This window comes from Paramormyrops kingsleyae, chromosome 15 (genome assembly GCF_048594095.1).
Source record: "Paramormyrops kingsleyae isolate MSU_618 chromosome 15, PKINGS_0.4, whole genome shotgun sequence".
NCBI classification, from domain to species: domain Eukaryota; kingdom Metazoa; phylum Chordata; class Actinopteri; order Osteoglossiformes; family Mormyridae; genus Paramormyrops; species Paramormyrops kingsleyae.
This window is the reverse complement of record NC_132811.1, coordinates 26,710,330-26,854,508: the sequence shown is the minus strand read 5'-3', so window position 1 is coordinate 26,854,508 and position 144,179 is coordinate 26,710,330. Positions and strand designations below refer to the sequence as shown.

The following is a 144,179-nucleotide window of genomic DNA, read 5'->3' as shown; positions in this document are numbered from 1 at the left end:
AGAACGAGGGATGATAGACGAGTACGGGTGAAGATGATGGACTTGGGGTGTTGGGTGATGAGGCCTAAGGTTGAATACCGAGTCTTGTTGCTGTGGTATGAACGCTGGCCGAGTGGGAGAACTTTGACTGAAATGCATTGAAGTCAATGGGAGAGAACGAGGGATGAAAGACGAGTGCGGGTCAAGATGGTGGACTTGTGGTGTTGGGTGATGAGGCCTAAGGTTGAATACCGAGTCTTGTTGCTTTGGTATGAACGCTGGCCGAGTGGGAAATCTTTGACTGAAATGCATTGAAGTCAATGGGCCATTCACTGCCATGAAAAAAGACGATCCTTACTACTATTCACATGGTTAGTTAGGTATAGGCTAATGCTAGGTAAAAGTTAGCATTCAATGCATTCCTATGGGATTTTTAGTGTGTTTTAACGTGAATAACGTCACCATGGTAACATATTCTGCGCAGAAAAGTAATAGCACACCTCAAACACCTCAAACAAATCACGGAAGAATAATAATAATAAAGTTTTTTTTTCGACTTTGAGAGGCAATTGCACGCAATCCGTAAGGAGTACAGAGAAAAATGATATGTCAATCCGTCCATCTAAGCAAGCCCTATGATTTGGTATGAAAGTGAGCTCCGTGCCTTTCACGGGCTCAGCGCAAATTGGGAAAATGTAGTTTACTAGGTGAAGAGTAATATGGGCCTTTCATTACATGAATAGGCACATAATAAAAAGAACATAAGAAATTTACAAACAATAATAACAATAATAATAATAGGCATTATTATTACTATTATTATGGTAATTATTATTATTATTATTATATTGGATATACTGGACCAGCCGTGTAAATAATGTAAATATCTGTGTCTAATTAGCATTTTGTGTGTTGCATTGTGTTGTATCACATGGTGGCCCTCAAAGCCTACACCATGAGAAAATCCCATCAAACAAGGGACATCCTCAGGGCAATAGCTGAATTCCCCATAAACATATTTTTATAATGTTTGCAATCAGATCTTTACAGGACATTATTAACCCAGCAGGTCCCATTTAAGTACTGACAAACGGTTTCAAGGATGTTCACAGGGCATTTGGCAATGTCATGATATAGTCCCTCATATAAGTTTTTTTATGTTGTTTAGAAAATATTAGAGATTCTCCGGATTTGGTCCCACATGTGACATAAATACCACTAAATACCAGAGAACTCTGGATGCTTTCATTATTTTATTATATTTGTATTTATTATATTGATAAATTTTATTTCAAGGTTCAAGGTTACTTTATTGTCATCAGCAGCTTCATACCTATACAAAGAGAGATGAAACAATATCTTCATGGCCCTGGTGTAATATATAGTATTTGTATATTTAGAGGTAGTATTTGTATGACACAGTCCAGATATTAGTGTGCGTTCAGAGTTCTGATGGCTTGTGGTATGAAGCTGTTACACAGCCTGGTAAAGGCAGAGCTTTGATACCATTTTCCGGATGGTAAGAGAGAAAAGAGTCCGTGTAGCAGGTGGGAAAGGTCCATTACCATGTTTTTGTCTCTGTTGTAGCAGCGGGTCTGGAAAATGTCTTTTAGGGGGGGTAGGGGCACACCGATGATCTTCTCAGCTGCTCTCACTATCTGCTGAAGCGCGTTACAGTCTGAGACATTAGAGTTCCCGAGCTTGATGGGCCGAATGGCCTCCTCTCGTTTGTAAATTTCTTATGTTCTTGTAAATTTCTTATGATGCAGCTACAGAGCACACCTTCGATGGTGCTGGTGTAGAATGTGGTGAGAATCAGTCGGGGGAGGCTCGATTTCTTCAGCCTCTGCAAGAAGTGCAGATGCTATCGAGCCCTCTTGGCTATGGAGGTGGAGTTGAGGGACCAGAAGAGATAATCGGTAATGTGAACACCCTGGAACTTGGTGTTCTTCACCCTCTCAACAACAGCGCCGTCGATGGTGAGAGGTGGGTGAGCAGTGCTAGATCTTCTGAAATCGATGATAATTTCTTTGGTTTTGTCTACATTTAGAGAGAGGTTGTTGCTCTTACACCACTGAGCTACTCTCACCACCTCCTCTGTGTTTGCAGAAATGTTATTGTTCTTGATGAGGCCCACCACAGTCATGTCATCTGCAAACTTGATGATCTGGGGCCTGATGTATAACGACGTGCATAGAATTCAAACTAAAACATGGCGTACGGACAAAACTAGGAATGTGCGTAAGCAAGAAAAAATCCAGATGCATAAAATTGTGCATAAGCACAGATCTATGTACATTCCCTTTATAAATCCCAATGAGCGTGAAATTTTACGTACGTGAACGAGCCCAAAGCCACCCCCCAGTGGCTATATTTGCATATGTAAATCTGTATAAATACCAGCTTTGTTCTATGTTTTTCTTAAACAACAATGGATAAACCACGTGGGAAAAAGAAGTATTTCAGCAAGTGCGAAGTGGAGGTCATGTTAACAGAAATCGAGAAAAGAAAAGTGATATTATTTGGTGGTTTAAGTAGTGGCATCAGCAATAAACGAAAGTTGACGGAGTGGCACAGCGTGGACGCTGGCTGCACACATTCCTGCACACATTCCTGTGCCTCAGAAACCATCCATGGCCATCCGGCCGTGTGCTGACTGAAGCTGTGTTGCAGTCACAAAAAGAAATCGTGAATGCTGTAAGATATTGACAATGAATTAGAACATCTAAATGATATGCTGTGTGATACTGAAGTTGTAACGCTGTTCCATTTGGCGGAAAATTTGGTGGCTCAGGGTCAGGTTCATCTTGCCTAAGCTCTTCAGATACTGGCAAGCCATGATTTTGTGCCAGATTATGCAACAAGCTACATGCGTGTACAATGCGACACACTTTTTGCGGACTGTATGTATAGCAGCACCTCACCGGTCCAGGCAGCGCCAACAGCCTTAAAGCTGCCCTACAGTGCGCTTCACCACCGCCCGAGCCCAAGAATGGGGGGCAGCATTATAACGCCACTCCTCTACATTCTGTGGGTTTTCGAGCGGCGTGAGAAGCCACGATTATAGTGGGTACCCACTGTCCCCTAAGGAGTTGTCAAATGGTTAAATCAAACAAAGCTTACAGTATTGGGCCAAATTATAAAATGGGAAGAATCTTCTTACCGAGCAGCCAGCCATCATGTACCACCCCATTTTCAAGTTTGTTTCCAACACTACTGTTTCTGAGAATTAACTAATAAACTAATAAAACTAATGTTTTATGTTAAATGTGGGGGGATCCAAACAAATAATTATGAAATGTGAGGGGGACGCATTAATGAGACGCATGTTCGAATCGCACATAATTTGTACATTAATAGAGTGAAAGTGCTTTCTATTTAAATAAGCATAACCAAATTCGTTCTCTGAAGGTATATAACAATGTGCGTGCAGTTGATGGCTCCGATTACATTGGGAAAACCGGACATCGCTGCAAATTGCGGTTTAATGTTTGCCTGTTCAACCACAGTGTAAGGAAATTTTATATATCTGGGTGACAGGCGGATTATGCCGTCCCATACAGCTGGCATGGCATGACTCAGTGTTGACTGAGAAATATCCGATCGGTCCGCAAGTTCTCGCTGAAAAGCACCTGTGGCTAAGAACCCGTGAGTGGACAGAACTTGTAAAGGAACAGGTATAGCGCAATTCCTCATCGTCTGCCTTTGTAATGCTGGCCCCAGTTCAGCACACAGCTCCAAAAGGATTGCTCTTGGAAATCTGAATCGATTTAGAAGCCAGTCATCATTATGGGCCAAGAAATCACTATGATCCCTGAATACACGCTCTCTTCTAATTCTTCCATAAGCTATGTCTTCTAATAACTCAAGAGCTGCCATGCTAGTTGTGATAGTTCGGTCATTTTCTGCACAGTATTATCATTACAAATTGATTAAAAATCAGGTGCCATACATTTTTAAACAACATACAATTAATGTCGGTGTATTGGATAAAGTCAGCATCATTATAGTGAGTTTAAAAAGGGAAACCACAGTAGCAATGATTTGCACCTGGATGCCGTCCGTTTACAAAACCGAGCAGAAACGTGTGTACGCCATGTCTGAATGTGCGTAGCGGTACGCCAAGTTTCGTTTTTATACATCTCGACGTGAGCGTGGAAACGGACGTACGCAACATTTTCGTGCGTACGCACCGTTTATACATGAGGCCCCTGGTTTGGGCTGATCTCTGCTGTGCAATCGTGGATCAGGAGTGTGAAGAGCAGTAGACTGAGAACACAGTCCTGTGGCGCACCTGTGCTCAGGGTGATGGTGTTGGAGGTGCCGATTCTGTCAGTCAGGAAATCTAGTATCCAGTTCACCAGGGGGGTGTTGAGGCCCAGCCCGCTCAATTTGAGAGACAGTCTCTGAAGGATGATGGTGTTAAAAGTCAATGAACAGCATCCTTACGTGAGAATCTCTCTTTTCCAGATGCGTTAACGACAGGTGAAGCGCAGTGGATATTGCATTATCAGTTGACTGATTTGGGTGGTAGGCAAACTGGAGGGTGTCTGGACCAGCAGCTTTCCGTGGGTTCACTCTGCATAGAATGTGTTTCCCTGCGGCTGTGGTCAGGCAGAATACTTGCTCATCAGGGAGAGGAGCAGATTTCCTTATGGGTTAGCAGTTTAGTGCATCACAACGTGCGTAGAAGGTGTTCAGGGTGTCTGGGAGGGTAGCATCGCTGTCACAGGGGGAAGGAGATGGTTTATAGTCTGTAATAGCTTGTATGCCCTTCCACATACTATGAGTGTCAATGGTGTTTTGAAAATGACTTTGGATATTTTGGGCATATGCAAACTTGGCTTTTTAAATTGCTTTGGACAGACTGGCTCGTGTGGTTCTGAGAGTATACTTGTCACTGGATCTGAATGCAGCATCACGGGCTTTCAGCATCCTCCGGACCTCTGTAGTCATCCAGGGTTTCTGATTTGCTCTTGTGATGACCCTCTTGGAGACAGTTACATCCTCAGTGCATTTCCTAATGTAACCAGTCACAGCTGTGGTGTATTCCTCCACATCAATATGGTCTTTGTAAGTAGCAGCCTCTCTGAACACAGACCAGTCTGTGCATTCGAAGCAGTCTTGAAGGGCTTATACGGCTCCCTCGGGCCACACTGTGATCTCTCTCTGGACCGATGGAGAGCATTTCAGCAGGGAACTATAGGCTGGGATCAACTTTACTGAGATGTGGTCGGAGTTGCCAAAGTATGAGCAGGGCTAGGCTCAGTAAGCATCATTAATGGTGGCGTAAACATAGTCTAAACAGTTTTCGCCCTGAGTTGCAAAGTTCATGTGCTGGTCAAATCTGGGCAGTACTGTTTTGAGGTTTGCCTGGTTGAAGTTGCTAGCGATATATAAAAACCCCGTCCGGGTGGGCGGTTTGCAGGTTGTTTACAGCATCGTACATCGTGCATTAATGCTGGGTGTCCAAAAGACACCAAACAGGATAACAGAGCTAAATTCATGTGGCAAATAAAAAGGATGACATTTCACCGCTGTAAACTCCACCGAAGCTGAACAGTGACCATAAAGTACTGTAGCGTTTGTACACCACTCATTGTTTACATAGATGCAGACTCCACCGCCTTGTTTTTCACCGCACATCATGTTGTCTTGGTCCATGCAGAACAAAAAGCGGCCGGCAAGCTGCACCACTGAGTCGGGAATTCCATCATGCAGCTATGTTTCCATGAAAATTAATGCACAACAGTCTTTCACATCCTTCCTTGTAGTGTGACAGTTTTTGGGTGAACTACACCTGCGACTGTACACTGCTCTGAGGCTCTGCAGCCCCATCCGTGTAGCAAGCTGATGTCCTGTAGGGTCTCCATGACCATTGCGTCCAGCGATGTTTTCTCCGGATTACAGTAATATATGAGGGTTTCCTGGTCATACACGCACAGGTGCGTGTTACCGGAGCACTTACACAATGAAACATCAGTAGGACGCCAACAATAACATGAAACATTTAGCACCGAATTCAGGTCACATGGAGAGGTTGCCGCGCATACGTCTGCTCACGCCGCCATCTTGATATGTTATATGATATTTGGCCTTAATACATTTTGGAAAATGAAATTGCGGATTGTGAGTTAGTCAGTGTAACCCTCAGAACAGATTCTCCCACCGCTCCAGAGCTCATTACAATGGTGCCCGAATAGGGACTGGGATGGACTTGGACTTCAAGAACAATTCGGCACGGTTGTCGATGACCTTTTCCTCAGCATTTCTCTTCTTCTGCAGCAAGTGTGAGACCTTATTTTTTCTTTTCTGTGAATAAACATACCCAATGATTATGAAACATCACTACCAGTCACTGTGTTGTTACAAGCTCGGCCATGTGCTTGATTTGACTCATCGCCATTCTGCTACCTCATGATGCATGCATGTGGTCGCACCATTATTACGTGGACCAGTTGAACTTTCCATCCATATTGTTCGACCTTGGGTAAGAACTGTTAGCGTGAGGGAGTTCTGTGAACTGCTGTTGCACAGGAAAAATGACAGAGAACACATGGGGTGCTACTTAATGGACTCTAAAATGGACAGTGAAGGCATGTGTGTGCATATATCTGGTAAATCTCATAACCTCTGGTATGCATTAGGACTATTTTGCTTACACTGGGTGGAGGAAAAAAGTTTACTAGTACTAGAGTGGACTTGTAGAAGGGACTGTAATATAATATGTGTCATAAGAAATGTTTTCTCAATATCATTGTACTTCTGGGTTTATATTAAGTGTAAAAGATTCTTCCCAGTAGGTTATTTTCTCTACTAATGGGGGTAGGGGTTTAGATGTGTGTAATGATGTGTGTAATGAATAGCTACACTATATGCACTTTTTATTTCTTCTCTTTTTTTGTTTCTTTCTCTCTTTCTCCTACCTGTCCTACCTCCCATATTTGACTCTAAATTTACATATATTGCTGTGCCTTGGGTACCTGTTTGTGTGTATTCCCACTAGGTTAGCCATGGAAAACCTGACTTTCTCCTGTGTGGACATGGTGACTCCCCCCAAGACGGGTGCAGGAAAGCATGACTTGACTGGATGAACCGGAAACAAGACTGAAAGTATTTCAACATGAAGTGACAGTATTGAGTAGTTTTCTAAATGATTCTCTTAGCTTACAAACTAAATTCCACACTAAAGTCACAGTTTGGTTCCAGACTCACCTCAGGATCTTCCACGCCAGACCCAGTTCGGACCTTAGACTCAGCACACAATTCAAATGAGGTATGTAGGGTCCTTTCAAAGTTAATCTATGGTCCTTCTCTCACTCCTACCTGAGGAGTGGATTGACTCGGTGGCTGTATACAAGGATGTGTTATTGGTGTTGGATGCACGTAACAAGGCATGGTTCTCGGTCATGTCACCTAGCTCGCATTCATGGGAACATTTTAAGGAGCTATTTAGAGTAACATTCTCGCCAGCTAATAATCAGAAGTTAATTCTGAGGGGTAGAGTACAACTCACGGGCGAATTGCTTCCTATGTTCGTGGCCTGGATGGTGTGGGAATTCAGAAAGCAATGTTCGGCACCTCATGAAACAGAAGATATTGAATTCATTAGGAGGCACGCCTATGAAACATATAGGCTGGCACTATATGGTGCCTTGGTGTCTTGCATTTTTGACTTACTCCTTTGGGCGCATGAGCTCTATGTTTCACTGGGTCCCACCAAGCCTGATAGGCCGCAGAACAGAAACCAGGGCGGGTTAGGCAGCTCCATTCATTGTTTTGGCTGGTCATTTCCAGGGGTAATGAAACAAACATGCCCTCACTGTAATTCTGCACCAAACTAGCCTGGTGCGAAGATTTCACCTCCTGATAGCTCTGTTGTATCTAATGTGCATGTATCACGCCACACTCACTCGAGTTCCGGTGGCAACCAAGAGGTCCCAGTTGTAAAAGTCTCATAAATACATGGCTTTGTTGTTCCTTGTGTCCCTTGGATGCTGGGGGGGCTCTGGTGGGTGTGGGTGCCGGTGGCTCCGTGGGGCTGGGGGCCTGCGGTTCCTGGGCTGGGGTTGTGGGTCGCCCCTGGGTTGGCGGGGTGGGGGGGGCTGGGGGCGTCTACCCGGTGGGCGCGGGGGGGGCCTGGCGGCCCGGGCGGGGGGCACTGGTCCTGGCCGGGTGGCTAGGGAGTCGTGGGTGCGGGGTGGGGCTCGGGGCTCCGGGGGGCCCGCTGGTAGGGTGGGGGCCTCGTCCATGCCGGGGGGGGCGGTCTCCCCCTGGGCGCCCCTTCCCATGTGGGACTGACTAGGGTATCGCTCTGGGAGCCTCTGGGAGTACCGGGGCAGGGTGCAGAGGGTACAGGTCCCAGGTCAGTCTGTCTGGTGAGTGTAAGTGTTTGTGTGAGAGGCTCGTCAGCGAGGCCTTCGCAGGTGAGGCTCCAGATACCCCCCTCGGGTTGGGGCGGGGGTGCTGCGGTGGGGGGGGTAGCGCCCCCGTGGGCGTTGGCGCCGCGCATCCGGGCGCGTCGTGCTGGATGCCCGCTGCCCTGTTGCATTACCACCTATTCCCCCACAACCCCCTACAGCCCACACCCACTAACACCACACTCCATATAGGTACTGGGGGGTGATCAGCTAGTCACCCCCCATCTCTTTTAATTCCACTTTAGACACCACACCCACAACACCACACTGCATCAAACAGAGGGAAGGGGGGGGGGGTGACTAGCCACTCACCCCCCTCTGTATTATTTTAATTGCACTTTAGACATACATTCATGTCACACCATTCTTTCACATAGGGCATTGGAGGGTGGGGTGTGCGGGTGGTCCGGGCTCCGGGCTCTGTCCGTGCCTGCGTGGCCGGCCCCCGGGGGGGACCGGCGCGCTGCCGCCTGTGGCCGTGGGGTTCCCGGCTCGTGCTCGCCGGTGGGGGGCGCCCGGTGCCTCCCCCCCTGCCTTCCTTGGGTGGGCGCCCAGCCATCCAGTGGCGGGGGGCCCGGGTACCTGGTCGCTGTGGGGCGGCTGGGTCCATGACCCGTCGGGGCTCTCCCGGCCGTCTGGGGGCCCCGGGGCGGTGTTGTTGTGGCCTCGCTCACTCACTGGGAATCATTCCATGTTAACCTGCACACTCATACATACACTCACAACACACAAACATACACACATACACATATGCGTACACACACACATACACGTATGCGTACACACACACACGTACATATGCACACGCACACACATACACACACTTTCATATCAACACACATACACTTAGAATGAACACACACATAGACATGCACGCACACACACACACACACACACAAGAGAGCCTAGGGCTCTCTTCCCCTACTTTATCCCTCTTTCTCCTTGTCTGGGTGTGTGTGTGTGTGTGTGAGAGTATGTGTGAAAGTTGGTGTGTGGCTTCAACTCCCTCCTCTCAGATGCAGATACGGGTACGACGATATTTAGACAGTGTTCCTGGTGGTCTGCTTATGCATATATATTTATTTTCTTTCGTTGGTATTAACGTATTTAATTCCAGAAGCAGATACTGGCACAAGCATATTCCCATGTCATAATGGTACCACTGGTTTCTTTGTGTGTATACTGTTTGTGTGTGTCCCGGGATCTTATCTTTCAGATACAGCAGCTGGTGTGATCATACGGTGTAAAGCAGCAAGATGCAGAAGCTGTCCTTTTATTACTCTTTCCTTTTTGTTCTACTGTTTGTTATGTATTATTTCTCTTTCCCTGTCTCTCTCTCTCTCTTTTTTTATTATGTATTTATTTATTTTTCTACTTCCTCTGTCTCTCACCCCTTTCTCTCCTTTCTCACTTTCTCTCTCTATCTCTTTCCCACTAACCCCCCCTGTCAGCTCCGGCTTTGTGGCGCAATGACATAAAAATGATTAATAAAGAGTATACCTCAAGTAACAAGAGGAACTTAAATCCGAAGCTCCACTTGGCAAAATAAAAGTGTTGGCACAATAAGGCACCCAGACTAACATCCTGCTTGCTAAACTGCCGGACACAACAAGGGGGGGAAAAAAAAAAATAAATAAATAAAAAATACACCTGCACAACTCACGGCAATGGTTAATGCAGTATCGGTTTCCTAAATTTTGGATAACTGCTTAACAGCTTCATGGAACGTCCCTCTGTAAACTGCGGCCATGGGTGACTCCACCGTTGATGCTGACGAATTCTGGTCCATGATCCTCACAGGGTGTTCTTCTGATTTTTTTCTGGTTCAGGGGCCAATCTTTTTACTATCGGTTTGTGGTCATTCCTGTTCTGATGTTCCCTGTTATCTTTAGCGTGGATTTCATGATCTCTCAGTATTCACATTCTGTCTCGTTCTGTCACGTTTAGTGAAGGGGTGAACCTGTTTTAGAGGAAGAAGCCTCCGACATTGGCGTAGATGATCTTCAGGATGCTGAAACTTTGAACGCTCCCATTATGGGCTTCCTGTCATCCTCATCTCCAGCGCCAGGGTGTAGTGTAATAACGATGAAGTTGTAGAGACCGGATAGGCAAGAAGGGAGGTGGTGTTGCAGTATACGTAAAAGAAAACTTGCAGGCAAGGGAACTCACTGATAAAAATAAAAATTCAGAAGCTGTATGGATAAAACTTGATGCTAAAGATTCAAATGGCCTAATTGTCTGGGTTTGTTATAGAGCACCTAATGTAGCTGTAGAGGAAAGCAGAATGTTATATGACGATATCAGGATTATGAGTAATAAAAATGATGTGGTGGTTATGGGTGATTTTAATTTACCTGGGATACAGTGGGACACAGTCTCTGGCTCTTCTGTAAATGAACTTGAGATGGTGGAATTAGTACAGGATTTTTTTTTTTACTCAGTTTGTTAATACTCCTACCAGGGGAGAAGCCCTTCTTGATCTTGTTTTCTCTAATAACCAGGATAGGATTGGAAAATTAGAGGTTTTAGACCCATTGTACAGTAGTGATCATAACATGCTTAAATTCGAGGTTAATTTTAGTGTCCAAAGAGCAAAGTCGAAATTAAAAGTATACAATGTTAGGAAGGCTAACTTTAATGGTATGAGACGGAAATTAGAAACTGTAAACTGGACAGAGTTAAATAGCAAAACAGTTGAAGAGGCATGGGAATTTTTCAAAAGCACATTGTTGCAAGTGCTGTTTCCAGCAAAACTAAATCTATGAAACAACAACCAAGGTGGTTTACTAAGGAAATTAAGAATAAAACTTGATTGGAAAATAACTAATGATTTCAAAATTAAGCAGGAGTATCTAAGTCTACAGGCAGAGTTAAAAAATAACATTAGGCTATCCAAGAGGGATGTAGAAAGAAAAATTGCATTGGAGGCTAAGGATGACAGTAAAGGTTTCTTCCAATATTTTAACTCCAAGAGAGCTCTAAAAGCTGAAATCACTAATTTGCAGGATAGTAAGGGCCTTATAATTGATAACGAAATTGATATGGTAAATGAGTTTAATGATTATTTTTCAAGGGTGTTCACAGTAGAGAACACAAGTAACTTACCACCAATTAATACGAATACAGCATCGTCTTTGACCAATATATGTATAACTGAGGTTGATGAGATACTAAGCCTAGCTAAACTCAAAATAAATAAATCGCAGGGCCCTGATGGCATCTTACCTATAGTCTTAAAAGAGATGAGGGATATTATTAGCCAACCTTTAACTTTAATATTCCAGAAATCGTTATCTGCGGGTGTGGTACTATCAGATTGGAAGCATGCTAATATAACACCCATATTCAAAAAAGGGGATAGAAGTAATCCAGCAAACTATAGGCCAATCAGTTTAACTAGCATTACTGGAAAAATAATGGAAGCTATAATTCAAGTGAAAATGGTAGATTACCTAGATGCAAATAACATTATAAAGGATAGCCAACATGGATTTAGGAGAGGTAGATCCTGCTTAACGAATCTACTTGAGTTCTTTGAGGAAGCTACAAGTGAAATTGATCACAAAAAGGCCTATGATGTGATTTACTTAGAGTTCCAGAAGGCCTTTGATGTTGTCCCCCACAAATGGCTCTTGCTAAAGCTTAAAGCTGCAGGGATTTTAGGAACTGTGGCAGCTTGGATCGAAAACTGGCTAACTGACAGGAAGCAGCGAGTAGTTATTAGAGGCACAATGTCACAGTGGGCCTCCGTTCATAGTGGGGTACTGCAGGGTTCAATTTTAGGACCACTATTGTTCCTAATTTACATTAATGATATTGACACAAATACATACAGTCAACTGGTTAAATTTGCAGACGACACCAAGGTGGGCGGTGTAGCAGATACTGATCTAGCAGCAAAGAGGCTTCAACGGGATCTGGATTTAATTAGCGAATGGGCTGATACTTGGCAGATTAAATTTAACACAGTTAAATGTAAGGTAATCCATGCAGGGAGCAGAAATATAAAGTACAGATATTTTATGGGTTCCACTGAAATAAAGGTAGCTGATTATGAGAAAGATCTCGGTATGTATGTTGATGCTTCCATGTCCCACTCTCGCCAGTGTGGGGAAGCAATAAAAAAGGCGAACAGAATGTTGGGTTATATCTCTAGGTGTGTGGAGTTTAAGACAAGGGAGGTGATGTTACACATATAATTCCTTGGTAAGACCCCACCTAGAATACTGTGTGCAGATTTGGTCACCATACCTCAAGAAGGACATTGCTGCCTTAGAAAAGGTGCAACGAAGAGCTACGAGAATGATTCCTGGTCTTAGAGGAATGTCTTATGAGGAGAGGTTAGCAGAACTGAATCTCTTTAGCCTTGAGCAAAGGAGACAAAGGGGGGATATGATTCAGGTCTATAAGATTCTAACGGGTCTGGATGCTGTTCAGCCAAATGACTATTTCAATATTAGTCTAAATACTAGAACTCGTAGCCATAAGTGGAAATTAGCGGGAGAACATTTTAAAACAAATTTGAGGAAGCACTTTACACAGCGTGTAGTTAGAGTATGGAATAGTCTTCCTGCTAGTGTAGCGGAAGCTGAAACCATGGGTTCCTTTAAATCAGAGCTAGATAAGATTTTAACAACTCTGAGCTATTAGTTAAGTTCTCCCCAAACGAGCTTGATGGGCCGAATGGCCTCCTCTCATTTGTAAATTTATTATGTTCTTATGTTCTTAAGTAACAGGTTTGCTTAGGGAGTTTGCTGACCTGATCTTGGGCCAGTTTGGGCACATTGACTTGATGGAACATGTCATTGAGACAACCTCTGAGAAACCTATTTCCTCTTCCTCTGTACCTCACTTTGCAGGTAAAATGTGCGATCATTGAAGAACAGATTCTGAAGATGGTCCATAATAAAGTAATTGAACTATGTCCTAGCCCCTGGGCTTCCCCCATTGTTATCGTACAAAAACCGCACAGTGAGCCTTGCTTCCGTGTACTTTACCAGAAGCTGAATAACGTTACTGTGAAGAACTCATTCCCACTTCTAAGAATCAACGAGATGCCATATTTCCTTGCATGTGGCAGATTCATTTCCACCTTACACCTGTCCAGAGGCTATTTACAGATAGTGGCCCCTGACTCTCTCCCCCATACACTCTACATTGCAGTCTGTTACAGTTTAGGGCTCTCCTTTTCAGTTTCTGTAACGCTCCTGCCACGTTTCTATAGCTGATGCAGGCGATATTAGTGTATAAATTCTGCAAGGTCTACTTGGATGACATTGCAGTGGTGTCACTCTCCCGGGAGGAACATCTTAAGATTTGAGAACTTTATTTAACCGTTTACACGATGCAGGGCTGCAGTTAAAGTATGAGTTTCTAAGGGATGAGTTACTCTTCCTGGGCTACAATGTCTCTTGGAACTGGCTCAGCCCAAACCCGGAAAAAGTAAAGGAATTCCTCACAGAGTTCCAATACTAGTGTTCCCTGATTTCACAAAACTATTCCTTCTTCACACTGATGAATGTAATATTAGCCTGGGGGTGGCCTGAAGACAGGGAGGGTCAGGTGTGTTGCTAGCTGTACAGTACTCAAAGGGGAGCAGAAATATTCCATAGTGCTTGTCTATCGTTTGAGCAGTAGAATATTTCCGGCGCTACATAGAGGGGTCGCTCGTTACAATCTTCCCCGACCACAGCAGTCCGCAGTAGTTGATGTCCCAGCCCAATCCAACAGGTCAGTTAGCGAGGTGGTGTTTGTGGCTACAGGAGTTTGATTTCAGGATTGTGTATAAACCCAGGGGAGCAAACAAATTTCCAGATGAACTGTCACGTAATCCTCTACCTGATGTAGAATACACTGACCTCTTGCCTGAGCATTGCCTCTGGAGTGCTTTGAACCTAAGATCCTAACCACAGATCTTGCTAAAAGACTGAGAACAGCTCAGGACCCTCCAAGCTGAAGACCCTGTCATAAAGGGCATTTTACGTTGCCCTGGATAGTACAGCGAATTAGAGACTGAGAACAAAATTCTGTGTTCAAGATGGGCTTTTGTACTATTGCAACACTAGGTGTCCAGACCCACTTCCCCTGTCCAGTTGCTTTTGCTTATACATTCCCACCAAACTTCACTCCACACTGCTGTCATATTTCCAAAAGAAGCAGTATGACAGGCGTTACTTTAGTGTGAGCACATTACTTTCCGGGTTCATGACCTTGTGATGGTGCGAAATCATCAAAGCTCAGATGGTATGCTTGGATTCGTGGCCAAACTTACACCAGTTTTTAAGGGCCCCTTCAGGGTTTCGTAGAAATTTTGAGATGTAAATTGCCAGCTTACCTCATTACAGGGTGGTAGGGATATCAGGGTGTTTCTTGTGGTTAACATGCACCCATTCTATACTGTATATGGGACTATGACATCTCAAAAAGCAGTGCAAATTCACTATTGCAGGACGCACCTTCTCCAGAGGCTCCAACCCCATTTTGGGGAAGGACCCAGAGCTCACTGGTTGGGCCTCATTGCCATTTGGGGAGGACATAGCCACCGCCATTGACTTGACTGACAAATCAGTGTACACTAGGGTTTTGGATGGTGACTTTATCCCTGAGATGGCGCCGGTGAGGATGGCTGCCATCGCTCAGTGTCCTCCTCAACTTTGCGTTTGTGTTTACCATGTAATTTTTTAGTTTCTTTGCAACCTGCAATGCTCTCATCTCCTATGAAAGACAAACTCTCCTGGACATTCGACAAAACTCGCAATCCCGACCTTCACAGACCGACTTTTTTGCACTTACCTTGGCTACCTGGGCAGGTAAAATACCAGAGAAAAAGGGGGAAAAGAGCCGGGACCTTGGTCAGACTGAGGAACAGACAACACCGCACCTCGCTTCCCAGCATTCTTCTAGCGAACGTCCAGTCTTTGGAAAATAAGCTGGATGAACTAAGGGCCAGGATAAATTTTCACAGGGACACATAGAACTGCAACATCTTTGTTTTCACAGAGACATGGCTGGACCCGTCCGTCCCTGACTCGGCCATTGTCCCTGAGGAATTCTCCATTCACCGCCGGGATAGAACAACAGACTCGAGAAAATGCAGCGGAGGTGGTGTGTGTGTAATGACCAACAAACAGTGGTGTATTGATGTACAGACAGTTTCGTCGGGGTGCTCTCCTGATCTTAAACATCTTATGATCAGAAGCAGACCTTTTTATCTGCCCAGTGAGTTTACATTCCCCCCCACACCGACACCACATGGGCACTGGATGAACTGTTTGATGCTATTGACCGGCAGGAAACGTTACACCTGGAGGCTGCTTTTATCATGGCTGGCGATTTTAATAAAGCCTACATGAAGAAATTTCTGCCGGAGTTTCACCAGCATATAAACTTTAAAACACGCGGTGAGAACATCTTGGACCATGTTTACACTCCGTACGCACAGGCCTACAAAGCCCACCCCCTGACCGGCCTTTGGCAAATTAGATCACTCCTCGGTCCTGCTGCTGCCAGCCTACAGGCAGAAGCTGAAACACGAGCAGCCTATGACGCGTTCGGTTCAGCACTGGAACAACCAATCAGGCAGCGCCCTGCATCACTGCTTCAGCATCCAGGACTGGGAAGTGTTCCGGACTGCTGCTGACAACAACATCAACTGCGCTGAGTACGTAACGGACTTTATTCACAAATGCATCAATGACATCATACCACAGGTTAATGTACGGACTTACCCCAACCAGAAGCTGTGGGTTAACGGAGAGGTTTGCACAGCGCTCAGAGCATGGACTGCAGCCTTTACCCCTCTGGAGTCGGCAATCCCGCCAGCGGGATATGACAGAAATTTTGCCAAACCATTTAAATAACCGTTTTTGTCATATAAACACTTTAAAAACACCCTCAGAAACCTTGGACGGTCTACTTTTCAAATATATATATAGGTAGAAACTAAATATATTTTTACAGCTTCGTGATATGAATAGAAATAACAAGAGTGACTGACTTAAGCGTCTGCGTCTCAAAGCAGCTCTGATCACCCATCCACTTGCAAATCATGCTATTCGCATGATAATAACACGATAATCCGACAGTTAGTATTGGGTAAAGAAATATGTGAATACGCCCATTGTGATTGAAATAAACAAGACCACATGTCTGGGTAGTGTTTACATTGATCAGCTACAAAATGGCACACGGATACGTCTCTGCCGCTGTCACATCAAGCGCCTCATTTAGTTTAAAAAGATGTTGTTACACTTCGAAGTAAAAGGTTTGAAAACTGTTTGGTTTACCTTCATTGTGGAAACTGGATGGTCCTGCTTGATCTGTTGGTGAAGCCAGGTTGTCACTGTCTCCATGCGCAATGATGCCAGACAAAGCAGTGTCTTCAATAATGCTGGCAACACGCGTGTCAAATGTCATCAGCTCTGTAGATCTGTCCTGTCTGTGTGCCGGGACACGTTTTTTCGTATTCAGTTTGAAATCAAACCATTTAAAATTTTTATTTATTTTTTTTTCTTGGGTGAGGAGCTCCACAGAGCTTTCCCATGGATTCCGATTACGTTGTCCTGAGGTTCATCTCTCGGTCCAAAGACCGACCGCGTCCAGAGTCCTGATGATGGTGCCAGCCAGCAGTTTGGTGATCCTGGATGACCACCTGAAAGTGTTGTAGAAATTTCCAACCAGAGACTTGGTTCGTATATGAAGAGAATATTTTATTTTCTTCTCGGACTTACAAAACTAAAGTAATCCAGCCCTGCATACAAGTTCACCCGACCGTTCGAACATTGCACACACACATCAACAACTGCAGAGGCAGTGAGTACAGATGAACAGTTCCTCAGGGCAGTTAAAGGGCCCTCAGGAGGAGCCGAACCACCGCACAATTCAGAGATACCGTTGTCCAAGACTTCTACAGAAGGAATAATCTATGCACTTGAGCCTGCTTAGACAAAGTAGTATGGGATTTGGGCCTAATGAAAACATGGTGATACTCCCTGTCCCACCAACCAAGGCTGGGGAGAAGAGGGAAAACTAGTCAAAGCAAGGAAGAAGTTAAAATTACGGTCACAGCAGCAAAATCTAGGGAGTATTAAGAAAAAGACACCGCTATGAAAGACACTGCACTTCTGAGCCATGCGTTACAGCAGTGGGACACCACACAGAGCTATTGCAGCCCAGCTGTCTTAATCAACATTCCCCAGCCTTCAGGTTTCCCCCACAGAAGTCCCCCCCCCCCCCCAACAATCTCTGGGTCAACGGTTATTACAGTCAAGTCCTTCAAATTCCTAGGAACAATAATCTCTCAAGAACTTAAATGAGAGAATTACACTGACTACATCATCAAGAAAGCAGGACAGAGAATGTATTTTAACCTTAAACCATGATGGCACCATTCTACACTGCCAACACCATCTTCCATCTTCACATTATCACAGACGATCTGTGGCAGGATTAGACTCCAGAACATAACCAGGTATCCTCACAAGATCATGCCCGTCCATCAGGATCTTCACAGCTCTGGGACAATGAGCAAGCAAGATCACTGCCAACCCATTCCATCCTATCTTCCACATCATTCAGCCTGTCCCTTCAGGATTGAGATTCCAGTTACAAAAACAAGATATTAAGACAGAAAAACTGTTTTTTTTCCAAGTAGGGGCCCTCCAGAACAACTGACACATCTATTAATACAAATACACATAATTACTACTGTTGGTCCAGAACTGCACATTAATGTACACTCACCTAAAGGATTATTAGGAACACCATACTAATACGGTGTTTGACCCCCTTTCGCCTTCAGAACTGCCTTAATTCTACGTGGCATTGATTCAACACGGTGCTGAAAGCATTCTTTAGAAATCTTGGCCCATATTGATAGGATAGCATCTTGCAGTTGATGGAGATTTGTGGGATGCACATCCAGGGCACGAAGCTCCCGTTCCACCACATCCCAAAGATGCTCTATTGGGTTGAGATCTGGTGACTGTGGGGGCCATTTTAGTACAGTGAACTCATTGTCATGTTCAAGAAACCAATTTGAAATGATTCGAGCTTTGTGACATGGTGCATTATCCTGCTGGAAGTAGCCATCAGAGGATGGGTACATGGTAGTCATAAAGGGATGGACATGGTCAGAAACAATGCTCAGTTAGGCCGTGGCATTTAAATGATGCCCAATTGGCACTAAGGGGCCTAAAGTGTGCCAAGAAAACATCCCCCACACCATTACACCACCACCACCAGCCTGCACAGTGGTAACAAGGCATGATGGATCCATGTTCTCATTCTGTTTACGCCAAATTCTGACTCTACCATTTGAATGTCTCAACAGAAATCAAGACTCATCAGACCAGGCAACATTTTTCCAGTCTTCAACTGTCCAATTTTGGTGAGCTTGTGCAAATTGTAGCCTCTTTTTCCTATTTGTAGTGGAGATGAGTGGTACCCGGTGGGGTCTTCTGCTGTTGTAGCCCATCCACCTCAAGGTTGTGCATGTTGTGGCTTCACAAATGCTTTGCTGCATACCTCGGTTGTAACGAGTGGTTATTTCAGTCAAAGTTGCTCTTCTATCAGCTTGAATCAGTCGGCCCATTGTCCTCTGACCTCTAGCATCAACAAGGCATTTTCGCCCATATGACCGCCGCATACTGGATGTTTTTCCCTTTGCACACCATACTTTGTAAACCCTAGAAATGGTTGTGCGTGAAAATCCCAGTAACTGAGCAGATTGTGAAATACTCAGACCGGCCCGTCTGGCACCAACAACCATGCCATGCTCAAAATTGCTTAAATCACCTTTCTTTCCCATTCTGACATTCAGTTTGGAGTTCAGGAGATTGTCTTGACCAGGACCACACCCCTAAATGCATTGAAGCAACTGCCATGTGATTGGTTGATTAGATAATTGCATTAATGAGAAATTGAACAGGTGTTCCTAATAATCCTTTAGGTGAGTGTATACTAGCTTACTATTTCATGTTCTTTATATATTTATGTTTGGAAGAAAACAGATACTGAGGAATGTTCACCAACACAGCCGAAGTGCAGAGACCCTGCTTGATGTAATTCCAGCTCTGTAAGCTAGGTGTATCTGAGCCACAAATTGCTCTCATTAGAGTAGTTCCTGTTTGTTTGCTTTCATTAGAAAAGTTTCTGTTTGCATTTGTACCAGGATTTGCTCAAGATATGATGCTTATTATATATAACCCAATTTGTGCACTTTGAACTTAGATGAAACCCACCTTTTTTCTATTCCTTGTCAGCCTTGAACATAAGATAAGGAGCACCGATTAGTTTCAAAGTTGGTCCCTGGTGTCACAACTCTAGATAGAATGTTTTGCAAAGTTTTACACAATAGCATCACTGAACCATGCAGTATTCCGGCTCCCCCAGAAGGCCCCAAAACTGCCCCAAGTAATCTGTGCCCACTGCCCCAACACCGGCCTATGTGCATGTGCCCTGCCCGAACAATGATAGAACCTGCATGCAATACCAGACCTCCCCAATTCTGTCAGTCCAATATGAAAATAAAATACTCACCTTTTTTTTTTCTTTTTTAAATATTCCCTACTCCACCCCCCCTCTGCAGAGGACTACTTTATTTGTATTTATTTTATTTTTTTATTTACTTCCTCAAAAGAAGGAGAGGGAGGGGGGGTAAACAAAGGAGAAGAAGGGGGAAAGAGAGAGAGGGAGAGAGGAAAAAAAAAAAGGGGGAGAAAAGAAAAAAACTAAACAGATAATCTGCTTCCATGTCTGCTGAAAAGAGAAAGACAACATACAACATCTGTACTAATCACAACGACCATCAAACGTTAAATGTTGTTGAACAGCACACACAACCAGCATTACAACACATGCCCAGAAGCAACAGCCGATCAAGACAGTGTGTGTCTGTGAGCATGTGTCCGTGAGCACCTGTGTGCACACCTGTGTGTGTCAGCGCACTGGTGTTCCTAAGGTTTCTCCATGTAAATGTCTAGTAGTGTGTGTGGGGAGCCACAGCCCCACCCACCCAGGACATGAAGCCGACAAGGAGGAGACCTGGGCCCCAGACATCCAGAGGCCCCCCAGGGCACGGGAACCCCAAGAGGACCACCGCAGAAAAGGGCAGAGGAGCGCTCCAGAGGGCGGCCATCCGGCAGTCACATCGCAGGAGCCCCAGGGGGCCATGGCGGCGAGCACGCAGGCTCCGTTGGCGGCTGGCCACACCAGGGCAAACCGGACCCCGGGCCCAGAGGTCCAAGGGCCCCCCCACCTCCCAATCGGGACCCGACAGAGCCGGAAGGACCAGGCCCCGACAGGCAACCGCCAAGAGTGAGCCAGCACACACCAGAGCATCCAGCCCCGGACATCGAGAACCACCAACGCATCGGCAGCCGGGGGCCTCATCCACCAGCAGGGTGTGTTGCGGGGGGGCAATAGAGCCTGAGATGTTATTTCAGGTGGAGTCTAAGACCCAACCTGACACATGCGTATAGACAAACAGGCGTACACATACACAAGCATACGTTCCCACCCTCATGCACACATAAACAAACATTCACCCATTCGCCCAACATGAAGATGTAACCGGACTGCCTTGCGGCCGGTTATCCACTTTTACTTCTCTGCGTTGTGTAATTGTTTTTATTTTTTACATAAAGAACGAAGACTCGTGCTGCCGGTTCACTGACGGACGTTGTTTATTCTCCTAATCACCAGGGCTTCCCGTCGACTGAATACACAAAGGAAACCAACACAACACAACAGGAACACGATCACACTCCCTCTCTCCACCAAGGCTTCCCGCCGACTGAGATAAGGGCTTACAAACATATACTGACATATCAGATAAAATAAAATATAATTAAACATTCTCTAATTTATCTTATGCACATCTTGACCGTCAGCCATAAATGATAAAACATGAAATGATAAAACAGTACATATACATACATAAAAGAAGAAACTGGTAGTTATAACTAAAGAAATTACACAGTACAATAATCAAACATTCACGTACCTGAATACACAAAGGAAGCCAACACAACACAACAGGAACAAGATCACACTCCCTTAACGGACAAAAACCAGAAAAAAAGAACTATTACAAACCCCATTAATTAGTGTGATACTGTGGTGTGCTGAAAAACCTGTGTATTGTTCTGTACATTAATATGACCATGATAAAATACAACTATTCATACTTATGCTGTAATTTTGTATGACTAACACTGTATTTTAATGGGAGCGCTAGCACTCGCCTACCTCTCTCCACCAAGGCTTCCCGCCGACTGAGGGGAGCGCAAATGCCGCAGGAAGTGACGTCCTTTTTCAAAATAAAAGTCCCCGATGGGTTTACCCAAAACAAAAACATAATAAAAATACACAACAAAAATACATAAACTCCAAATTTTGGGGAAATGAAATACAAATACTGTTTTCTTTTTGTTTACTTCGGCTACATTCACCCCCCATAAATTTCACCAAAATTACAAATGCATTCCCTGGAAAAAAACAGCCACTGAAACAACAAACCGAGCACAATGATCTGGGCAGGATACTTGGAAAGCTTTCTCAGCTTCCCCATCGGCTTGAGAGCCACCTAAGCATAGGTTCAGAGGAAGTGTAAGGATGATCAGGCCTTTACTCTTCCTTGATGAATATGATGCCTTGTACATCATATGATTCCCTACCCTTCCCATTATACTGCTCACGCAATTCATGTAACACCCCCATGAACCACACAATGTTTCAGCTATGTTTAATTTTACTCCCAGAAACCTTACTCCAATTGGCCAATAATCAAAAATACAAATCCTTATCAAAAATAGAAAAATGAACCCCCCCCATAATACTGAATTCCTTCAAAACATATTGAAAAACGACTGAGTCCTCTGAGCAACCCTGTTAGTAAAACCTTGTAGTTTAACAGGTCTCTGCGCCATAGACTCGATTAACCTATTGACCTTCCTGACTACTCTACCCGTTCGAGTTGTCAGACCCGTGACGGGAGCGACTCAAGGTTGAGAGCCAGAACCTAGATCAAAACATGGGGCTGTGTTTGAAATATCTGAGGTCGAGTCACCAACTAACCCAGTCTTATCTAGGCTGTCTGCACTAGAGCCCAACAGACTTAACCCGAGACCTGCCCCATCAGCAGTGGGAGGAACCATCACACCCGAATCCCCCATCAGCATCTCACCGGACTGCTCAACTGAATCTCCCAGCGTAACATTATCGAATGTATCCATTGCTTCCGATTCATCTTCTGAGCTGGAAACCACTGCCTGTTCAGGTATTTCACCACACAATGATTCCACCGGTAAGAAGCTGATGTTAAGAATAAGGTTGCGATGTACCACCCTCTGGTTTCCTTTTCCATTAACTCATAGATATGATTCCGTGGATTCCTATTTCTGATAGTGTAAACTGTGGAATCCCACCTATCAGCCAATTTTTTCTTTCCCCTTTCACCTTTATTCGCGATGAGTACTCTGTCCCCTATATTCAAATCTACCCCCTTAACTTTCCTGTTATAATGCTCCGCCTGTTTGTCCTGCTCCTTAGCGCTATGCTTCTGTGCAATACTCATGGCTTCTCTAAGGTGGGAGATCAATGTTTTTGCATAACTACCATAATCCACCACTACTGGATCTTGTAGCACCTGCTTAAACATCAGATCGACAGGAAGCCTCGGTATGCGACCAAACATCAGCTGGAATGGCGCGTACCCCGTCGTCTCATGCAGCGTCGCATTATATGCGAAGGTCAGCGCCTGGATCTGTTCTGGCCACTTATGCTTCTCCTGCAGCGGAAGAGCGCGAAGCATACCACCTAAGGTCCGTTTGAACCTTTCGGTTCCTCCATTCCCCATAGGGTGATACGCTGTGGTATGCGATTTGGCGACCCCGGCTAACTTAAGCAACTCTGCCAATAATGCACTCTCAAAATTTGCCCCCTGGTCTGTATGAATTCGTTGTGGGAATCCATACACACAAAAGACATTATCCCAGAGTTTCTTGGCAACCTGCTTCACGGTTTGATTACTGCACGGGAAGGCATGGGCTAACTTAGTAAAATGGTTGGTCATAGCTAGTATGTCTACTGTCCGTTGCTTTCGATCCTCTGCACACCAAAAATCCAAACAAACTAGCTCCATGGGAGCTGATGTTCTGATGCTCTCCAATGGTGCTCTCGCAGATGGCTCAGGTGTCTTAGCCAAAATACACCTCTGGCAATTCTTGACGTACTCCCTAACGTCATGCTCCATGCGAGGCCAGAAAAAACGCTGTCTTGCGAGGTATAAGGTTCTCACATGTAAACCATCCCTCTCACGCATCGTAGGACGCCTCCCCCTATTGACAAATGATATTACTTTGGAGATAGATGAATCAAGCCCTTGGATTTGTTGAAGTTCATCTACCTCCATGATGGGAATATCATCATGACTGGGTGAAGTCAGATTTTGGAAGGACTGAACAGCTTGCAAAACCCTGAGCTCAGCTGTTGTGTCCCAATGTTCGTGTGAGTTCAACTGAGCTCGGACAATCTCGCTCCCACTAGAGGGATTTGCAGGGTCAAATTTAGAAGACTTTTGATGACACTGAACCTTAAGACGGAAAGCATCCTGGATACTTCCTCCACATACCTCTTCAGCTTCTGCAAGCAAACCCCTATACGGTTCAGTAACCAGTCTACTACTGACCGATCCCGCAAACGGATCTCGGCTTAAAGCGTCTGCAATAACATTCTTGCTACCAGGTACTGTATGTGTTTAAGGTCAAACGCATATGGGGCCAATTTAGACACCCATCGCTGTTCCAAGGATATTATCGTCAACGAAAACGAACGAAATAACGAAAACTAGAATTGAAAAAACATTTTCGTTAACTGAAATAAATAAAAACGACAATTAAAAGAAAAAACGATAACTAACTATAACTGTATTGTGCGTTGACAAAACTAACTAAAACATACTGAAATTATAGATGAAATGTCCTTCGTTTTCACCTTCGTCAATTTATTTATAAGTCGATTTATTTCGCTCTAGCAGTTTTACGTGAGCTGGCAGCACCGTACGGCACCTCTCTGTCCGTCACTTCTTGTTTACAGTCGGCTTTTGCTCACCGCGTTACCTGGAAAAATGGCGAAGACAAAAGTTGGGAGACGGCGGCAGAGTCCTATCTGGAATTTCTTTGACTATGACAGCGAGACAGTTAAGAGCAGGTGCATTGTAGAAACAGGTGACAAAATCTGAAAGTCCACTTGAGAAGCTCGCATAAGACGGCTAATCGCGAGTACCTTGACCAAGTAGCCTCTCTGATTAGCTCCCCCGAAAAAGAAGCAACATCCCGGCCAGGTAGCACCAGGAAGGAGGAGACAACCATAATGAACTGCTTTCACCGACGACCAAACAGCTGCTGGTTAGTAAATACGCAGGAACACCACAAGACTTCATTTCCTTTTTGTTTATAATATTGGACGTATGGTTAACATAGAAAAGCAAAGCACATCAGCATCAAGCCCCCGGGGAAGACCCAGGACACGCTGGAGAGACTATATGTCTCGGCTGGGCTGGGAACGCCTCGGGATTTCCCCAGAGGAGCTGGAGGAAGTGGCCGGAGAGAGGGAAGTCTGGGTTTCCATGCTGATACAATCCTGTTGTGCAATGGTTTTTGAGTTTGTTAATGTTTTTCTCAGATTGAGCTCCCTGAGACTCCTGGCTGTCAAGAAATGTGACGTGTGCCTCGTGAATGGGTTTATATTCTTATGTTCATGTGTGTCTTTAGTCTATTGGCTATTTTGATTTGTACCAGGCACGCTACCTGTATCCAACATCAGAAGCAGTATCACACACATTTTGCACATAAGCTGCTTTCTTGTAGTGTTGGTTGTTGTGGATAGTTGGTTGTTCAAAAGTGACTGAATACACTTTTTGAAATGGTTTCCTTTGTTGAGTTTTATTACACAATACTTACTGATCTTTTTGAATCCTGCACCTGACAAATAACCCAAAGTATGAAAAAATGAAAACTAATACTAAAACTAATAAAAACAAAATTAAAACTAACTAAAACTAGCAAACCTGCTCTAAAAACTAATTAAAACTAACTAAATTAGAGGGAAAAAAGGTCAAAACTAAATAAAACTAAACTATAATGAAAAATCCAAAACTATTATAACCTTGTGCTGTTCACAAGCATCCAATTTAGGTTTAGTCATTATGTACGTGAGCGAATTATTATCCGTCCACACTGTAAACGAATGACCCTTCAACCAATGACTGAATTTCTCGCACACACTCCATTTGAGCGCTAAAAATTCAAGCCTGTGTGCGGGGTATCGCTTCTGGGACTTGCTCAACGATTTGCTCGCGAAAGCAATAGGATGAGCCTTCTCCTCACCAGCAGGGACCTGTGACAACACAGCACCAAGACCATCAAGAGAAGCATCAACTGACAAGATAAACGGCCTTGAAAAATCAGGGTGCGCGAGAACCACACAATGTAACAAGCCCTCCTTTAGACTCGAAAAAGCCTTGTCGCAATCCGTTGTCCAATCAGCAGGTTTAAGCTTTCGATAAACTCCCACCCTCGCATCTACCTTAGCCATACCTCTCCTCTTTTGTCCAGCAGTAAGGGCAAAAAGAGGTTTTGCTTTGGCAGAACAGTCAGGAATGAAGTGTTGATAATAAAAAACCATACCGAGGAACGACTTAAGCCTCTTCACAGAAGGTGTGCACTCGTCATCCTCCATCAAGTCTGCTTTGGTCATATTTGCAATTACTTCAGTTTTAGCTGGGTCCACTGAAATACCACTGCCATCTATGATATGACCAAGGAACTTAACTGAAGACCTCATGAAGTAACACTTCTTTGGACTCAGCTTGAGATTATGGAGCCTTAATCGATGAAACATGACCTCCAACCTTCTCAAGGCTTCTTCCTCGCTGGGTGCAAATACCAAGAGATCATCCAAATAGCATAAAAGGCTACTAAAATGTAGATCGCCAAAAATGCTCAACATCATCCGCATGAATGATGCAGGACTATTGCACAACCCCTGTGGCATCCTGTTGTACTCGTGTAGGCCTAAAGGGGTTGTAAAGGCCGTGTATTTTTTGTCTTCTTCAGCCATGGGGATGTTATAGAAACCTGATGTCAGGTCCATGGCACAAAAAACCACATTTCCCCCAAGTGCCGCTAAACAGTCTGCCTGATGTGGTAATGGGTGTGCATCTTTGGTAGTCCTTACGTTCAGCCACCTGAAATCAGTACAAATCCTTTAGCTGCCATCCTTCTTCCAAACTAAAACTAATGAAGAAGCATACTCACTCACTGATTTGCAAATGATTCCCTGCTCTTCCATTTCCAAAAGTACTTGCCGGAGCGTCTGATAATGAGCTGGGGGCACGCGGCGATAAGGAAGCCGGAAGGGTCGCTCATCAGTAAGCCTGATGTGGTGTACAAAACCTTTGGCCTCCCCACAGTCTAGGGCATGCTTGGAAAAGACATCATGATAAGACTCAAGGAGCTGGACTAGTCTTTCCTGCAAGATCGATACAGCAAGACTCAATGTCCAGGTCACCAAGACCAACATTTTGCAACTGTTGTTTGAGGCCTGCTAGACTGATTAGCATGGGCCCTTCCTTAAGGGAGGCTACCTCAACATGAGTCACCCCTTGAAAAAGCTCAAAATCTTCGACTGCTAGACAAGGGGATACGTCTGCCAACTTACAGTTTCTTCTGAGGGTAACAGGTTTCTCAGAAAATTAGTCACTTTCATGGGAACCCAACCATCACCCCACAAAGGTGTGATAAACACGTCCAACCATTATATTACGTGGCAAAGTTCTGGCAGATGTGGGTTCGATGACAACTGTGCTCCCTAATGACATAGGAGCATTACTCGGTAATTTCCCCCAAACTAGGTATTCTCGTTTAGCTAACAAGGTGACTGATTGCTGCAACTTAACAGTCCCTATCCTCCCTGGCAAATCACTACCTCGCCACCTTTGTGCATTTGCTATAAGGTCCAGGAATTGACTGCGCCCATTAGATGACTGCTGATCGCTACTGGACAAAAGCCTCCAGTAGTCGTGACTAAATTTCATCTGGTGTATAAGAAATTTAATCACGTTCGTGCCGATGATTAACTCATCTTTCTGACCAGGTACGACCAGAACTGGCACGATGCAACTCTCCCCATATACCTTCAATTCAACTTCATACATGCACTTTGGTCTAGTATGTTTCCCTCCACATCCAACCAACACTATATCCTCAGTGAGTGGCTTTGGCTCAGGTAACACATCCTCACTTTTCATTTGTAATTCCGCCTCTTCACTGAGTGTGCATGCCATAGACCCCGAATCTCACATTCCCCTCATCTGGAATCTATTATTCACAGAAACTGACGCGTAAAACAAATCATCAAATAACCCGACCCTCTGTACATTCTGTGCAATCACTTTTGTGCCTACTGGTGCTGTCGAACACGCACTCTCATAATATTGTACAGGGTCGTCGGCGTCGAGGGGCTGTTCACTTTTGCTCACGCTACCCCTCCTTGAACGTGAGCGATCTAATTTAAAGGCTGGGACTCACCAATCCGTTTTATCTGAGTGGCTCTACTAATCAACCTATTTGTACAGTTCACCTTAATATGCCCTGGTTGGAAACATGCTAAACACAAGCGCTCCCGTCTGCAGTGAGCAAGGGTTGAATGCTCACTCGACTTACAGACCTTACAATGCCTTGCATGTAACTGAACTGATGGGCACTGTTTGGACGCCATCTGGATGTTCTGGTTGACTGCTAGATCTAGTAAATTCACAAGGGTTTTCATACAATTGTCATTAATTTGAGGGGCGCACGCTATTGCAGCTTCAGGTGAGATAGGTGTTGTCTTACTCAATTCTGGTGCCTGAATATGGGCAGTGGCATGCTTCACTGGACGAAGACCTCTAGCGCTAGCCGACCAACGTTCTTTTAATTCTGACTGATACCTATCAAGATGTTCCTGTATCTCACCTGCAGTCCACTTATCAGGGGCCTTGAACCTGAAAACTGCAGAGAGTGAGGCATCCGGACAATACTTCACAAACATCATAACAACTACCTGGCAGGGATCTTCAATCTGCCGACCCATCCTCCTTAGACTCTCCTGTGCTACGTCAACGGCTTTGTTTAAACGAATCCAATATTCAATAGGATTTTCCCCCGTTATTGGCAGAGTGCTATAAAAGTCAGCTAGAGGCATACATGAGAATTTGATTTCGCTGAAATGCTGCCTCAACACATCAAAAATCCACTTTCGGATTTTCAGCTGGTTTAAGAGCTGGATTACTGCGAAGTGCTATTCTTACTACATCTTTAGCCTTTCCCATCAGCCTTGAGAGAATCTCATGTGCCTGATCAGCCAGAGGAACACACCGCTTTTGTAGGAATGTATCCATCAATGCCTCCCAATCATGTATGGCAAATTTGTCAGAATCCTCTCCGCGGAAAATGGGAGGCTCTTTCACATCGCACTGGAGAACTAGCCTGGTCCCCGACAGATTGGATAGGGGTATACCCATAGCTGACTGACTTGTCTCCTTGGGAGACTGTGGGACACTCAAACCTCCATCCCTACAACACCTAGTGTCGCTTAACCCAGGTGAAATTAATGTCTGCCTAACCTGGTGGACAATTTGCGTTATGAGGCTACGCAATGCTGGGTCATTTGAATCGGATAAGGTTAGATTAGGGTTCAATGGGACTTGCTCCACTACTTGGTCAAGTGCACGGGTAGAAAGGCACTTCACTAGAATACCTGCCCCTCCCCGTCCCTGGAGCAAACATATACTCATTCACCGTGTTACCTTGTTCCCTCCCCTTTTCATATGCCATATTTCCGACTTTACCAAACCTACCCAAAGAACAAAATTGGAAAATACAAATCTTAACAAACGTCTACTAACTAATGATCACACAGAAAAACGTTTCTGCGAAAAATAAAAAAAAAGTTATACAGTGTCCTCTCTTCATATGAACTAGACACTTAGCTGTAACAATTTTGGTGGAGACCGGGAATGCAGCGCAGCAACTGTCGGCGACCAAACTGGCGTTGATCCTCTGTGCGGAGATCCGGGTGAGTCTGATCTGGAGCACAGAATCCGGGTCACGGCACCAATGTAACTGGACTGCCTTGCGGCCGGTTATCCACTTTTACTTCTCTGCGTTGTGTAATTGTTTTTATTTTTTACATAAAGAACGAAGACTCGTGCTGCCGGTTCACTGACGGACGTTGTTTATTCTCCTAATCACCAGGGCTTCCCGCCGACTGAATACACAAAGGAAACCAACACAACACAACAGGATCACGATCACACTCCCTCTCTCCACCAAGGCTTCCCGCCAACTGAGATAAGGGCTTACAAACATATACTGACATATCAGATAAAATAAAATATAATTAAACATTCTCTAATTTATCTTATGCACATCTCGACCGTCAGCCATAAATTATAAAACATGAAATGATAAAACAGTACATATACATACATAAAAGAAGAAACTGGTAGTTATAACTAAAGAAATTACACAGTACAATAATCAAACATTCACGTACCTGAATACACAAAGGAAACCAACACAACACAACAGGAACATGATCACACTCCCTTAACGGACAAAAACCAGAAAAAAAGAACTATTTCAAACCCCATTAATTAGTGTGATACTGTGGTGTGCTGAAAAACCTGTGTATTCTTCTGTACATTAATATGACAGGACTTCATACCTGTTTCCAGAAAAACTAAATCTAGGAAACGACAACCAAGGTGGTTTACTAAGGAAATTAAGAATAAAGTCAGGAGGAAAAGGGCTCTGTTCCATAAATGGAAAATAACTAATGATTTCAAAATTAAGCAGGAGTATCCAAGTCTACAGGCAGAGTTAAAAAATGACATTAGGCTATCCAAGAGGGATGTAGAAAGAAAAATTGCATTGGAGGCTAAGCATACCCAGATAACAAAATTTATTTGGCCCGGATCTGGACCGGATCCATCTTAAGATCTGGACCAGATCCGCACAACGGATCTGGGCCGGTGTCTTTTGGCACAACGGGCCAATATCGTTTCGGATCCGTTTTCATGCTCTGGACCAGTATTGGGCCGGCTCCGATCCGGATGTGTCTTTTATGGGTGGATCCGGGCCATGTTTGGCCCGGTGTCTTTTGGCAAAATGGGCCAATACTGTTTTGGATCCGTTTTCATGATCTGGACCAGCACTGGACCAGCTCTGAACCAGATGTATCTTTTGCAGGGCAAATCTGGTCCATATTTGGGCCAAATGTACACCTTACCTTAATGATCTGGGCCAGCTTCGGAGCAGATGCATTTTTTATGGGGGCGGATCCGCCACATATTTGGGCCAAATGTGCACCTTATCTTGCTTACATTGGCCCAGATTTGTACCAGATCTCACCTAGACCAGCTCATTTTGTAATAATTTCAAGCTATAAAAGGTTAAAAGTACCCGTTTGGTCAAATGTATAAAAGATAACAAGTGGATGAAAAAGTTGTCTTTTTAAACAGTACAAATGCTATATCTAATAATGGTTGTTTAACTCAGTAAATTAGGCTTATTCCAAAGTGTTACTGATAATTTATCTAAAATTCAAAATATTGTACCTTGATAAATAGAATATTTGGAAAAAAAACTCACAAATTCAAGATTTTAGTATATTTATTGTGCATAAATAGAATAGAATATAATATATAACAGAATAACAGGCATGTTAAAAACACTCAAAACAATAACTACATTTCCTGCAAAAATTCAATATTTTAATAAGTGGAACAAAACATTTGCCATAATACCTAAAGTAACAGAAAAGAAAACAGCTTTCAACTCAAACTGATGCCTGGCTCTTTACAACCACAGATCCTGTTGAGACAGAAAATGCAACACTTGATCAGCATATAGTAGCCTACATGATATCCCTTAGCTAATAAGCCCCTTGTTGACATGTCTTGACCGAAGGTTGACAGTGGCCATTTACATTGAGATGGAGTTGTTGATTTGAGAAGACTGTTAAGGAGTAATCCAGGGTTTGTTGGCAAGAAAAAAAACCAACACATCTACGCATCTCACAATGTAATATGCCTTTGTCAACCATCAGGGGTGTAACCAGCATGACATTTGAAGTTATACTGGGGCATTAAACTCTTACCAAAACTCTTAAGTTCATGCCTCTTGTTGACACCTGTCTTTCCCCCGTTCTTTGCGACCTCCTCCTCGATCGCAGGCAAGGTTGAACCAGCGGATGGTGAAGGAATCAATTTCTGTGTCTGTAGCACCTCCAGTTGAATGGTTCTTTCTTACAGCTCCTGTTGAGACAGAAAATACAACACTTAATCAGCATACATGACATTCCTTAGCTAATAAGCCCCTTGTTAACATGTCTTGACCGAAGGTTGACAGTGGCCATTTACAATAAGATGGGGTTGTGTAGATTTGACAATGTCAGGAATAATTCAAGATTTGTTAATTGGCAAGAAAAAGAAAAAAAACCCAAACACTGTACATATCTCAATATAATTGCCCGCTGTCAACCATCAGAGGTTTAACCAGCATCTGAAGTTAAATTAAAAATTTAAACTCTTACCAAACTCTTTGCTAGTGCAGCAAACGAATCATTCATGATGTTATTAGAAATTCATGATGAATTAGAAAATGACTTTCTAATTGCAGTTGTTTACCTAATTTGAAGGAAAATACATGTCCAACCCTATACATTAATACAGATGCCTTTTCTGGTTGTGAATAAAGTTTACCCTATGCTGGGTAAGCTGTTGTGATTGGTTCCTAAGTGATTCAACCACCAAGTGTATATCACAGGTCAAGTGTCCAATTAGTTTTGAGCCCATGTAAGTTGAGAATATTTTTAAATGCGTGAGAAAAGAAAAAATATGTAAAATAGTAATATATTAGCTATAAATACAATAGAGGTAATGGAGAGGGCCTATAAGAAGCTTGTTTTTACAAGAGCCTTGCATGAAAGGTAATCCTTTGTTTATTACACTACACTTACTGATCAACAAACTTCTTGTCACCATATCTTTAAAGCACTTCTTTCTATTAGCTCCCTTCCAATTTATTTGTTTTGCAACTGCATCCGAGAAAATCCTTGACAGTATGTTCCATGTTACTTTTTTTGCATTCTGTCCTCCCACAGCACCTAGAACAGAAATCTGAAAAGACAAAAATATGTATAAATATGAGAGAAAAACAATAAATACAAATTAAAGGTAAGGGTTCCTAAATAAGCACTGAATTATATTATTAAACATTAAACCTATTTATTCATGTTTTGTCAATTTAAATAATTTAAATTTGAGATCCAGGATTCTGTTTCAGATTCGGCCAAATATTGGGCTTTTTTGACGGAGTTCGGGTTCTGCTGAACCTTAGAACATTGAAAGAACCAAACCCTATGCTTACTCTACGCTTGCCATACGCATGTCAGGAACAGCAGGTGATCCGGTTACGAGACTGAGAAGACTAAGTGTAGTCAGACGGATGAATACCCAATCGCAGTTGTACCTAATTGAGCAGCGTGATCTCGCGTTTGCTCTGCGAACAATGCTCACAAAAGAGACAAAACACTACCAGTATGTGTTTTGCGCAGCTGTACATAGTAAAAGAGAAACTAACATTTTGTTTTTCGGCAGAGGAAATGGACCTGCTTGTGCATAATATTAAAAACTCCACATAACTTACCAGAGTGTCGTCCACCCAATCAATTCTCATATTTGCCCATATGTTTTTCTAGCTATAAAAATTTCTTACAAACACCTTTAACTTGGGGTACTTAAATAAATTATATATGTTTTGTGATGTAAAATAAGTTAATAAAAAACATCAGTGCACTTCAAGCATAGCATAATGAGCATCGCGGACCCACATTTTCTAAAACATACCGCTTAAATTTAGTTTAATAATATGCCACTGATTTTTACGTGTTTTTTTTTTGGTCAAAAGCTCAATGTCATTTTGATGCCTTATAACAGCGAAGCCGACAACACTCCAGGCAGAAATGAACGCAAAATCATTTATTTTCAAAACTTTTGCACATGGCGTGAAGAATGCGCTGCTGATCATCACACTCTGGCACAAAAGTGACCAGGTGGAAAATAATCTCGCAAGCTTACAAAAATTATGTTTACTGAATTTACAATGTGGTTGCTGTATTAATGGACTGATGATGGGAGTAGGATTCAGTGTTGCCCAATTTTAAACAGTGGATTTGGGATTTGGCAGAACCCCAAAAATCAGGATTTGGTATATCCATATAAAATATAGATAAAAATGTGCCAAGACTTGATTCTATTTTTTTTAACTGACAATACATACCATGTTTTGTTTGGCATGGGAATTTCTCGAATCTTTCAGCCACTCCTCAAACTCATGAACTTCTGACAAGGTGTCCAATGGGAGGTTGATGCTGTGGGGCATTTCAGCCATAGGTGTTTCGGTTCCTATCCGTGCTGCAAGGTTATTAACGGCAACAGCAAGCTGCATTTGCTGTTCCTTAATGTGTTCCAGTAGAGTAATGATGTGCAGCTGAGCAGCTACAAAAAGAGTTAAAGTATTAAAACTGTTGCAGAAATGTGTTATTCAGTTATAAAAGTGTTTTTTCCATAAAGTACCTATATATCAGGGGTCTCAAACTCCAGTCCTGAGGGGCCGGAGCCCTACACAGTTTTTGGTTCACCCTCATTTAACACACCTGATTCAACTCCTTGTGCTAATTACCACACAGCTCTTGAGCTGAATCATTTGTGGTGGAACAGGGAAAGAACTAAGCTACACAGGGCTCCGGCCCCCCAGGACTGGAGTTTGAGACCCCTGCTATATATGAAAGTATCTAACCACCACATTGTCTTGAATCCACAATGGAGATTGAAATTAGAGAACAATCTATTAATACTTGATTTATTGAGAACTTCAGTGATGAAAGTTAGTTCAATTTATTTGGGTCTGATAGGAAACATTAATTATGGCGTCGAACTGGGGAAAGACTAAACCCAAAGTGTGTAAAGAAGTAAATAAAACAAGTATTTATACATTGGTCTCTAATTTTGATCTACACTGTATACACTGTATAGATAATGTAACGCCACAGACTGTTATCATTGGATGCATTTACCAGAGCAAGGAATGGATCCGGTGCCTGTCTTCCCCAGTCTAAATGTCGGGTTAAAAACCTGGTGGTCACCTGACAGAGAGATTGTATTTCCAGTGCCTTGGAAATAAAAAACCAATAAGAGTATATATTGAAAAAAGGATAAGTAGTACTATGGACTAATGATAATCTTTTTGTGAATTCTGAGTAGGTGAACCTTAGTCACAGATTAAAACATGTGATTGACCAAAATGCTTTACAAAGGGGAAACTAATCATGCAAATGTCTTACAAACTTAGGAAAAACCTTGCTAACATGTACAGTGCTAAAAAATGACTCAAAGAAAATAGACTAACATAACTGTAAAACATGATTTAGTCTGCAAAAACTGAGGTCTTGTCTGGCAACCTTCCCTAGATAGGTGATTACCTAAAAGGCAAAGGATAAACTGTAAGCTTCAGTATTATATGAATACCCTCTGTAGGTTTATAGCTGAACCTCGAGTATGGGAAGCTGTGACAATTCCGACCACCTTACTGCTGGCACCTCAGCACTTAAAGCTGCTATGTGTAGTTTTTGTGGAATGTTTCAGTTTTGAGTTGCCTTGAACGCAGCTTTACAGTCACTCACATTAAATTTAACTAGTGCAGTGCCTGTTAATAAACCGGTTGCCCAATTGCATGTGTTCAGGTAGGTTTTCTTAAATGGCACGATCATTATAGAGTTGGGCCCATGCAACTAGAATACTGAGTTATTGTCCAAGGTGCAGAGACCAAGGCGAAACAGTGAAATGCATAGTTGCAGGTAGCTAAAGCATCAATTAGGTCATTTAAGGCAAGTCAATCATTTGTATTGCCAAAGTAGCATTTCTCCAAACTTGATATCCAATCCAATCCAATCCAGCTTTATTTATAAAGCACTTTAAATAACCTGTACAGGACCAAAGTGCTGTACAGTAACAAATAGATAAAACAAAGAACATAAAAACATAACATAAAAACATAATATATAACTAACTAAAACAATCAAAAATAAAAGCGCAACAACAAACATCTCATTAGGTGTTAAAGGCCAGAGTATAGAGATGGGTTTTCAGAAGTGATTTAAAAACAGACAAAGAAGAGGCTTGTCTGATCTCTAACGGGAGATCATTCCACAGTTTGGGAGCTGCCACAGCAAAAGCACGGTCTCCTGTAAGTTTATGCTTAGTCCTGGGTAAAATGAGGAGCCGCTGATCGGCAGACCGGAGAGAGCGGGTGGGCGTATAAGGTAGTATCAGTTCCGAAAGATAGGATGGGGCAAGGCCATGAAGGGCTTTAAAAGTAAACAAAAGAATTTTAAAATGAATCCTAAAAGAAATGGGCAGCCAGTGGAGTGAAGCTAAAATAGGGGAAATGTGCTCAAACTTCCGAGTGCCAGTTAAAAGACGAGCGGCAGCATTTTGCACCCTCTGGAGGTGAGCAATGGATGAAGCACTGACCCCTAGAACCTAGTGTTATTAATTTAATATTAAGAATAAACAATTTATTCAGAACAAATAGATTTACTAAGACTTACACTGCAAAAATGTTGATAGGCTTGTATAAAAACCTGTAGGGCAAGATACTGGTTTGAAATGTGAAGGACAGTGTGTTCAGGTCAATGTTTAACGCATGGTCCGAATGGATCTCAAGAATGGACCAGATGGGTGCAGGTCATTAAAAATCCTGACCCATAGTAGACAGCTACTCATATCATGCTCGATGTCCAATACGCTCAAACGATGTGTAATGTGACACAGCCTAAACGTCATCAATCAAAATAAAAGGTTGACATAAGATCTGATTGCGAAAATTAGACAAACATACCTGTAGGTCTTGAAGGGGTCTCAAAACCTTTGTTAGTCATGTTAGGTATTGGGGAAGAAACCCATGGAGTAGATGAGAAATCACCATGTCTTTTCTTTCCGCTCCCATTTGGCTCACTGTCAGATTCTGTGTCACCAAACATGTGCCTAAAAAACAAAACGAACCACAGTCAAGCCTAGTTACATATTTTCAGCATGGGTAAAAAGAGCTGGCAGACTCCTTTTCCTTCTTTCATCAATTGTGCTCAACTGACGGAAATACTGCATCTAATGTTGACAAAAAATTTCTGACACTATAAACATTCATTAGTCTAGGAATCCCTGTTTGCTTTGACTTCTGAACTATGGCAGGACTACACTGCAAAACTGCTGTCTAACCTAGTGTTATTAATTTAATATTAAGAATAAACAATTTATTCAGAACAAATAGATTTACTAAGACTTACACTGCAAAAATGTTTTCCAATTATGTTCCAAGACAAAATTTTCTAAATATAAGTATACTTCATAAAACCAGCAAATTTGGCTGCCAGTGTGTTAAGCAAGCATATAATTGTGCTTCTCTTTTGAAATGTTGGATACTTGTCTCATGTCTCTAAATATCAAACCTTTTTTTCACTTTTCTTTTCTTAACAAATTCTTCCTCGTCTGTTTGTAGCTCAGAGGTATTACAGGTCATTGATGCCTTCAGTTTCTCCCTTGCCCTTAGGTATTCACCTACTCAGAATTCACAAAAGATTAACAGATAGTTCACTTCTGCAAACTCACATAAAAGATCAGGTGCAGTGCTCTGCTTCAGCTTCTTGTATAAGTATTATGGACAACAGTACCGCTTAAGCAACATGACTGAAAATCTATGTGCTGTTGTTGCCAACTGTGAAACTGATTAATTTGGTTAGTGCAGAACGCAAGTGGGTTGAATCTCTAAAATGCATCTTTACCAGTTCTTGAGAGGACTCGAACATCATACAGTTTCCAGTCTTCTCCTGGCTCCTCACATGTTTGGACTGCTCTGTTTATGTGCTTATCGCTCTGATAATTGGGCCACTTTGTGACACCATCCTCAAACCAGGACTCAGGTATGATGTTAACAGTCTTGGTCTCAGTGAATTCAACAATTAGAAACATCTGAAAAAGAAAATGTTGCAGTGTCATTCCATGTCATTTCAACAGATACCTCCCATTCGGCCTCCTCAGAATTGCCCGCTTCTCTTGGTCCATTTTACACAAAATGACCCTGCATATTTCACTTCTCAAAATACTTTACAAAACATGTTCATTATGTGAAACACGTCATCTGATGGTCTAGATCAGGGTTATTCAACTCACGGTCCTCGAGGTCCGAGCACTGCTGATTTTCCAGCCTTCCTTTACCTGTCAGTCAGGTGTGAAGCCTCTGACCAATCAGAATCAGTAAGTATTAAACAACTACCTGGGAGAACAGAAAACACGGCCTGGATTTGGAATCGAGGTCCAGAGTTGAAGAACCCTGGTCTAGATCTATGGTCCACATTTTCCTTCTAAACTCATTTAATGTACAATCAAAAATTAATTCTGTTAATACTAGCCCCTTGTCTTTTTCTTTTTCAAATGACTGAAATTGGACATGCACAAGAAAATACAATAATGCAATTCAGTGTCAGTGCTGATTATAATTATTTACCCTCATAAGAAATCTAGTGTTACCTACTTACAACCACAACAGGACTAAAACAAAGTAAAAGCAACAAACACTCCGCAAACAAAGAACACTTATCCTCACACATCCAGGCTTCTAATAGTAAAGCTACTCTTGAATGTAGGACTGCTCCATACCAAGAACTATGCAGTACATGTGTGAAAATGGCACCTACCTTCTACTCTTACATAGCTGTTTACTAGGGGTGGCACGGTTCACAAAACCCACGGTTCGGTTTGTATCACGGTTTTAGGGTCACGGTTTTCGGTTCTGTACGGTTCTTGTTATTTTTTCTTTTAATCTTTAACACTCCAGAAATGTACTTCATCATATGATATATAGCTTAATTATCCACAATGTAGGATACAGTATTAAAAAATTATATCATGTAATCATGCATAAACTGAATTTGACTTGACTTAAAGCACATTATTGAAATTATTAAACATTATTAATCCCAGAACAGTAATAAAATAAAAGTCTTGCCTTAACATAAATGCTAAAAGAATAGATCGCTTTAATCGCTATTACAGTTGGGTATGGGCACGAGGTCTTATTTAGAAAACATACAAAAAGAGACGCATATAATGTTTAATCATTCATTTTGTATTTGTCCGGTCCACGGGGTTAATTTAATTGGGGATCGTTAAAATGATAGATCACCTATCTTGATTAAGCCTGATTCGGTTCGTTATATATATACATGGGCGACATTGGGGGGGGGGGCAAGGGGGGGCATGTGCCCCCCCTATATCCCGATCATGGAATTTTAGAATTCACTGTTAAAATACTGTTTCAGAATATGTATTTTATGTGTTGTAGGTCTCCGTGTTGATAGGGGGCGACACAGCAAATTAAGCAATAGGTTGCGTCTTTATTGTTTAAGTTAGTTTGTTGTTGGTATGAAAATTAGAGAAAACTAGACGATCGATCGGGCAAAATGGCGAGTGCAGAACTTTCACTTTTCAACGCTATGTCAACAGGACAAGCGAGTTTTGATGCACGATTGTCACTGTTCAAAGAGTCAAAGCTAGTCCACAGTCTTGTCAACGTTGGCAATCTCTTTAAGCTCTTCTTAACTGTGCCGATGAACAGCGCATCGTGCGAAAGAAATTTTTCTTGCTTGCGCCGACTGAAAACTTATATGAGAAACACAATGTGCCAGGAAAGACTCTCGGACATTGCAGTACTTAACATTGAACGGACCATTCACGTAGATTTGGATAAGACCGTTAATCGCTTTGATGCCGCGCCTGGTGGACGACGTTTAGCCCTTCACTAAGGTAGGATGTTGTTTTGATGCCTACTCGTTAAAATGTTTTTCTTGCCCCCCCTGACTCAAGAGTCAAATGTCGCCCATGTATATATATATATAACGTAAAAAAAATTGGTATTAATTATATTGAATGTTCTTGAGTAATCGATAAAATCAGTTTCTGTGTATGTACAAGACATCAATCTGTAATAGTGCAAAATATGTCCAGTTGATATGTCTAGTATGATCATCTGGCAATAGCCTGTAGGTTTGTGTGGTCAGACACTGTGCAATAAACAGAATTTTTAGGAACATGGCAAATGTTCACATTGCAGCATGGAAGCAGGCTCACTGTTACAACGCTGACCGGGGAAGCAGAGGCGAGGAGACCTAGGATCGGGGGAATGCGGGGTTTAATGAGCAAAAGGAACACAGACGAGTGGTAAAGCAGAATTACAATATAATGACCGGACTGGAGAAAGAAACGGAAACGCGGACTAAATACAATGGAGTAATGACAAATTTGACAACAATCAGGAACAGCTGGTAAACACGGGGAATCCACACAGGGTTAACGAGGGGGCGTGGCACACGGAAATAGCGGACGATCGAGGCATGACACTCACTGGAGTGCTTTGTCACAGATAACTTAATTTTCTTTAACAAAGTGCCTAACCGCACATTAAATAAAGGCACACAACAGTGTTCAGATGTTGTGCTATTGGTTGGCTGAAATTTAAACGTTTTCTTCAGAGACAGGGTGGTAACGCCGAAAACACGAGCTAAACCAGATGTGTCAAACTCCAGTCCTGGGGGGCCGGAGCCCTGTGTAGCTCAGTTCTTTCCCTGTCCCACCACAAATGATTTAGCACAAGGAGTTGAATCAGGTGTGTTAAATGAGGGTAAACCAAAAACTGTGCAGGGTTCCGGCCCCCCAGGACTGGAGTTTGACACTCCTGAGCTAAACGCAGCAAACGAAAGGCTACCGGAAATTACTTAGCTGGCTGAACTTTTACCGGAACTACGTCACACCGCTCTTTGCATATAGCCTATTCTTTCGCGCGAAAGGGAAACACACTGACGTCACATACGGGGCACGAGGCTACATTGTGCATGTCATGAACCGTCGAACCGTGCGACGCATGCATGCTCCGAACCGAGACAAGCGAACCGAACGGTTCGGTTTTTTTTCATGAACCGTGCCATCCCTACTGTTTACACATATATCTATCTATATTCTTTACTTATGCATGTGGATACTTACATCATCAAAATCCACGTGTCCACATTTGCAGGGTGAAGGTGTCAAGTCAGTTGTCTATGTGTTAGGATAGGTCAATAGTCATCATATATTATTTTCTCTCTCACTACTCTGCTCTTACTTTCCACAATCCATATCCTAAACCTAAAAGGCCTGAGCACCACAACTGTGGCTATGCAATAGGGACACAACAACATACCTATCTTTATAAGGCAGTAGAAGACACTTATGAGCAACCTGTGATGCTTTGGCCACTTTAAATGCCCCTGTAGGCTGAGACACAATAAATACTCCGAGAAAATCAGAGCTCATCGGATAATTGAAGAAAATTTCCTTCTCTGTAAATGCTTTATACACTACATAAATTCCATCCACAGACTGAATGATGTTATGTATGACACAAATGTCTCCAACTATAGCAAAAACATTATCACCTGTGGAAACTTTCATTAGCCACTGTTCAGTCTGCAGTCCCCTGTATTGCGCTTCTACTCGAAGGCCATCAGGAACAGGTCCAACATAATGCTGCGTTCTTAACTCCTTACAGGGTAACTCAACAGTACTGATCTTTTCAACCTCAGATAACCTTCTTATTATTTGTGCCAAGGGAAACTTTGGCTTTCTCACAAACCTCTTCAGTTTACAAAGGTAATTCTCATATGGAAAAGCTGAGATAGAGTCTAAACAACCGTACCGTTGAGCATCTGCCGATAGGTGAACCAAGACGTGCACATTATACACTAAAGCATCTTTGCCATACAGCTCCCCAAGATGACTAACAAATGTTCTGAGCAGCGTGTTTGCATAATTACTATACAAAGAACACAGCTGAGGACTGACAAGGATGCTAATACCTGCAGAAAACAACATGAAGTTATTATATAAATTACTTTCTAAATATGCAACAGAACCAGTATACAACAAAAACTGTCGCAGTTCAGTTGCTTTCCAACGGTCAAGGTCTCTCAGGGACCTTGGCTTCCTCGCAAACTCAATAGGAATATATGTACGCATCTGAATCAAACTTTGAGAGATCCCTTCTACAAGAGTAGAGGACAAGCGAAATTTCAAAGGACCTCTCAGCCAAACATTTAACAATCTTCTTGTGACACCTAAACATGCAACATGCATGTAATCTAAAGGGAATCTAGTAACCATGCCAACATCTAGACCAGAAAATCCATGAGGTCCATCATGATGGTGGTCCTCATCAACTCTGTCTGAAAATGATGAATCAGTCCGCAACACAAAATCAGTTATTGGGTATGTCATTTTGTTGTTGATATAAACACCTGGCTGGCAACACTTATCGCATCCATGATATGCATTGTGAGCCTTTGTGTTCTTTACAAATGCCCTAGCAGGAGTGTCACATACAACAGAATCCAGCTCAATGAAAAGCTTTTTCCCGCTAAAATAAAATCCTTCCTGCAGCTGTTTCAATTCGTGACTAAAGTCTCTCAAAAATTCATCAGAGGTGGTTGGTTTCTTTGGACCACAAAAAAGCCCAATAACAACAGGTTCTTTCATTTGAACACTTACCAAAAGTCCTAAGATGGGCCATAACTGTAAATTTGAACTCTTAAACAAAGGTAAGCCATCAATGTTGATCTGCAATCTAAAACGAAATCCATCAGCAATCTTCCCATTCAACTGGGTTAGTGTATTATGTAGTGCTGTCAGAATGCCTCTATAATGATACAAACCACCACATCTATTTTGAATTTTGTATTCAGTGTTCGTTTTCAGAATGGTTCGAGCATCCTTCGGCAGTTCTGAATGGTACACTCTAAGCAAACTAAGGAGAGCTGTAAAGGCAACTAAAGACACACCGAACCGTACAGCCCAATTGGCCAAGCTTTCAGCAAGGCTTTCTGGTTCATCAACATACTGAAACTCCGATTCAGAGTCAGACTCTGAAATTTGTTGGTTGTTTGGGAGTGTGTCAATAACATCTTTGTGAAGGGCATCAAAATGACATTTGAGCCTTGAGTCACTGCTGCTGTCAGTGTTAGTACTATTGGAGTGTGTGTCAGTTTTGATATTTTGTGTTTGCTCTGATTCTAAGAGATAGTCTTCTGTAATGTCACGCAGTCGTTTTTCTAGAGCAAGGCGAGCCCTCCTCCTTACTCCAGAGCTTGTTAATGGGGGTTCCCTCCTTTTCATCCTCCTGACAAAAAAATGCTACATTCAAAAAAATCTGTGAGCGCAGTGGAAACAGGGAAGAAGTATGTGATGTTTGAGGCAGGATGTTACTATAAACATTTTCATGACAACAGGGGTCTTCGTTAATGAGATACACTGCTTTACACTTAGGGATATTGGGTAGATCTTACACTCAAACTATCCCCAGTACAACCCAATTGCCACTACATTGTTATGTACACTTGTTTATGCAGCAATAATTATGCAAAAATATTGTTTACCATGGCACATACTTCAGCTACATTAAACTGTTTAAATTACGTGTTTTAAAACGCACTTACTACACAACACATTACTTGCAAAAAACATTTTAATGAACATAATTCTTTTAACAGCTAATCGTTATTCATTAACCCCTCGCTAACAAGCTTAAGTTAGCACCTGTCCAAGTTTAACACTAGAATTCCTGGAAAAATGAGGCTCTCCTCACGAGGAGCCCCCCCCCTTACTCCCCACACAAGCTGCCCGCCCCCTCTCCAGCACCATTAACACCTTTTGTTTTGCAAATGAATCTCAGTCACTCAGTGAAAGTCATCCCCCAGCCTGAAGTCACTTCTTCAGCTCAGGTCTGCACTAAAGAGTTTATCTAGCGGTGTGTTGTAAGGAATCGTATCCATGCTTTGATACAGCATAATTTGAAATATAGTGGAACCCCCAAATCTACTAGGGTAACCGTGGTGTCAATTACACAGATATGTGATATAACAAATACATATACTTGATGTATGTTCTTTACACAACTATATGTGTAAATTTATGATCAAATAAATGTTAGGTTTTGCAGACAATCTTATACACGTGCATGCATGTACATTTTTGATATAAACACTTCATATGATACATGGGAAAAAGTTGCATCATTGAGTCATGAGTGCAAGCTGCCAGAAATTTAGACACAGAATGTGTAAATTTCAAGTATCAGATGGTATAAAGATAAAGAGCATATGTGTGTGTATGAAAGAGAGAGAGAGAGTCGGTGTCATTCAAGTGGAAGATACACATTTATTATATAAAATAAGCAGATACACAAAAGGTACAAAACCATTTCGTGTGAACTGTTTCCGTGGAAGGTGCACTGTGGCATTGTTTATTTTATTTTTTTTATAACAAAAGGTTGAACTTTACACATTACATCGTATAACATTTTTGGCACCCCTCAAGTAAACAATATTTTGTTTTTACTGCGTGACACATGTATAATGCATATACCGCGCTAATGTCATGCCAGTGTCCTTTTACCGATATACATAAATCAATTTATCTTTTAGCTCTAACTTTTACAACTGAATAAGGTTACACAGATTGTTGCAGACATCAACTGTATGTATTTCTTATATCAAATATAACCGCTTGAATGTGATACGAAAACATACATACGCGAAAGTCTTCTTTATTTTGCCGTAATATATTTGGACCGCAATCTGCTTCTGAGTAATTAGCCCTTTTGTATGCTCCAAACATGTAACGTGTGAACTTACAGAAATTTACAGTATTTTGTGTGCTCATAACTATGCAATGTTTCACATGTGACGTGTGAACTGTTTCCGTGTGAAGCTCACTGTGGCAGTCTAAACTTCAGCAAGACCCACTAATGTTACGAAAGTAAATTCATTTATTTATAACACGGTTCAACCAAGTTTGGCTTACCTTACTGAAGTTTCACTGTAAAATACACGGATCACCAGCACAACCGCCGTTAACGTTCTGTTGAAATCCTGAGGTAAAACGCGCACCCGTTCCAACGACGCCAGGCCGGATCAGATTTGACTGTGCTTCCCGCCCACTGGTGCCTGATTCCGGGCCAGTGTCTCCATCACAGCAGTAAAACGGAGGTGGAGGTTACGCGGATCTGCCGGATTGAAGGCGGGTCCGTTTCTGAGTCGCCTGCTATCTGGGATAACAGTAAAGGTTTCTTCCAATATTTTAACTCCAAGAGAGCACTAAAAGCTGAAATCACTAATTTGCAGGATAGTAAGGGACTTATAATTGATAATGAAATTTAATGAAAATGAGTTTAATGATTATTTTTCAAGGGTGTTCACAATAGAGAACACAAGTAACTTACCACCAATTAATACGAATACAGCATCGTCTATGACCAATATATGTATAACTGAGGTTGATGTGATACTAAGCCTAGCTAAACTCAAAATAAATAAATCGCAGGGGCCTGATGGCATCTTACCAATAGTCTTAAAAGAGATGAGGGATATTATTAGCCAACCTTTAACTTTAATATTCCAGAAATCGTTATCTGCGGGTGTGGTACCATCAGATTGGAAGCATGCTAATATAACACCCATATTCAAAAAAGGGGATAGAAGTAATCCAGCAAACTATAGGCCAATCAGTTTAACTAGCATTACTGGAAAAATAATGGAAGCTATAATTCAAGTGAAAATGGTAGATTACCTAGATGCAAATAACATCATAAAGGATAGCCAACATGGATTTAGGAGAGGTAGATCCTGCTTAACGAATCTACTTGAGTTCTTTGAGGAAGCTACAAGTGAAATTGATCACAAAAAGGCCTATGATGTGATTTACTTAGATTTCCAGAAGGCCTTTGATGTTGTCCCCCACAAACGGCTCTTGCTATAGCTTAAAGCTGAAGGGATTTTAGGAACTGTGGCAAGTTGGATCAAAAACTGGCTAACTGACAGGAAGCAGCGAGTAGTTATTAGAGGCACAATGTCACAGTGGGCCTCCGTTCATAGTGGGGTACCGCAGGGTTCAATTTTAGGACCTCTATTGTTCCTAATTTACATTAATGATATTGACACAAATACATACAGTAAACTGGTTAAATTTGCAGACGACACCAAGGTGGGCGGGGTAGCAGATACTAATCTAGCAGCAGAGAGGCTTCAACGGGATCTGGATTTAATTAGCGAATGGGCTGATACATGGCAGATGAAATTTAACACAGATAAATGCAAGGTAATCCATGCAGGGAGCAGAAATATAAAGTACAGATATTTTATGGGTTCCACTGAAATAAAGGTAGCTGATTACGAGAAAGATCTCGGTATGTATGTTGATGCTTCCATGTCCCCCTCTCGCCAGTGTGGGGAAGCAATAAAAAAGGTGAACAGAATGTTGGGTTATATCTCTAGATGTGTGGAGTTTAAGTCAAGGGAGGTGATGTTACACTTATATAATTCCTTGGTAAGACCCCACCTAGAATACTGTGTGCAGGTTTGGTCACCATACCTCAAGAAGGACATTGCTGCCTTGGAAAAGGTGCAACGAAGAGCTACGAGAATGATTCCTGGTCTTAGAGGAATGTCTTATGAGGAGAGGTTAGCGGAACTGAATCTGTTTAGCCTTGAGCAAAGGAGACTAAGGGGGGATATGATTCAGGTCTATAAGATTCTAACGGGTCTGGATGCTGTTCAGCCAAATGACTATTTCAATATTAGTCTAAATACTAGAACTCGTGGCCATAAGTGGAAATTAGCGGGAGAACATTTTAAAACAAATTTGAGGAAGCACTTCTTTACACAGCGTGTAGTTAGAGTATGGAATAGTCTTCCTGCTAGTGTAGTGGAAGCTAAAACCCTGGGTTCCTTTAAATCAGAGCTAGATAAGATTTTCACAACTCTGAGCTATTAGTTAAGTTCTCCCCAAACGAGCTTGATGGGCCGAATGGCCTCCTCTCGTTTGTAAATTTCTTATGTTCTTATGACCATGATAAAATACAACTATTCATACTTATGCTGTAATTTTGTATGACTAACACTGTATTTTAATGGGAGCGCTAGCACTCGCCTACCTCTCTCCACCAAGGCTTCCCGCCGACTGAGGGGAGCGCAAATGCTGCAGGAAGTGACGTCCTTTTTCAAAATAAAAGTCCCCGATGGGTTTACCCAAAACAAAAACATAATACACAACAAAAATACATAAACTCCAAATTTTGGGGAAATGAAATACAAATACTGTTTTCTTTTTGTTTACTTCGGCTACAAAGACACACAGAAATTAATGCCGTACACACACTCACACTCCCCATACTGTATATACTCTACACTCCGAGATCCAGGCACCACCACCCCCAGAGGGGCAATCCGCCACCAGATCCCGGAGATGGATCCCTTTTTTCCTCTGGCGTGGGGACAAGAAGACCACCCCGGACCCCATAGCAGGCAAGAAGCCCACCAGCCCAGACCCCGACCGGACGGCCAGCTCTTCTCAGCCCCCGGCTCCAGATGGTGAACAGAGAATGGGGGTGTGAAAAGACCCCATGCTTCCCTCCGCCCGCTCAGATGTGGTGTTGGCGCGTGTTGTTCTAAAGTGCTTTAAAACAGGGGAAGGGCATGGTACTAACCACCCTCTGCCAATCAGCAGCTGGTGTCAGCTCGGCCCCTCCCCAGAACCCTCAGTGTCTATGTACAACTTAAAATTGAGAAGTAGGTACTGGCACCAGAGGTAAGGCTGAATGAACAGACCGCCCTCTGGATGCCATTCCATGTGCCCACCCCCAAGGTCCTACCAGGGCAACCAGACCCCACCACAGAGGGAAAAACTACACCCACCCCACCATTCAGTCAACTCCCAGACTACATAAGACAATAGACACCCAGGTAGGGTCCATTCTCCTACTGTATTGGATTCCCCCCCACCACCGCACAGTGGATACCCCTAAGGCAGGGACCACCTGCAGACAGATGGTAACAACCTCCCCACCAGCTAAAGAGGCCCCCAGTGCCTCCGACATGCCGAAGGTCCCCGCGCCGGGGCCTGGCCCCAGTGCACGCGCCAACCCATACCTTGGCGACACACCCACCAGGACCCAAGCCCCCCCCAGCCCAGCCGGAACCCCAGCCCGGAGGCAGAGCGCCCCCAGAACCCCAAGCCCGCCCCGGACCCACCCAGGAGCAGCACGGCCGCCAGGCCGGCAACCTACGTCCGCCGGCACAGGCTACCCCAGCAGCGCTGCATGCAGCCGCCAGAAAGACGCCACCCAAGAGCCACCAAAGGACATGAGGACAGTCTTCTTACCAATGCATAAAGTGGTGAAAGCCATGTGGGTTGTGTTAATCTCTGTAGTGACACCATCTAGATCGCCCAACAAGTAGACTGAAGGAGAGGCTGGAATGGTACATTTCAGACACTTTGATAAGTCCTCACAAATCCTGCGCCAGAACATCTGAGCAGGTGGACAGAACCAAAGAGCATGGATGTAATTGTCAGGTGTATCCCCTTGACAGTGTGAGCAGTTGTTAGAAGACGTAAAACCCATCCTGAACATCCAATGCCCTGTATAGTATACTCTATGCAGGATTTTGTATTGTATTAATTGTAAACTGGGACTTCTAATCAGTTCAAAAGTTTTTAAACATGTCTTAGACCAGAAATTGTGGTCCCAGCTGATTGATAAATCTGCCTCCCATTTTGCAATAGGAAGGGATATTGATTCATCCATTTTCAAAAGTGTCCTGTATATTTTAGACAGTAATTTGGGGGTTTTGAGATTAAGGAATTCTGCCACACTTGGTGGTATTTGTAATTTGATTTGATTAGACTTGAATTTCCTTTTTACTATAGATTTAACTTGTTGATATTCTAAAAATCTATTCTTGTTAATCCGATATCTTTTAACTAATTAGTCAAAGGGGATTGTCATGATCCACGGGGAAGCAGGCGACAGAAGCCGTGAATATAAACAAAAGGGCTTTATTTCCGGGACGACACACTGCAAGACACGTAACATTACAATGACCGGACTAGGGAAACAAACGGAAACGCAGACTAAATACAATGAACTAATGACAATAATCAGAAACAGCCGTAAAACACTGGGAATCCACATGAGGTTAACGAGAGGGCGTGGCACACGAGAGGAGCGGACGATCGGGGCATGACAGAACCCCCCCCCAAAGACGCGTACACCGGGCGCGCCCCAGGGGAGGCGACAGACGCGACGAGACCGGGGACACGGGACCTGGAGAGACAAAAGCAAAACATCAACGAGGGAATGGGAACTGAACAGACACACAGAACAGACACAAGGGCAAAAGCCAAGACAAAACCTGACACAAAATGGGAAAGGCAGAGAGACACACAAGAAAGGGAGAGACAGAGGGCACAAAGAACGGAGAAACAAAAGGAGTGAACGGGGGAGGAACAGAGGGACGAGGAGCAGACACAGGCGGGACGAAGGGAGGAGGAGCAGACAGGGGAGACCAGACAGGAACGGACGGGGGACAAAAGGGGGCCCGAGGGAGCCCAGGTGGGTGACGGGTGGCGGCCAGAGGAGCCGCAGGCGAGAGGGAGAAGGTAGCAGGAGGGAACCACACAGGGGCCGAGGGAATGGGACGAGGGAGAGACGGAGGGGACACGGAGGGAGTAGGAGGGAACACCAGCGAAGGCAGGCGATGGCGGAGCCGGCGAAGGCACCGTCCGACACCCCGCCAAAGCAGGGGGGCCCAGAGGCAACCGACATGGAGCCGGAGGCGACGCCGAGGACCAGCACCGAGGCACCGGGTGGGACCCGAAGGCGACCGCCGACCCCGAGCCGGAGGCGCAGCAGGCGACCCCGGAGCCCCAGACAAGGCATGCGAGGGCGAGCCAGGGGGCAGGGCGGGTGGGACCCAGCCCCGGCGCAGGTGTCCCCGCCCTTTCCGGGAGACTGAGAGGTGGGGACCCGGCCGGGGTCTGTCACACTGGGGTGACGGTGGAGGAATCACGGGGGAAGTCATGGGGGCAGTCACAGGGGAAGCCAAGGCAATCCCCAAGGGGTCCCACTCAAGCTCCCCCTCTGACTCCACTATGGAGGGATTAGTGCGGGGGAGACGGGAGTCAGGGCCTCAGGCGAGGTAGCCTGTGAGGCCGCGGGCATGGCGGCCTGGACGGGCAGGTCAGAAGAGCCGGGCTGAACGGAGAGCACAGGGGCCTCGGGAACCTCAGAGGGCAGTGGCACAGCAGGGGCCGCGTCCTCCTTTGGAGGGGCCAGCTCCGACCGCAACCGGAGCAGCTCCCTCAAGGTCTCCTCCGCCCTCTCCAGCTGTTGAGGTGGAGCCGCTGGAGAGATGGCGGCGAACTCCCTCCGGAGCCGCTCCAGGAGCGCAACTGCCTCCGGGGAGCCCCTTATGGTGGGTTCACCCACCACCCGCCAGTATAGACCCTGCAGGGTGAAGAACCTCCTAACCATCTCCAGGCTGGGCCGTGGCTCAGGAAGCACGGGGGGCGCTGCAGCCTCAGGAAGCACGGGGGGCGCTGCAGCCTCAGGAAGCACGGGGGGCGCTGCCCACTTCCGCAATCGCGGAACCCGCGGGATAGCGTCCTGAATGGACCTGGCCGGCGCGTCCCGATGAGGGGACAGGCGGCTGGCTCAGGCAGAGAAGCGCGAACACCGCTGGGTCGAGAATCGGGCAAGAATTCTTCCAACGCGCAGCCGGGTAAGCCGTGGAAACAGAGACGGCCCCCAGACAGACCTTCCCATCTGTTTCTTCGTCTCCGTCTTTCTCCGCGCGCTGCAGTGGGCGGCGGTGTTTGGGGCACCTCAGGTAACTCCGAGAGTGGTCCACATGGCAGTCCGCAGGAGAGGGTTACCTTACGCAGGTTCGCTTCCGCCGCCCCGCTTCTCAGCCGCCGCACGTTGTTGCGCACCTCCCTCACAAGGTGCGCGTCTCCGGGCAGGGACATCTCTTCTAAGACATCCCTGCTCCGGCTGGCTATAGCCCGTAGTACGGGATCATCCCGGATTTCGGGCTGATTCAGCCAATATAAAACCTCGTCAGTGAGGTCGAGGTATTCAGCCTCACCGATCTGAGGTGTTTTCTTGCGGAGTCCGGTCATTCTGTCATGATCCACGGGGAAGCAGGCGACAGATGCCGTGAATATAAACAAAAGGGCTTTATTTCCGGGACGACACACTGCAAGACACACGTAACATTACAATGACCGGACTAGCGAAACAAACGGAAACGCGGACTAAATACAATGAACTAATGACAACAATCAGAAACAGCCGTAAAACACTGGGAATCCACATGAGGTTAACGAGGGGGCGTGGCACACGAGAGGAGCGGACGATCGGGGCATGACAGGGATAAAGTCTATTTCTTCGAATATATGTTCCAAGTATTTAATACCTTTACAACTCCAATCCGGGAAATTTATCATATTATTGTTTAGTAGTATGCCAGGGTTGTTCCAGATGGGAGTACGTTTGCATGGGATTAATGAAGACTCAGTCGTTTTTAGAAACTCCCACCATGCTGTCAGAGAAGAGCTGATACTGATGCTTTTGAAGCATTCGTGTCGTTTAATGTTTGAGCTAATGAATGGTAGGTCCGAAATCTCTATGTTATTGCATAGTGCCTGTTCTACGTCTAGCCATGGTTCATCTAAGAGGGTATGTTTTAGCCACCCTGAGATGTTTTGAAGCCTGTTGGCTAAGAAGTATTGGTGAAAGTTAGGCAGATCTAGTCCTCCTTTGTCCTTGGTCCTTTGCAGCGTTTTTAAGCTAATACGCGGTGGTTTATCTTTCCAAAGGTATTTAGAGATGGGTCTTTTTGTCTTGGCCATGATGGTGTGGAACCTTCTGCTTGATTGCAGAAGTTTAAACAGTTCATTACCGGGATGAGACAGGTCTTTAACAATTCTTATAGCTCTGGATCTACATCTCCTTGTGTAAATGTCCTGCAGTGAAGGGGAGAGCTGACCTGCAGAAGCGTTCCGTTGCACGGATTATTCTCTGAAGCACTTTTTGGTCCAAAATGCAGCTGTTGCCATAGCAGGATGAAATGTTCTGTGTGAGGATGCTCTTCACAGCGCCAGAGTAGAAAGTCCTTAGGACAGCAGGGGAGACCTCAAACTTCCTCAGCTGTCTAAGGTGGTACAGACGCTGCTTTGCCTTTTTTGCCTGAATGTGGATGTGTTCACCCCACGTCAGGTCCACAGAGATGTAGATTCCCAGGTACTTGATTTTGTTCATCCAAATCACTGGAGCTCCGTTGATGGTGAAGGGCTTGTAATCACGCTGCTGTCTCCTTCTGAAATCTACCACCAACTCCTTGGTCTTACTGATGTTCAGCTGGAGGCAGTTGTCCTGACACCATAGTACCAGGTTCTCCACTTCATCCATGTAGACCTTCTCGTTGTTGCTAGAGATGAAGCCCAACACCACTGTGTCATCAGCAAACTTTACAATGGAGTTGGAACCATGAGTGGCCACACAGTCTGAAGTGTAGAGGGAGTACAGCAGTGGGGAAAGTACACACCCTTGTAGAGCTCCTGTGTTGGTGATGATGCTGCCTGAGACACATCTGCTCACCCTCACCACTTAAGATCTGCCTGTGACGAAGTCCAACACCCATGCACACAAACGGTTGTTGAGGCCTAGATCCCTCAGCTTTGTGAACAGTCTATGGGGCTCTATTGTGTTGAATGCTGAATTGTAGTCAATGAACAGCAATCTTACATAGTTGCCCTATTTCTTGTCCACGTGACTGAGAGTGGTGTGCAGCATGTGGGAGATGGCATCCTCTGTCGATCTGGCGAACTGGAGCGGGTCTGTGATGGTGGAGATGGAGGAGATGTTGTTCTTGGGCACAGGGACTATGGTAGATCTTTTGAAGCACGTAGAAACCACGGACTTCGCCATGGACTTGTTGAAGATGGAGGTGAACACCTTTGACAGCTGGTCAGCACAGCATCACAGCAGGCACCCCGAGATGCTGTCTGGACCCGCCGCTTTCCTAGTGTTCACCCTCCACAGTGCTGTGCCGATGTCGTGCTCTGCGATGCTGATGACTTCACCGCCGTCGGTCGTCAGGCTGTAGGTAGCGCTAACCACCTGGCTAACCCATACGGGCGTAGAATGCATTCAATTTGTTGGCAAATGCAGAGTTAGCACTGTCCGTCACAATGTTATTGGTCTAATAGTCCGTAACCGTGCATAGTCCATACCACACGTAGCATGTCGCCCTGGTGGAAATGTGACTCCACACGCTCCTGGTACTATCATTTTGCATCTCTCACCGCTCGCCACACGCCATAGGAAGCCGATTTATAGGCGCTGATATCGGCGGTAGAGAGAGCGGCGGTGTAAGCAGCAATCCGTGTATTCATGACGGCGCAGATCGATCTGTCCACCCATAGTTTCTGATTTGGGAACAATTTGATTCTCACCATAGGGACAACTTCATTAGCAAGCATGTTAATGAACTGCTACATCTGCAAACTCATTAATGTCGTCTGCGCAGGCCCGGAACATGTCCCAGGCTATGTCATCGAGCATGTCCTGCAGTGTAGCCTCTGATTGGGCAGACCAGCATTGCACCTCCCTCGTGATTAGAGCTTTGTGACGAAAGCTTTGTTGGTATTCCGGTATGAGGAAAATGGCATTGTGGTCTGATTTCCCAAATCCTGGATGTGAGACAGCTTTGTAGCCCTGCTTGTACGGTGTGTAGCAGTGATATAGAATTTTAACTCCCTTCATCAGGCTGAGATTGGCTTTATTAAAGTCCCCTGCCACAATTAGTGCAGCGTCCGGGTCATTGTTTTGAAATGCACTCAGCACATCATGCAGTTCAGAAAGAGCCAAACCATGTTACGATCCCTCATGTCTCGCTGGAAAGTAACTCTGGCTCTTAGGTCTTCCATTTTGTTCTCCAATGACTGTACATTAGCCAGCAGGATACTTGGCAGTGGGGTGCGATGAGCCTGTTCTCTCAGTCTGTTGCGGATGCCGTCGCGTTTCCCATGGTGTTTCTTTGTTCTTCACCGCAGGCCAGCTTCACGTCCATTGTTGTTTTCTGAGCCACGTCGTATCTCAGACAGCCACAATGGGTCAGGCTTAAAAGTGGTCGAAAGCGAAAACTGATTTCCTATGTCCAGCAGTGTTCTACAATCATAGGCCACTAAAGCCAAAGACTTATGCGTATAACAGAGTACTAAACATACTGTAAATAAGTAGCGAAAAACGTGCACAGTCTGAACGGAGCGGTCAGGCAGGTGTCTGGACGTAGCCACACCATCTTGGATAGTCACTGCGCTCACATCCACTGAGTGGCAAAAAAACTGAGTGGCAATGTTAGTGTTCAGCTTGAATGCCACAAAAACACATCTAAAATGGGAGAGTTGTGTGATTGATTGTACAAATTCCCACACCCACCACACAACAAAACACCTCATGGATGAGAACCTGAGTGCAGTCATGTAGTCAGTGATACCTCAGAATGACACTAGTCTAAACGGATCAGGGTGAGTTTTCTTTTCAGTGGCTGGAGTGCCAATCCTGCCACCAACCCCCAAGTTTTTTCCGTGTAAGTTGGAGGACCTCCATTAGGACTGGATGTAGATTAACATCATACCCAAGATGAAGCAATTGCAGGTTAAGGGCCTTTCTCAAGGGCCCAACAGAGTATAATCATTCAAGGTATTCATGAGATTGGAACCAGCAACTTTCCAGTTGCTGGCACAGATCCCTAGCCTCAGAGCCACCACTCCGTTAATTTACTAAACCATTTATAATTGACAAACAAGTTGTCCTTTTAAAGTGGATTACTTTATTTGATTAAATGCTGCACAATTCAATTCAGTAAATACAGACCAATTGTCAAATATGTGTCTATAGGAAGACAACACGAACTGGTTGAAGCTCCACTAAATATGACTGTCAAAGATTTACAGTCTTTTTTAGTTGTTGAGGATGAGGGTTTCAGAACATTTGTAAATAAACTAGACCCCATTTACATCCTGCCAACCAGGAAAACTCTGAAGACTATGTTGGCCCAGACATGTTCTGAAGAAAATGAGAAGGCTGTGGCAGAGGTACAGAAGGTTCAGTCTGTGTGCTTGACAGCTGATTTGTGGACCTACCTAATTATGGATGCTTACCTTGGAGTGTCTTGCCATTATGCTAGTCCAACAGATCTGGCTTCTGTTCTTCTTGGTGTGACTAAGTTTCCAAGAGCCCACACAGCAGAAAACATCAAGCAAGCTATGGTTGCTCTAATTTCTGACTGGGGGCTAAGTGGGAAAATTTCTTGCCTGGTCACTGATAATTTAGCAATTGCGGTGGCAAGTATTCAGAAGCTGGGGTTAAGCCATCTGCCTTGCTTTGCCCACACACTCAACCTCATAGTGAAAATGTCTCTTGAAGAACAGCCTGCACTGTCAGACATCTGTTTAAAAGGTAGATCAAAAGTTAGTTCAAACGCTAATGAGAGGCTGATGGTAGCACTGGAAAGGATGGGTAAGCAGCCGCTGAAGCTGGTACAAGAGGTAGAAACCAAATGGAACAGTACACATGATATGCTGCAGAGACTATGGCCTTCATGAGCCCGTTGGGGCTTCTTGAGCTAGTCTGACCACTGAGGTCAGGCCATTGTCTTGCTCAGACTTTGATGTCATTAATCAGTGTCTTGAAGTGCTGGCACCATTCAAATGTGCCACCACTGAACTGTCGGAGGAGAAGAGGGTGTCTGCACTAAGATAATTCCCATTACTGGAATGTCACAACACAAAGTGGCAGAGAAGGCGATGTGAACAACACATGCAGCTTCTAAAGCTCTAGCTGCAAGTCTGCAACAATGCCTGGCAAAAAGGTGTAAAGGGGTTGAAAATATTTGGGTACTGGCAGTGCCGACACTACTAGACCCCAGATTTAAGACCCATGGCTTTTCCAATGCAAACAATGTGCAGGAGGCAGAAAAATATTTGACTGGTGAATGTACCTCAATGATCCAACCATCTAGTGAGCCAGTGTCTTTGTCAGCTCAGCCATCTACATCCCAGGCTTCAGTAACTCCATATGAGGACTTGTGGGAGCTTCTGGACAATCAGGTCAGTGGGACACAGAGAATCCATAGTGCCACTGCTGATGCCACAGTGGAGATAAGGAGGTATCTGGCTGATATTCACCCAAAATAGAGGACTTACTGAACTACTGACAAGTATATTCAGCAATATACCCCCACCTCTACACACTGGCGCTTAAATTTCTGAGCATAGCAGTGACCTCTGTGAGTGCATCTTTTCAAAAGCTGGGGATGTCATTTGTCGCGTCCGATGCGTGAGCGAACAAGCAGGAAGCAAGGAAGCAGACGAAGGGAGCTGTGAATACGGGTAAATGGGGTTTCATTTGGACGCACGGATAGCAGCACGGGATGAACGTTAGTGACAGATCTGGGAAACAGAGGTAGATGTGGACTGATATACACTAAACAGGCCAAAACTAACATTAAACAGCTGGGAACAATCAGGGTAGTACACGTGGGTAATGTGGGGGCGTGGCACACACGAGGATCGGACGAGCTGGGCGTGACAGAACCTCCCCCCCAAAGGTTCAGGGGAGGCGATGGACGAGACGAGACCAGGGACATGGGACCTGAAAAACAAGACCAAAAGAGGAACAGGGAACAGAACAGACACACAGAACAGGGACAGGAAGTAAGACAGGGCCTGACATAAAACAGGGAACGCAGACAGGCAGACCAGGAAAGGAGACGCAGAGGACACAAAGAACGGAGGAACAAAAGGACCAGGAGTGAACAGAGGAGACAGAGGGATGAGGAGCAGAAACAGGAGGGACGAAGGAAGGAGGTGGAGCAACAAAGGTGGGAGGACAATGGGGAGCCCGAGGGAGCCACTGCGGGTGACGGACGGCAGCCGGAGGGGCCGCAGGCGACTGGGAGGAGGGAGCAGGAGGGGACCATGAAGGAGGCAAGGAGACAGGTCGAGGGACAAACAGAGGAGTCGAGGAGGGAGTCGGAGGGGGCACCAGGGGAGACGGGGAGGGAGTCAGAGGGGAGCCCGACGCAAGTAAGGAGGAAGGTGGAGCCACGGCAGGCGACGGCGCAGCCACAGCCGGCGAAGGTGCAGCCGACTGACGAGTTGGAGGAGGGGGAGCCACAGGCGACTGACGAGTTGACGTTGGGGAACCTGCAGACGACCAACGAGGCGTCGGAGGCGGGACCGAGGACTGTCGACGAGGCGTCAGAGGGGGACCCGCAAGCGACCGCCGAGCCAGAGCCGAAGGACCCTCAGGCGCCCCCCAACCCCAAGCCAAGGAGAGCGAGGGCGAGTCAGGGGGCAGGGCGGGCGGGATCCGACCCCTGCATCGGTGTCCTCTCCCCTTACGGGACATAATCCACCGCACTGGGGCGGTGGTAAAGGAGCTCTTCCCTTGGGGGGGTCCATCAGGGAAATCCCCGAGGGGTCGCATTCGAGCTCCTCCTCTCCTTCAGTCCAGGAAGGATCGACGGTCAAGCAGTCCAGGACCTCCTCGGGGACAGGAATTGGGATCCTGGGATCAAGTGCAGGAGGGTTTGGAGTAGGGTCTGGGATTGGAATGGGTGGAGCAAGGGCATCGGGTGCGGGCGGAGCCGGGGCAGGAGCCGGAGCAGCTGCAGGCGGAGCCAGAGGCAGGACCTCAGGCGACGCAGCAGAAACCTTGGAGGGCGACGCAGCAGGAACCTCAGAGGGCGGCGACGCAGCAGGAACCTCAGAGGCAGCAGGAGGTAGGGCATTAGCAGGTGCCGCAGACTCAGGGCCAGCAGGGGGCGCCGCAGCAACCGGAGCCTTGCTGGGCGGTGCGGTAGCCGCCAGGACATGCAAATCAGGCTGGACAGGCATATCAGGCAGGACAAGCGGGACAGGCAGGTCAGGCACTGACGGGACAGGAACATCCACTATGGCTGCTAAGGTTGGCGCCGTATGACACGGCGCTGCTCCTTTAAGAAACCTAGTAGTCCGCGGGATAGTGTCCCATACGGACCTGGCCCCCCTGTATGCCAGTCGTGCTACCCGGTAGTGGTAAGCTGCTAAAGGCGGCAGCTCTGTGGCAGCAATGTGGGCTTTTGATACTTGCAGGGGTGTTGCAGCGGTGATATCCTGGGTGATCAGGGGTTCCCCGAGAGAAGCGGGGAAGAGAGAGGTGGATCCCAGGAAGATCTTCTGGCCTTGAGCTGGTCTCCTCTCTTTCCGCTTCTTCTTCTTCTTCCGGGCGGCTTTGGGCGGCAAAGCTAGAAGTGCGTCGGAGCTGGCAGACGTCGTGGCGGCATTTTTCTCGCTGGGCTCGGTAACCAGCCGGATTCGCCTTTCCATTATGCGCTCCGTCAGCCGCCGGAGGCTTTCGTGTACCTTGGGAATGGGGTACGCATTTCCGGGAGGGGGTGCCTCACTCAGGAGGGTCCCGCTCCGGATGGCTAAGCTTAGCGCCACGGGGTCCTCCCGGACCCGGGCTGATTTAGCCAGTACACTACCTCTTGCAGCAGACCGAGATGCTGGTTCTCAGTCTACTGCGGTGTGTCTTCTTGGAGATCTGACATCATTAGTAAAAAAAAAAGGAGCAGGTTAAGCCCCAGTACAGCAGAACAAATCATTTTCTTAAATAAAAATGTGTAGGTCAATTTCTGTGTATTTGTGTTTTTCTATCTGCATATTTTATAGGGTAATCAGTAACACAAACCCATTAAACCTAGATGTTTGCATCTCTTGTTACTGATTTTATATTCTAATTATAGGTCAATGGGCTTGCATTACCAGAAGAACCAAGTCATAATGACCCTCATACATAAAAAGTTATGCATACAAGTATAACTTAAAACAGTTGTGACTGGTGTAGGCTGCTTTGTTTAATAGGGAGCTCATGTACAGTCATTGACAAAAGTCTTGTCACATAAGGACATAGTAACTTAAAAAGGCATATAACTTTATTTCTAATCAATCAATTGCCAAGGACTTTCACATTAATAACTAGGTGCAAAATGAAACAGTCAAAAAGTGTCCTGATGTTCACAGCTTGTTAAAGTCCATAAACACCTGTTTTTGCAAGGACAAAAGTCTTGTCATGTCTTTTAACACTAGAAAGACTGACTGGGTCAATTGACCCAAATCAAACAAAATCACTGCTATTTCTCATTGAAGTTCTTGCTACAAAAATCTGAAAAAAGTTAGCTTCAGTTAGCTTTCGTTTGACAGCTCATGCATATTTTGGCCAAGCATTTGCCGCAAACAGAACGCTTGCACGTGTCACAGGTAGTGACAGTTTTGTTGCGTTTACAAGCGACCGTGACTTGACAGCTGACTCTTCTCTCAAGTTGCCCTGTCGGTGATGGTGTTATGACTATTATGTTATTGTTATTATGACTTGGTTATCTAATTCATTTGCATGACATTACGTCAATTGACCCAGTCAGTCTTTCTAGGTATATACTGCTGTAAAATACTAATTTCACCAGCAACTTCATTTGTATTACCATGTTCTGTTCAAGAATGATAAAAAAATTAAAGTCAGATTTTTTCAGATTTTTGTAGCAAGAACTTCAATGAGAAATAGCAGTGATTTTGTTTGATTTGGGTCAATTGACCCAGTCAGTCTTTCTAGTGTTAATGATTCAACCAATCACAGATTTGAGGTTCACCTGTGACAAATACTGTAATCAACATAATCCCAGGTGTGTATAAAAAGATCCCCAGCAAACCAGACCTTCACTTGAAGTGCAACCTGACTTCTGACAACATGCCAAAGATTCAACCACAGACCAAGTCTGCTGAGGTGTCAGACGTCGTTAATGTATCCAAACATCAAGTGGAGAGGATTAAAAAAAGATATGAAGAAACTGGTGATGTTCATGACAAGCCCAGGTCAGGCAGAGCATGTAAAACAACTCTTCGAGAGGACCATTTGTTGCTTCGAAAGTCCAGGGCCAACCCTTTTTCAACTGAAGCAGAGCTACATCAGAACTGGTCACCAGAAACCGCTATGTCTACAAGAACAGTTTCTCAAATTCTCGTTCTGGATGGCAGTATCAACAGCCTGAAGTATCAAGACATTCTTGCTGCTCATTACATTCCAAACCATAAGAGGGTGCAAATTCTGCAGCAGGATGGCGCTCCTTGTCATACTTCAGCCTCCACATTGCAGTTCCTGAAACTGACGAGGATCAAGGTGCTCCAGGATTGGCCAGCCCAGTCACCAGACATGAACATTATTGAGCATGTCTGGGGTAAGATGAAGGAGGAGGCTTGGAAGACGAAACCAAAGAATCTAGACGAACTCTGGGAGTCCTGCAAGACTGCTTTCTTTGCCATTCCAGATGACTTCATCAACAAGTTATTTCAGTCATTGCCAAGACGTATGGATGCGGTCCTCCAAGCTCATGGAAGTCATACATGTTATTAATTCTTTCTTCCAAGGCACCATGACTTTATGTTCTGATGTTATTGTAGCATGTTTGTGTATTCTATATAAAGTATATGTATAATTTCTATTATATGTATAATTTTTCGTATATGACAAGACTTTTGTCCAGGCAAAAGTTGACCTTTCTGTCCTAATTACATGACAAAACTCAATGAATGATGAAAAACTTTATTTTGGTATAATATGCATAATTTAGATGGCTTTGCCTTTCTTATAAGCCATTTCTGATTCCAACTGATTAAATATAGGTCAAGTTATTATGTGTTGTTCCTACAACTTGGTTAAGTGACAAGACTTTTGTCAGGCACTGTATTACACAGGTCAGTGACACTTTAATTTAGAAAAACAATGGCAGGGGGTGCAGGATTTTTCATTGACCAGTAGATGTTGATGTAGAGTAAGGTGTTAAAAGTTTTGACGTGCCAAACCCATTTAGCTGCAAAAACATCACTATGTGAAAAGTCTCGTTCTGCACATCCTCAGTAGGGATGGGCTGCTCAATACATCGATCATATGTCAAGTTTTCGAACCAATAGTGCTTCGAGGAAGTGATTGGAGCCTCGCATCACATTATCACGTGGTCACTGGGAAAGACACTTCCAAACTTAAAAAAAATGTCATACATCTCTTAAAAATGAGGCAAGCTGGATGGTACAGTTCATTGTAATGGTAATGTGCAACTAGAAATACATATATATTTATTTGTGCATATCATTTTGTTAATAAATTAATATTAGCAATGACACATACTGTGGTTATTTGCAAAATGTTCTTCAGCTTTACAGTGTTTTTATGCTCATGTAAAGAATAAATGTCCAGCATGCACTTCCAGATCTTTTGTTGGTTATTGTTGGCGTTACCGCGATCGAGTTTGAGAGTTCAGCTCAGGATGACGTATTTTATTGTGTGCCTGGTTGCGTATTTAAGCTGTTATGTGCAAAAAGCATGCTCTCTTTTGTGTGATGTGAAGGGAGAAGAATCGTCAACTTGTTTTTATGTTTATGGGAACATGAGGAAGAATACAGTGCAAGTTTTTATTATTTTTTTGTTTTTTTGCTTTGCTATTTTTTCTTTAAATACAATGTATTTTTAAGATATTGGCCTACAGGCAAGTCTTAAGTTTTATTTTGTTGATTAAGGCATATACACTCACCTAAAGGATTATTAGGAACACCTGTTCAATTTCTCATTAATGCAATTATCTAATCAACCAATCACATGGCAGTTGCTTCAATGCATTTAGGGGTGTGGTCCTGGTCAAGACAATCTCCTGAACTCCAAACTGAATATCAGAATGGGAAAGAAAGTCCTGTGGGCGAAAATGCCTTGTTGATGCTAGAGGTCAGAGGAGAATGGGCCGACTGATTCAAGCTGATAGAAGAGCAAATTTGACTGAAATAACCACTTGTTACAACCGAGGTATGCAGCAAAGCTTTTGTGAAGCCACAACACGCACAACCTTGAGGCGGATGGGCTACAACAGCAGAAGACCCCACCAGGTACCACTCATCTCCACTACAAATAGGAAAAAGAGGCTACAATTTGCACGAGCTCACCAAAATTGGACAGTTGAAGACTGGAAAAATGTTGCCTGGTCTGATGAGTCTCGATTTCTGTTGAGACATTCAAATGGTAGAGTCAGAATTTGGCGTAAACAGAATGAGAACATGGATCCATCATGCCTTGTTACCACTGTGCAGGCTGGTGGTGGTGGTGTAATGGTGTGGGGGATGTTTTCTTGGCACACTTTAGGCCCCTTAGTGCCAATTGGGCATTGTTTAAATGCCACGGCCTACCTGAGCATTGTTTCCATGTCCATCCCTTCATGACCACCATGTACCCATCCTCTGATGGCTACTTCCAGCAGGATAATGCACCATGTCACAAAGCTCGAATCATTTCAAATTGGTTTCTTGAACATGACAATGAGTTCACTGTACTACAATGGCCCCCACAGTCACCAGACCTCAACCCAATAGAGCATCTTTGGGATGTGGTGGAACGGGAGCTTCGTGCCCTGGATGTGCATCCCACAAATCTCCATCAACTGCAAGATGCTATCCTATCAATATGGGCCAACATTTCTAAAGAATGCTTTCAGCACCTTGTTGAATCAATGCCACGTAGAATTAAGGCAGTTCTGAAGGCGAAAGGGGGTCAAACACCGTATTAGTATGGTGTTCCTAATAATCCTTTAGGTGAGTGTACACCTCCATATTGTATTTACCATCACCCACCTCTCCCATAATATTGCACTCTCAGCCAGGTCAGAACACCTGTCACCGTGATGCTGCTGCTTTGCCGCACCTGGGCCTGTACCCCCTTACCAACATACAGCCAGGTTTACATTAATATATAATTATTAGTAGAGACCCTAGGCCTTAATTATTGAAAAATGTGACCAATAATTTTTGACGAGTAATTTTATATTGAAATTGATTCCCCTTCTTCAGACATGTTCTCTCATCTCCAGTTCTTCACTGCTGTCAAGGGCCATTTCTCCGCAAGTCTCTTGGAGGTGAGTCATACAGAGTTAAGCCAAAATTATTCCTACCCATATCAAATATTTATTTATAGTGATTTTTTATTTGACTAATAGGTTTCTTCTGGCTATAAATGACACAAGCATGTGACAAAATACAGTAACATATTCTACTAGAATATACATGAAAAGTAACTATTTCTATTTTTAGCTTACATGTTTATGAAAATATAACATCCAAAATTATTCAAACCCATTCTCAGTAATCAATGGCAAAGCACTTACTGTATTTGCCATTACAGCAATCAAGCAGTTCTTATAATTGCTAACAAGCTTTTTGCATGTCTCCACTGGGATTTTTGCCTATTCCTCATTTCCTCATGAAGCTCTCTAAATCTTTGATTTTGGAATGCTTGCTTGCCATTATTGTGTGTTTGGTTCCCGCCAAAGATTCTCAATGGAATTTAGGTCCAGACTCTGACTCCAAAATTATAATATTGTTTCCTGTTAACCATTTCTTGACCACTTTGGCTGTATGTTTCGGATCATTGTTTTTCTGGAGGTTCTAATACTGCCCAAGGCCAAGTTTTTGCTTGATGTTTTCCTCCAAAATCTTAATCTAGTCCCCCTTTCTCATGATGCAATTGACAAGGTTGCCATGGTATTCTTGGGATTGAATGTGTCTCTGTGCATTTGTTTGGAAGATTGCTGATTCAAATCAGCAAACCAGCTAGGTACCACTGAGGTACCCTGAGCAAGATACCGCCCCCCAAGCACTACTCATTGGGCACTGAATACTAGCTGCTCACAGCTATGTCACATATGGGTTAAGTGCAGAGGACACATTTCGCTGTTGAGCACTGTGTACTGTAGTATGTCATTAATCACATTCACTATCTCATAAAACTACAGAATTGTTGACCAAAATCTTTTTCCTTTGTTGGTACCAGAATTACTCAGGTTCATCAGGTGGAGAACCTTGGATTCTTCTTGGCCTTTTGCATTACCATTCCTGCCAGTGCATGGGTAACTTTTGGCTTTGAAAGAAACCTATTTTCAGAGAGTTGAACTCCTTGTACTTTTTCATTATGCTTTGCAATGTGGCCACTGGCCACATTTGGATATAGCTTAATAGCCTTTCCCTGTGCTATGAGAGGACACAATGGGCAACCAGAGGTCCTCACTAAGCTCTTTGGCTATAATTTGCAGCTGACTGGAAAAATGACTAGAAAACTACTGCATCAGCTGTTATCAATTCTCAATTTGTAGTTGATTAGAATGCTCTAGAATAGGATTTAATTTATGATTTGGAATGGTGTAGCAGCTTGTATTTTCTCAAAAATGTGAAACAATTTCGAGGGGTGTGAATGACTTTGGACATGACATTTTTTGTGAAAAAAATTTATAGTTAAAATTTTCATTAACATCTCAATCACAGTATTTTACCAATTTTTGTCACTGCCTTATGTCATTTCCAGCAGGACACAAAGCAAAGAGTAATACAGAAAAGAATCTAGAAAAATTCTTATGCACAATTTATTACTGACCATTACATTGCATTATGAAGGTATTTATAGTGCATTATAGATGAGAGCTTCATGGAGCATTTATAATGCATAATAAACATGGCTATAATGCGTTATGCCTATTATAAATATTTAACGCTGTTTTTATAATACTTCATGAATGCATCATACTGCATTATGAAGGTTTGTATGCATTTATATGACTGCTTTAAGTATTGTATTCCACAAATTACAATACAAAATACAAAAACAAAACAAATACAAAACTAAAACAAATACACAAATCAAAATACAGAAAAAAAAATAAAATAGAAAAATCTCCATACTCCAGTCACTATCCTTACCCAGCATGTATTTCAATCCATCTTTTCAATCCATCTTTTCATATAGTAACAATGAAAACACAATCATTACCTCAGCTTAACTAAAATATTTATAAATCTCACACTAAATTGTGTTTTCTAAATTTTAATCAATTTTCTAAGTTGTTCCAGACATTAACTCCTCTAACCGAAATGTATCTACTTTTTACAACTGTTCTTGTTTTTGATTTAATAAATATAATATTCCCTCCATGATTATACTATGTACATATGTACATACATATGTTATTGACCCAACTGCAATTTGGCAAATGGAGGATTCAGTGTGTCTCGGTATATACTTCAGCTAATAACTCATATTGTTCCTTCCTGAAGTAGAATTTTGGGCTTTGGGCTTAACTATTTTTTATTGCAAATTCAATGTCTCTCACAGTAAATTTTCAAAGTTAAAACAATTTTCGAAAAGTGAAAAATGCCATATTCGACGCCTGTGTTCTGGACGCTCCAGATGAAAAAGTAAAAACAGATGGCAGATGTTTCCTTACAGAGGACACAGCTGTCTGTCACAATCTGTGATAACTGTCCCCCACTCTCCCCACCCACTGTCACCGGAAACAGGGAGTTTGAAGGCAATAAATGAAAATAAAGACTTAAATAGCATTATAAAAAAGTTACAGATAAAGCAATGAATACTGAGTTTCCAATAATAGTGTAACTGGGGGTTATCACAAATGGAGGCCACCTATAAGACAATTGTTTCCTTTGTAAGGAAGAATAAGTGCATGCCTGTTCATATTAATACCCTTGGTTTCGTGGAGATTTTATATGTAATTTGGGAATTTGGAGGCAAAGTCAACACCTTGAAATCTTTTTCATGTTCCTGAAACCATTTCTGAAGAATTTTTGCAGTGTGGCAAGCCACATTATCCTGCTGATAGAGGCTGTTGCCATTGGGGAATAAATGCAGGCAATTTTCTTCCATTGCTCCATGGTCCAGTTCTGATATTCACATGACATGCCCATTGTAGGCACTTTTGGCTGTGGACGGGGATCAGCATGGGCACTCTGGTCTGTGGCTACGCAGCCCCATATACAGCAATCTGTGATGCGTTATGTGTTTGGATACCTTTCTATCATAGCCAGCATTAACATTTTCAGCAATTTGTGCTGTGGTAGCTCTCCTATGGGATCAGACAAGATGGATTAGCCTTCGCTCCCCACGCGTATCAATGAGCCTTGGGCACCATGACCCCATCGTCAGTTCACTGGGTGGCCTTCCTTAGACCACTTTTAGTACTGTAGATACTAACCACTGCATACCAGAAACACCCCACAAGACCTGCTGGTCTGGATATGCTCTGACCCAGTTGTCTAGCATCACAGTTTCACCTTTGTCAAAGTCGCTCATATCCTTACACCTGCCCATTTTTCCTGCTTCCAACACATCAACTTATAGAACTGACTTTTCACTTTCCTAATATGTAATAGCACTCTTAACAGGAGCCATTGTAACAAGAATATATTATTCACTTCATCTATCAGTGGTTGTAAGTTATATTTGTTCATAACAAAAAACACAATGTAACATAAGAACATATGCAGATTGAGGTACCCAGTAAAAAAAATTGCAGGCATTTCTTCTGTTCTCCAAAAAGTTACTGAAATCTTGTTGAATGGTTATAAGAGCACTGCTTCAGTTCCCAAGCCTTTCTTAGAGGCACCACATGAGTTCATGTGTCATTCCATAGTCAACAAGGTATTGATTAGCTATACCAGGTGTGATAGTGGTTGAATCAAGAAATACATGTGTGTATTCGATGGCTGCTGCAAATACTTGGGTAATGTTAGGAGAGGTGATCAAGGTAATACATATTTATAGGCATAATATCATGGTTTTACACCAAAATGAAAATCATTTAAACATCAGATTCTTTGACTATCTAAGACCATATATATATGTATGTATGTATATATATATATTGTCGTGATCGCCGGCGGGCGAGCGGTGAAGCAGGAAAGTCAAGCCGGTGAGACGGGCAAACGGGGTTTATTAGAGCACACAGGACTGACGGCGACTAAACATTACAACAGTACAATGACGGAACTGGGGACTACTGACTTAGACACGGACTAAATACAGGAGACAGGCTAAGGGTAACGAAGCACAGGTGAGAACAATCAGGGAATCACATGAGGTAACGAGGTGGGCGTGGCACACATCGGGATCGAACGAAGCGGATCGTGACATAACCCCCCCCCAAAGGCGCGCACTCTGGGCGCGCCCCAAAGAGAGGCGACGAAGGAGACCAAACCGGGGAAACAGGACCTGGAAAACAAGAACAAAACCATCAACGAGACCAGGGAAACAGGACCGAGACACAGAACTGGAACAAAGACCAACCGAAACACAGGACGCGACAAAGAACAGGAAACGCAGAAAGACAAACCAGGAAGGGAGACACGAGAGGCACGGAAGTAACACCCACAGGCAATACAAAGGGGCCAGGGGTGAACAGAGGCGGAACAGAGGGACAAGGGGCAGAGACAGGCGGGACGAAAGGAAAAGAAGGAGGGAGGAGCGGAGCCCGAGGGAGCTCAGACAGGCGGCGGCCGGAGGGGCCGCAGGCGAGGGGAAGAAGGGAGCTGGAGGGAACCATACAGGGGCCGAGGGGACAGGATGAGGGAGAGACGGAGGGGGCATGAAGAGAGCAGGAGGGAACAGCAGCGGAGGCGGGCAGGAGGGGGAAGCCGCAGCAGGCAATGGCGCAGCCGGAGCCGGCGTAGGCGCCGTCCGACCGCCCGCCAAAGCAGGAGGGCCCGGATGCGACCGACAGGGCGCCGGAGGCGTGACCAAGGACCGACACCGAGGCCCCTTGGGGGGACCCGGAGGCGCAGCCGGCGACCCCGGAGCCCCAAGCAAGGCGAGCGAGGGCGAGCAAGGGGGCAGGGCGGGTGGGAACCGGGCCCGACGCCTGTGGCCCCGTCCCTTACGGGACACTGACAGGCGGGGTCCACCAGGCTGTTGTTCCCGGCCAGACAGGGGAACGGGAGTCCAGAGGGAGGTCCCCACGGGGTCCCACTCCGGCTCCTCCTCAGAGGAGAAAGGAGCAAGGATCCCATTGTCCGGGACCTCCTCGGGGACTTGGGCCGGTGCTGGAGGCTCGGGCAGAATAGGGGGCGTGGCCGCAGGTGGTGCAGCCGGAGCCGCGGGCTGGACGGGAGAGCCGGGCTGGACTGGAGAGACAGGCAGATCAGGCGCCGGCAGGACAGGCAGATCAGGCGCCGGCAGGACAGGCGAGACAGGCAGATCAGGCGCCGGCAGGACAGGCGAGAAAGGCAGATCAGGCGGGGGCGCCTCGGCAGGCGCTTCGGGTGTGTGGCCAGCAGGGGGCGCCTCGGCAGCGGCAGCTGCAGGGACCGCAGGCAGGACAGGCGGGTCCCCGGGCAGAGCGGCGTTGCCCCTTTAAGAGCCAGGCGCGTCCTTACAAAGGGGCGAGTTGCCGGTGCTGGCAGCAAAGGAGCGGTTAGGTGCGTTGCGCTCCTAGGCTGCCTGGTGGCTTTGATGTGGGCTTCGGGTACCCACTTGTGCGAAGTGGCGCTGGTGACGTCAGGGGTGAACACCGCCGGGTTGAGAATCGGACGGGGTTTCCTCTGACCCCTGGCAGGCAGAACAGCGGAGAGCTGGGTAGCCCCTAGAAAGATCTTCGGTGTGTCTACCTGCTCTTGGAGAGTATGCCGTCCTCTCCCTCCCTTAGTCCATGGTGAACTGCGGGGCGCTGTGGGTGGCGAGCTGTACATCAGCCCGCTGTCACGGTCTACCTGCCACTGCATGGCTTCAGCCGCTACCTCTCGAAGCTGCCGGAGGTTTTCGCGCACCTTGCTCGCTTGGTACTCATCCTCGGCTAGGGGGGATCCTTTCTTACGGAGTTCCGTCATTCTGTCATGATCGCCGGCGGGCGAGCGGTGAAGCAGGAGAGTCAAGCTGGTGAGACGGGCAAACGGGGTTTATTAGAGCACACAGGACTGACGGCAACTAAACATTACAACAATACAATGATGGAACTGGGGACACTGCCATCAATGTCTGCCCCATGTTCTTCTCAGCCTCTTTCAAGTCCTGGCAAAAAGTACACAAACAAATTAATTTAAGATTTAAAAACAGACCCTAAATGTTATTAAAATGTTGCAGTTGTTGACAGTGAACAGGCCTACATTCTGAATACTAAAATCAAGTAAAAGAAGAATTTGCAAAAGAAGAAAAGGCATCTAAAATGTTATGGATTCATTCATAATCCCATTATACTCACTTCATTTGATTTTGAGACACAGCAAAAAGTACTTTAAGAAGACAATATTCTACATTGTGTCCAATTTATTTTATCTAAATATTTAACACCTCAAAGCATACTTGAACATTTACACACAATATAATGTATGCACAAATTAATCACACATAGAAATTCGGTAAAATTATTAAATTTACAATGTATTCTTTTACAAGCTCTTGGTGGTCTTCGCTGAAGTACATGCATAAGGCCTTGAGGATACATTCCCTTTGAACATCTATTGAGTTGTTCTATAAATCAAGACAATATTGCTTTTTATATACCGTGTATTAAAACATGTGAACTACTACTCTCTTGAGTCAACCAAAAAGAAAAAAATAATACTAGGAATTTGTGTAAACAACTTTCTATGATCCTATAAAAATAATTTCAGTTGAAGAATCAACAAGGTGTAATTGCTACTAACCTGAGAAGCCCTCCATTACCCTTTTTATTTTTCTTTCACAAACTCTTGCTCCCAAAAATTGTCATCAATTTGTCTCTTGCTTTGTCAAGACCTGCAAAGAAACTTGACTGCAGTGGGACAGTCGTAATCTGCATTGATCTGTAGAATAAACACAATAAGGTAAAAGAAAATTAGACATTACTGCCCTAAAGGTAGAGATGCACCAAAACCAGTTTTTTTGAGAGCAAGTACAACTACAGAGGACTGCAAGTACGCACTGATAACAAGTAACAATAGTAAATAAATCTGTGGTTCTGAGTCCCTACAATCATCCTAACTCTAGCCCTCTAATTGTAATTGTATCCATGTCTCCACATGCCAAATGAACACAACTACATCATAGCTACCACTGTAGCAGTTATAAGAAATTTGGGTTGAGTACAATTACCAGCTCATGAGCATGTAATCAGACCAAAACCCTCAACTTGTATTAGTGCATCTCTAACTAAAGGGTTTAAAAATGTAAGTAAAAAATACAGTAAAATGTTTCTAATTTTTGTCTTGTAGTACCCCTGCACTGCACACTTGAGGTCTCTACACACTCTTTTACTCATGAGGGTCTTGTTCATTAGATGGGCTGAATCCAGTGTGTTTATCAAGATCACTAAAACATGCAGTCCAGGGGATATTCCTGGGGCCTGTTTCACAAAGCAGGATTACTTGCTTAGCGAGATAACTTGCCAGATTTAAGGTAGTCTGGACTAAATGTAAGTTGATGAAAATAAGGTCTATTTAGCCCAGACTACCTTACATCTGGCAAGTTATCTAAGCAAGAAATCCTGTTTTGTGAAACAGGCCCCTGGATGGGGATTGAGAAAAGCTGACTTACCTCGTCAACACAAAAGAGAGCTGGCCATCTGGCTTTGAACTCTGCAATAGGCGGTGTCTCTTTGACAACTTCATGCCTCCAGTAAGAAAAGGTTTTTGCCATTTCAAAAGGTTAAATGAGCATTTGTTTTATTTGTTTTTATTCATTTGATTTAGCATTTGTTGATGTTTAGAATCATGTATCCTATCTATTGTCAACCTATCTAAAGACCAAGACAAGTCTAATGGTTGTAATGAGCATTCTTTTGTCGACTATCCGATTGCTTACATTATGTACAGCTGACGTTACGCGAATGAATACAAGAAAGACAGACATTCAGCTCATCAGACGTTTCTTTGTAATTTATGCACTAAAATAAATCAATAATAATATGAATTAAAAAAATAAAAATTATGAATGAAAATATTGGTTGTATTTTCGAATCCAAGGCATCGTTAGCCTGCTAGCGACTGTTAGCAAGTTAGAAAATTAATGTGCATCAAATTTTAGCAAATAAGCTAACTGTTAAAACAGCTTAATGAGTAAAGGAAACATAAATACTGATATATAATTAACGATTTGGGTACTTACATTCGCTCACTCCAGTCAACTGCGAAATCCGCCTAAAAATGAAAATGCCACCTGCTTTCGCTGTAAAATCTCACAAATCCGGTTAGGGATGCGCATGCGTAGTAGAAAAACAATTTTTTATTAATCAACTTGATTATTTAAAACCAACATAAAATTATTGTGTTTAAACAAACTTCCACAGATTTATGTTCAACTGTCATAAAGTATTTATTTACAACACACCAACTTATGTTTTTTAATTAATCTCAATTAAATTTAGATGGTTAATTTGAACAGACCTCAAATTCATTTTTTTTTAATGTGGTCGCCTCACGTATTTTCAAAGTGACACTTCCTTCCCAGACAATAGTCAGCCATTCAGATAGTGCTTTATCTCACTCAGGCAGACAGCAGCCCCCTTGGTGTGAGGGCCAGAGGTGCCACTGAGAAGCTGAGCAAGTGAGCTGCCATTTTTATGTTACTCAGTAACAGCTGATATATGCATAAAATACTGCTCCAAGATACTTTTTAGAGGTAATGATTCACCTGTAAGCAGTATATAGGACATTCAATTTTTCATCATCCTTAAATTATTCAGAAATTGGTTCTGCATTAATTTTGGAGTTATCTTTGCCCCATAATTCCACCACAGCAAATAGGGATCATCATGTCAATAACTCAGAATGCAAAGTCTTAAATGGAATGATTGCCAGTATCTTGCAACAGCTGATTATGGATCAGCTCATTGGATAGCACTTTTATGTTCATTAGTTCTAAATCTAAGTTGTCTCCTTATTTTTCCAACATATTGGATGCCACATTTGTTACATGCAAGAATGTAAACAACATTACTAGAGCTGCATGTTGTAAGTCTTTTTTTGCTAGTAAATGTGTTGACCTTTTTGCAGTTAAAACCAGTTGGTGAGAAGCATGATTTCAGCAAGAAAAGAAATCTGTAACATTGTTCAAGTGTCTCTGGTGGATGGAGGTTGTATATGTGCCTGCATGTATTAGTATGTCCCAAATATTCTTAGCTCTAGAAAAGGAGAAAAGTGGAAGAGAGTTAAAGCTCTCCTTACCAACATAACATTACCAAAGCACCCAACTAGTGAACAGGTAGTATAACATACACAAGAGAATGTTTTGAAAATCATCATCCATGAGGGGTATAGAGTGATAGGTTGAATAATGTACAAGAATATTTCTATCTGATAACTTGACAAAGTCCTAGGTATACATGCCTATCCCATTAAAGATTATCCATGTGTCCAAAAAAACTCACTTGGTGATTATTACATTCCATATTGAATTAAATTGAATCAATACAATTGTTGAGATACTGTGAAAAAGCCAGTTGGAACCATTCCAATTAGAAATAAGTATTTTCCAAAACACAATGAATTGCAAAAGTGTATTATTATGCTACACATATTGGTGTTCAAATCAACCCATTAAGAGATTTGCATAGTCAAGGGTGAAGCTTGTGCCCATAGCAGTACCAGGTATCTGGAGATAAAAATCTTTGCCATAAAGGAAATAGTTTGTTGTCAATACAGTGTCAGACATATCAACCAGTAAGTTAGTTGGAGGATTGTTCTCTGACCTTGTATTAAAAAATCTTTAAAGCACAGAGCCTGGATGAATGTGGGATATTGGTATAAAGACTAACTACAGAGAGGAGGGTTTTGAAGTCCCTGGTGTCTTTTAGATATGAAGGGAGCTTTTCAACTTATGGTCTGATGTGATAATCAACAAAATTGCAACAGTCATTTATCAAACACACACCAGACAAAAGAAAACATGGTTAAGAGTAGATAATTGGAATCAGAAGTCCCACAACCCCTTTGCTCTATGAGACATCCAATATAAAAAACAGGACGTGAATTTTGAAACATGAGTTTTCATCGAGCTTTGGTTCATCAGCTTGAAGTCTTATTACAGGTTAGTTGGTTATACTGTTTTAAAAAGAAATTATTTATGATAATTTTTTTATTAAAATGCATTTTAAAATTGTACACCAAGTATATTTTCAAGTCTGCCACTGTTTCATAAGTAATAAATGTAAAGCCTAAGCATGGAATTTGGGTTTCATGATCTTTAAAAGCTTTCAAAGATTATCTCAGAGATGCTCCTTTCTCATCCAGTTGATGCAGTGCTTTCCTAAATTTTTCAGTTAATCACCAAAAGACCAAGTCATATAAATTTGCCTACATCTTCACTCATCTTTCTGTGTAAGATAGCCAGTATGGATGTGCACATCAGCTGATATTGATATTCTATTTGATATTTAATATTTTCATTAATTATCCACAAAAAGGTTAATATTTAAAGATATGGGAAAAAATTGACAATAAAAGCAGAATTTAGTATTTTTTACATCTACAGCCCAAAAGATGTTCTTTTTAAATACCAAATAGGATGTAGTGCCATATTTCTAAGAAGAGTAAATTAAACCTTTTTTCCAGGACTACTTTGAATATACTTACAATCAACTGTCAAAATCAACATGCCAAATTCATGAATATATGTTTTATTCCTTATTCCTTAGTAACTGTAAATGAGGGATGAGAAGTTGAAGATTATTTATTGTCTCTGAATTCTATATTGTGACTCAATTCACAGGGTCATGAAGTCTTCTATCCTGTTCTTGTTTGGAGTGTTTCTGAGCTATGGCACCAGCTGCCCTGATGTCTGTGAGTGTACTGCAGAAGGCAGGGTGAGATGCAGTGGGAACTTTACAAATGTACCTTCGTTCATGCCTCTCCACACCTACTATGTGGAGTTGAAAAAAACCAGGATACAAAACCTAACTGATAGAAGTCTTCTTAACCTGCCTCTAGTACTTCGCCTCAGTATAACGCAGAACCCTCTCCAAGTAATCCACCCAGAAGCATTTTATCCTGTACCTCAGCTTCTTTCCCTGAAGTTATCTTTCAACAAAATCTCTAATCTGTCAAGCCAGGTTTTCAGTAATCTTGCCAGTCTTGAACAATTATACATTGATAACAACAAATTGGATTCTCTAAAGCCAGAATGGTTTGACACACTCACAAATCTAACTCAGCTGGATGCCAGCAGAAACTTTCTCACTCATCTGGATAGAAATATTTTTGAAAAACTTACCAAGCTATGGTTCCTAAACCTAGGAAAGAATTTTTTGAGCAAATTACCGGATGGTGTGTTCAGCTCTTTAATTAATCTAGAGCACCTTCTTGTTTATGAAAACCAACTTGAGATTCTCAGTTCTGAAACCTTTAAAAGTCAAACCAAACTGCGTGTACTCAAACTTTTCAAAAATAGGATCAGTTGCATCCCACCTCAGTTGTTCTGGCCTCTGTCCAATCTTGAAATTCTTAGTATATCCTCCAATAAACTGCACTATTTCCCAGAAGAAACCTTTTACTCTCTACCTCATATCACCACACTCAATCTCTTTAAAAATCCTCTTGTATTCTTACCAGATCAACTCATTGGACACATGCCAAAACTTAAGGAATTTATCCTGTATTCTACTAATCTTATCACTGTACCAAATAATCTTTTTTATAATATGTCTGGATTGGAAAAACTCTCACTCAACTATAATCCAAAGCTGCATCACTTACCAAAGGATATATTCTGTTGTCTTCCCAAACTTAGAAGGCTTTCTTTACAAAGAAATGACTTAGAGTTTCTGGATCCTGATCTTTTTGTTAACCTGAGTAATCTTTCTACACTGATTATTCACTCCAACAAGCTTCACCAGCTGTCAAACAACATTTTTCACAGTCTTACAAAGCTTTCAGAAGTTCAACTGCATGGGAACCATTTTAAAAACCTTCCTAGCAGTGTTCTTTCCAGTGTAGTTGCCCTAAGGAATGTCTCCCTGAAAGACAACCCATGGAATTGTAACTGCAGGATTCTTGACCTTGCAGGATGGATAAGTCACCATCGGACTTTGGTTCAAGATTATGAGCATGTTTCCTGCTATATACCATCATATTTATTGGAGAAAACAGTTGGCTCAATGAACTCTATATTACTCCAGTGCGAAGTCACCGAAAACCCTCCCATTAAAATTAGCAGTACAACCTCTAGTACTTCACCCTCAGTACAAACATCATCTCACAGCTTCCAAGTTGAGGGTGACCAATTGACAGACATAGTTATCATTAGTATTTGGAAGACTACCTCAGCAACTCCACAAATGTCATCATCCATGGACTTGGTCCATCAGTCCACAACTGAGGATTCTCTGTCATACAGCCCTTCTTATACTTTTTATGACACAGTCATTCTTGAGGCAGAGCCAGATATCGTGCATAATAGCCGCCTGAATCGCTTGGTTTTTCTGTGGACACTACCCACCAGTGGCACCTACAGTAAATTTCTAATTTCTTTGCAAATCTTATTGATAACTATGGGGGCTGCTTTGATTGTGGCAGGTGTCTGCGTATTTCAGTATGTGCAGAGCTTCACTGAAAAGTTCAATCATGTTTAAATCTGATGATTGGAGAAGCAAAGGAAGGAGTTGGACCGAAGAGAGGTTTGCGAAGGTATCAGTAGCTTTTTGGAGAACAGAATAAATAATTTTTTATTATATTACTGTGTATTTGTATCTAAACTAATGTTAAAATTTTGAGGATTTATATATTCATTTATTTATATGCATAAACACACAAAAAATGTAAAGGCGGCACATATTAAATAATGTACTGGTTATACTGCATGGTATTATGTTTACATCAAACTGTCACAACTGATAAAAAAATGTAGAAAGTTAGAATTTGAACACATTTAATGAGACATATGAATTTGCATATGAAATTCTTTGCAGATGTAGTGTGTATATATACAATCATATATTCATTATATAATTGTATAAATATAGATAATTAGCAGTAGCACCTTAACTCAGTAGGTAAGCTCTGTTGCTTCAAATGTCCACCATTCTCTGTGTTGAGTCTGTGTATTTTCACTTTGTCATGTAGGTTTCTGATTTCCTCCTGTAGTCCAAAGACACACAGTTAAGCCAAATGGCATCTTTAGATTGCCAGTATTGTCTGATGATTTGTGTGTAAGTGCCCTGCGGAGGACTGGCATCCCATCCAGCGTGCAGCCCAAGTTTGTGCTCTGTGCTGCCTGGCTCTCTGTAACCCTGATCAGAATAACTGGTTAGAGGCTCAGTTGTCCTTTTCAATTTTTCCATTATCATGTGCTTTTTGATGCTTTGTATTTCGTATACAAAAATTATGATCAAATATACAGAGTAAATACAAATTCCTGTACATAATTCATGTTTACTTCTACACACACACACAAATGTTTGTATTCATATCTTTGTGAGGACTCTCCATTCAATTCTATGGGAAAAACTCTAATCCCAACAATGCCAACCTTAACCCATACCCAGGCCTAACCTTAAACATTAAAGAACCAAACAAAATATAAGACTTGGCATTTTTAGGTTTTCTATTGCATTCACTGATTTTTTATAAAATTGAGGTTTATGTTGTGGGGAACTTAAAAATGTCCTGATAAGCTAAAATGTAACAGATTTTTCCACATTGTTGGGGCATCTGGTCCTCACAATGTAATATAAACATAATCTACACAAACACACACACATACATATATGAATCTGAATTCAAATTAATTCTAACATGAATAGAAGAGATGCATTTTAATCAAATTTCCTAAGTAAACACTATGCCACATCACAAAATAAATAATTTAAACAAGAAATTAATACTTCCTGTTCCAACATGACTGCACACCAGTGCACAAAGCAAGGTCCATAAGGACATGGATGAGCAAGTCTGATGTGGAGGAACTTGACTGGCCTGCATAGAGCCCTGACCTCAACCGGACAGAACACCTTTGGGATGAATTAGAGCCAGGCCTTCTCATCCAACATCAGTGCCTCACACATGCTTGTCAGGGTCAGCTCCTGTCGTCTCAGTCTCTTGTGTCCCTTCGCTGGCCATCCTGTCCCTCCTGTCAGTCTTTGTGTTTCCCCTGTCCCCTGTCAACCACATGGCTCAACGTGTTGAGCATGTGGCTACCTCCAAATCCTTTTGTCGCGTGTTTGAAATCCCCCACCTCTGTTTTTGTATTTTGTTCCCTAGTATTTCATTGTATGAGTTTTTCTAGTTCCTGTGTCTTGTGATTTGTATTTGGTTTTGGTTAAATTCTATGTGCCCATGCTTGTGTTTCTACCTGTTATTCCCCTAGTGTAGTTTCTGTTTCCTTTCTGTTAGTCTTAGTTTTCCCCTCCTAGTTCACTGAATTAATTGGTTCCACCTGTTGCCTGTTCTTGTGCCTGCCCTTGTGTGTTATCCTGATTGCTCGTTGTCTTCCACCTTCCCCAATTGGTTAATTGTTTGTCTCACTCCTGCTGTATCATTACCCAGTTCAATTTTCCTATTTAAGTTCCAGCCTGAGTTGAGTTCACCAGTGGTTCATTGTTTGTTGTAGTTTTGCTGTTAGAGGTATGTACTTTGGATGTTCTGTTATTGCCCTGCCCTGCCCTGCCCTGCCCTGCCCTGCCCTGCGCCTTTTTGAAGTCAGTTTTCTTATCCCTCTTAGTTCTGACCCCTTGGGGTCTATTTTTGTTTGTAGTGTTTTCGGTTTTGTTAAATAAAACCCTTCTGTTCCGGTGAGCCACAAGTGGGTCAACCACATTTCTGTTCCAACCTGCACTATGCCTCGTTCTCACACCAAACCTGTCCAGATCCATAACACATGCTTTCCTGTAAAAATGGTTGAAAATTCCTATAAACACACTCCTAAAACTTGTGGACAGCTTTCCCAGAAGAGCTGAAGCTATTATACTGTAGCTGCAGAGGCTGGGACAACTCCATATTAAAGCCTATGTATTAAGAATGGGATGTCATTAAATTTCATGTGTGTGTAAAGGCAGGTGTCCCAATACTTTTGGCAACATAGTGTACATAATTCATCCCGAAGGAAATTTAAGGCTAGGATGACATGACAGGGTTTCAGGCACCTTGGAGAGGTCCACCATCTTGCAAAAATGCCTACAAATGTTGCCAAATAGACTGGAGTTGCCAGATATATCAAGATATTTCAGATTAGATCCAAGAACTGTCAAATACTGTATAACAAATTGTTCTCTAATTTTGATTCCATGCCTTTGAATTTTTTGTTTATACCATTTGTTTTATGATGTGGCATAGCCTTCACTGATGAAATATAATTAAAATATGTCTTTTCTAGTCATGTTAGAATAACTTTGAAATTGGATAAGCTGTGACTTTGTATATTACAAAAATGTCTCCTGTTCTTTTGATCGCCACTGTAGATGATTTCCAAAGAAATTCAGGAGAGCCCAGCTTCTGTTACAAAGCGTCCAGGGAAGCAGAAGCAGGGAGACGAGGAACAAGGGATTTATGGTGATCGACAAGGCAGGACACAAAACAGATGTATGACTTCACAACAATACAATGACAGAACTAGGGAAACATACTCTGACTTGGACTTAAATACACTAAACTAATGAAAACAACTTGAAACAGCTGATGACACGGGGATTCCATACGAGGTTAACGAGGGGGACGTGGCACACAAGACGATTGGAGAGCGGGGTATGACCACTTCAGGAAGGAGTTCCTCACTGTCCTGCAAATTCCATGGACTGTTTTAGGGTGGGGCCATGAGCCATCCCTTCATTTGCCTACAGACTGTTTTGCCATATTATACATGTGGAAGCAACGTGCACAACACAGCTTTTGCGGGAACAGTGGTGGTGATACTTGAGATGAAGTGATATGATCTGTCTGACTTAAACTGTGTGAAGAACAGGAATACAAACTGATCCAGCCTTTTTTTGAAGTATTTCAAGGAAGATAAAGCTCCATTCAACATCAAGCAGAAGAAGCAGGAGAGATAGGACAAATGTCTGTTTTTCAGCTTCCCCAACAGCCAGGAGAGAGAGTAAGTTGCAGAATATACCTTAAAATAAGCATGACCAATTTCAAGAAAGCATCCATCTAATTATATTGCTCTCCTACAGAAACCACAGAAATGTAATTTACAGGTTTGTTATATGAAGTCTGCGGTAGGTGTGATATATTGGAAATATTTGGCAATTGTCAAAGTGGAAATTTAATGAGCCTGAAATATATGTGTGAGTGTGCATGTATCTTTGCATTTATATAATTTTTCTAATTTATATAATATAATATATATATATATATATATACTGTAAATACACACACACAGTGTCCTCGACAATTATTGGCACCCCTTGTAAAAATTTGTAAAAAGGGTTAGAAAAAATCTTTTGGTGAAGTACAGTAGCTTCATCTCACACTGGAAAAATTAGAAAAATCCAGTCTTTCATTTAAATAAATGTAATCAAAGACAAACACATGGGTAATGGGTATAAGAAGTAGCTATTCATCTGAAAATGCCCATTATTACTGATGGGGCAAATAGAAAGTGGAACTGTTACAAAGCTTCCTGGAAGAGGACACAAGTGTAGGATCACGCAGGCCCCACAGCCAGTATTTTATGGCCGCTGAGGGAGTGAGTCGGCCATGCCAAGATCTCCCTCCGTACCTCTTTGACCCAGGGCCCCTCTCCAGGAAGCCGAAGCCCGCATTCCAATGTTTATGGCCCTCAAACGGAGGACCCAGATAGTGGAAAGGGGGGGAGATCCTGCATCTCTCTGGAGTGGGACAAAGCTAAAATCATATGCCATCTATTGTGTATTTGATTGTGTGTTATCCTCACTATTAGTTGGCATCATTACTGTAAACTTGGTGGATGTGTATGTGTCAGTCACAATTGTCTTTTATTTTTCTTATGAATGTCCCATTGTATCTTTGCCACTTGGACAATTATATACATATATATATATATATATATATTAATAGGCACAGATAGGTAAACACTGGGGTTATCCAACCACGTGCTCACACCTCTCTCAGAGAATAGGGGAAATGAGTTTAAGTGGTGTAACCAAGTAGGTAGAAATGTTTGAGCACATAGTTATTTAGTTAATAGAACTAAGGAAGGCCCCCACCCCTCACCAAAAGGGGGGGGGAAGGGGTAGAAATGCGGTTGCTTATCTATGCCTTACAGTCGTAAATCAGAGATTCGCGCTCTTTTCCTGCCTCCCTTTGTCTGAAAGAGACTATGCAATGTATGTGAAAACTTGTGTACTGAACCCCTTTTTAATAGCCCGATTTGCTACATTTTATAATTTGGCAATGTATAATCAACCCTGTTCTTTTACTGAAGTAAAGAAAGTTACCCAAGCCATCCTTAATTAGGACACACTGTATGCAATGGGGTACAGCTTCAGTAAAATATACCTGAACTTGTCACAGCTGTGAGGTATGCCACCTAGCCATGTATTCTGTACATTGATGGCAATAATAAGCATGCACCTCATAAGAGGAATTATAAATTAATCAATGAAAATTAGCAAAGGTTTGGATCAAAGGTGGAATATCATGTTTGGTATCAATGTCATCCTAAATTATGTCCGAATATGAATCCGGGGACGGATTACTACACAATTGAACCTATCCAAAGCTAAATTACTGAATTAAAATCAGCACAAAATTTGGCAAAAGACCACCATAAATCTATGGTGCCATTCGGGGAGCCTGCAACCGGCCCCTCGGATCCAGGTACCAATTCTCATTGGGTATGAGTTGGACCCTGGGTCATGAATATTCATGGGACCCATGGGGCATAAAAACCTCACACCCAGAGAATCAAGAGAAGGAGGAGGAAAAGAAGTCATCGAAAAACGTCATCGAAAAAGGAGAAGAAAACGTAAAGCCTCCAATCCAAGACTGCGGGAGAAACTACGCGCGGAGAAGATTAAATCTACCATCGAAACTACGAAGCCTCTTCGCCGCGAGTTTCAACAAAAGACAAAGCTGATCCCCGCTGCAATCACGTAAACTCACCGACAACTCTCTAATAAGCAACTAGTACCGGCTGATCTACGCCGAAATCTGGGTTGCCTGTTTAGATCCTAGGCTTGCCGTTGCAGAACAGTATTTAATCAAAGCTTATCACTGTTTCCTACTGTAAATCCATTTTCCGTAATTTCGTTATTGTGTTTGTACGTATTATGTTATGTTTAATGTTTGTCCTGTTTTAGTGTAGTATTAGAATAAACTCATGCTGTTCACATTTTAAATCTCCCTCTCTGTGCTTACAATAAGTCACTTTATTGGTCTGAATCCCGTTACTGAGCTTTGAAGTCCCACTCGCGTCCTCAAGTATCGCGAGACTCTCTCTTTGGCCAAGAGCTGAGTCGCTAGGTTACAGAAAGAAGCTAACCCGGTGGACGGGCAGCTATCTTTAGACTGAGTAGTGATACCAACGAATGAATTCCATTCACATTCTGGATTTAAATCATCCAGCTCTTTACCAAGTGGGACTAATATAAAGACTGTGATATCGGAACAACAACTCAAACCTAATATTCCGTATTTAATTGTGTATGAATTAATAATTAATTAATTCATAATCAATTCCCCTGAACATTGGTGGGAAACCATCCCCATTTGAGCTGTTCAATTCCTACATAATTGGTGGAGAATGCGGGCACCGATTTAAACTTATTGTGAGCACAAAATTTAAACTTTTACAAGCAGACAGTCGAATAGGCATTACTGTTAACGGATTGCATTGGTTGACGATTGAGCGAACCGCAGTCAAAGGCATCAGAACGGAACTACGCGGGTTCCCTACTGTGCCTTACTAGTAGTAGTTTGTTTAAATTTTGCGTTTTATTTAAGCATTTTATTTTAGGTTTCGTTTTCTTAACTGCAGTAAACGCTTATCCTATATCTGACGAGATTCTCAGGTATAGTGCGTTGTTTCCAGGATAGATTCGGACGAGGTTCTCCGTCTCTAACATCCTGCCAGAGATCTCTAAATTAGCCAATAGGAATTTTTGTTACGAGGATCTAACCTGAATTCCATTGTGCTTAGACTCCCTGAGTTAAGACCGATAGCGTAGCTAACTATCCTCTTACTCATACGTTTGTGCCTGCTTTAGGAAAGAGCAAGCTTAACGCCACCACGGGCAAATAGCCGGAGGGTGTGTGTGTTATTTAACGGGAGTCTGGTGCAGAAAACCCGCCGTGGTATAAGCACCATTCGCGACGTGACGCGACAGCACATTCGCTGCTTGGATCCGTCACCAAAAGGCAAGCGCCGCCTTGCTGTCGTAGTAAGGTTCAGAGGTCTTAAGCCGCGCACCGCGCAGACCATAGTGTGCTTGCATTAAAGGTCGATTTTCTAGCATTGGCAAACCAGCATTGTCTAGCGATCGCCTCGATTACGAGTGCCGTCCACGAACGCCACCGTAATCACATCTGGGTCGGATAAGGCCGCAGGCCTGCCCCGACGCCACTGCAGGGGTCACAAACGCCTCCCACCGAGGGAGTAACACCCCATAGAGCCTCTAGTGGGCCGGCCTGGAAGTACCACGCCATTTTGGATTGCGCCTCTAGGCGTCAACCATAGAAGTACAACGCCATTTTGGATCGCGCCTCTAGGGGTCAACCATAGGAGTGCTACGCCATTTAAATTGCGCCTCTAGTGGTCAGCTCCGAAAACACTGAATTGGATCCAACGGCATTGTACTCTGAGCAGAGGTCAACCATAGGACTACTTTTATGTAACTTGGTGGCATCTAATTAGTTAATTGTTACACAATCAACTTGTGTTTATGATAAATTAATTAGAATCTCATTTGATTTAATTTTACTTTTACTTTCCCTGTTTCATTTTAATTTGGGCTTTTCACATTTTATGATTTTAATTGCTCCCTTCCCCCACACAAGGACTTATGCAAGGGTTGAATTAAATACATAAAATCAATAATAATAAATCAGTTACTTGCCCTACCACCTCAGGCAGCGGTTGGGGTTCTGAGTGTGATCAGTCAAGCTTTTCCGGTACTGGGTGTTTACCATCCGCTCTAATTGGTGGAGCTTGTCCGAGTTGCTGCTGTCACTGCTTGCGATCTTACAGTTTGTCAGAACTGAAAGGGAAGTTCTCAGCAATTGGATGCCCAAAAGCGCGCCAGCTGGGCTGCACCCACTGACTCATTAAGGGCAAGGTTGGCAGGTATCTCGGGAGGTCATTACAAGTTTGAGCAGGACCTCGTCTAGGGCAAAGTTCAGGAGAACAGCCCTAGCTTGGACTCTCAATCGGTTGGGTGACACCCGAATGCCGTTGCGCCGTCTCTTGTTCGAGTCAGGGCCAGGCAGTGCGCCCAATAAGCTGAGCCCCACCTGGGTTGTCTCAGTTGTGCGTACAGAACACGCCCTTTCCAAGTTGACATTGCTGGGGATCGGGGGAGTGGGAGCCGGGCTCGGGCCTGCTTGGCTAAGATTGAGCTGTGGGACGTACCTGGTCCGGGAGAGACACCTGACAGCATTCAAACCCCTCCACTCCAGTAAATAGCTTAACACCGCGACACACCGCATAAAGGCAAGCAGAACAGAACCTGCCAATTTTCCCTCTTCTGGTTAAATCTGATCTGCAACAGCAAGCCAGGTTTTGAACGCGGTCCCACTGCTATTGCTGCTGGAAATTCTCCTTGTTCCCCCAACTTCCCTTCTTTCTCTTGACAGCCCATCAGTAGTCACACACACGGCCGGTGGTGTGACTCCTTCCAGACTTAGCTGTCGTTTCTTCTTCCTACCACAGACGCTCACAGGGAACAACTTTTCTTTATTTATTTTGTCTGGGTAACCAGTTCGTGGTTCAATACACCCGCCCTGTTACCCATTGACGGGCCCTAGTCCTATTTGTTTTCTTTTCCTTTCTTTGATTTGTCACCTCAGTTTCAGGTAGCAGGCCACCCGCCTAGCCCATACCCGTCTGAGAGCAACAGACCTCTAGTGTCACCCTTCAGTTAATCAAGTCACTATGGCCCACAGAGAAAGCCCCCTGGACCAATGGAAAGCCTTAGGCACCTGGCTGGACGTCATGACTGGCGATTTCCTGCCCGGTCACACGGAGCTCATACAGGAAAAAGGCATGGACCAAATTGATGAGGACATTGCTGAACTCATGGCCACGCCCCCTACTCAGAAGCCCGGGAGCAAAGAGCTAACCAAAGTACTCGGCTCCCTAGCACACAAGCTTCTAGCCAGGCTGATGATGGGTGAAGAAGAAACCTCCCGCCTCCAGGAACAGGTGCAAATCCTCGAGCAACGGGATGGAGACACCCGAAGACTACTGGCTGAGAGTCATCAAGATGCTATCCAAGCACAAGATCGCATCGAGAAGTTGGAGCAAGAACTCCAGCAAAAGAGGACCCCATCCCCAGAGGGGGAGGAGACCATAGAAGATGACACACATAAACTCAATGAAGAGCTTCAACAAGCCCTGGAAGAGCTCCGAGTTCAGGCTGATCAACGAGAACAGAAAGCCAAAGCCACCCGAGAGGACCTCACGGCCAAACTCAACCAGGTTGAAACCCTGTTGGATAGAGCCCACAAAGAGCTCCAGGAAAGGAACAACCGAATCCAATCCCTGGAGGACCATCGGGGAGAAGCCCAAAGGCAAGTCCGCGAGCTCAGGCACCAGGTGACGGACCTCCGAGAACAGCTCAGTGACGCTAAGAGGAAGCACCAGGCTGATGCTACGGAACTTGACCAGTTGAGCCAAGAACTCGAATGGGCGCGCGCAACGAAGGCAGAATATGAAACGCCGTACAACCCAGCAAGAGCACCAGGGTCCCCTCCTGCCACACTACCGCCCCCAAGGCAGTTGTATCCGGCTCCCGTAACTACTCACAGGGGGGAATCTCCACCCCACCTATCCAGCAACTTCAAGGAACCAAGCGCCTGGAGGGCCCATTTCAAGGGAGACTCCCCAGACGGCACGAGCCTACCAAGACCAGTCCCTCACTACCACAGACTCACCACCAAAGAGCTGGATAAGGTAGCCCGGAACGTGAACAAGTTCACCCCTGACCCTACGGGCGGCCACGACATACATGCCTACTTACAAGATGTTGACTTCCACCTCCAAAGGCTGGACAATGTGACCCATGAAGATAGACTCTACCTCATCAGGATCACCTCCAGCCTAGAGGTCCGCAGCTTCTTGGATCGACAGCCAGATCAAGTCAAGATGGACCCCAAGCTGCTACATGAAGCACTGACTCGAGAATTCTCTGATCCAGAGTCAGAACAAGGTCTTACTACGGCACTCGACGTCAGACAGAGTAGACAGGAAACGTCCCAAGTCTACTACAACCGCTTACGGCGAGCCTACTTCGGGTCCAAAAATGAGCCAGGCATGGAAGAAGATGTAAACTTCAAGATTCTCTTCCTCCGGAATCTCCATCCCACCGTGAATCATCACATCGGGCTCATGGCGTGCCCCCACACCATGACCAGCCAGCGGCTGCGAGACTTGGCAATCAAGGCCTATAACAAGCAACGAGCAGCAACAACAGAGAAACCACCCAAGCCTACCACAGTGCTGAACCTGGTGACGCAAGACCACAGCCTACCCTTAGAAGGTGGCCACTCTCAACCCCCTGCTCCAACCCGTAACCATGGTTGGAAGGTCACGGGCCCCAGAGAGCGATACCCCAGCTCACGCCCTCAGCAGGCAAAGACCCAGCCAGGTCAGTGGGAGAAACAGCGCCACCATAACAAGGGCAAGCCACAAGCACGGGATTCGTGGAACAAGACGGAAGACCGGCGTCCTAACTCCGGCTCTCCCCCGAGACCGCGAAGAACCCTACCACGGAACCAGTCCGATGGAACAAGGGATTTGGAACGGGATGCAAAGCCGGAACCGTCCAAGAAAGAGGAGGAGTCCGCCCTGCTTCAAATGCTGCGCGACTTCTTCGAACAGAATCCTCCCAAGAGTCCCAGGAATTTTCGAGAGAAAGATCCCAAGTGACTAGGACGAGAGGGCCAGTCGTCACCTGAACCCGCACCTGACCATACCCGTGAATTGCCCTGGCTTTCAACCCCAGGCAACGTTCGAACCCCACCGGTCATTCCTTTCATAACCAGGGAAGAAGCCCTGGCTCCAATAGAAAAACCTGCGGACTCACACCCCGTTGTCACAATTGATGTTGCTGCCCCCACCACAGAACCCAACCAGGGAGATGAGCCCTCGTCTGTGCCTGACAGCGTTGTTCTGGTGGTGTGTCGTGATTCGGAACACCAACCCGACGATGGCAACACCTCGCCAATCTCCGTCCAGGCCCCTGCACCGCGATTCCTGGGGGACTTGGTGGAAAGGGGGGTTGCCAAGAAGCTGTATCTATCCCTCACCCTAGAGGATGTGATCACCTTGGAGGCCCTCATCGACACGGCAGCAGACATCACGCTCATGTCTACCAGCCTCTTCCTACAGGTGCAACACCTAGCGGCTTGGGAGAACAAAACCCTCCAGCCCAAGAAGTGCTCCCTGGACGTGCAGGCTTATTCACCAATAGGCACCAGGATCGAACACATGATGCCACTCAACTTGTCCATCGGCCCAATGAACGTGATGCACCCCATATACATTTCCCAACTCGAATCCATCCCTCTCCTCATTGGAAAAGACCTCCTGAACCGGTTTGAGCCACTGCTGGACCTGCAGCGCTTAAAAATCTGGGCTCAGGTCCGAGAACCACTGCCCTTACCGGCATCCAACACCGTCATGGGAGAATGCCAAACCCTGGCTGTCTCCCCAGACTTCACTCCGCACCAAGGAAAAGACTCCCCTCCAGATCAGCGTCTCAACGCAGGAGACCCATACCAGCGGCATGACTCCTTCCTATGCAGCCTGGATCCTACGCCGGGACCCTATCGTCCCAAGGTCAGGGACGGCATTCGGCTCCAAGGCATGGAAGTCATGGACGTGGTGATGACTTTGGGGGTGGAAAAATCCGCTATTAGCCAGAAACTGTACGAGGAACTAAGGCAAAGAGACGTTCCCGTGCCACATGCCAGTAAAGCCTCGAGGTTCCCGCTGAGCACGGACCCGGAGTCCACTGTCTCAGCCACAGGCATCTGTGCCCTGGACCTCGTCTGGAACCAGCGATCTCTGAGGCATTACTTCACGGTCATCCCAAGTCTTCCACACTCGGTCCACATTGGTGCGGATCTACTGGTCAGAATGGCCATCCAAGTGGACACAATCAACAACGTCCTTTGGACCTCCCTACGGGGACAAATGCACCAATCCGAGGTGAACCTTGACAACCTCCGTTCAGGACAGACCATTCCGGAAGCATGCGCAATGGTCACCGAACGAACTGTGACACTCCCCGCATACAGGAAAGGCATCTCGATGCGCCTGAACATGCAGAAAGGCCAAACGCTAGACCACTCCATGGCCTTTTTCCAGCCGTCCGCCCAAGCAACGGAATTGGGACTCACCCTGGAGGCCATGCCGCTCCTGGAGGTAACAGGTCGGACAGTGTATGTGCTCGTCAATAACTGCACGGCAGCCGACATCACTGTACCCAGGGCAACCAGGGTAGGATGGCTCATCAGCCAACAGTTCCATGATTTTGACCTAGCACTTCCGGTGATTGGTCAGATCCCCACTAACTTGCTGACAGCCCAGCTGGACAGAGATCGGCTGTTCACAGCACCAACCGGCGCCATCGCCATTACTTCCACCGTACCGGTGACGAAGGAGGCGGTATGTAGAGTTGAACTCACAGATGAGCAACATCTCACAATTTGTGCCATAACCACAGACTCAGAAGCGGTCAAACCCCCAAATCAGTCGATGCCGAAGTCCACAGAGGAAATCAGTGAACCCTACACTGGATTTGAGGCGGAAGTACGGCAAATCCTCAAAGACGCCGACGCTATTGACTGTGATGAAGATCGCCAAAAGCTTCGTCAAGTCATCTATAAGTATAAGGACTTCTTCGCCAAAGATTCTCTGGACTGTGGACTCACGGACATTCACACGGTCCGCATCCCCACTCGACCAGGGGCCCCGCCAACATTCGTGAAGCAGTACAAGATACCCATCGCTTCATACGAGCCTGTGCAGGACATCGTCGATGCCATGTTGGAAAAGGGGGTCATCCGACCATGCAACAGCACATACTCAGCCCCCATCTGGCCAGTTCTCAAACCGAATGGGAAATGGCGCCCCACCATCGACTACAGGAAACTGAACCAGCAAGTGCCTCTGTCCCGTTGGCCCATGACACAGCTGGAACAAGACCTCCCCAGAGTCGGTGGTGCCAGAATCTTCTCCACTATGGATGTGGCCTCAGGATTCTGGACCATCCCAGTGCACCCTGAAGACCAACATAAGCTGGCATTCACCTTTGCCAACAGACAATACACCTTCACCAGGTGCCCCTTTGGTTATGCCAACTCGCCGGCTGAGTTCAACATTTTCCTGAACAAGGCACTGCCTGACGCAAGAGCTCGAGGAAACCTTGTCTATGTGGATGACATTCTGGTCCGAAGCACCACAATGGACGCTCATCTGCTTGAACTTGACCATGTTTTAGGACAACTGGCTACAGCAGGTGCTAAAATTGCCCTCCACAAAGGCCAGTGGTGCAAAACCAAGGTCAATTATGTTGGCCTGTTGGTGGGCCCAAACGGTGTTGAGCCCCAGTCCAGCCGCACCCAGGCCATCCAGAACATCAAGGCGCCCTCTAACCTGTCAGAATTGCGCAGTTTCCTAGGGGTGTGCAACTACTCCAGACAGTTTATCGAAAACTACGCAGACGTTGCCAGACCACTGACCACCCTTCTGAAGAAGGATATCCCATTTCAGTGGACCACAGAACAAGAAGAGGCCATGACAGAACTGAAACGGCTTTTGTGCTCAGCACCCTGCCTGGCTTACCCAAACCCGGACAAGGAGTTCCACTTGGAAGCAGGCTTCTCGAAGGACTGTCTGAGCGCAGGGTTGTATCAAGTCTATGACCAAGACAGGCGTGTAGTTGCCTATGCCAGCAAAACCCTTCTGGCACCAGAACGCAAGTATTCCGATTGTGAAAAGGCACTACTCTGCACCGTTTGGGCAATGACGCATTTCTCCAACTACATTGGGGGACAGAAGACCATCATTGAAACTAACCATCAACCTGTCACGTTCCTCAACAGCCAGCGCATCAGAGATGGGGTGGTCACTAATTCACGCATAGCCACCTGGCTGATGACACTCCAGGGCCGTGACATCGACATCCGGTATGCCCAAACCCAAAAGCTACCCCTTGGGACAGGACTAGCTAGCTGCCAAAACTGCTCTCAGGATGAACCATTAGCAATCAGTGTCCCTGACCCACAGACGGTGATGGAGCCATCTCACCATCACTACTTTGATGAGAACGTCTGTAAGGACATGGCCACCGTTTATGTGGACGGGTGTGCTTTCAACCATCAAGGAAACCTGAAAGCCGGGGCAGGTCTCACATGGCTCCGAGACGATCCACTCCCACCACAGCAGTTCAAGCTGGGCCCCCGCACGTCACAGTATGCGGAACTAGCAGCGATTTTGATTGCCTTGGAATTGGCTGCCAAACAGGGCATAAAGGATTTGCTGATCTGCACGGACTCCAACTATGCACGACTCAGCTTCCTATGCCATCTCCCTCACTGGCAGCAGAATGGCTTCAAGACATCAGGTAACAAGCCAGTCAAACACCAGGAACTGCTGCAGACGTGCGACGCACTGATAACGTCGCACGACATGCACATTTATTGGAAAAAGGTCCGTGGTCACTCCAGACTCCCAGACCTGGACAAGACCTACAATGACCAAACAGATGCGCTCGCCAAAGCTGGAGCGTTGAACGGAGACCCGTGGGAGTTTCAAGCCCCCCCACCCAACCCTGCTGTGCATGCCATCACTCGCCGCCAAGCTCGTGAGCTGGCCTTGGCTCCAGCATCTTCCTTCCTGGACCTCGGCCCTCAGCTTACTGACTCAGACGTTGTCTCCCTCCAATCTGCTGATGCTGTGCTCCGCAAGATCTCCGATCACCTCCGCGACCCCGCCACCAACCCGATTTCGGCCACGGATCTCGATGCCTCCGCAGATCTCCGCGTCCTCATCCAACTCCTCGCCTTTCTGCGTCTGGTCAAGGGCGTACTTCTCTACGTCCCCAAGGATCACACTTCGCCAAGGCTCGTGGTCCCTCGGGACCAAAGGGGGGTGATGCTACTCTACGCCCATGACGCACCCTGCGCGGGACACCGCAATGCCAAAGCAACCTATCAAGCCCTCAATCAGGTAGCTTACTGGCCTAACATGCGGCAGGACGTGACAGAATACGTGAAAGGGTGTCTGGTTTGCTGCCAATTTCAGCCAGCAAACCCAAACCACAAGGCCCCTCTACAGCGCCGAGGAATCAACTTCCCGTGGTCAGATCTGCAGATCGACTGGGTAGGACCCCTGACGAGATCGACCCGGGGAAACAAGTATTTCCTGACTGTCACCTGCCAGTTCACCAAGTGGGTAGAATGCCTACCAGCACCCAATGACACAGCCCAGACAACGGCATACCTGCTCATGAACCATGTGTTCTCCAGATTTGGCCTCCCGCTGAAGGTCAACTCAGACCGAGGCACCCATTTCACTGCCGAAGTGATGAAGGACATCTGGAAACTTCTGGGCATCAAAGCACAGTTCCATATCAGCCACCACCCTATGGCATCCGGCCAAGTAGAACGGACCAACAGAACCGTAGTCGGTATGCTCAAGAAATACGTGGCATCAAATCAGAAGGACTGGGATGTAAAGCTACCGCTGGTACTCATGGCCATCAGGGCCACACCCCACAAGTCCACGGGAGTGTCACCCTTCGAACTAATGACAGGACGACAAATGACACTCCCTCTCCACCTCCTCTATCAAACAGGTGACCACAGCCTTGTCACAGCCTACACCACGCAGCAGTATCTGGACAGTCTGCACAAGCACCTAAGAGCTTCCTTCGCATTCGCCCAGCAGGAGTTGCAGAAGGCAGCAGAAGGCAGGAAAGCCTACTATGACCAGAAAACCTCACAGGAAGAACTCCAAGTGGGGGACAAAGTCTGGTACTACAACTTCGTGCAGCCGAGCAGTCGGAATTCCACACAACGACTCTCCAGGAAACTCCTGCCACGCTGGTCAGGACCGCATGAAATCGTGGACAAACTGTCCCCTGTAGCTTACCGTATTAAAATGAGCCGGGGCACTCCAGAAACATGCCTCAAGTGGGTTCACCGAAACCAAATCAGGCAACACCGAACCCAAGGAAGGCTGGGAACACCCACTGATCATTCCCAAGTGGACCGTGGTCAGGATCAAGCCAGCCTTTCCAAATAAACCACAGCCAACCTTCAACCTTAAATATGTCCCCAAGCTCAAAGGGACAAGGAAACTCAGATGAGTAGACTAAGGTGGTGAGCCTGACTACTGGTATCTGAGTGACATTAAGTTTTCTTTTTAACTATTTATTTCATTTGGTTGTTGTTTTTGGTAAGGACCTGGGGTGGCTCACGCGTGCCCGGGAAATTACTGAAGAGGATACGGTTATGCATTTTTATTTGTCCCGTCTATTTGATTTCAGTCGTTCCCTGGCTGAGTGTTAGGGTTTTCAAACTCTCTGTCCCCTCTGCACCGGTGTGCACAATCCTCTCACTATCCTACCCTCTTTCACTACTCCTTAACCCTACTCCAGAAGCTCAACCACCCGAGGCTCTGACCTAGCTCAGTGCCCCTCATAACACGACCTTTCATTGTCTACCCCCTGCCACTAGGAGGATGCTGACCCTGCTCCTGACGTTACTCTGGATGGGAAGAGCAAGGACCCAGTCTGAGACGGTTGTTCCTGGGCCTCCATCAGGCATCGTTTTGAGGGAACAACCGGGCCTATTGATTACCAACTGCCGTACCCACACGCAGAGGGTATTCGTCCGTCTCGACCCCTACGAGGTCTACCGAACCCATTACCCCAATGAAAAGCCCCAGGCTAGTTGGGCGGGTGTCAAGTGGACTCAGGACGCCCTTCACCACGCTGCTGCGGACACTACCTATATGTTGCAGCAGTTACAAAAGATGACTGTGACCCAAGCCGAATTAAGCGGTTCCAATCCCCGGCCAAAGAGGTTCCTGGGGGCGCTGCTAGGGGCTGCCGCAGCTGTAGGCACCCTTTTTAATATTGGGTTTACCACAGTCAATGCCATAAATTTAGCCACCGTACGGCGTCACGTCAGCGAATTGCAGGACGAAATTCCCAAACTTCAAGAACAGATTCGCGCCCAGAAGGAGGCGTCCCAAGCTATCGGTAAAACCGTGCAGGGCACCATCGTTGTGGTAAACACTCATAGTGTCATCCTCAACCAGACAGTGAAGGCCGTAAACCAACTTTTTCACGTTCTTCAGAATGACTATGCGCACACGCAAGTCGTTTCGTTGTTGATGGGGGACATGCTTCGCGAGATAAGTTCCTCTTTGGATAGCTTGGCCATGGGTAGAATACCACCGTACCTGGTGCCCTTGAGCCTAGTGCAAGATATCCTGGCCGGGGCCACACGGGGAGCTGTACAGTCCATACAAGCCCATTTAGCTTATTCACTGGGAAGCGCTATACCATTATACGTTGATCCCATTCTCCGGGAAGTAGCATTCCTCGTGAACCTGCCCATTATAGACCCAAACAGCATCTACCGTCTAAAGGACGTCATCAATGTGGGTTTCTGGCGAGGAGACACTTATGTCCGGCTCCATACCCCAGACGTGGTAGCTTATCATGACAGCAACCCTGAACTCTATCTGGCCCCAAATCTCCGCATGTGTACCCAAACCAAGGATATCCACTACTTGTGCCCCAGCAAACCTTTTGTCCGAGATAACACGGAAGGTATTTGTGGACTCGAGCCGATGAGGACTGACTCCAGTTGCGCGGCCGAGGTTACACCACGATCTCAAGTGTTTGGAACCCAGGCTGAAATCGTGGGAAGTCAGTGGCTCATTAACACTCCCTCCAAGACAGCCATGCTTACATATGACCAACATGACACTGCCACCCGCATTACACTCCCAAATCAAACGCTCTGGGCTAATGTACCTAAAGGGGCAATCCTCCATGTGGACGACTTAGCCCTATACCACCTGCCCACCGACACCTATGAAACAACGTTAGAAGTGTCCCCATTCTTCAAAGAATACTCCTTTGAGCTGGACCCTGCCTTAGAGCAACGCATCCAGTACGAGGGGACCCAAACCATAGACCTGAAGCCCCTCAACGATGCCCTGCAGGCTCTGACTCGACAACCGGTCGGATCAGCCCCGACCCTTGGCCAAACTTGGACTCTTGCAGACACTGTATTATGCATTGCTCTGGTCCTCGGCCAAGGGCTGACCCTCCTCCTGGCAGTCATCCTGTTCCGCCGTTACCGCGAGGTAAAAAGTCAGTTTGACAAATGCGCCACCGCTTATCCCAGATTGTTCAGGAACAGGAAACGGCAAACCGAACCTCCAGCTGAACAGGTTGGAGATCTCATCGAGGTAACTCCTCTGCCCCCCCGCAGGGATACTACCAATAGCGGGGACCCTTAGGCAACGCTCGAGAGCCGCAATCCCTGACCGCCATAAACCGGTGTTGTCCCCACTCACTCATGTCTCCAAAGCCTGATGCCAACGGTCGACTCCCTTCTACCATACTACCCAGGCTGTCAAAAGGATGGGAAGTTTCTGTGTCGTGTCTTGTGATGGTGATCCCTTTTAGCTCTTTGTCGCCTGAATGATGGCAGTGCCATAATCAGCCGAAAGGGGGGATATGTAGGATCACGCAGGCCCCACAGCCAGTATTTTATGGCCGCTGAGGGAGTGAGTCGGCCATGCCAAGATCTCCCTCCGTACCTCTTTGACCCAGGGCCCCTCTCCAGGAAGCCGAAGCCCGCATTCCAATGTTTATGGCCCTCAAACGGAGGACCCAGATAGTGGAAAGGGGGGGAGATCCTGCATCTCTCTGGAGTGGGACAAAGCTAAAATCATATGCCATCTATTGTGTATTTGATTGTGTGTTATCCTCACTATTAGTTGGCATCATTACTGTAAACTTGGTGGATGTGTATGTGTCAGTCACAATTGTCTTTTATTTTTCTTATGAATGTCCCATTGTATCTTTGCCACTTGGACAATTATATACATATATATATATATATATATATTAATAGGCACAGATAGGTAAACACTGGGGTTATCCAACCACGTGCTCACACCTCTCTCAGAGAATAGGGGAAATGAGTTTAAGTGGTGTAACCAAGTAGGTAGAAATGTTTGAGCACATAGTTATTTAGTTAATAGAACTAAGGAAGGCCCCCACCCCTCACCAAAAGGGGGGGGGAAGGGGTAGAAATGCGGTTGCTTATCTATGCCTTACAGTCGTAAATCAGAGATTCGCGCTCTTTTCCTGCCTCCCTTTGTCTGAAAGAGACTATGCAATGTATGTGAAAACTTGTGTACTGAACCCCTTTTTAATAGCCCGATTTGCTACATTTTATAATTTGGCAATGTATAATCAACCCTGTTCTTTTACTGAAGTAAAGAAAGTTACCCAAGCCATCCTTAATTAGGACACACTGTATGCAATGGGGTACAGCTTCAGTAAAATATACCTGAACTTGTCACAGCTGTGAGGTATGCCACCTAGCCATGTATTCTGTACATTGATGGCAATAATAAGCATGCACCTCATAAGAGGAATTATAAATTAATCAATGAAAATTAGCAAAGGTTTGGATCAAAGGTGGAATATCATGTTTGGTATCAATGTCATCCTAAATTATGTCCGAATATGAATCCGGGGACGGATTACTACACAATTGAACCTATCCAAAGCTAAATTACTGAATTAAAATCAGCACAAAATTTGGCAAAAGACCACCATAAATCTATGGTGCCATTCGGGGAGCCTGCAACCGGCCCCTCGGATCCAGGTACCAATTCTCATTGGGTATGAGTTGGACCCTGGGTCATGAATATTCATGGGACCCATGGGGCATAAAAACCTCACACCCAGAGAATCAAGAGAAGGAGGAGGAAAAGAAGTCATCGAAAAACGTCATCGAAAAAGGAGAAGAAAACGTAAAGCCTCCAATCCAAGACTGCGGGAGAAACTACGCGCGGAGAAGATTAAATCTACCATCGAAACTACGAAGCCTCTTCGCCGCGAGTTTCAACAAAAGACAAAGCTGATCCCCGCTGCAATCACGTAAACTCACCGACAACTCTCTAATAAGCAACTAGTACCGGCTGATCTACGCCGAAATCTGGGTTGCCTGTTTAGATCCTAGGCTTGCCGTTGCAGAACAGTATTTAATCAAAGCTTATCACTGTTTCCTACTGTAAATCCATTTTCCGTAATTTCGTTATTGTGTTTGTACGTATTATGTTATGTTTAATGTTTGTCCTGTTTTAGTGTAGTATTAGAATAAACTCATGCTGTTCACATTTTAAATCTCCCTCTCTGTGCTTACAATAAGTCACTTTATTGGTCTGAATCCCGTTACTGAGCTTTGAAGTCCCACTCGCGTCCTCAAGTATCGCGAGACTCTCTCTTTGGCCAAGAGCTGAGTCGCTAGGTTACAGAAAGAAGCTAACCCGGTGGACGGGCAGCTATCTTTAGACTGAGTAGTGATACCAACGAATGAATTCCATTCACATTCTGGATTTAAATCATCCAGCTCTTTACCAAGTGGGACTAATATAAAGACTGTGATATCGGAACAACAACTCAAACCTAATATTCCGTATTTAATTGTGTATGAATTAATAATTAATTAATTCATAATCAATTCCCCTGAACATTGGTGGGAAACCATCCCCATTTGAGCTGTTCAATTCCTACACAAGCTTATTTTGCCTCCAGATACAGTGAGGAGGATGGTAAGAGAGGCAATAAAATCCCTGAGGATCACTGTTGGTGAATTACAAGACAAAGTAAAATCTTGGGGTTACCACGTCTCCAAAACCACAATCTGATGCCACCTTCATTCAGATTATTGGGAAGGTATGCCAGAAAGAAGCCTTTTCTGTAAGTTGACCACAAACGTAAGTGCCTGGAACACTACTTTGACTTGAACCATTTTCTATGGTCTGATGAAACAAAAATGGAGCTTTTTGGCAATAAACATTCAAGGTTGCTTTAGTGTAAAAAGAAAGATGGTTATAATGAAAAGAAAGTTATCCCAATTGTAAAATGTGGTGGCGGTTCTGTGATGTTGTTGGGGCTGCTTTTCCTCCATGGAAGGCCATGGAAACCTTGTTTGGGTGCCTACTTCAAAGGGGTGCCATTAATTGTGGAGGGCACTGTGTGTGTGTGTGTGTGTATATATATATATATATATATATATATATATATATATATATATATATATATATATATATATATATATATATATATATATATATATATATATATATATATATATATATATATATATATAAAACCCTATTTGTTTTTGATTACTCATGTTCCCTTTAATTTGTGCTTTAATTAGTTTGTCAAGATCTTAAAGTGGAAATTTCATGAGCCTGAAACACACACTTATATATGCACATACATACATATACACTCACCTAAAGGATTATTAGGAACACCATACTAATACGGTATTTGACCCCCTTTCGCCTTCAGAACTGCCTTAATTCTACGTGGCATTGATTCAACAAGGTGCTGAAAGCATTCTTTAGAAATGTTGGCCCATATTGATAGGATAGCATCTTCCAGTTGATGGAGATTTGTGGGATGCACATCCAGGGCACGAAGCTCCCGTTCCACCACATCCCAAAGATGCTCTATTGGGTTGAGATCTGGTGACTGTGGGGGCCATTTTTAGTACAGTGAACTCATTGTCATGTTCAAGAAACCAATTAGAAATGATTGAAGCTTTGTGACATGGTGCATTATCCTGCTGGAAGTAGCCATCAGAGGATGGGTACATGGTGGTCATAAAGGGATGGACATGGTCAGAAACAATGCTCAGGTAGGCCGTGGCATTTAAACGATGCCCAATTGGCACTAAGGGGCCTAAAGTGTGCCAAGAAAACATCCCCCACACCATTACACCACCACCACCAGCCTGCACAGTGGTAACAAGGCATGATGGATCGATGTTCTCATTCTGTTTACGCCAAATTCTGACTCATCAGACCAGGCAACATTTTTCCAGTCTTCAACTGTCCAATTTTGGTGAGCTCATGCAAATTATAGCCTCTTTTTCCTATTTGTAGTGGAGATGAGTGGTACCCGGTGGGGTCTTCTGCTGTTGTAGCCCATCCGCCTCAAGGTTGTGCGTGTTGTGGCTTCACAAATGCTTTGCTACATACCTCGGTTGTAACAAGTGGTTATTTCAGTCAAAGTTGCTCTTCTATCAGCTTGAATCAGTCGGCCCATTCTCCTCTGACCTCTAGCATCAACAAGGCATTTTCGCCCACAGGACTGCCGCATAATGGATGTTTTTCCCTTTGTACACCATTCTTTGTAAACCCTAGAAATGGTTGTGCGTGAAAATCCCAGTAACTGAGCAGATTGTGAAATACTCAGACCGGCCCGTCTGGCACCAATAACCATGCCACGCTCAAAATTGCTTAAATCACCTTTCTTTCCCATTCTGACATTCAGTTTGGAGTTCAGGAAATTGTCTTGACCAGGACCACACCCCTAAATGCATTGAAGCAACTGCCATGTGATTGGTTGATTAGATAATTGCATTAATGAGAAATTGAACAGGTGTTCCTAATAATCCTTTAGGTGAGTGTATATATCTAGTAGCACAAACACTCCTATTAGGCCTCATGGCCTAAAGAAACCAGCCCTGCAAACTCATATATATGTATACACAATCACACACACATACATACAGTACATACACACACACACACACGCAGTATATATAAACTAATCTGAAAGCCAATTAACCTGGATTTCAAAATATACTGCATCATCTGGGGGCAAAAAAACTATTTGGTTGTTGAATTATAAATGGATTATACAAGTTTTATCAGGTACTGATTGTAAATTTACAGACCTATTTGTTCTGTAATGTAAACCACATTTAGGCTTTTTGCGTAAATAACTTTTTTGACCATGCAACAGAGTTTTTTTTTTAATGGAACTTTACAAAGTATAAACTAGGCTGTTATTGTCAGGGTCAGCACCTGTCAGAGCCTGCCCTTCATGTTTCTTCCCCATTTGGATAGCAGGTGTTGCTGGCCATCCCGTTCTCCACCCTGTCTCTTGTCCTTCAGCCCCAGTGTGCGCTTCCTATTCCCTGACGTGCTACATGGCTCCGTGGGTTGAGTACATGGCTTGGAGTCTATGAACTCCTTGGACTCCATGATTCAAGGCTGGCTAGACACCAACCTCACCTGTATTAATTTTTTTTGGTTTTTCGTTTCCCTAGTGTGTGTTTCTCGTTTGTAGCTATCCTCCCCTTCTGCTGCATCTAATTACGTTATACATTATTGTTATGGTCCTAGTTGTCCCAGTATTGTTAAGCTTTAGTATTTGCTATGTTTCCTAGTTTTTTTGCTTATTAGCTGTAGTGAATTCCTCCTTTTGCTCGTTGTCCTGTGCTTTCATTGATTGGTTAATTTGGGTATTGTTTTCAACTGTCCTGCGTCATGTCTTAGCCTTGTGTAAATTTAAGTGCCTGCTACTACTCTTTTCTCTAGCCAGTAGTGATGAGAAAAGTAAGTTTTCTGAAGCAATCAAGCTATAAATCCAAGTATGTTGTAAAAGGGTTCTTTATTCAAAGCTTTGTAGAACAAAGTGCATGTTAGCGACCCCTAATGGTAAAAATAGTAATTAGCATAGGCCAATACACATTTGTGTTTGGGTCACTCCAGAGAACACGTCTCCACTGCTCTAGAATCCAGTGGCAGTATGCTCCTGAGAGTGACCCATTCTTTCTCAAATATTTGTAGAAGCTGTCTGCATGCCGAGGTGCTTCATTTTATACAGCTGTGGTTATGGAAGTGATTAGAATTCAGTGATTTTGAGGGGTGTCCCAATACTTTTGGCAATATAGTGTATGTAAGATTAGGGGGGTGGGTGTTAAAGATTTTTACTAAAGAAGAGTATTTGGAGTTCAGTTGTGGGGTTCAGTCTGTTCATTCTCTTACACACAACCTTCCCAGCCTTTGAAAAAATACGTTCACATGGAACTCCGAATGCTGCAATGCATAAAAGTTGCAGTGCTAAAATGTAAAGAGAAGGACAGACATTTTTTTGTGATGCCCAGTACTGAAGTGGATCCTCAGATCTAGGGATATAATTTGGTCACTAAGGTAGCGCTGAACCTCAACAGTTGCATCAGCTGTGGCATTTCTGACCTGCCTGATTTCCTCCAAATGGTTGTCCAAGGGCCCCACAGATTCTCTGCAAAATTTTAAAAACAGCAACTATTGCTGAACTGTCAATACCTTCCTATAACATACTGTTACTTAAAGTCTACCACACTGAATTGCAGAAGCAGCTTTTTGAGCTTCTGGTGGATGTTCTACCAATGCCTTCAGTGTAGAAAACTCTACAGCTGTGTCCATTGATCTCCTGATAACTGCTGCACATTCTGCTGTAAGCCTTTTTACTGCTGCATGGACATTTGTGGAGCTGCAGAAACAAACATTCTTGAACGTGGGATCCAGCAGAGTGGGAATGCTCATAACACCCATGGTCTCCCATACAGATATTTTTTCCATTCAGTCGTATCAGGATATTGGCAAGGTGAACGGCCTTCACATTTGCCAGTTTTGCCATTTTTGAGCTTAAGGACTGCCTCAGCATTTTTATGAGTGGTATCACTTTTGACCCTGACATTCTCTTATCCTCTGACAGCTCTATAGTGGCCAATTGGAAAGGATTGAGAACTTCTACAGTATATACTATTTTATTGAGTTATACTCTTCAGAGCAGAGGGGTAACATCAGTTTTTAGACTGACTAGGGCAACCCTCAATGGCTCCCTTTAGTTGAACAAGTGCTGCATCATTACAAAGGTGCTGTTCCAGCAAGTGTCTTGAATAAGTTGGTATAAACTGGCATATCCATCATATCATCCAGCATATGATCCATCAAGGCCCACAGAGCTGATGGATCACATGCTAGCTTGGTGACCATCAGCCCTGTTTCATTTTTGGGAAACTTTTCTTGCAACAGCTGCCCTCAGAGTTGCAGGGGGGGGGGGGGGGGCGTGCTGGCTAATCTCCCACTTAAGCACTGTTGCTCTGGATGCCAACAAAATGCACACCTCCAGGCTGGCAGCTTGTTCGCTGTACATACTCGGACTTCGGATAGCTTAGCACTACAGGCAGATACTACTGTCTCAGCTGCAAAGCGACAAAGAAAGCCAAGCCTCTGCTTTTACCACAGATGGTTTGGGGGTGAGGCTACAAAGTGCACTGACCCTTGCCGTTTTAAGTGAACAGGAAACACACTGGCCAGTGCTCATTAGCAGCAGTGAGCATTGACCGTGCTGGCAGCCTACACCTTGTCATAGATGCTGTGCCGCTTCCTCTGTGACACGGGTATGCAGATCAGTGTTCTGCCCACGTCAGTGGCAAATTAGTGCTCCAGTAGGAAGGGCCTGGCCCTGTATGCTGCCAATGGCAGCAGTATCCATACCTTTGGTACATGTGACATGGTAGTGTCATGTGTTTTGGTGGCCAGCTCTTCCGGTGGCATTTTGTTGTGGCCAAAGTGTCCACTCCCCTGCTCGGTGCTGATTTTTTGTGTGCGCTAACAACCTGCTGGTGGACGTAAAACACCAGCGCCTAGTTAATGCTTAGACTTTCCATTCTGTGCTGTGCTCACACAGCAGTGCCAGTTCGTCTCAGCTGTGAAATGCTTTGGGTGCAACTGACACCTTTGCCTACCTGCTTGCAGAATTCCCAGACCTCACCGGACCCACCTTTTCTTCAGACATGGCCACGCACGGTGTTCATCACATCGTCATGACAGGGCAGCCAGTCCATGCGTGGGCCCGATGCCACGATGCAAGTAAATTGGACATCACTAAGGCTGAGTTTAATGCACTGAAGCACATCGGCATATTTCGGCGTTCCAACAGTACCTGGGTCTCCCCTCTGAATATGGCGCCCAAACTGTGTGGGGGATGGCGCCTGTATGACAATTACCACTGGCTTAATTATTCAACAACCCCAGATGACTACCCGATTCCACACATTCAGGATTTTTTTCCTGTGTGGCTACCATTAGGTCCCAGTGCATTCCAGGCACATCGCAAAGACTGCGGTCATTACCCTGCTGTGATTGCTGTAGAGGCTGATAGGATTGCTGCACTGTGCGGGAGTGTTGTAGACGCTGTGTGCACTTCTGTTGTGTTGTGCGTCTGTTGAAGCGGTTGACTTGAATTATTAGAAAATATATTTGAGTGTATTTGAGTATTTGTGTGCCAGTGCGGTTACATGGGTGGTTCTTGTTTCATTTTTTACTTTTATTTTTTTTCTCGGTCTGCGTGAGTACTTGTCTGTCCTTGTTAATTGGCAGCGTGGGGTGGATCCAGTGATCATGGTGCATGTTGACACCAACGACATAGGAAAGGGCAGGAGGGCTGTTCTGCAGGATAAATTTATAGAAGTTGCGGATAAGCTTAGAAGCAGAACATCCACGGTGGTATTCTCTGGAATACTTCCTGTGCCACGTGCAAGTCAGGCTAAATTAGCTGATATAAGGGAATTAAATGCATGGCTAAAATGGTGGTGTAGGAAAGAGGGGTTTAGGTATATGGGGCACGGGAAGACCTTCTGCAACAGGTGGGATCTGTTCAAGCCGGACGGGTTGCATCTGAACCAGAGGGGTACCAGTGTATTGGGGAGGCATATGTGTAGAGTAGTTGAGGAATGTTAAATTTAGGGACTGGGGGGACAGGGAGGTTAGTTAAGAATTTAGGTGGGGAGAGACGGAAAGACCCAATAAATATTAAAAGTGGGCACTGTAAAAGGCCTACCCTTTGCGGTCTGTATTTAAACGCTAGGAGTATTAGAAACAAAATTCATGATTTAGAGGCTTTAATTTCATCAGACACTTACGACATTATAGGAATAACTGAAACATGGATGAGTGACAATGATGGGGAAGAATATTATATGGATGGTTATACGTTGTTCCGTAGAGACCGGATAGGCAAGAAGGGAGGTGGTGTTGCAGTATATGTAAAAAAAACACTTGCATGCAAGGGAGCTCACTGATAAAAATAAAAGTACAGAAGCTGTATGGATAAAACTAGATGCTAAAGACTCAAATGGCCTAATTGTCGGGGTTTGTTATAGAGCACCTAATGTAGCTGCAGAGGAAAGCAGAATGTTATATGACGATATCAGGATTATGAGTAATAAAAATGATGTGGTGGGTATGGGTGATTTTAATTTACCTGGGATACAGTGGGACACAGTCTCTGGCTCTTCTGTAAATGAACTTGAGATGGTGGAATTAGTACAGGATTGGTTTTTTTTTTTACTGTTTGTTAATACCCCTACCAGGGGAAAAACCCTTCTTTATCTTGTTTTCTCTAATAACCAGGATAGGATTGGAAAACCATTTTAGAACCACTGGACGGTAGTGATCATAACATGGTTAAATTCAAGGTTAATTTTAGTGTCAGAAGAGCAAAGTCAAAATTAAAAGTATACAATGTTAGGAAGGCTAACTTTAATGGTATGAGACTGAAACTAGAAACTGTAAACTGGATGGAGTTAAATAGCAAAACGGTTGAAGAGGCATGGTAGTTTTTTTAAAGCACATTGTTGCAAGTGCAAGAGGACTTCATACCTGTTTCCAGCAAAACTAAATCTAGGAAACTACAACCAAGGTGGTTTACTAAGGAAATTAATAATAAAGTCAGGAGGAAAAGGGCTCTCTTCCACAAATGGAAATTAACTAATGATTTCAAAACTAAGTAGGAGTATCTAAGTCTACAGGTTGACAATATTAGACTCTCTCAGAGAATAGAAAGAGAAAAATTGCATTGGGGGCTAAGGATGACAATAAAAGTTTCTTCCAATATTTTAACTCCAAAAGAGCTCTAAAAGCTGAAATCACTAATTTGCAGGATAGTAAGGGCCTTATAATTGAAAATGAAATTGATATAGTAAATGAGTTTAATGATTATTTTACACAGGTGTTCACAGTAGAGAACATGAGTAACTTACCACCATTTAGTACGAATACAGCGTTGTCTTTGACCAATATAAGTATAACTGAGGCGGATGTGGTACTAAGCCTAGATAAGCTCAAAATAAATAAATCGCAGGGCCCTGATGGCATCTTACCTATAGTTTTAAAAGAGATGAGGGATATTATTAGCCAACCTTTAACTTTAATATTCCAGAAATCGTTATCTGCAGGTGTGGTACCTTCTGATTGGAAGCTTGCTAATATAACACCTATATTCAAAAAAGGTGATAGAAGTAATCCAACAAACTATAGGCCAATCAGTTTAACTAGCATTTCTGGAAAAATAATGGAAGCTATAATCCAAGTGAAAATGGTAGATTACCTGGATGCAAATAACATTCTGAAGGATAGCCAACATGGATTTAGGAGAGGTAGATCCTGATTAACGAATTTACTTGAGTTATTTGAGGAAACTACAAGAGAAATTGATCACAAAAAGGCCTACGATGTGATCTACTTAGATTTCCAGAAGGCCTTTGTCCACAAACCGCTCTTGCTTAAGCTCAAAGCTGCAGGGATTTTAGGAACTGTAGCAGCTTTGATCAAAAACTGGTTAACTGACAGGAAGCAGCGAGTAGTTATTTAGAGGCACAATGTCACAGTGGGCTTGCGTTCATAGTGGGGTACCGCAGGGTTCAATTTTAGGACCACTATTGTTCCTAATTTACATTAATGATATTGACATCAATACATACAGTAAACTGGTTAAATCTGCAGACGACACCAAGGTGGGTGGTGTAGCAGATACTGATCTAGCAGCGGAGAGGTTACAACGGGATCTGAATTTAATTAATGACTGGGCTGATACCTGGCAGATGAAATTTAACATAGATAAATGTATGGTAATCCATGCAGGGAGCAGAAATATAAAGTACAGAAATTTTATGGGTTCCACTATAATAAAGGTAGCTGATTACGAGAAAGATCTCTGTGTGTATGTTGATGCTTCCATGTCCCACTCTCGCCAGTGTGGGGAAGTAATAAAAAAGGCCAATAGGATATTGGGTTACATCTTTAGGTGTGTGGAGTTTAAGTCATTGGAGGTGATTCTACGATTATATAATTCCTTGGTAAGACCCCACCTAGAATATTGTGTGCAGGTTTGGTCACCATACCTTAAGAAGGACATTTCTGCTTTGGAAAAGGTGCAACGTAGGGCTACAAGAATGATTCCTGGTCTTAGAGGAATGTCTTATGAGGAGAGGATAGCTGAGCTGAATCTGTTTAGCCTCAAGCACAGTAGACTAAGGGGGGACATGATCCAGGTATATAAGATTCTAACAGGTCTGGATGCTGTTCAGCCAAATAGCTATTTCAATATTAGTTTAAATACTAGAACCCGTGGCCATAAGTGGAAATTAGCGGGAAAACATTTTAAAACGAATTTGAGGAAGCACTTCTTTACACAGCATGTAGTTAGAGTATGGAATAGTCTTCCTGTTAGTGTAGTGCAAGCTAAAACCCTGGGTTCCTTTAAATCAGAGCTAGATAAGATTTTAACAACTCTGAGCTATTAGTTAAGTTCTCCCCGAATGAGCTTGATGGGTTGAATGGCCTCCTCTCGTTTTTAAATTTCTTATGTTCTTATGTTTGAACTTTTTGAGTTTCTGAAGATGTCCTTTGAGCTTAAAAATGCTGCCCAGTCTTTCTAGCAGCTCATGACCAGTGTCCTGAAGGACCTTCTTTTCTTGTTTGTTTATCTGGATGACATTCTCCAAGGCTGACCATTTGGTGAAACTTCGGACCCTTTTTGAGCATCTGAGCAGCCATGGGTTGATCAACAACCCACAAAAGTGCCAGTTTGGTTTGTCCTCCATTGATTTCCTTGGCCACTGCATCTCGGGAGATGGGGCAATTCCACTGCCTGCCAAAGTGGAGACCATCTCTACATTCCTGCAGCCTGCTATGGCTAGAGCCCTACAGGAGTTTCTAGGCATGGTCACCTTCTACCTTCTACCATCACTTTATCCCACGAGCTGCTCAGCTGCTGCGGCCATTCTTCAAAGTTCTCAGAGGTAGGACAGCCAAGTAGGTCCTTGAGTGGACAGATGAGCAGACCCAGGCTTTTGTGGCTGCCATGTCTGCTTTGGTGAATGCAATCATGCTGGTCCACCTGTTGCCTAATGCTCCAATCGCGCTCACCACCGACACCTTGGACTACACTGTGGGGGCCATGCACAAGCAGCGGGTGGATGGCACCTGGCAACTACTTGCTTTTTCAGCTGGTAGCTCGGGCCATGCAAGCTGAAGTACAGCCTGTACTTGAATGTATATCACTTCTGGTTCCTCACAGAAGGCCGCCCTGTCACAGCTATTGACAACCACAAGCCCCCAACGTTTGCAATAGTGAGAGTGCTGCAATGGCTAAGATTTCTGAGCCTTGGTCCACTAATCAGCACTGGCAACTCTCCTTTATATTGGCGTTCACTACACTACATCCAAAATGTGGCGGGCAAGCGAAACTGAGTTGCCGACTGACTCTACCGTTCGGTGGCATGTGCTGTGCACTTGGGAGTAGATTACACTCAATTGGCAGTGGACCAGCACGTCGACACAGAAGTGCAGGCCTATAGGACCGCGGTCACCAGTCTGCAGCTGGTGGATGTTCCCTTCCATGACTGTGACACCACCCTCCTGTGTGATATCTTGACCAGTCTAGCTAGGCCTGTTGTGCTGACCAGTGTCTTCACAATTTTGAGGTGGTACAAAGGCTTTCGCACTCGGGTAGACACAAATCTCAGCGTCTGATGGCCGCCAAGTTTGTCGGGCATAGGCTGTGGAAGGATGTCCGCAGTTGGACTGCCTCCTGCATTTAGTGTCAGCGTGCTAAGGTTGTTATGGAGAGATGCTGGGGGTTTCCGTCCATCACACCAAAGCCTACCATCCTCAAGGCAATGGGCTGTGTGAGTGCTTTCACCACTTCCTGAAATCTGCTCTTCAACCCAGCCTCCCGGATGGTGATTGAATTAGATAGACAGGCTTCTTTGGGTCTCTGGACCTCTCTTAAGCAAGAAGAGCAGTCCTAGTCAGCCAACTTGATCTATGGGCAGACTCTACATGTGCCCAGTGACTTACTGCCGACTGCCACAGCCTCTTGGTGTGCCAGATGCCAGCGCTCCACTCTGAAGGACTTTGTCTTTGTCTGCCATGCCTTTTCCTGCCCGTGCCATGACAGTTATGAGAAAATAGGTTATTTTGAATCCTATTAGTCATTCTATAATTGCAATTTCACCAAAGGTAAAAATCATGTACCAGTAAAAATATGTTATACAATGAGACTATATTGAAATTCCAACTTGGGTGGAAACAGAAAAAAGGTTAATTCTATTTGTTTTAATGAGTGTCTTGGTTTGCAATATTATACTGCCATGAAGTTTTAATGTAACCGTCCCACACCCTTTAATGATGTGGGGGGGAAACATGTGCTTCCTGCCATCTGAGACATCCTGCCTAACATCCTGACACAGAGCAGCACCAACAGAAATGTCATACAGAATAACCTAAAGAAATTACATGTATTTATGGCTAAAAGAAACCAGCCCTACCTAATTGAGATTAGGAAAACCCAAATAAGCTCAATATTCATCTTCAAAGCCCTCTTCAAAAACAAATTTTGATACCTACAATCCTGAATACAGTCAGTGATTTATATCATTTTCATTTTGAGGGTTATATTTTTACATCATGTTTTTTGATAAAAAAAAGCCATGATTTACTGTTGAGGATAATCCTGACAAAACCCTGTTATACTAAGAATGATAATGATGCTTTATTTGCATTGTTGCTTTTGATAACACATATAATATCTCTTATCTCTCCTCAGACATCCATGGATATGGTGATTCATATCTACATATTTTTCAGCTTGTTTACCATTCACAGTATTATTGGAAGCTGCCCAAATGCTTGCCAGTGTGAACAAAACATAATGATTTGCTCTGGTCATCTGGTCATAAAGTTCCCACCATTCTTGCCCCCAGCCACCATGGAACTCTTAATAGTGAAAAGCAACATCTCATTATTGACACCAAGTGATTTTGACAATGGCTTTGAATCTCTCTCTGGTTTTGTAGTAAAGGACACAGAATTAGCAGAAATTTTGCCTGGAACATTTGATCATACTAACAGACTTAAATTGGTAGGCTTTCAGGGAACTAAACTGCAAGATCTGCCTTCGGAACTATTCCAGGAAATGCAAACTCTTGAATCACTCATCCTGAGCAACAACAGATTTCAAGACATTCACCCAGCTCTGTTCTCCCCTCTGACAGCCCTCAAGAAGCTTGACTTGAGCAAAAATCTCCTCACCTCAATCCCAGCAGGTTTTCTGCATAAGCTAACTAATCTCCAGCACCTCTCACTGGCTAGGAACAGCATCATGCATCTTTCAGAAGAAACATTTCAAGGGCAAAGGTCGCTAAAGATTCTGAGACTAAATCATAATGCCATAAAAGGGATTCCAGCAAGCTGTTTCAATACTCTTGTTAACTTGGAAGAACTATCCTTACAGGAAAATCAAATTGAATATCTTGCACCCCAGCTGTTCTCCAACCAGCTCAAACTTAGGAAGCTGTTCCTATCTAACAATCATTTATCATTACTGCCTGAGGGCATCTTCTTACACCTTCCTAGGCTTACTCAAATATCCCTCCATCAAAATCAACTTCAGGAATTGTCCACTCGGGTTTTTGGTCCCATGGCTCTCCAGGAACTCTGGCTATACGACAACAGACTGACTCATGTGGGAGACAATGTGTTCAGCAACTTGACTCAGCTACAACTTCTTGTTTTGAGTCGGAATCAGATCAGTTCAGTATCAAGTGGTGCTTTCAGTGGACTCATAGAGCTGAGTGAGGTGTCCCTGCACACTAATCGTCTTACGAGCCTTGAGGAGTGCACCTTTAGTGCACTGCCCAAACTGGTGAATATCTCGCTTGAGCACAACCAAATTCAGACTCTCCCATGGAAGGTATTTCAGAACATACCTAAACTGAAGCAGGTAGACCTCTGCAACAATTCCCTATCAAGCTTGCCACTAAAACTTTTAGATACATTTCAGATGATTGAAGAGGTTATCCTCTCTCAGAACCCCTGGAATTGCAACCAGGAGATCCTGCCTCTCCGAGATTGGCTGAGGCAAAACTCTTTCAAGGTGCTGAATTCCAGAAACCTGTTATGCTTCCACCCTCCTGCCCTGCATAATATTAGTGTTTTTAACCTTACCAATGAAGACTTGATGGTATCACTGACAAGCACCAGTCCTACATCCACATCAAATAGAAGTGCTACTAGTTCTACATCCAAACCAAATATTGCACCAGAAGGGAAGGGAAGGAATAAATGCAACTATGTGGTTCAGAAGGGCCTTTCCCAGAACACGTTCTTCATCATCATCATTATAACAATTTGCACAGTTATCATTGCCAGTACAGTCATCTGCTGTATTTGTCGAATGAGAAACATACACTCCAGTCTAGACTTATAGCAAGGTAATAAAAACTGTCATATAGACTTTGCAACACTTGACTCACACATGCCTAAAGTGTAATTTGAGATTTAGTTTAAGAAATTTTTGACAAAGATATGTTGTACAAAAATAACTCTGATAAAGGGGATAAATCATTGCATTTTCAAATATTTTCTTGTAATGGAAAAGTCATATTAGGTAGGTTTTAGTTTACTTTTTCTTTAGTACAGTTTAGGTAGTGATCAGAGATCTACCAAGCTTTACACTGTGATCTGTTTCTAATTGTGATCTAGGTCAGAATATCAGATAACATACTTTGCTATCCGGAGAGGGGACATGAGCTCTAATGTATAATAACTACAGGTGATTATTTTAGATCTTTCCAGAAAATTTAACATGTCATACCCTGAACTGAAAGGAATATGTGTTTGCATGACATCTGTGCAATAATATAAACTAACCAAATGCCATATGTTTAATTTACCAAATATTCAGCTTTTCATCATTGCCTAAAAAACTAATAAAAAGCAAACATCTGTTTTGTAACCATTCATTTGTCAATTGTTTCCAGACTTCAAAAATTATAATAAATACACTCTACGAGAGCAAAAGTACATGGCTTGAAAAGCTTTTGTTTTCTGTTCTCTCTCTCTCTCTGCACAGCTTCAAACACAGCCTAATTAAAGAATTTGAATAAAGTGTCAATTTTGAGCACGTGTTTCATTTATCTAACAATACATGATGTGGGGGTTGTGGCTCAATGCTCACCAGTGGCCTTACGTGAAGTAGTTGTTCCTCACAATCTTTCCATCCATTCCCTCTTCAAGAGCTGCAATATCCTCCCACTGCTCCTCCACCAGCACTGTGAGCAGTTTCTCCTGGTGAATTGTTGCAATATTGTGCAGAATGGCACAGGCACCCATAATGTTGCACGCTTGGTCTGGCCTTACTCTGAGGCTTTTCAGGCACTTGAATCTGCAAGTAGTTAAAGTAGTGAGAGCTCTGTTGGCCTGAAAAGTTGCCTTGCAATACGTAGTTGTGAAATGTGCATGAATTTTGAACCTTGATTTTAATTGGCCAAAGGTCATGCATGCCCATGTTCTAGAGTGGGAATTGTTAAATTGCCTCTCAGTCTCAGTTTGAGGTTCTAGGTAAGGGGTTAGCAGGTATGGCATGCAGGCATAACCTCTGTCCCCAAGCAAGACTTTAAACTCCCCTGCAGAAGGAATTATTTGTTTGATAGGCTGTGAAAGACATTGCTACAGTTCAAGAGACCCCACCCCCCCCCCGCACACATATTAAGACGTAAATTGAAGCAATGTGTGTGTAATGACTTAAAACTATTTACTTCAGTGAAATTAAGACTTCACCCATCACTAGTTTCCATGATAAATGCATTTTAAATGAAAACCCTTGTTGGAAATGTGCTCTTGTCTTCTACAAGCCTCTGTGCCAGTGAGGACCCTTGAAAGATCCTGGAGACATGGACAGAGCCTGGCCATTTTGCCTCTGCATTGGTAATTAGGCAATTCCTATCATATATCATCTGAAAACAGAGAGTGGATTCAGTGATATAGCACAAAGACGCGCTGACAGAGAATTCATTTAAGATTGTTCAGTGTATGAATTGATGAACAATGTAGATTCCAATTCAGAACAAAATCCCTCTAGTGACAATGTATAGAGTTTCTCCCAATCTACATAACTGTACATTGAGGCTATGGAAAGATTTCCTGTTCATATAGTCTGGCTCCATTGGTCCAGCTGGGGCCTGGATTGGTATGTGAGGGCAGTCTACAGTACCTTAGGGAGAGATTTATTTTTTTTAATTCACTTTTTATTGATATATATCCAAATACACTTCAAATTATGCATATTAATTATTCACATTTACATATAGCAGGAGTGAAAGAGAAAAAAAAAAGAAAAAAAAACATAACATAACATAAAACTATATACAAAAAGGGAGTAATCAATAAGATACAACCTAATGAAATATAAAAATAAGGTCAGGCCTGTTAGATTTTACATATTTAACCCATTTATCCCAATTTAAGTTAAATTGTTCCAATGTCTAGGGAGAGATTTAACTTAATACAGACATATCAATATTTGAGTCTACTTACACTATCACATACCTGCTACTGCATAAAAGTCCTCTTTGATACTCTGTGTCGGTTGATGGCCAGGAAAGGTGATAAAAATGTTCACAAATTGCCTCAGAGCAAGGTATACCCTCCTTATTTCACGGCATACCGTTGCTTTAGACAGATGCTCAGTATCACCAACATTGTAGAGGGTTCTCCCACTGGCAAAGAAGCGCAGTGCAATACAGACAGATTGCACTGTGGTCAGGCTTTGACTTCGCCGTGTGGGTTTGCTGAGGTGTGGTTCCAGCAGCACACAGGGTACACTATGCTGGATCTGCAGAACCGGTATCTCTCCTACATATAGTCATCTGGGAAGGCAAGAGGGTTTACTCTGTCCATAAAGACCCTTGGTGGTCTGAATGCTCTTTGTATTATCCGAGCACCCTCCTTCACAGGGTCTTCAATAAATGGGCAGGCCATAATTATGTTCTTGGTCTTCACTGGTTCTTCGATCTGACTCTCCATGCAGGTGTTGGTCTCACTCCGCACTGCTGACCTTCATTATGTCATTAAGCTGACATCTTGTTCTCTTTTTTCCCCTCCTCCTCTTATAATTATTATTATTATTACATTACATTTTTCAGACACAGACAACAGTAATCTTACAATTAATAATATTAGTTTTTCTGAAATGCTAAAACACAAAAGCCAATCCTCTAAACCAAATGACCAGTTGTCTAAACACATTTACTAAATCTAGCCATCATTTTCCAATATCATAAACACATTTCACATAAAGACACAATTCACAAAACACAATCCTCCGTTCTCATAAATCTAAACACATTTTTCCTTGCTAAAACACAAGTTGCAAAAGAACTCTGCTCATATTCTCAAATGAAAGCTCATGTGATGCAAAATGCTTGCCACAGTCAGCAATATTTGAACACAATGAACACACCTGGCGTCATTCATTACACACAACGACTCAAAATTGAAGACACTTGTTGCTAATGCTGTGACCACATGTATAAAAGCAAGTTCAGAGTGCACAGTTTGCTGAAGATTCCAAACAAACACAATGGATGAAGGCAGAGTCAGGGGAAGAGGAATTCGAGTCAGAGGAGGGAGAAGAGCTGGCCATGGAAGAAGAGGAGCAGGCCAACGAGGAAGAGGAGGAGGCCAACAAGGGAGAGGAGAAGGTCCAGGAGGGAGAGCAAGACAACCTTGCACCATCATTACGGACAAGATGCGAGCAACAGTCATTGACCATGTCATTGTCCATGGCATGACAATGGCTGAAGCAGGACTAAGAGTCTGTCCAAACCTGAGTAGGTTCACCGTGGCCACCATTATCAGGGCATTCAGACAACACAACAGGTATTGTACTCTATTGCTGTCTTTGTCACAATACAGTTTTACAAGCCTGTGAAAGTAGTCTATTGGTTTCAAATCAGTTGTTATTGCAAAACATGTCAATTGGCAAAACATGTTTCTTTCTTTAGAGTTGAAAGAATGCCACATAGAGGTGGGAGGGTTGCCATATTTACAGCGGCACAAGAAACCCTCATTGTGGATATGGTTCATGAGAACAACCTCATCAGACTCCGGGAGATCAGAGACAAAGTCATTGCCGATAATGTCAACTTTGAGAGCATTGATGATGTCAGCTTGGCCACAATAGACCGAGTTCTCCGGCGCCAAAAGATGCGGATGAAACAGGTCTACAGTATAGGGTTCCCTTTGAGTACAGCTCTGCGCGACACAAAGACCTACGTTACGAGTATGTGCAAGTAAGTATACATCCATGTTCACAGTACAGTTAGTGGACATACTGTGTTGCTCAGTGGCCTACATTACTTCTGGACAATACTGTGCTACCTGATTGACTGTTGTTCTGAACACCTGTGCACTTTCACTTTTTCATTGAGGATATTACAGTTGGACGCGATGGCCAGACCTCATGAGTACCTCTTCCTGGATGAGGCTGGCTTCAACCTCAAGGCAAAGAGGCCGTAACATCATTGGCCAAAGAGCCATCACTGAGGTTCCTGGCCAACGGGGGGGGTAATATTACTCTTTGTGCGGCCATGGGTCTAATGTGCTAATTAAATCCAGATCCCGTTGAAGCCTCTCTGCTGCTAGATTAGTATCTGCTACCCCGCCCACCTTGGTGTCGTCTGCAAATTTAACCAGTTTACTGTATGTATTTGTGTCAATATCATTAATGTAAATTAGGAACAATAGAGGTCCTAAAATTTAACCCTGCGGTACCCCACTATGAACGCAAGCCCACTGTGACATTGTGCCTCTAAATAACTACTCGCTGCTTCCTGTCAGTTAACCAGTTTTTGATCAAAGCTGCTACAGTTCCTAAAATCCCTGCAGCTTTAAGCTTTAGCAAGAGATGTTTGTGGGGGACAACATCAAAGGCCTTCTGGAAATCTAAGTAAATCACATCATAGGCCTTTTTGTGATCAATTTCACTTGTAGCTTCCTCAAAGAACTCAAGTAGATTCGTTAAGCAGGATCTACCTCTCCTAAATCCATGTTGGCTATCCTTTATGATGTTATTTGCATCTAGGTAATCTACCATTTTCACTTGAATTATAGCTTCCATTATTTTTCCAGTAATGCTAGTTAAACTGATTGGCCTATAGTTTGCTGGATTACTTCTATCCCCTTTTTTGAATATGGGTGTTATATTAGCATGCTTCCAATCTGATGGTACCACACCCGCAGATAACGATTTCTGGAATATTAAAGTTAAAGGTTGGCTAATAATATCCCTCATCTCTTTTAAGACTATTGGTAAGATGCCATCAGGCCCCTGCGATTTATTTATTTTGAGTTTAGCTAGGCTTAGTATCACATCAACCTCAGTTATACATATATTGGTCATAGACGATGCTGTATTCGTATTAATTGGTGGTAAGTTACTTGTGTTCTCTATTGTGAACACCCTTGAAAAATAATCATTAAACTCATTTACCATATCAATTTCATTATCAATTATAAGTCCCTTACTATCCTGCAAATTAGTGATTTCAGCTTTTAGTGCTCTCTTGGAGTTAAAATATTGGAAGAAACCTTTACTGTCATGCTTAGCCTCCAATGCAATTTTTCTTTCTACATCCCTCTTGGATAGCCTAATGTCATTTTTTAACTCTGCCTGTAGACTTAGATACTCCTGCTTAATTTTGAAATCATTAGTTATTTTCCATTTTTGGAACAGAGCCCTTTTCCTCCTGACTTTATTCTTAATTTCCTTAGTAAACCACCTTGGTTGTCGTTTCCTAGATTTAGTTTTGCTGGAAACAGGTATGAAGTCCTCTTGCACTTGCAACAATGTGCTTTTGAAAAATTCCCATGCTTCTTCTACTGTTTTGCTATTTAACTCTGTCCAGTTTACAGTTTCTAATTTCCGTCTCATACCATTAAAGTTAGCCTTCCTAACATTGTATACTTTTAATTTCGACTTTGCTCTTCGGACACTAAAATTAACCTCGAATTTAACGATGTTATGATCACTACCGTACAATGGGTCTAAAACCTCTAATTTTCCAATCCTATCCTGGTTATTACAGAAAACCAGATCAAGAAGGGCTTCTCCCCTGGTAGGAGTATTAACAAACTGAGTAAAAAAACAATCCTGTACTAATTCCACCATCTCAAGTTCATTTACAGAAGAGCCAGAGATTGTGTCCCACTGTATCCCAGGTAAATTAAAATCACCCATAACCACCACATCATTTTTATTACTCATAATCCTGATATCATCATATAATATTCTGCTTTCCTCTACAGCTACATTAGGTGCTCTATAACAAACCCCGACAATTAGGCCATTTGAATCTTTAGCATCAAGTTTTATCCATACAGCTTCTGAATTTTTATTTTTATCAGTGAGATCCCTTGCCTGCAAGTTTTACTGCAACACCACCTCCCTTCTTGCCTATCCGGTCTCTACGGAACAATGTATAACCATCCATATTATATTCATCACCATCATTGTCACTCATCCATGTTTCAGTTATTCCTATAATGTCATAATTGTCTGAAGAAATTAAAGCCTCTAAGTCAGTAATTTTGTTTCTAATACTCCTAGCATTCAAATACAGACCACTAATGGTAGGCCTTTTACAGTGTCTACTTTTAATATTTATTTGGGCATTCCGTCTCTCCCCACATAAATTCTTAACTGACCTCCCTGCCCCCCCAGTCCCTAGTTTAAACATTCCTCAACTATTCTGCACATACGCCTCCCCAATACACTGGTTCCCCTATGGTTCAGGTGTAACCCGTCCGGCTTGAACAGGTCCCACCTGTTCCAGAAGGTCTGCCAGTGCCCCATAAACCTGAACCCCTCTTTCCTACACCACCATTTTAGCCACGCATTTAATCCCCTTATCTCAGCTAACTTTGCCTTACTTGCACGTGGCACGGGAAGTATTCCAGAGAATACCACCGTGGATGTTCTGCTTCTAAGCTTATCCGCGACTTCTATAAATTTATCTTGCAGAACAGCCCTTCTTCCCTTTCCTATGTCATTGGTGCCAACATGCACCACGACCACTGGATCCACCCCGGCTGGGGCCAAAAGCCTGTCCACTCGATCTGGAAGGTCCCCTACCTGGGCACCAGGCAGGCAAGACACCGTACGGGACCCTCTATCACGGGTGCACACATAACTATCTACACCTCTTATAATTGAATCCCCTACTACCACAACCTCCCTCCTACTGGGGTTAGGTGGCTCCTTGGTGCCCAAGGGCTCACCTGCCTCCACAGTCTCTTCCGGCTCTAAAGCTGGAAGCACCTGAAAGCGGTTAGACACAGCTACTTCAGGTGATGCCGCCTCTGTGAATTGTGTACGCCCTTTTCTACGTCTACGACCTACGTTCACCCAGCTCTCTCGACCTACCTGTTCATCATTCTCCCCCCTCCCCGCTTGTGACGTACACACAGTCTCCCTAGAAGGCGTATTAACTCTCTCGTTTAACTCATTGTTATGTTGGATGAGAGCCAGTCGCTCCTCTAGGTCACGAACCTGGACCATGAGTGAGTCAACTAACCTACATCGCTCGCAGACGAAATCCGACTGGACGCAAGCATCCAGAAGGGCAAACATCTTGCAAACACAACACTGAGCTGGCCCCATAATTACCTAACTCACTATGTCCCCGTCCTTTACTCCCAGCCCAGTATATTACAGTTTTTGTCCATTGCTTGAACACATTTTGCAAAACTTGGCTCATGGTGCCAAAACTCTACACACAAGGAAGTAAGGAAAAACACTGGGAAATAAACCATTCACATCTATGCCAAATACAAACTCTGCCATCAAAACTGAACAATCCTTTGTCAAAACCTCACTTTGATGACTAAATGATGCCCACTTCCACATGTCAATACACTCTCATATCAGCGGCAACACACTAGTCTACTTTATATAAAACACTGCAGTCTTTCACTTTTACTGTTTTTATTCAGTTACAATTCCAAATGTTTCACATAATTCCAAAAATAAAATACTGAAATCAAAATACTGCAATTACATTACAGTAGTGAAATTTATATGACAGGAAATTCAGTTAAAGCAAAAATAACCAAACTGAACTTCACACAAAAGAAGTTACATGTATGGATCCTGCCGTCTGTCGGGGTCGGGCCACAGGACCTCGTCCAAATCGCAAGCAATATTTTCTCTGGCTAAACATCGGGGAAAAAATCCCCTTGTGTGTCTAATCCATCCCTGAATTGACCTGATTTCAATATCTCCGCAGGCCTGTTCCATTGCTTGTAAAAGTGGCATTCGGGCGTGGGGTTGGCGGTCATATACGCGCCATCTCCATGCTGAAAAAAACTCCTCTATAGGATTCAAAAATGGGGAGTAAGGGGGCAAGTACACCACTTCAAATCCTTCATGATTAGTAAACCAGTCTTGGACCAGAGCAGCCCGGTGGAAACTAACATTATCCCACACAACAACAAACCTGGGCTGCTCTGGTCTATTCTCTATGACTATGTCATGAAGACCATCAAGAAATGTGAGTATTTCCTGTGTATTATAGGGCCCCAATTTGGCATGATGGTGCAGTAGCCCTTGAAGGCTAATGGCAGCGCACAATGTAATATTTCCTCCACGTTGCCCAGGGACGTGCACAATTGCCCTTTGGCCAATAAGATTACGCCCCCGTCGTCTGTTTTTCGTCAGATTGAATCCAGCCTCATCGATGTAAATACACTCATGAGGCTGAGCAGCTCCATCCATGGCGAGCATTCTCTGCAAGAAAAAGTACATATTACTGTACTGTATGGATGGCATTACTCAAAGTACACAACTACACTGATACACATACAGAATTGAACCACCTCATCACACAGGGGCCTGTTTAGCTTTCTGAATATACAGTGTCAATGTGGTACTGATCCAATGGTACAGACTCAGCTATTTGACTGCTCCTCTTTTGTATTGTAAATGTAGAGGACTGAAACACTTACCTGTACGTATTCACGTCGAAGTTCCTTCACTCTGGCATTGTTCCTTTGAAATGGAACCCTGTACAGTTGTTTCATTGTAATATGGTGCTTTGTCAAGATGCGTCTAATGGTGGTAATGCTTACTGTATTTATATTGCCAAAAACCTGTCTATCTGCAATTATGTGACTCTGTAGCTGGTGGAGACGGATCGCATTATTTGCCCTGACCATGTCCACTAATACAAGTTCTTGTTGTTCAGTAAATAGGCGTTGACGTCCACCGCCAGTAGGTCTTCTAATCATTCTGTAGAAAAAATGCAACCAGAATTTGTAATTGTTTTCTTCTATTTTTCAGTACTGTACAAACTGTATTTTACTGTATTTACTGTACTTGTATTACAGTACTGTAAAACATCTCAAGACATGATTATATGTTTCACAAAACAAGGAGCCACCCTTCAGTACAGTACTGGTGTAACAGTACATGTACGTAACATATACATGTAAGATGAGACAGTACTGTAAATACTCAAGCTACATTACTGTAGTAGAGGAATTGAAGACATACCTGTTTTCCTGTCGGAATGTCCTTATGATGGATGCGACCGTGAAACGGCTAAGATTGGGGTGGACTCTCTGTCCAGCTTCCCTCATAGTCAGACCATGGTTTATGACATGGTCCACCAAAGTTGCCCTAATGTCATCAGAAATGATGGTCCTTGCACGGCCTCTTTGTCCACGTCCTCCTCTTCCTCTGCCTCTAGCTCTCCCTCCCTCCATGCTGGCAAGTTCTCCAAAATGGCTTAGCTAAGGCCTTTTTGTAGCTGACTGATTGGTGTTCAGTTTTGTTAGTAAATGTTTTCAGGTGTGTGTCTAATTGTTTTCAATGACAGACTGTGTTTTGTATTTTGAATAGATGTGTTTTCCCAATGGTACTGCGAGATTTCATTTTTGAACAAAGTGTCTTATGTATGAAATAGTGTGTTGTGAGCAGGAGCAAGTGTGTTGTAGAAAGGAGCTAGTGTTTTGCAGAATTGCAACCAAAGTGCAAAGCAGCACTTTTGTTTAAGGTATGGTTACACTTTGTTTAAGGAACAGCCACAACAACTTCAAGTTGGCTTCCTTTGGGTTTAGCATCTGTCAATAGTGTTTAAGCAATTGGTAAAAACTGTAATAGAGAATATTTAAACTTTTAGTTGATCTAATTAACGTATAGTTAAAACAAAGTGCCGCGTACACTAAATTAACACTTGCGTTAAATCGGAACTTTATTATAAATTATCCGGCAGCGTCAGTGATAACAACCTTTACAGTTTTTTCCAATTGCTAAAGCACAATTTTGACAACAAGGCTCATTTTTGCAAATCATTTAGCACAATTCATAAAACACCTCACCCAAAGAGCAAAACACCTCACATATCCTGCAAAATGAAGCTCTCCAGTCAAAACTATATAAACACTTATGAAAACCAAACTTTTCCCCCAAATAGTAAACATTTCTTTCCCATGCCTAAATTTTTCCTCCAACCAACCAAACACCACTATGTAAAATCCAAAACACTTTTATCTCTTTAGGGACTGTCAGAACTGCAAATGCTGAGAATTGGACACAGAGACATATGTGCAGAAATAAATTCGGTTCCAACAAATCATTTATTTAGCTACAATTTGCAACAGAAAAACCAACAAAATCCATATTACTGTACAATTCAACAAATTCTAAACCTTTGAAAACAGAATGAGAAACGTGCAAGTGAAAAAACAAATGAAAAACGAAACAAGATTTATGCAGCGTCATGTCTTCTCAGTGGATCTGGCCACAGCACCTCATCCACTTCACATGCGACATCTTCCCTTGCTAGACAGCCAGGAAAGAAGCGTCGGGAGTGTCTTATCCATCCCTGGATGGCTCCTACGTCAACTTCCTCACATGCCTCCTCCATTGCTTGTAGAAGCCCCTCACGCACATGGGGTTGATGATCATAGACCTTCCAACGCCATGCTGAAAAGAACATTGGGTTCAGAAATGGAGAATAAGGGGGAAGGTAAAGCACTATATAATGTGGGTTGTTGGCAAACCAATTTTGCACCATGGCTGCACGATGAAAAGCCACATTGTCCCACACTACAACATATCTGTGCTGTTGCCCTTCATCATCTGTGTGGTTTGCCTGTTCTACGATGTCTCTCAATCTGTCCAGAAATGTCAGGATCAACCCTGTGTTGTATGGACCAAGAATGGCATGGTGGTGTAGAACTCCATGTCCTGTGATAGCAGCACACATTGTGATGTTTCCCCCACGTACGCCAGGAACATTCACAATAGCTCTGTGACCTATTATGTTTCTTCCCCTTCTTCTGGTTCTGGTAAGGTTGAAGCCAGCTTCATCAATAAAAATGAACTCATGTGGGATCACATTTGAATCCATTTCCAGCACTGTCTGAAAACAAAAAAAAAGATTACATAAGCAATGGTTTAGGTTTATGTTTAGTACTGGAGAAATGCAGCATTATATGTAGTGTCCTGTAGTCTAATAGTTACCTGCACGTAATTGTGCCTCAGTTCTTTGACTCTTTCGGAGTTCCTCTCAAAAGGCACCCGGTATATCTGTTTCATTCGTACCTGGTGTCGCTGGAGAACACGAGCGAGGGTAGACAAGGCAACTTGCCTAATGTTGCCAAAAACAGTGTCGTCTCTCACAATGTGGCTTTGAATTTCCCTAAGTCTTATGGCATTATTTGCCAAAACCATGTTTATGATCTCTAGCTCCTGTGCCTCTGTGAACATCCGACCTCTTCCACCACGTCCTACTTGTCTCTCAGTCCTTAGAGAAGACAACAATGTATATATTGGTATGCAGCCTCTCTTGCTTATAATGAAGATTATGCAGTAGTATTGTACAAGTAAAGAACACATACACATATACTGTAAATATAGAATGCAGTATTAGCCTACTCTATATACAATATACATACTGTAGATACTTTGAATTGCTGTATATATACAGAGTAGGTGTTACAGAACATACCTGTTCTCAAGTCGAAATGTACGGATGACAGAAGCAACAGTAAATCGACTCAGGTTGGGTTGGACTCTCTGTCCAGCCTCTCTCATTGTCAATCCATGATTTATAACATGGTCGACTAATGTTGCCCGAATTTCATTGGAGAGTGCTTGTCTTCTTTGTCTTTGTCCTCTTTCACCTCTCTGTGCACCCCTACCCCTACCCCTACCCCTACCCCTACCCCTACCTCCACCTCCACCTCCACCTCCACCTCCACCTCTTACGTGTCCTCTACCTCTAACGTCTCTTCCTCTCCCTCCGGCTTCCATTGTTCTTTAATGTTGGTAAATCTGTGGAGTTTTATAGTTCTCACATTCTGATTGCTGAGTTAACTAATAAGCAGTCAGGTGTTTGACCAGGTGACATTTGTTTTAGCCTAATGGGCACATGGGTGTGGCTTTCTGATTGGGTGTGTTTGGAAATGGCTAAAAGTGTCTTGGTGTGAGATTCCTGTGTTTTCTGTAGGAAAGTGTGTGCACTCTAATGCAAAAGAAGTCAAGTTAATTGCTTATTGTGTTCAAAGGTGTGATTTGTGTTTTGAATATAGCAAATGTGAGGAGAGATTTTGTTCTCTGAGTGTCAGTTTCTGCAGTTGAGCTTTACATTAGATTTTAGTGTGTTAGCAATTGGAAAAAACTGTAAATTAAACTTTTAAAATAACCAAATTTACAATTACTTACCCGAGATTAACTTCCTGCTGAACCACGTTTAGCTAAACTAAAGCGAAGTTGCTCTAGGGAGGCCAAAAAACCACAAAAAACCCTCTCAAAGCAGGCTACTGCCGGAGCGGGAAAAAAAGTGGAAAATATCCTCCCGGCCCCGACCAGCGACCGAGCAAAGCTCCGGAGCAACTGTCCTTTTAAAGTTAATGTTACCGATGTTCGATAATATTACCCGCGGGTGTTTGATGCGAAGGACGCAGACAGAAACGCCGCTCGCGCCCGCAGCTGTCGGTAACACTCACGCTGTCAAAGATTGGTGTTCTGTTTTCTGTGAAAGTGATTTCAGGTGTGTATGTAAGTGTGTACAATTGCCAGATGAGTTGTGCTTTTTGAACAGAGTGTTTTCTCAATGATAACAGGTGATTTCATTTTTGATCAAAGTGTCTAATGTAAGAAAACGTGTTTAGTGTTTTGCAATAAGTGTGTTACAGAATTGTAAACAAAGTGCAAAGTTGAAAATGTGTTTAAGCTATGGTTACATTGTGTTTAAGATAAGATACAAGAAGTTTAGGTATTGAGGCTTTGGTGTAAGCATTCAGATTTAGTGTGTAAGCAATAGGCAAAAACTTTAATATAGTATGGTAGAAACAGAAACTTGGTAACGGTCCACCAAGATCAGATAAGGACCACAAAGGAATGTTGGAAGAGAAGGGGGGGTGTTAACAAAGAAGACTCTCTAAAAGATAGAAAACACGTTGGTTACACTAATTTTCCAGATTCTTCTGGTATACTATGAGAACATATATACAATGGTAGCTATACCTATCTATTTATTTAAATTTATATGTGTTCAAGTGCAAAGGGGTAAAATAGGTGATAATCCGTGAACATGGTTATAAGGGTGGCACACAAAACACTAACATTGTCTAAGGACACAAGCAAATATAACCTATCTGTATATTGAGACTAGTAGTCGTGAGTAAATCAATATACAGGGTATACAAAAGCCAAACTTAAATGAAATTTCCTTTAGGGTGTTCGTCTGTTGGGTGAGTGATATGTAAGGCAGAATGTATGGGGAGGGGGTTGTGTGCCAAGTCGAGGGACCCCTGTCCATTAGGTCCACTCTGCTTGTCTGTAGGTCTCTAAATCTTTGGGCAATAAAAGTTGGAGTACTGGGCTCCCTTGTTATCTGTGTGTGTGTGTTTATGTGTGTAACCCCCCTTTGGTGCCTCTCATACCAGGCTCGGCCCTGTGATATGTGCATGTGTGATCCTACACAGCATTAGCAACAAGTGTCTTCAATTTTGAGTCGGTGTGTAATGAATTGGCGAACATCGATGAACAGTTCAGATGAGCAAGCATTGTTTTCTCTTACGTTTTTCAGGTACTCTCATTTTCGTGCTTTCGTGCATTTTCAGGCTTTGGAGTAGTTAATTACAAACATTACTCGAAAATGTTCGATACGAGTGTGTATTTAGTGTGAATGTTTCAAAAAGTGAGAAAAAAAAAAATTCTAACTAAAAATCTTGGTTAACGTAAATTATCAGTCATGTGAAGGTTAAGACTGTTTACATGGACACTTTTTTCAATCTGATTGAATTTAATCAGATCAAAGGAACCCAACCGAACTGTTTACATGAGTGTCAAATAAAGAGATCTGCATTTGTTCCACGTTTACCTGTTCCAGCCATTTAATCTGATAGTACATTATTTTGACAAGCGCTGTGGTAGGCCTAAGCTACTTTTTCTTGTACAGAAAAAGATAAAATGCTCTGTCTGAACCTCTGAGGCTTCCTTTCTCCTTGTTTATCCCACCTCTGTTGCGCGATTAAAAAGTCTCTTGTTTATTTACCTCAGCATCTACCTGAACAGTCCCGTCTCCGTTGCCACCCGCTTATTAACATTTGAGCCTGGCTCATTTTAAACATGGATTTGACATTAATGTCTATTCTGTGTCTCTTGGTAAATATGCTGTCAAAAATTCGTTATCAGCGGTTTATGGTACTCTGGCACTATTTAAGGGAGCGAGCTGAGGCAGAAGTCTTACCACCGCCACTGTGGATAGCCCCTCTTCTTCCACCTAAGAATAGGAGCCAGTGGATGAGAATCTGCAGCAAACACTGGTGGGAAACGGTAGTTCTCACTGAGTTTACCGACCAGGAGTGGAAGGCAAACTTCCATATGAGTTGGTGGTTCCTGCGGCGCCCCCCTGCTGGCCCAGAGTCAACGGTTCCTGCTACGACCACGCCTCCTGCTGCAGCCGAGGCACCTGCTATGGCACCCCCTCCTGCTGCGCCCGAGGCGCCTGCTGCGGATGCAGCTCCACCCACGCCCGACGCACCGCTCAAGCTCCCTGCTGCGGCTCCACCCACGCCCAAGGTCCTGGCTGCGCCACTGCCTCCTGTTCTGCCCGTCCATGATCTGTCTGTTCCTCCCGTCCATGCTCTGCCTGTTTGGCCCGACCCGCCGGCTGCTGAAGGTACCGACCCGCCTGCCCGGACAGCGGGAGTACCTGAGGACCCTGAGGGGGTCTTTGCCCTGAGGGGTCCTTGCACTGGCCACCACATCACCTCCCAGCTGGGTCCCAGTCCCAGCAGTGGCCGTGTCGCCTTCAGGGGCACCTCTGCAGGCTAAGCCTCCGGCTGCTATGCCCGAGGTCCCTGCTGCTGCGACTCCTGCTGCTACGCACGAGGTACCTGCTGCAGTGCCTGCTGTCCCGGCTCTGCCTACTGTGGCGCCTGTGCTCGGAGCCCAACCAGCCTGCTGCGTCGCCTTCGCACGACTTCCGCCTGCCCATTCCAGTCCCGCCTGACCTGTCTGTTCCAGACCCGTTGCCGGCGCCTGCTGAGGTCCCCGGCCCGCCGGCATGGGTTTTGCCTGTCCAGCCTGCCCGACTCACCCGTCCAGCCCAACTCGCCCGTCCTGCCAAGCTCGCCTGTCCGGGCAGTTTTTGCGCCTCCACCAGTTCCAGCCGCAGCACCGCCGTCCTCGGCAGTTACAGCCTCAAGGGCACCTGCTGCACCTGAAGCTCTGACTCAGCCTGCTGCGCCTCCGTCTCTGGCTATGCCCGAGTTCCTGGCACCGCCTCTGCCTGCTGCAGGCCTGCTGCCTCGACGCCGCCTCCGTCTCTGGCTCCGCCCGAGGCATCACCTGCCACAGCGCCCGCGGTCACGGGCGTGCCTTCTTCTTCGCCTGGGGTATCAGCTTCGCCCCTGCTCGGCAGCCAGTCACCTGCGCCCGGACCCGGCCCGCTGATGGCCATCTCCAGGTTGCCAGCGTGGGCAGCTCATCCTTTTGCTGGGACGCGCCTGGAAATCAAGAGGACCGAGCCTGTGTGAGCAGCTACCCATCCCCCTTTGCCGGCACGGCTGTCCCCTCCGGCTGCCTCCACCTGTCCCGCAGCTCATCTCCTCACCTTCCTCATGGTCTCCCCCTGCTCCCATCTCCCTGTCACCTGGGATCCCTCCAACGTCAGCCTTCCGGTTGCCTGTGGCCCCTTCAGCTAACACCTGTCGCCCGCCGAGGATCCCTAGGGCTCCCCTGGGTCCACCGGCCTGGTTTCATCCTCCCTGTTGGGTCCCTCCTGTCTCTGCTCCTCGTCCCTCTGTGTCTCCTCCGTTCCCGTTGTTCATCCTGTCTCTGCTCCTCGTCCATCTGTGCCTCCCATGTTCACTCCCGGCTCTTTCGTTCCTCCCATTGGTGTTCCCCTGGTATCTCCCTTTCTTGTCTGTCCGTGTTTCCAGTCCTCTGTCAGGTTTTGTTGTGGTTTCTGCTCTTGTATCTGTTTTGTGTTTTGGTCCTGTTCCCTGTGCCCCGGTAACAGTCTTGCCTTGTTTTCCAGGTTCGTCTTGTTCCCGGTCTCATCCTGTCCGCCGCTCCCTTTCGGACACGCCCAGAGTGCGTGCCTTGGGCGGGGGGGTTCTGTCATTACCTGCGCGTACAGTCCTCGTGTGTGCCATACCCTCCTCGTTAACCCCGTGTCAATTCCCATCGTATCAGCTGTCTTGCGTTTATTCTGAGGTCATGTCCTGTATTTAGTCCACATTCAAGTCTGTTTCCCCAGGTATGTCATTGACGTTTTGTACCGTGTGGTTTGTGTAGTTCGTGATTTCCCAATTAAAACCTTGTATTCTGGATCTCAGTTGGCTCGAGTCCTAATTCCCCGCTTTCTGCTTGCTCGCCCGACACGGATCCTAACACACTCCATAGGACATGCCTGCCTCATTTTGTTTCACAGCTATTAACCCTTTAGTGCGTTGCCCCATTGTACTTTAAGTGGATGCAATATAATAATTAATAACTACTACAGACAAAAATAATCTGAAAATCCAAGGGGTGTGCATTGTTCCCTGTAGTCCACTGATCAAAGCACACTTCACTAGATGTGCCTGTCTAGTTTTAAAGTTATTAACCCATTAATGTATTGTCCCATTGCACATTATATGGATACATTTGAACATTTAAAAATTTATGAAAAAATTATATGTAAAGCATTCTGGGAAACAAAAGGGTGTGTAATAGTCGCTATGAACCCAAAATGCTAAACCACCATGTCATTACAGCTGAAAGGACCTATTATATTAGGTATTAACACGATTTGGCACAAATCATGAAATGGTTTGAAGCGCAAAAATAATCAGTGTGCATCGTTGTCTGTGTACTGGACATCACAATTCTGTCATTAAAAACGTCCCACCTAATTACTTCAGTTAAAAGTTATTAAAGCCAGAAAACTGAATACCCAACATGAGGCTAACTTAACCATGGTGACAGGTTCCTAGTCGTTTTCTCACTGCTTCTGTTTTGTCCTGTTGTAAATCATTTGTTTATTAAACAATGGCTCACCTTCTATTAAATGTCATATGAACAGACACCTTTTTCTTATTAGCTGTAAAACATAGAAACACGCTATTAAGTGGAGGCTAGCCACAATAAATCTTTCATAATGAGTAGAAATATAAATACATAGCCCTACCACTTGACATGATGTTTTCATATTTCATCTTGACTTGCTGCCACGTACGCTTTCCATTTGAAATTGGATCCGTTACTTTATTGTTAACATTAGGTTTACATTATGAGTAACATCACAGTAATGGAACTTTAGGGAGCATTACATTACTAAACATCAAATAATAGGTAACTTCTGAATTGTGTCGCATCTGTGAGCCTCTGTATTTATTAACAGTATTTCAGTTCTTTTCAGAAAACACTTCATAGTCTAATACTCGGTCGTGAGATATTTTATACCACGTTTTATGACCATGAAAATGTACTTAAATGTACTCGGTCTGCAATACGTTGCCAACAAGCCTGCCTGCAGTGGTATCGTACTTTCTTTGCAGTGTTGATATAAGCTCCTCATAATCCTGCATAATTAGCATGCAGTCTTCCTCTGTGAAACATGGAGATCGCGCCATGAGTCAAACGGAGACATGCGCTGCCGAACGTGCTCCATTTATGTGAACGCGCACAAACTCCATTGCAGTTAACACCGATGTAACAAATCAACTTCTTAACTGCCGTCGTAGTACTGATTAGCACCGATTGAGACAACCTGATTTTGTCAACCCCATGTTCTCTAGTTAACTCCGGGTTAAACCTGATTTGGTTAAATCCCCTTCTTAGTATAAGCCACCGGTCTGTGTAGCGTCACCGAACAACAAAATAGGGAACTGCTCCCCGCGCACGCGAATCCGCTGCTGATGACTGGCGGATTCTCGTTGAGATTTGATCGCGGAAACGCCGTTCTAGGTTAGATTTAGAGGTTTTTTTGCATATACTGCAGAATGCTTTCCGGTCATTCCCCATGACCGCCTTAAGTCTTTAAATGACGGGTTATCAAGCCAACTTTTAGAAAACTTACATTTCCCCATTTCACTGCCTAGGGGCTACTAGCTAATTTTAGTGGCTCTCCTAATATCAACTCGTTAGATCACCCTGGTGCAACTGAGGTAAAAGGCGGAGAAATGGCGTCAGCGTCACTCTGATAGGCTATTATGGTGCGTTGGATTATTTCTCTCCAAGTCGGAACTCGGATGAAAACGTCACGAAACGTCACAAAAGATGTCACTTCCCGTCGGAAACACGCCCCTTTTATGATGTTGAAGTCGGACAAGATTTTGTTGTCCGAGTTGCCCTTGTGACGTAATTTCAACATGGTGACTTGGTTTGTTTGTAGTTTGTTTACCGATCAAAAAAAGAATATCGCTATGAATGTACTAAAATATTTTATAAAGCATTTAATGTGGTTTGACTAGTTTGTGTTTCTTGTTTGTCTCTCGGAAAAATCTCCATTTCTCCATTTTCTCCATTTGGAAAACTCCAACTCTGCTAAAATATAAAGCAACAACACACAGCAACGTGTTCATGGAGGCAGCCATGTTTGTTCCGAGATGTGGGTAGCTCGAACGGGAGATTGTTGGACGTGATGTCACTCAACTCCACCTGAGTTTCTCCACCAGAGAAAAACGAACGCACCATTAATTCCGACTCAGGTCCTGCTAGCACGTATATTCATGGTTCGAATTCATATATATTATGGCATGCCAAACAGGAAATATTTAATCATCTTTGATATATATGGAATGAAACCCGATATATATGGAATGAAAGCAGATAATATATAAGGAATAAATGTCGATATATATACAGACTCGGAATATATGGAATGAGTACCGATATATACAGTATACAATGAATACCGATACTGTATATATACAATGAAACTCGGAATATATTGAATGAAAGCTGATATATATACAATGAAACTAGGAATATATTGAATGAATGTCCATATATATACAATGAAACCCAGAATATATGGAATGAAAGCCGATATATATATATATATACATACAATGAAACTCAGAATATAGGCCCTGATGCATAGTCATCATTTGACAGAGTGCATGATCAAGTACGCTCAATTTTCAATAGAGGTGTGCAAAAAAGAGGGCCAGATTATCTGAGGCCGGAGCCGAGTGTATTTTTAAGAAGCGTTACGGCCTCAGATAATCTGGCCCTCTTGTTCGCGCACTTCTTTTGAAAATTGAGCGTACTTCATCATCCAGGGAGTCGGGGAAATGAGGGCTTTATTGTCGGATACATCCACAAATAAAGACAAAACCAAGAACTGATGTCAATGACCGGACTGGGGAAAACATACCTAATGCAGACTTAAATACAAAAGACTAATGACTACAACAAAAAACAGCTGATCACACGAGGATTCCACACGGGGTTAACGAGGGGGCGTTATTCATTCCATATATTCCGAGTTTCATATATATATACAGGTATATCGACATTCATTCCATATATTCCGAGTTTCATTGTATATATATTGGCTTTCATTCAATATATTCCGAGTTTCATTGTATATATATCAACATTCATTCCTTATATATAATTATCTGCTTTCATTCCATATATATCGGGTTTCATGCCATATATATCAAAGATGATTAAATATTTCCTGTTTGGCATGCCGTTATATATATATATTAGTGCTGGGCAACGATTAAAATCTTTAATCGTGATTAATCGCATGATTTGTCTGATTAATCGTGATTAATCGCAATGTTATGCGCAAAATTTAATAATGAATTCAAAAGTAGTGTTTTGTGCACTTTATTTTAACCCTCTGGGGTCGGCGGTCCCGCCTGACAGAAATTTCGCCAAATCATTTAAATAAGACTGCGAGTTTTTGTCATATACACATTTAAAAAACACCCTCAGAAACCTTGGACGGTCTACTTTTCAAATATATATAGGTAGAAATTGTTGCCATTTTCAGCAGCGATTCTTGTACCTGTGTCCATGGCTCAGTGTGCTAAGCCTGTCTGCCTGTAATCACAAGATCGGCAGTTCAAACCCATCCTATTTAGAACGTGAATAGCGATCTTCAGCTGAGAGCAGTCCTATACACTCCTGATGCAAGTAAGACAAAGAAAGGTGGTACAGTTTGCCTTTTTTCCTATTTAACCTAATTTTAAAAACTTTAATACTTCCAACAATGGAAGTTTTGAAAAGAAGACCGATTACAGATTTAGTCAGTGTTTTTTTCATGATTCTACATAATGATTTCAGCGAGATATAAACTGAAATACACAAGAAAGATACGTGGTTGACGATGCCCTCGTCCCGAGTGTTAATAATAGTCACTGCATCATATTTATCGCTTTCTATATTTATATGGTCACAGTTTCATTTTTCATTCCATCTACCAATAAACTGTGAAAGGGATTTTATTGTTGCTACTTTCTTGCGTTTCAATCAATATTCATTGTGAAAGCCACTGACTTTGAGGAAAAAGAGTGTCACTCCAAAATTCTAACACTTTAGTAACCAAACCACATAAAATTTCAGAATGTCTCTTTCACCTATGTGTAGCCAACCCCTGTGTCTAAGCTTCAGAGCTCAAAAGTCTTACCTAGAAATGTCTATAATGTGATTTTTTACAATTTCTCAGCATGTCTGAAAATAGGTTTTTGAAAAGTATATGTTTAAAGATTTTAACAAAAAATAGAATAATAACATTTTAAGTGGTCTCAGATTATTGGTGCTGAGTTTGTGCTGAATAAAAGCACATGTAACAATGCAGCAGTCTTAGCCCCACCCCAAATGCTCTCATTGATTGAAACGCGTGATGAAGCCCATTCCAAGCCAGTACTGATCAACATCCCTCCCCTCTTGTGACCCATGGTTTGTAGGTGTATTCAGAGCAGAGCATGTGAGCGGAGTGGAGCGGTGAGAATTTCCACTCCTCGCTCACGAGGCTGTTGGCTCCGCCCGCTCCTCCGCTCTAATTCGCACTAAGCCGCTCCGCTCAACACCGCTCCTCGCTCCACTAAAATTTCCTCCCGCTCCAGTCAAATCGCTCCACGCTCGCTCCAATTTAAAAGAGGGACAAATAATCTGCATGCCTTACAAAAGTCACCTTAAACCGAAGCCTTATGTCATAAAGAAATATGAGCAACAGCAACATTGCCAGTCAGAACAGAAAATATTTATTTTTAAGCAACATATAGACAACAACAGACAGGTTTGGCAATGGCATTCCACGCAAAAATAAGCTTAAAAATAAAGGAATCAGTGGGCTTAATAGCCTAAATATACATGCAGGTTTAAAATTTCTCAATTTTTTTCTGTTGATGCTGCTGCTGCGTCTCTCTATAAAATAAAATTTCACTGACAGCGTTACGTGAAATTTAAAAAATCCTATTAGACCTACTTTGAATGACAAAATGAATAAATTTTATTACCGATCTTTACTTTATAGGCTTTTATACTTTAATTTACTATAGACTTGATATGCTACAACCATATAAAACTTGCTCGCGTTTTGCTTTGGCTTCCGCCTGTTCGTGTAGCACCCTCTCATGTTTCTGAGAAAAGTGATTCCAAAGTGAATCTTTACTCACTGAAACAGATTCACCACATTATTGTTCTTGCTCTACATTATTGTCATCTATACGTTTGATAAGAATAGTACACTTGTATGATTTATCAGTTTCCTTTGTGAAATACTTTGCGAATTCCATCTCGTTCCAATTTGTGTAACAGTCTTGATAATTGTACAGATGAATTCTGGGTAGATTTGGGCGCGCCTCAGAATCGTAGTGTGAGCGGAATCGGAGCGAAATTGGAGAGACAGAGTGACCGCTCCAGCCTTAATTAAAAAACCGCTTCGCGCTCTGACCAAATTCAGCCGGCTCCGCTCCTCGCTCACGCTCCGCTCACATGCTCTGATTCAGAGCCAGCGAGCAACAGACTTTCAAAATAATACTACTACTAATATAATAAACTGCGTTAATTCGCGATAAAATAATTGTCGGCGTTAATAAAGTACTGCGTTAACGCGATAATAACGCGTTAACTTGCCCAGCACTAATATATATATATATATATATATATATATATTGTCACGTTCGGAGACAAGGTAAGCAGGGTTTAATGAGCAAAATACGGACCACACGTAACAATACACCACGGACGGACATCAACGGACAATACAATGCACGATCTGGGGAACAAGGGGAGACGTGGACTGATATACAGAGAACAAGGCAAAAGAAATAGGAAACAGCTGGGCACAATCGGGGAAGTACACGTGGATAATGAGGGGGCGTGGCACACACTAGGAGCGGACAGAGCGGATCGTGACATAACCCCCCCCCAAAGGCGCGCACACCGGGCGCGCCCGAGGGGAGGCGACGGACGAGACGGGGCAGGAAACAGGACCTGGAAGACAAAAAGCAAACATCAACCAAAGGCGGGGACCGGAAACAGGACAGAGGAACAAAACAGGAACAGGGACCAGAAGAACGACAAGACACGACAAAGAACAGGAAACGCAGACAGGCAAACAGAGAAGGGGGACACAGAGGGAACACCCACAGGCGACACGAAGGGGCCAGGAGTGAACAGAGGAGACACAGAGGGCAGAGGAGCAGAGACAGGAGGCAGAAAGGGAAAGGGAGGAGGAAAAAGGGGAGCCCGAGGGAGCCCAGGCGGGCGACGGGCAGCGGCCGGAGGGGCCGCAGGGGAGAGGGAGGAGGGAGCAGGAGGGGACCACCCAGGGGCCAAGGGAACGGGACGAGGGAGTGACGGAGGGGACACGGAGGGAGCAGGAGGGAACACCAGTGAAGGCAGGCAGGAGGGGGAAGCCGCGGCAGGCGGAGGCGAAGCCGGGGAAGGCGCCGTCCGACGCCCAGCCGGAGCAGGGGGGCCCGGAGGCGACCGACATGGAGCCGGAGGCGGGACCGAGGACCGGCACCGAGGATCCAGGGGGGGACCCGGAGGGGACCGCCGACCCCGAGCACCCCCAGCCACCGAGCCGCAGCCAGGGGCCGAACGGGCGAGCCAGGGGGCAGGGCGGGCGGGACCCGGGCCCGACGCCTATGTCCCCGTCCCTTACGGGACACCGACAGGCGGGGTCCTGGGGGGCGTTGGCCTTGCCGGGGTAAGGGCGAGGGAGTCAGGGCCTCTAAGGAGGCAACAGGCGGGGCAGCCGGAGCCGCGGGCATGGCCGCATGCGGGGTAGCCAGAGCTGCGGGCGTGGCCGCAGGCGGGGCAGCCAGAGCCGCGGGCAGGACTGGAGAGGCGGCCTCAGGCAGGGCCGCGGGCAGGACTGGAGAGGCGGCCTCAGGTAGGGCCGCGGGCAGGACGGGAGAGGCGGCCTCAGGCAGGGCCGCGGGCAGGACGGGAGAGGCGGCCTCGGACGGGGCCGCGGGCGTGTGGCCAGCAGGAGGCGCCTCGGCGGGCACCTCAGGCAGAGCGGAGGCAGCTGCAAGCGTGCGACCAGCAGGGGCCGCCTGGGCAGGTGGCTCGGGCCTCGGGTCAACAGGGGGCGCCTCGGCGGGCGCCGCCAGCACACGACCAGTAGGGAGCGCCACAGCGGGCGCTGCCAGCACACGGCCAGCAGGGGGTGCAACCACAGCCACCTCAGGCAGAGCGGAGGCAGCTGCAGGCGTGCGACCAGCAGGGGGCGCCTCGGCGGGCGCCGCCAGCACGCGACCAGCAGGGGGCGCCTCGGCGGGCGCCGCCATCACACGGCCAGCAGGGGGCGCAACCGCGGCCACCTCAGGCAGTTCAGGCGCCGGCGAGACAGGCAGTTCAGGAGCCGGCAGGACAGGCGAGACAGGCAGGTCAAGTGCCGGCAGGATGGGCGCCGCCATCACGCGGCCAGCAGGGGGCGCCGCCATCACGTGGCCAGCAGGGGGCGCCGCAGCCAGAGTAGTGGCAGCTGCAGGGACGACAGGCGGGTCAAGCAGGACAGGTGGATCAGGCAGGACAGGCGGATCAGGCAGGACAGGCGGTGCTGCTGGCATCGCGGCATCATCAGCAGCAGGCGGTGCCGCGGGCAGAGCGGCGGCATCAGCAGCAGGCGGTGTCGCGGGCAGAGCGGCGGCATTAGCAGCAGGCAGCGCAGCCGCGGGCAGAGCGGCGGCGTCAGCAGGCAGCGGTGCCGCGGGCAGAGCGGCGGCGTCAGCAGCAGGCGGTGCCGCGGGCAGAGCGGCGGCGTCAGCAGCAGGCGGTGCCGCGGGCAGAGCGGCGGCGTTAGCAGCAGGCAGCGCAGCCGCGGGCAGATCGCCGGCGGCAGCAGGCAGCGCAGCCGCGGGCAGAACCGGAGCATGCAGGTCCGGAGCTAGCAGGAGGGATGCCGAGCGCGTAGGCGCCTTCCCTTTACGGGCTTTGGGCACCTGGGGAATGCCGTCTCTTACGGCGCGAATTCCGCCGTGCCCCAGACGCTCCGGCCGATAAAAGTATGCCTACAACGGAGGCGGCTGCTCTCCGCGGAAGCTGGCAAGGCGGGCAGCGGCGATGTCCTCCCAGGCAGGGACCAGCGAACAGGCGCCCAGGAAGAGGAGCGGTGTCTCCTCCAGCCGCTTCTTCGGGGCGCTCGCGGCGGTAAGCGGAGCCGCTTCGGGCACGTCACCCAGGCTCCAAGCAACGTGCTCCGCCGGTACCTCCGTGAGCCGGAGCTGTAGGCGGCGGAGGCATTTACGTGCCCTCTGGAGTGGGTACTGTTGCCCGGGCGGGCGTTCCTTTGCCAGGAGGTCCGCGCCCTTCTGGGCTAGCTGCCGGGCCACGGGGTCCTCCTGGACCTCGGGCTGGGATCGCCAGTACACAAAGTCTTGCAGCAGCCCGAGCCAGTGGTGCTCGGACTGCTGCTTTGTGCTTTCACGGAGATCGTGCATTCTGTCACGCTCGGAGACAGAGGCAAGCAGGGAAGCAGGAGCGCAAGCCAGGATGTCAGGTAAGCAGGGTTTAATGAGCAAAATACGGACCACACGTAACAATACACCACGGACGGACATCAACGGACAATACAATGCACGATCTGGGGAACAAGGGGAGACGTGGACTGATATACAGAGAACAAGGCAAAAGAAATAGGAAACAGCTGGGCACAATCGGGGAAGTACACGTGGATAATGAGGGGGCGTGGCACACACTAGGAGCGGACGGAGCGGATCGTGACATATATATATATATATATATATATATACACTCACCTAAAGGATTATTAGGAACACCATACTAATACGGTGTTTGACCCCATTTCGCCTTCAGAACTGCCTTAATTCTACGTGGCATTGATTCAACAAGGTGCTGAAAGCATTCTTTAGAAATGTTGGCCCATATTGATAGGATAGCATCTTGCAGTTGATGGAGATTTGTGGGATGCACATCCAGGGCACGAAGCTCCCGTTCCACCACATCCCAAAGATGCTCTATTGGGTTGAGATCTTGTGACTGTGGGGGCCATTTTAGTACAGTGAACTCATTGTCATGTTCAAGAAACCAATTTGAAATGATTCGAGCTTTGTGACATGGTGCATTATCCTGCTGGAAGTAGCCATCAGAGGATGGGTACATGGTGGTCATAAAGGGATGGACATGGTCAGAAACAATGCTCAGGTAGGCCGTGGCATTTAAACGATGCCCAATTGGCACTAAGGGGCCTAAAGTGTGCCAAGAAAACATCCCCCACACCATTACACCACCACCACCAGCCTGCACAGTGGTAACAAGGCATGATGGATCCATGTTCTCATTCTGTTTACGCCAAATTCTGACTCTACCATTTGAATGTCTCAACAGAAATCGAGACTCATCAGACCAGGCAACATTTTTCCAGTCTTCAACTGTCCAATTTTGGTGAGCTTGTGCAAATTGTAGCCTCTTTTTCCTATTTGTAGTGGAGATGAGTGGTACCCGGTGGGGTCTTCTGCTGTTGTAGCCCATCTGCCTCAAGGTTGTGCGTGTTGTGGCTTCACAAATGCTTTGCTGCATACCTCGGTTATAACGAGTGGTTATTTCAGTCAAAGTTGCTCTTCTATCAGCTTGAATCAGTCGGCCCATTCTCCTCTGACCTCTAGCATCAACAAGGCATTTTCGCCCACAGGACTGCCGCATACTGGATGTTTTTCCCTTTACACACCATTCTTTGTAAACCCTAGAAATGGTTGTGTGTGAAAATCCCAGTAACTGAGCAGATTGTGAAATACTCAGACCGGCCCGTCTGCCACGCTCAAAATTGCCTAAATCACCTTTCTTTCCCATTCTGACATTCAGTTTGGAGTTTAGGAGATTGTCTTGACCAGGACCACACCCCTAAATGCATTGAAGCAACTGCCATGTGATTGGTTGATTAGATAATTGCATTAATGAGAAATTGAACAGGTGTTCCTAATAATCCTTTAGGTGAGTGTATATACACACACAGTCGAACCCACTTATCTCGTCCTCGGTTAACTCGCCAACCCTATTAAGTCGACGTTTTTGAAGTGGAACCGCCAAATTCCCTCTTTGTCTTAGCATTTTATCATCGGTTATGTCGATTCTTTTATGTCGCCGAACCCTAATATCTCGAGCACAATAGAGGGACAAAATCGGCACTTAACATCGGTTATCTCGATCCCCGTGACGATTCGCCGGCTTTTAAAAATGTATCACAAGTGGGTCCGTGTATCTTCCGTTAATTGGATTTTCGACTCGGAAACCAAAATCAGAAAAGGGATTTCAAGACACTATTTGGGTTTCAGATTCTAAAATAAAAATCATCAGATTTCGAGACCTTATTTTGAAAACTGTTTTACTACCCACTCACAGTAAATGATTATCGAGGCATTTTGTGGGGAAGGAAATGATTGATCCTGTCTGAAAAAAAGAAAAGTAAACAAATGAATATGTGACGTAACATAAACAACACAAGACATATACATACCTTATTTATTTCCAAACAGGTGTCAGACACAAGACCTCTCTGTCTCAAGTTGTGCTCCGCGCAGAATCTCTGGACACTCATTTCAGAGGACCCCCTCTGTATGCCTAATTGATACAGCGTAGCTGAAATATCTGCATATGTGTGGGGTTTTTTTAGCATCTCCTTAATTATCTCGCCATAGGGCTCCAGAGACAAATTCATACAAAATGTATATGAATAAAAAGCAACAGTATTAATTGCTTAACTGAACAATAAGCAACCTGACACACTCTTGCTTTATCTATATTTGTAATTTTTAACTTAAACATTATACTAACACATACATTCACACACTGTGCCATGTGTCCTGTGAATGAACATTACTGTTTTCCTAGACTGGATCATCCTTTGGATGAAAATTGATGACAGGCTATCTGTCTGTAAAGGGGATTAAAGCTTCTGAGGGTAGAGTGGGAAAAGTGCTGAGAAGTATTCATCAGCCCTATCACAATGCAAGACAGCAGGTAAGTACATTATATTGCATTATTTTTTCTTTTTTTAAAAAAGACATGTATTGACAATTTAATCGTTTTAATGGCGCATTCAGTCATATTTTTATATCATAGGGTGCCCGGAATTTAAACCCTATACCCTACAAGGCCGAATACATGGGCCACAAGATCCATCTAGATCAAAATGAGAAGCTTGTTATGTTTGGGGTGACGCATGTTATGACTGTCGATGGATTCAGCAAGAAGGTTGTCGGTCACACAACAATGCCTGTAAAGAACAACATTGTCATTTATGAGGATGTGTACAGGTAAAATTACATTTTTAAAATGGAACCAAAAATCGGTCAGTAGGACTGACAAAAATATTTTCTAGGATCTAGGATTTCTAAAAATACTGTATTTTTTTTCCTCAGGCCTGCTGTGCTTTCCCATGGACTATGGGACCAGGTCAGAGTTGACTGTGGGACAGAATTTTATCTGACATTGTTCATCCAGGAAAAGCTGGCAGGACACAGACACAATCGTCAAAGGCAGCCTTACGTTCAGACGCCATCTACAAGGGTAAGATTAATGCATGGTTAAAACTGAATTCTTTTTTTGTAATGATGGCCTATTTCTAATGATGTTTCATGTTCCTAAAACACACAGAACCATGTCATAGAGAGAATGTGGCTGGAGGTGAATACAAGAGTCAACTACCCTTTGAAGACAGCTTTGGTACAGCTGGTAGATCAGGAAGAGCTGAACATGGAGGACAGCATACTGTATCTATGTATACTGTGTGTCAAACTTAACATGCCAAATGGCCAAGATTGGCATGACAAACGTTGTAGAGGCATGGAATGCGCACAGGATCCCAGGTATGACTTCACTGATTGTTATAAGCTTGACATGTTAAGCAGATAAAACAGACTGACATTCTACATCAGATTTAATCTTATCTACATCCACTCTTAATCCATATCCAGTACTAAAATCTACACTGGGTGGACAGATTCTTTTTGTAACATATTTGGTTTCAGTGTGCATATGGAAGCTAATACACACAGCATTTTGTTCATTGCTTGCTTTTAAATTCAGTGACTTGAAAGACAACTAAAGCAAATTAACTTAAGTCTTGACCTGTCATTATCTAGATATAATCTTGGAAATCTCTACTGATTTTGCCATTTTCAGGAAAAGGAATTCCTAATGAATTGGCTAAGGATGGGTGTGCAGCAAAAGTTGCTGAAGACATTGTGCCTCTTGGTGATGTTGCAGCTGACCTGTATACGCAAGAACTGGGATCAACCTTGAGAAGGGAATCAATTTTTGGAGTGGATCCGTTCCCCTCCGAGGAAGCACGACAGCAGACTGAAAGTGCATTTGGTTCTCACTTTGATTTGGTATCATTATACCAAAATGTAGTTCACCAGTACTATGACCCTTTTAAAAATGCAGTTAAATATCTTATTGATTTAACCAGAAGATCTGTGTGACTTGTTACAATGACCTGCAATGTAATGAAGTAAGAGTATACATAGAAAAAGAATTTTATTAAACATAACTGCAAAAGTTGTGTGTTTTGAACAATTTGAGTGCATTACATCTCTCCATAATAAAGTAGCTGCTTTTAAAATATTGTAAGCACCAAATTACCAACTATTTCAGCTTTTCCAAAACGCTAACAAGCTTGACTTTTTAAAGGGAAAATGCATTTAACAGCTACTGCCCCAAATATTTAAACAGGTTGGATTTCAAACAGGGCAATGACCAATTGAACAAACTTCACAAATAATTTACCCAAAGAAAGCTTGAATGTTGCAAACCACGGTGGCTAAACTTTTTTGGAAAACTGCAGAGAATGTAAATTCCCCTGTTAAGTCATTTTCACTTTGTTTTACACTTATTCTGCTGTTTGTATATCCTTGAGGATAGACAAGATAGCAGAGAAATCTTTAAGCTGATGCGTTTTGGAGTGAAAATCTTCCGCTCTGCATTTCAGACAGTGTGCTGCATTTTTCAGCCACTCTTCCACACAGATTTGGCATCCAACAAGAGACTGGCAGCATGTGGAGAACATAGGCTCTCCCATTAAACCTGGAGGATTTCAGTGAAAAAATATTTTTTTAATAGGTTGTACTGTAACGGTACATACTGAAAAAAAATTTACACATACCTTTACAAACAACACAGGTAAAGGCCTCCTTTATAAGGGGCAGGCAGGTAGCTGGCATTGCTTCAGAGCTTTTGCTCTTTGCCAGCTCAGAAAGCTGGTTTATTGCTGAAGAAATATGTTGCAGGCTGTCAGCAGCTTTCTTTAGTTGTTCAATGTTGCCAGTTATTTCTTGTATGGTTGTACCATCTTCTGCTCTGCGACTTAAATGAAAGAACAGAAGATGGATTCTTACAACTTATAAGCTAAATGAAAGCTAAAATGAACATTTTATACATCTCTTTTGTAAAAGTATAAGTGCGAGTGCTTAGCTTTTATGCAAATACCACATTAATAAAAACTATAAACATGTCGCAAATTGAAATTAATTTCTTAGCTTTACCACTTACCACAGTTCAGTACGTTAATTTCAACCAAAACAATAAGTCAAAGTAACCTTTAAAAATCAAATTCAAATAGTTTCATTCAAAGTTTACCTTGCTTTTGTCCTCCTCCCATTCTGGAACTCCACAAACTCATCTTCAGGTATGGCATAGATTTTTCTGGAATTCTGTTTCCAGTAATGGGAACCTTTAGAATGACAAAATAATACTTTAAGGACTATACTTAAGACCCATATCATCCAGATCTGCAGAATGCACAAATGAGACGTAAGGTCTTGGTCATATAACTTACTTCTTGTCCCCTCAGAGTCTACTATTTCATTTCCTTGACTGTCTGTAAGGATATGAGTGTCACTGCTGCTTAAGGCATCCATCACCTTTGCAGTTATCCCATCATCTGTAGCATCAGCTTCCATAAAGCGAATAACCACAGTTCTTGCAGTACTGAGCTTCCCATTCACAATATCAGCAATGTGAACTGACCTGGGAATACAAGCAGTATGTTTAGCTTATTACATAAAAATTATATAAACTATGAGATTTTAGTAGTTGCATAATTAACAAATACCTTTGGAACATTCTTGATGGGAACAGGTTGCCAGTTCTTGGAGTTGCAGGTGAAGCTCGTGTATCCGTAGTATATGTAGAAGGTGAGGGCTTGGATCGGCGTAAGAACGCAAAAGGAACACCAGCAGTTGGGCAGGTGCTGTTTGCGACGTCTTGGCTTTGGTCTGAATCTCCGTGAACCTCGTAATGACCACGATGTATCAAATCAAACGTATGGAAATGGCCAGTGTTGTCGGGAAATACTGCAGTGTTTGAGTCATCTGTAATGTATAGACTGCCTCTGTTTACCTGTTCAATTGGACAGTTATACATTTTAGTAAAATAAAACAAACCTTTCACCAAGTCAATGTTTTATTAAAATATAAACAAATGTATCGTAATTTAATTATTAAAACACTTATATATAGATGTTAGCTGTAACAAATAGCATTATCAGTATTACTTATCGTACAACATCTAGCTAAGTAAGAAGCATTGATAATGCGACAAAAACTCAACGTTTTTTTAACAATGACAGTACCTGAAAAATCCTGCATATTTTGTCCACAGACATGTCCTCGTCTTTTAACGTAACACGTTTGGCACCTCGAAATAAAATAAACGTGTCCATTGTCGTTCTGGTCCCAAGATTCTTGTTCTCTTATCTAATGCGCTTTGCGCCAATTTTTCTGTGAACTTCCGGGTCACAACAAAACTGTCAGTACAAAAATTGAAGAACCGATTTCCACGCAGATATTTGTGTTCCTGATTTTCGTATATAATCACACAAAAAAAATCGGATAGCAGGCATTTTTTTCGATTTCCGATCTTATATTTGATACAAAAAACGGGTCGTTTTTCGTTTTTGAATTTTCCAATTTAAGACGAAAATCCATTGGCCGTCACGTACACGGACCCCCCTAGGCCGGCGACATAACCGGGTTCGACTGTGTATATATATATATATAATATTGCTGTCTCTGGACATATCCACAGCCGCTTACTGATATTAAATCCACGTTCTGCAGCAAACTCTCGGAGATCTTGTTTCTTAAATCTGGTCATTACATTTGGTGTCAGAAGCAGGGATTTTTTTTTCTTTTTTTTTTTCGAACTCATTCTTCGCAACTTTCTGGCAAAGTAGTTTACCGAGGGTCCGAGGATGTTTGGACGTCAGGGGATCAAACTAGATTGCGATGCGCAGAATGACTTTAACTCTATGGAGGGCACCAGGGGCCCCTTGCATGGGAGGGCATTTCTTCCCTCTTTGGAATAATTACCTTATAACTTCAGATATAAAAGTCACAGACACATGCCTGATACCTAAAATCAAAGTTGACCCCTTTACAATTGATTGTAGGAAGTTCAATAACGAAATGAATAACCTGTGTATAATTTATGGACATGCGAATATAACAAAAACAGCTGGAAAAATACAAAAACCTGTCTTTGTGTCTTGGATTTTTGTAAATATTTCAAAAACTACATGATGGAATAGGTCCAATTTTAAAAATCTGGTTCCCAAACTTGTTTTCTACATGTGTGCCCAATTTCATATCATTTGATGCAGCCCAACAGGTTTTACGGAGGAAAGAGCAAATGGTGCAACTGGGAGCCTTTCCTATCCAAAACCTAACCTAAACTAATCTGAAACTTATCCAAAATGGCAATAGTGTAACTAGCAGTGTTTTTTGGGGTAGCAACTTTCTTTCTAAATGCATTACCACTTATAGGTCATAAGTAACAATTTGTCACACATCATCACCACACATTTGTAGGAAAATCTATATTTTATTCACACGACTTGTGCCAAACTTATCCAAAACCTATCCAAAACGGCCACAGTGTAACTGGCAGTGTTTTTTGGGGTAGCGTCTTTCTTTCTAAATGCATTACCACTTATAGGTCATAAGTAACAATTTGTCACACATCATCACCACACATTTGTAGGAAAATCTATATTTTATTCACACGACTTGTGCCAAACCTATCCAAAACCTATCCAAAATGGCCGCAGTGTAACTAGCAGTGTTTTGGGATAGCGTCTTTCTTTCTAAATGCATTACCACTTATGGGTCATAAGAAACATTTTGTTTCTAACCCTAACCCTGCATAACTGTGCCCAAACAAAGCCCGACAAGTGCCCCGCATAACTGTGCCCAAACAAAGCCCGACAAGTGCCCCGCATAACTTTGCCCAAACAAAGCCCGACAAGTGCCCCGCATAACTTTGCCCAAACAAAGCTGACAAGTGCCCCGCATAACTTTGCCCAAACAAAGCCGACAAGTACCGTATATAATGTTGCCCAAACAAAGCCGACAAGTACTGTACATAACTTTGCTCAAACAAGGCCGACAAGTGCCCCGCATAACTTTGCCCAAACAAAACCCCGCGTAACTTTGCCCAAGTGAAAGCCAAAAGCGCTGCATTACTTTGCACACTTCAAAGCTTGACAAAGGCGATGCGGAACTTTTCCCAATGTACCACAATACAAGTGTTACCAAAGCAAATGTTAATTGTAATTTACTGAATCACGGAATTATAAAAATCTATAGAATAAAAGAGTAAACTGTAAATAAATGTACTTATGTCGAGCGTTGCATCCTCTCCGCGCAAAAAAGCGTCCTCCTCCATCGAATCAATGGATAAAAGCGACACTTTCTTCCCCCGAACCACTCTTCAAAATCATCTTCTGTGCTTTCTCAACAGTGAAAGTCATCCGAGCCATTTTTCTTCAGTCAAAAAAGTTGTTGTCCGAAAATAACTGGGTAAACTCACGGAGACTACGTGCGCAATGCGTAATCGAGACACTCCCACAAATACTGCACCTGCAGATAATAAGTTGCGCATTCATGTCCCCAGCGCGAAAAACAATGCCCAATCAGCACATCCCATACCATTTTGCAAACCTTAGACACACCTCTATTGGATGAAGCAAATGACACTGTAATTTGATGTTCATGTAAAAAGTTTATTATGGTGAAACATAACCATGGGCAAAGGTTCAGTGCGTAAAAAATAATGTGCTAGCAGGGAAGCAGAGCATATATCTGAAAAAATACTTGACAATGAAGGATTACAGTGATTGATTTATGTACATAAGAGATCAAGCTTTCAAACGAGGGTAACTTTGTCATTTTATTCATTGGTTTTCTTCTAAAACTCCGAAGATAATAAACATTGCACGAATGTACAGAATGCCGACTGACATTTTTCCGCGATGAGTGAGCAAGCTATTTCAGAGCATTACAGTCATATTTATGGAAAAATGCGTGTTTTGTCTTAATACTGTGACGGTTTATGAATTATTGGCCGTGAAAGAAATAGTTTGAAGTGCTTAGTTTTCATTTTATTAACACTTATATTTTACTTCCTGACACTCGACCCGTTTAAAGATGGCTACCATGGTCATTTTATTTTTACTTGTTACAAAAAAACCATGGCACAAAAATTGCGCAACTTTCTACAGATATTATCTGAAAGGTTTTTTGTAGTGTAACAAGCCGTTTTTGGTTGATTTGATACATTTGTTTCTTTTATTGAACGTCATTTTTTTTTGTTATTGAAAATTTGGACGTATGCGTCCGAACCACTAGGCGGCGACAATGGAAGAGTTAAGGTGTTCATACCCGAAACGGAGGGGTTTGAACCACCGTGCCATTGTGAGGGCGCCAACCCGCAGGAGCACCGTCACGTCCGCGCTGCGCAGGAGGGGGTAATCAAACATGCCGGCGCCCTACACTCTGGACTGCTGCAGATTAAGACGCCAAAGTTTTCAGGTCACGGAAGCTGGGAGGCATTTCTGGCGCAATTTGAACTGTTAGCTGACGCGGCTGGTTGGTCGGGGAGCGAAAAAACCTTGCAATTAGCCCTATCCTTAACGGATGAGGCAGCAGCTTGTCTGCTGTTACTGAGCCTGGGAGAGAGATGCGAGTACTGGACCCTGGTTGACACGTTGCAACGGCGCTTTGGGGAATTTAATCTTCGTGATTCCCTGCGTCAGGCTGCCTGGCGAGTCCCTCCACACCTTAGCATACAACATAGAGAGACTGTGCAGACGTGCTTATGTGTCCATGCCGGCCGAAATTCAAAATGAGCTGGCCAGGGGCCAGTTTGTCCAAGCTCTTACTCCTGACAAACTCTGTATACACGTACAGCTGGCCCACCCAATGTCTCTGGAGGAGGCTCTGCAGTTGGCCATGGAAAGGGAGACTGCAGTTTGTGCTAGAATGTGGGCTGCATCGCCTCCTGCGTCGGCTGCAGCGGAACCGGTTGTGGGGAATCACGGGCCTGCATGAGTGAGGGATGTCAGGATTGCAGTAACGTCTCAGCCACTCCAACTCAGATTGGGTGTCTGTTGGGGGTGTGGCCAGCCAGGTCACATGATCAGGCACTGCCCCAAGGCTAACGGTCAGCCAGGAAACGGCAGGGGGTCCGGGCAGCCCGGTCACCGTGGGCCCCTCCGCCATTGAGCTGGGAGTCTTACTCAGCTGGCAAAGGTGGAGAGGGCTGCTCTACACTGTTACCAGAGAACCCGCTGGTGGCTGTCAGTTGGACTAAAGTTGGAAATTTCTGCCACGTCCCGCTCCTGGTGGGGGACATATGCTGTATGGCCCTGGTGGACATCGGTTCAACAGCCACGCTGTTCATTTACAGACGGTGACTGGTGACATGGCACTCATGAAAGGCAGAGGGACGTTTGTATTCAAAATGGGGGAATTGTTAGTGCCTTTTTCTGCCTGGATTGCCGATGTACGAGACCCATGCATCTTGGGGCTAAATTTTTTTAAATCTACAGGCTGTGTTCTAGACTTAAGGAGTGGAAACCTAGTTCTCCCTGGGGGACAGTGTGTGCGGTTAATTCCCCCATCTTGCCAGGCTACCGCAGCGTCTACCCCCACAATCTCCCATCCCTGTGAATCTCAGCACATTGGCCAGTGGGTACCAGTGAGACAGACAGACCACCTCGCAGCAGTGAGGAGCATCTGGAGGAATAACTGTGATGGTCTGGATGCCAGGCAACAGGGGAGCCTGTGGCAGGTCCTGGAGGAGTTTAAGGACATTTTTGCCCACTGTGACGATGATGTGGGGCTCACACACCTTGTCCAGCACTATATAGACACGGGGAATGCCCAGCCCGTCAGAGCACGACCCAGACATCTCCCAATGGCACAGCAGGAGGCTGCTGACAGAGAAGTGGATGCAATGTTGTGGGCGGGTATTATAGAGCTGTCGGACAACCCCTGGTCCTCGGGGGTGGTCATGGTGCCTAAGAAAAAGAGTTCAAGGTGGAGGTTCTGTGTCGATTACATGGCCCTGAATAACGTCACCAGGAAGGACTGCTACCCTTTACCAAGGGTGGATGACACCTTGGATCTTGTTTCTGGGTCCTCATGGTTTTCCTCCCTGGACCTGCATAGTGGGTATTGGCAGGTGCCCCTCTCACTTGAATCCAGGCCAAAGACTGCCTTT

At 44.2% G+C, this 144,179-nt stretch overlaps 1 protein-coding gene, 3 long non-coding RNA genes and 1 pseudogene across 9 annotated transcripts; 2 read left to right on the top strand and 3 right to left on the bottom strand.

Annotated features, from left to right (window-relative positions):
* Positions 1–31,096: 31,096 nt before the first annotated feature.
* On the bottom strand, positions 31,097–33,951 carry LOC140578574 (uncharacterized). The gene is made up of 4 exons (XR_011982841.1): positions 33,785–33,951; positions 32,463–32,622; positions 31,602–31,758; positions 31,097–31,315 (listed from the first exon to the last, which is right to left on the bottom strand). It is a non-coding gene; the product is annotated as an uncharacterized lncRNA (long non-coding RNA).
* A 3,071-nt stretch (positions 33,952–37,022) lies between these two features.
* Positions 37,023–40,729, bottom strand: LOC140578575 (uncharacterized). Its single transcript, XR_011982842.1, has 3 exons — positions 40,600–40,729; positions 37,344–37,530; positions 37,023–37,119 (listed from the first exon to the last, which is right to left on the bottom strand). It is a non-coding gene; the product is annotated as an uncharacterized lncRNA (long non-coding RNA).
* A 27,470-nt stretch (positions 40,730–68,199) lies between these two features.
* Positions 68,200–70,670, bottom strand: LOC140578566 (uncharacterized). The gene is made up of 4 exons (XR_011982838.1): positions 70,481–70,670; positions 69,911–69,986; positions 69,043–69,180; positions 68,200–68,272 (listed from the first exon to the last, which is right to left on the bottom strand). It is a non-coding gene; the product is annotated as an uncharacterized lncRNA (long non-coding RNA).
* A 1,627-nt stretch (positions 70,671–72,297) lies between these two features.
* Positions 72,298–108,797, top strand: LOC111848817 (uncharacterized). 6 transcript variants are annotated; one of them, XR_002839397.2, is made up of 4 exons: positions 72,298–72,400; positions 73,082–74,994; positions 77,763–78,394; positions 100,316–106,450. XR_002839397.2 is itself a non-coding variant. In XM_072699846.1 (4 exons), the coding sequence occupies exons 3-4, from the start codon at positions 78,356–78,358 to the stop codon at positions 108,108–108,110; spliced, it is 1,701 nt and encodes a 566-aa protein (XP_072555947.1). In that variant the 5' UTR covers positions 72,339–72,400; positions 73,082–73,175; positions 77,763–78,355; the 3' UTR covers positions 108,111–108,797. The 6 variants fall into 6 exon arrangements, 4 of the variants coding, with proteins under 4 accessions (XP_072555948.1, XP_023676888.2, XP_072555947.1 ...); XM_072699846.1 differs by having other exon boundaries at positions 72,339–72,400; positions 73,082–73,175; positions 106,449–108,797; XR_002839396.2 differs by lacking the exons at positions 77,763–78,394; positions 100,316–106,450 and adding an exon at positions 75,430–75,718.
* A 13,779-nt stretch (positions 108,798–122,576) lies between these two features.
* Positions 122,577–137,112, top strand: LOC111848157 (uncharacterized; annotated as a pseudogene).
* The last annotated feature ends 7,067 nt before the right edge of the window (positions 137,113–144,179 follow it).

Bases quoted from the DNA above. Each gene is read 5' to 3' on its own strand.
- LOC111848817 (XM_023821120.2), top strand. From the start codon at position 73,086: ATGAAGTCTTCTATCCTGTTCTTGTTTGGAGTGTTTCTGAGCTATGGC.